This window comes from Muntiacus reevesi, chromosome 1 (assembly GCF_963930625.1).
Source record: "Muntiacus reevesi chromosome 1, mMunRee1.1, whole genome shotgun sequence".
Lineage (NCBI taxonomy): Eukaryota > Metazoa > Chordata > Mammalia > Artiodactyla > Cervidae > Muntiacus > Muntiacus reevesi.
Window position 1 is genome coordinate 252,093,712 of NC_089249.1, and position 144,179 is coordinate 252,237,890.

A 144,179-nucleotide genomic window follows, 5' to 3' on the forward strand; every position below is an offset into this window, starting at 1 on the left:
AATTCACCTGCAATGCAGGAGACTGAGGTGCTATCCCTGGGTTGGGATGATCTCCTGGAGAATGGAATGGCAACCCACTCCAGTATTCTTGCCTGGAGAATCCCATGGGCAGAGAAGCCTGGTGGGTTATAGTCCATGGGTTGCACAGAGTCGGACTCAACTAAGCACATGTATGCACACAGACCCCACTGCAAAACAGCTGGAGGAATGTAGCATAACTTCTAAAACTAGTTGAGACAAGACAATATAGCTTCTGCCTGCTCTCTGTCTCTGTCTCTCTCTAAGTCATCAGCCATGGAACCCAGCCTCTGTGCTGTGAGAAAGCCCAGTAGCCACAAGAAAAGGTCACATGTAAGCACTCTGATCACAGCCAAACCTGATGCCCCACATGGCATTAAGGCCACAAATGTGAGTGAGTGGGTGACTCTGCAGAGGATTCCATCTACCAACCTCCAACCCACTCAAGCCAAGACTAGTTGAGTATAGATTTGTTAGTAAGCAAATGACAACATTATTTTATGTACTTAGCTTTGAGAGTTTTTCAAGTACCCATAGATAAGAAACAGGAGTAACACATTAATACTGGTACAGGTTAACTTTTCAGATTAGCTAGTCATTTTGTAGTAGATATAAAAATCATGAGGGATTACAACATGGAGAGAATAAGGAAGAAGAGAGAAACTGAATCTAAAGCAAGATTTTTCTGCTTATGTTTGGGTAGACTAAAACTATAAAACTTTTAAAAGAAAACACAGAGGGAAAGTCTCTTGACATTGAATTTAGCAATAATTTCTTGGATATGAAACCAAAAGTGCAAGCAACAAAATAAAAAAATTAAAAGTTGGGCTGTATCAAAATGAAAACTATTGTGCATCAAAGCTCACTACCAAGACAGTGAAAAGGCAATCCATGGAAGGGGAGGAAAAAATTTGCAAATCATATATATGACAAGGGTTAATTTCCAGAATATATAAGAAACACCTACAACTCAGCAACAGTGACAACAACAATCTGATATAAAAAAATGAAAAAAAAAAAATGGACAAATGACTTGAATAGACATTTCTCCAAAGAAAATACATAAATGGTCAATCACAACATAAAAAGGCAAAACATCCCTGTGAAATGGATGTTATTACTTTTACAGAGAAGAGAGAATGGATGTTAAGATAAGTTAAAAATGTTCCCAAGGTCACACAGCTGGAGCCAATGTAAATCCAAAAAGATCTGAAGCACTACTAGTATCCCAGCAGCAAAGTCTACTAAGAAGAGTTTCTTGAGGTCCAAGGTTATGATGTACTTTGTTTCTGTATACCCAGACTGAGGTCTTGGAAGACACCTGATAAACATCAGTTGAATCTTAAAAACAATGAAAAAGAATATGAAAAGATGCTTAACATCACTAATCATTAGGGAAATGCAAGTCAAGACCACAAAAACACCACTGCATATCAATTAGAATGGCTCTTATCAAAAACAAACAACGGAAAAAAAAAAAAGAAAGAAGAAAAAGACAGAAAAAAGAAACTATCAAGTGTGGCAAGGATGTGGAGAAATTAGAACTATTGTGTGCTACTGGTGGGAGTGTAAAATAGTGCAACCATTATACAAAACAGTATGATGTTTCCTCAAAAATTAAAAATAGACTTACTATAAGATCCAGCAGTCCCACTTTAGAATACCCGAAAGACTTGAAAGCAGAGTCTCAAAAAATATTTCTACAGCAATCTTCATAGTAGCACTATTCACAAAAGTCAAAAGACAGAAACAACCCAAATGTCTACTGATGTATAAAGAGATAAACAAATATGATACTTACATACAATGGAATACTATTCACTCTTAAGAAGGAAAGAAATTCTGACACATGCTACAACATGAATGATCTTTGAGGACATTATGCCAAGTGAAATACACCAGTTACAAAGAGACAAATACTGTATGATTCAATTTACCTGAAATACTTAGAATAGTCAATTTTAGAGACAAAAAGAACTATGATGGTTGCCAAGACCTGGGGAAGAGGACTCAGGCAGTTGGGTGGTGAGAGTTGCACAGCAGTATGAATGCACTCAATGCCACTCAACTGTGCACTTAAAGTGGTTAAAATGGTAAGTATCATCTAATGTATATATTACCACAATTTTAAAAGCTGGGCAAAGAATTTGAATATTTTCCAAAGAACATATCAAATGACCAATAAGCACAGGAAAAGATGCTCTATATCATTAATTATTGTGTTGTTGTTATACCACTAGGCAAATGCAAACCAAAATTATTAAATACCAACCCGTACCCACTAGAATGGCAGTCATCAAAAAAACAGATAGTAACAGGTGTTGATGAGAATGTGGAAAAATGGGAACCCTTAACATTGCTGGTAGGAATGTACAGTGGTGCATCTACTTTAGAAAACAGTCTGGCAGTTACTCAGAATGTTAATAGAGAGCTACCACATGCGTGAGTGTGTGTGTACTCAGTTGCTTCAGGCGGGTCTGACTGTTTGCAACCCCACAGACCATCGCCCGCCAGGCTCCTCTGCCCATGGGATTCTCTGGGCAAGAATACCAGAGTGGGTTGCCGTGCCCTCCTCTAGGGGATCTTCCCGACCCAGGGATCAAAGCTGCATCTCTTATATCCCCTGCATTGGCAGGCATGCTCTTTATCCACTAGCACCTCCTGGGAAGTCTACTTAGGTCTATATATTCATTAAATTCCTCTTAGTTATGATCTCAAATTCTAGGTAGGAAAAACGAAGCAGATGCAGCTTGTGTTTGGGCATTGTTCGCAGAATACTGTTATGATGGCCTCTTCTTGGAAGAAAAGGGATTATAGTCATACTAGCTCTATCACTTCTCAGTCTTTTAGCTAAGATCAAGCATAGTCATCCCGGCTATGAAAACACCTTCTGTTTGATAAGAGATAAGACTTATCTTCAGAGATAAATCTGTATGAAACATCTTTTTTTTCACTATATAATGGATCAAGAATAAATGTGAATGTGTAAGTGTAATAAAATGTCTGATTAGACAGATGTTTTGAGTTCTCAAATATTAACAAATTCTGTTACCCAACATGCTATGAATTTTTTGACCCTTGTAGGAGAGAGAGGAATCAAAACAGGCTGCTCCTAATGGAGTGTGGGGTGAGAGAAGCTAGAAGAACTCAGACTCTGTGTTCCACAGAGGACATTTCATTTGTATCGATATTCACAAGATGTCCCTATTCATTATCCTGTTTTAAAAAACTTAAAATTTGGAACCACAACAATTATTTATTCACAGCCCAAGAGAGGTTCTTAACATCACATTCCTTACCAGCAGTTTCATAACAGGTTCTTTCTTTTTCAAGTCCTTATTGTTAAGGGGTGTGTACGGTAGAGAGTACTTAAGTAAGCTAGCCCTTAATTTCTCAAGCTTTTTCAAAAGCTATTGTGAAATGACCACCTAAAAATTAACAGTAGTGAACTCTAAGACAGACAGTTTAGTTGAATAAAGAAAAGTTTATAATCAAGCAATGAAATTCTGAACTTAAGAGTTCAACTGTGGATAAAATACCATTACTCAGTTCATGAACCAAAAATCATCTTTATAAATACATGCCATCAAGAAAGCATTTCTGGAGAAATAATTCCAGAAGGGAATGTGGGACATTCAATAGGGAAAAATATGAGGATGAGGAGTCCTGCCAAGTGACCCTAAATAAAATCATTTAACCCCTTTGGCCTTATGGCTCTCCCCAAGAAAATATGAATCACAATCTGTTATGGACTGAATTGTACCTCCCTCAATTTCATATGTGACTATATTTGGAAATTGGACCTTTAAAGAGATTTGTGCCCAGATGCTCAGTGGACCCCACGGACTACAGCCCACCAGGCTCTTCTGTCCATGGAATTTTCCAGGCAAGAACACAGGAGTGAGTTGCCATTTCCTACTTGAAGTTAAATGAAGCCGTAAAGGTGTGTCCCTAAAAAGTTAATATGACTGCTGTCCTTAGAAGAAGAGGAAGAGACACCAGGAGGATGCGAGCACAAAGTCCACATGAGGACACAGCGAGGAGGTGGCCGCATGCAAGGCAAAGCAAGGCCTTAGAAGAACCCGAGCCTGCTCTCATGTGGATCTTGGACTTCAGCCTCCAGAACTGTGAGAAAATGAATCTGTTGTTTAAGGCAGCCAGTCTGTGGTATTACTATTTTGTGATGGTGGCTCTAGCAAACTAACACACAATCTCTGCCCCAAATATCTAGCACGGACTTTAGGGAGCCTAAAAAAATAAATATGAAAACCCTGTGTCCATGGAATTCTCTAGGCCAGAACACCGGAATGGGTAGCCTTTCCCTTCTCCAGCAGATCTTCCCAAGCCAGGAATCAAACGGAGCAGGCTGATTCTCTACCAGCTGAACTAAAGGGAAGCTCAAGAATACAGGAGTGGGTAGCCTTTCCCTTCTCCAGGGGATCTTCCTGACCGAGGAATTGAACTGGGGTCTCCTGCGTTGCAGGCTGATTCTTTACCTGCTGAGCTACTAGGGAAGCCCCTTGTAAACTAAGAGTTTGCTAAAAATTTCTTCCTTGGAAGAAAAGTTATGACCAACCTAGATAGCACATTAAAAAGGAGAGATATTATCTTGCCAACAAAGGTTCGTCTAGTCAAGGCTTTGGTTTTTCCAGTAGCCATGTATGGATGTGAGAGTTGGACTGTAAAGAAAGCTGAGTGCCGATGAATTGATGCTTTTGAACTGTGGTGTTCGAGAAGACTCTTGAGAGTCCCTTGGCCTGCAAGGAGATCCAACCAGTCCATCCTAAAGAAGATCAGTCCTGGGTGTTCATTGGAAGGACTGATGCTAAAGCTGAAACTCCAATACTGTGGCCACCTGATGCGTAGAACTGACTCATTTGAAAAGACCCTGATGCTGGGAAAGACTGAAGGCAGGAGAAGAAGGGGATGACAGAGGATGAGATGGTTGGATGGCATCACCAACTCAATGGACATGAGTTTGAGTAAGCTCTGGGAGTTGGTGATGGACAGGGAGGCCTGACATGCTGCAGTTCATGGGGTCGCAAAGAGTTGGACATGACTGAGCAACTGAAATGAGCTACTATCTCTTGATGGGAATCATCACACACTTTTATATGTAAGGGGGAGTCCACTTACAGAAAATGCTTCATAGAAGACAGACTAAAGGAAAACATATAATATTGGTTTATGTCTGTTAGTTGATTTGTGTTAAGCCAACCACTCCCAGTTTATGAGGTCGTATATCTGGCATACTAGGAGATGAATTGCCACTCTAAAGTGAAAACAACTGGAAGACTATTTTATTATTGTAAATAAAAAAGAACAAAGACCTTGATAGTTTAAATATACTTAGTCATTGACGTCAGTGGTACATGGGTTGTAATTTATTTATCTCACAGAAGGTTACTTATTTCTCCAAATAATAATATCTAACATTTATTGAGTTCTAACATGTGCTATCTCTGAGTATCACTTCAATTAATTAAACCTCAGATGTAGTACTGTTACTATTTTTCCAACTAAAATATGAAAGTATTGAAGTCAGGAGATGGGGAAAAATGAGACTCAGACTATAGTCTGTCATTTGATGTCTCAACCAAACCACTGCTTTTAGTTATTAAAAGTTCTCTTAAAGGCCAAGATTGACAGGAAGTGTGTTATAGAAAAATTTTTATCAAGGCTGCTTGGCAGTATTAGTTATCACAACCATGTATTTCCATGCTCCTGAACATTCATGGTTGTTTGATGTAAATATATGTATATTTCCATTAAAAATAGAAACTTCCGTAATGTGCCTAAAGCTTTTATTCTATTTGAGTTCAATCTATGTAGGGCTGACTTCCAACAAAAGCTTGATATTTAAAGCTTTTGCAAATAGATGCCTTGTTCTATCATATTTTAACTATACATGGGTACATAAAATGCATGTTTTTATTTACTACTCTTACTTCAACACTGATATAAAGTTCCTAAAACTGATAAGCCAGAATATTTTAAATCAAGAGGAATGCTTTGGATAATTTGGAAATACAGAATATAAAATAGCTATAGAAAACAAACATTTATCAAGCATGTAGCAATATTTCTTAACATCTATTTAGAAAATTTTGGCACGCTAAACACATAGAATTTCTGCCCCTTTGTGTGGTTTGCTTCCATTGTAGTCTGTGAGTATTTGACTAGAAGCTTCCATAACAATACAGCTGACTAAATGCAAATTGACTAGTGTCATATGAGGACTTAGATTGTTCCAGTAGTCAGATCCTTCTTTTTCTCTGCTGGCTCTTTCCTGTTTCTGTATAAACATGTGCAAGTTTAGTTCATTTTTGAAAAATAAAATCTCTCTCTCAACTCCACATTCACTCTCTCCAGGGCCTCTATCCTTGTTTGAGTTCCTTGCAAGAGTGGGTTACATATTCAATGATTTCGTTTCCTCTCTTGGTTGTTCAGTATAGCATCGGACACTGGTGTTCACTCTCTTCTTGAAACACTTTCTCTTGAATCCTGAAACAAGTCCTTTCCTTCTAGATCCCTTCACAGACTCCTGTTCCCTAGACTCCCTTCTCAGGCTTCTCTTACCATCTCCAATGGTCCCTAACTATTCTACTTCCATGAGTCAATCACCACCACCACCCCCCCATATTCTAATGAGTCTCAAGGTTATCCGTGGCATCAATGTTCCTCTGGATGCCTTTGGACATCTCCACCTGGAATTTCCTCAGGCATCGCTACCTCAACGTCTTCCCCCACAAACTTGGTCTCTTTTCCTGTATTTTCTGATCTTAGTACATAAATAGACTTCTCCATTCAACTCTTGCCTGAACCAGAAATGTGAACATTTCTTGACTCCTTCATCCTGATCCCCTAACCAATCAAATCTAATCAATCACCACAATCCATCAGCCAGACCTTCTAAGGTCCCTTGAATCCACCTCCTTTCCATCCCCACTCTCACTCCCTCAGTTGAGTCTTCCGATTTTTTGCTAGATTAAGGCCATGGCTCCTAATTGTTCTTTCTAACTCTACTCTTGGTTCCCTCTTTCCAGTTTTCACACTGATGCCAAACAGTCATTCTAGAGCACAAATCCAATGTGGTATTCTCTTTAAATTCCATGGATGGCTCCTAGAAACCTATAAAGTCCGAAATCCCAATAGTGGTATATATGACTACCTGGTTCTTTAGGATAGGCAACTGCTTCACTCCCCATCTCATTGCTAGACACCCCCAAATGCCCCCAGTGTTCTAGCAGAGTGATCCATATTTCATTTATAGACTCTTAGTCTCTTCCCTGTGCCTTGGCACATACTGCGGCTTTTGTCTGCAGTGTCCTTTGCACCAACCTCTTAACTTCGATAAATCAAAACTCAGATCAAAAGTGAAAGAGCTAAAAGGCTAAAGAAATGAGGAAAGTAGGTGACTTCTAGCAATTAAGGCCAATCTAGAGAACAAAAGTTCTGGCCTATGAGGTCCCTTATTCTAGTACAACGCAAAGAAAGAACAAAGCTAGATTAGAAATTTTCTCCAAAGAAAACATACAGATGGCCAAAAGGCATATGAAAAATTCTCGAATTATTAGAGAAACGCAAATTAAAACTATAATAATGTATCACCTTACTCTGGTCAGAATGGCCATCAGCAAAAAATCTACAAACTACAAATTACAAACTACACCTTCTGGAGGTGTGGAGAAAAGGGAACACTCTTGAGCTACTGGAGGGAATGTAAATTGATATGGACACTATGGAGATATGTATCTATGGAGCTAATATGGAGGGTCCTTAAAAAAACTAAAAATGGAACTAACAACCCCACTACTGGGCATATACCCTGAGAAAATCACAATGTAGAAAAACACGTGTACCCCGAAGTTCATTGCAGCACTATTTTCAATAGCCAGGACATGGACGCAATCTAAATGTGCATCGACAGATGAATGAATAAAGAAAATGTGATACACACATGGAATAGTACATACATATAATGGAATATTACTCAGCCATAAAAAAGAATAAAATTGGGTCATCTACAGAGATGTGGATGGAACTAGAGCCTGCCATACAGAGTGGAGTGAGTCAGAAAAGAGAAAAACAAATATTGTGTATTAACACATAAATGTGGAATCTAAAAAAATGGTACAGATAAACATTTGGAAGGCAGGAATAGAAACACAGATGTAGAGAAACACATATGGACAAGCGGTGAGGGGGAGGGGAGGAGGGAGGAACTGGGAAAGTAGGATTAACAAACGTACACTATCCTGTGTAAAACAGGGATTTCCAAGGCGGCTCAGCAGTAAATAATCCATCTACCAACACAGGAGACTCAGGAGACTCAGGTTTGATCCCTGGGTTGGGAAGATTCCCTGGAGGAGGAAATGGGAACCCACTCCACTATTCTTCCACTTCCTGGAAAATCGTATGGACAGAGGAGCTTGGTAGGCCATAGTCCGTGGGGTCACTAAGAGTCAGACATGACTGAGCACGCACACACACACACACACACACACACACACACATACACGTGTAAAACAGATAGCTAGTGGGAAGCTGCTATATAGTAGAAGGAACTCAGCTCAGTGCTCAGCTCCATGCTCTGTGAGCAGTGGGATGGTGGTGGGGTGGGAGGGAGGTCCAAGAGAAAGAGGATATATGTTATACATATAGCTGTTTCAGTTCTTTGTATAGCGGAGACTAATGCAAAATTGTAAAGCAATTATACTCCAATAAAAAAGAAAGTATTCATTTCCCAAATCTCAACTCTGTCAAAATTTTTTGTAGAGAGGTGTGTATGTGTGTGTACATGCTTTTGTGAGGAAGATTAGTAGCATAGACAGAGAGCTGAATAAGGAAGGGAACTTCTTATCCATCCCCAATCCCTCCTTCTCCTACCAAAGCAGCAGACCGCATAGATAAACCTTCAAAAAAGAAACAAATCACCCCTGGAGAATGACCCAGCTGATCCTTCCAACCACTATCTTCACAGAGAACAACAATCAACAAACCCTACTGCCCAAATTCATTAACATTTTTAATCTGAGACTACAAAACACAATGGTCTGGCATCTAGAAAGTCCTCAATAAATATGCGTTGAATGCTGGACAAACAGAAAGTAAAAGGACAACATGGGCAAAATGTTAATAAGTATTGAAGTTAAGGAGTCAGTTTACAATGTTACAGCTTTTTTTTAATACTATAAAATCAAAATTCAAGTTTTTTGTTAAGTATATTTGTGTGTGTGTGCACGCATGCACACACACATTTAGTAGTTCAATCAAGTGTGACTTTTTGTAACATTATGGACTATAGCCCGCCAGACTCCTCTGTCCATGGAATTTTCCTGGCAAGAATACTGGAGTAGGTTGCCAAACACTGGGGTGGGTTGCCATTTCCTACTCCTGGGGATCTTTCCGACTCAGGGATTGAACCTGCATTTTTTGGGTCTCCTGTACGCAGGGAGATTCTTCACCACTGCACTACCTGGGAAGCCCTGTTAAGTATATTTAGTAAACAATAAAATAGTTAAGCATATTTAGCAACTAGGAGATATGCAAGATATTTCTCATTTCTCAATATCACAGTTGCTAAAGGACTAAATAAGGTCATGTGTATTTAAGTTTAGCACATGGGAAATACATAACAAATATAAACTCTTGATTATTGGCTGATCTTTGCTTTGTGCCCTGTACTCAACAAAGTCTATGGCCATTAGACTAAATGCAAGCATGTGGGAGATCTCCATCCAATGTCTCCGGGTACCTTTATATAACCTAGCAGTAGTTACTTGACAAAGTTTATTTTTCCAGTGAATATCTCAATTAATTGGAAAGGGTGACTTTATCCAAGGTAGCTAGAATCTCTGAAGGGCAAGACATAACTGAAATTACCAGTCTATTTTACATATATAAAATTATATATATAATTACATATAAATTATATGTATTATTTATACATATGTACAAATGTATTATATGTATTATATGTAAATATATTACATATAAATTATATATAATTTTATATAATAGTATACATATATAAATTTAACTGGGCATCCTGTATTTTATTTTTATTGGCATATAATCACTTCACAATGTTGTGGGAGTTTCTGCACTACTACAAAGTGAATCGCTTCCCAGTTGGCACTAGTGGTAAAGCACCCAGCTGTCAATGCAGGAGATATAAGAGATTCAGGTTCAATTCCTAGGTCGCAAGGATCCCTTGGAGGAGGGCATGGCAACCCACTCAAGTATTCTTGCCTGGAGAATCCCATGGGCAGAGGAGCCTGGAGGGCTCCAGTCCATAGGGTCGTAAAGAATCGGATATGACTGAGCACACACAAAGTGAATCAGCTGTATGTATACATATATCCCCTCTCCTTTGGACCTCCCTCTGACTCCCCCCTTCACCCCATCCCTCTTGGTCACCACAGGGTCCCAAGTTGAGCTTCCTGAGCTATGTGGCAGGTTTCCACTCTATCTTACAAATGATAGTAATCTGATTTCTGTGTATCCTTTTCCCGGCCTTCCCATCACCACCCAAACTATACACAATTTCTCAGCCCCAAACTATCCCAGAGATCAACGAAGACCGCATGAAGCCACGATCTGGCAAGTTCTCTTCTAAGACAGAGCAGATGCACCAGAGAACAGTTGGATACGTGGAGGGGGCTGTAATAAGTAGTTTCAAGAAGGATCAGGAAGTAGAGGGGAAGACAATTCAGCTGTGATCCTTTTGATCCTCATATTTTTTGCCCTCATCGCTGTTGGACAAGCCTACATTCCAAAGTTCTGGACATGTGTCAGAGAGCCTCAACAGAAGGAGCGGTGCGAAGATTGCTCCAGTCTCCAGGACAGAAACAGAACCAAGGGGGGAGTGCCCACGGCCAGGGCAGCATTTGATAAGCCATCAGTGTTTACCTGCTTGTTATAATTTTTTTTTTTTTTGCTGCTCAAGGCACTTCAATAGTCTGCAATGTAGAGAATATGATAAAATCCTCCTCTTACTGCATTGGATTCTTGCCCAGCTTTAAGGTCATTATTCTGAGCTTCAGTTCTTGCTGCACTTAACTGGTCATGGAGAAGAAAGCATGATACTGACAGCTGAATATATCACTGAGCCTAGAAAATAGCCTGGAAGTCAGTCCTTTGAAAGATTCCTGACAGACTCATCACTCAACCTACCAGTCTTTAAAAATAAAATCACAGTTAACAAAAGGCTCATTTTTTTTCTTTTACAGTAGGACACAACTGTCTTACATTTGCACATTTTGCTAATTAGAACTTTTAAGTTATTTAAATGACAGTCTGTATTCTAATATTATGGAATATAAATGATGGTGGAGGTGAGAGGTTAGGAGAAAATGTAAAAAATGTTCATTTGATTTGATTTCTATTTAATCAGTGCTTCTTCAGTACTACTGAAACAGTTTTTTTTCATACAGGGAATTTCAGGTTTTAATAAAAAGTAATAATAAGATCATAATGTAAGAGAAACATTTTTATTACATAAACAGTGATAGATTACCTAAGGCTACTGTGAAAGTTTTAAGTATAAAAGGCATAGAAATTAACACATGCACTTTAGATACTTATATTAGTGTTAAGTAAACAATTCTACTGGAGAAAGTAATGGCAACCCACTCCAGTATTTTTGCCAAGAGAATCCCATGGATAGAGGAGCCTGGTGGGTTACAGTCCACGGGTTTGCAAAGAGTCAGACATGACTTAGCGACTAAACAACAACAATAACAAACAATTCTAATACTCTGATTCTAGAAGACTAAGGCTAAAATAGATAAAACAGAGTGAAATACATCTTTAAGCACAACATTTCAAAAGAAATGTTAGCAATAAAGGATACTATTTATCAAGTACTTACTGTGCTCTGGGCATAATGCCTACCTCTTTATGTACTTTGTATTATTTAATCCTCCCGATAACACTATGAATAAAGTGCATTTAGTTCCTATTTTTTTAAGAAACGACAATGGAAACTTAATGTGATTAAAAAGTTGCTAAAAGTCTAAAACCTAGTTAGTAATCTGTGACTTCAAAGAACATCGCTTTATATTACCCACAAAACTACACGTGCCACAATGACAGGAACTAGTATATCCCATCCTCCACGGGCATACAATACATCTTCAATAAATAGTGGAAAAGTGCATATGTATATACCTATACTCCTAATTTGGTTCCTAATTTGTTCCTTTGTTACTAAAGCAGAAATATGTACATTTGTAAACTCACGCATTACCGTAAAAAGAATTTTTAAAATGTTTTAAATTGCCTTTTTATACTCATTACATGAGTTTATTTTCAAGGAGGACCAAGAACCCTTCATTGGTCGGAGCTTTGACAAACGGAGCTTTGACAAAGTGGAGCTTTGAGGAACGGACCCAGTGACGCTTTAGAGATCATATTTTTGAGGCATTAACTTTTTCTCCCCGGTTTTCCCTACCTTTTTCTCCTCACAACTCTGCCCCCGTTTCAAGGCTTGGTTCTGCGTCATTTGCCTCGGGGAAGCATCTGGCAGGGTAAACAACAGACATGTCCTTTCAGAATCTCATTTTTTCAAAGCCCAGGTAGCCACTAACAGGAAGAGGCCATGGGAACAGATATCAAAGTACATACAGTCCGTGAGAAATGATAACCAACTCCTCCTTCTCCAATCCTCAACCCCTTTTTAATGCAGACCCTTCGCATTTGTGAGAACAGGGGAAAAAGGAGGGAAAGAGTCCAGGAACGCTTCAAGCTAATTATTTTCCCACTTACACGGCAGAGGCTCAAAAGCAGAAATTAAGTTCATGGCCAGTAAATAAAAAGACGAATGTCGCTTCACACACGAGATCTGTGGACTCAGATTTTTAATCACTGCAATCATTCTTGTCTACTTATTCCTCTTAAGGGTCAACCACATACCTTTTGTTTTAAGCCCCTAAAGAACTACCAACTTTTCTAATTTGTTCACAATTCAAATTCAGGAGATTGGAGGAAGACCAAGAACCTACGTAGCCCAACTCCACTCTTTGATTAAATTTTACAAAAAGCAAAATAAGGCAAGGAACCAGTGATTTCCAAAGCGCACATGGGGAAACTTCTAGAAACTTAATAAACCACACCACAGAAAACCCACCACCTCTCCATCTGTAATGAAAAATAGGGGCTTCACTTTTTTGTTAGAACTAGCCACTGTGTTTTTACAAAGACAGCAGAACCACTCTACTAAACGGAACAGAATGAAAACTCCCAGTACATTCTGGAACGACATTCTGGCCAATCCTTCTGCCAACAGAGGCCTTACCCGGGCCTGGGTTAGTGAACGCAGCGTTTAACTCCCCCTCTTCAGCGAAGACACTTGGGGAAATCCTCCAATGAGAGACGCTTAAAGGCAGGGGCGTGGTCTCAAGGGGCGGAGAATTTGACTCCGGGGATAATGAAAAGCGTGTGCTGATTGGCCGGACATCTTCCCTCTACGCACCGGCCCTCTTTGGACAGCAGGAGCCATCCATCAAAAGACTTACACCAATTAGCGGGGAAATGCTTCCCACTTCCCCCTCCCATCGCAGCGAGAAAGCCCCGCCCTCCAATATAATACTCGGAAGGCCAGGCGCGGCCCCTTCGGCTCCGAACTGACCCGGAGAAGGGCAGTGTCGTCTCGGCGGCGCTGCAGAGACCCCCACCCAAGACGGCTCCCCCTCCCCGGGCCTGTCCCCTCTTGCCCGCGAGTCCTCTCCCTCGTAGGCCTCTCGGATCTAATATCGTGGGGTGAGGTGAGAGCAGGCCCGGGGAGGGTGGTTACCGCTGAGGAGCTGCAGTCACGATCAAGGTGAGCTAGGATTTCGGGGTTGACTGCAGGGTGCAGGTACGGAGCAGGGTTGGGGGCGCGGGGTAGGGTAAGGGGACGGGGTGGAGGGTTCGTCTCGCGCCCTTTTCCTCGGTTAACTCTAGACCGAGCAACAAGTTCAGGCTAGTCCGAGCCTGGAGGGGCGGGGCCAGATCAGACCTCCCGAGCCGTCTTATTGTCAAGTTGGCGTGGTCCCAGGCACCAGCCCGGGGGCGAAAGAGTTGGATCCCTGAAGATTGTGATTCCGCATCTGTCCACCTCTTCCGTCGCTCAGCCCTGAAGATGCTCTGCTTCCTGCCTTTTGGTTGTTGGGGGGAGGGACTGTCCATGTATCCGTGCCTGGGGCATAGTAGGCGTTCATTATTGCCCTAAATTAATGAAACTCCCAGGTTTCTCTTGCAGGATGGATTAGCCTCCTGCCCCACTGCCGGTGCTCTTAACACCTGAGTTTCCTTTCGTAACATCAATAAAAGTTAACAGTTGCTGAGCACTGAGTGCCAAGCACTATGCTGAACTCTAGTTGAATCATCTTGTTTAATCTTAACAGACATTTAGAGAGGCAGATATTGCCTCGTTTTACAGACTATAAATAAGCTCATTAATATTGTCCAGGTGTTTATTAGGCACCTATTGTATGTGCTATATACCTGAGCTCCTGAAACTGAAAGTGTTAGTCACTCAGTCGTTTCCAGTTCTTTGCGACCCTGTGGACTGTCGCCCTCCAGGCTCGGGTGTTACAGAATTCTCCAGGCAAGAATACTGTAGTGGGTAGCCATTCCCTTCTCCACAGGATCTTCCCAACCCAGGGATCGTACTCGTTTCTCCTGCATAGCAAGCAGATTCTTTACCTTTATTTCACATAAGTCTATGAAATGGGTAATAACCTATTAACAGATTAGGAACTGAGGACTAAGAAAAATTGACTAACTTGAATAGTTCACATTGTTACTTAGTGGCAGAATACATACTACCATTTCATTTCAAAGTTTGGGCATGAAGATTAGCATTTTTTTTTTAAAGGCCCTCTAGGAAGTCACAATTTAGGATGGATGTAACCAACTGGTTGGGGAGGGGGAGAATAACAGATGGCCCTTGACAATGACTGAGATTCACTAACAGCATTGAGAGAGGGGAGGCTGTGTTGTAAGGCACCTGGCAGGACAGGAAGGGCTGTTCTTTCACTCCTTTCTGGGCTTTGTTCTATATATAGATGATAGAGGTACTGACAACAACTGACTCTCAGAAACTGCTACACCAGCTGAATGCCCTGTTGGAACAGGAGTTGAGATGTCAGCCAAAGGTCTGCGGCTTGAGACTAATTGAATCTGCACATGATAATGGCCTTAGGATGACTGCAAGACTGAGGGACTTTGAAGTAAAAGATCTTCTTAGTCTAACTCAGTTCTTTGGATTTGACACGGAGACATTTTCTCTAGCTGTGAATTTACTGGACAGATTCCTGTCTAAAATGAAGGTACGTTTAAAGCTACATTACCCTGAGTATTTCGTGATTTTGCTTAATGTGTTTTGGAGATGGTATTGCCAGCTTTGGGCTGGTATTCATAACGACCATTTCTTTGTGTGTTTTCAGCAAGTAACCAAAATGTTTTGGTAATTCTGTGTACTATAGCATTGATGAATATTCTTCCTTTTAATCAAGAATAATGCATCAGCTATTAGACTTAACTTCTGACATTGAATAATAGTCTAATATCAAATCATTGCAAAGCCTCCCAGTAGGAGAGTTGACTGTTGTTTTTAAAAGTCTTGTTTGATAGTTTGGGTATTTTCACTTATTTACTGTTGTTTTTAAAGAAATATGTTAAAGGCAGAATGCTAGATTGTGGGTTAAAAATTAGATTTTTTTTTTTTCCTTTTTGTTGATGCTGTCCATCACCTGGTCAGTAGAGTATATTTCTTGATCTTTATTCATATATAATAAAGTTCCAACTGGTTTAGCCTTACATTTACCCAGGTCATGCTTATGCTTGGCATTTGCAGCCTAAGTTTGCATATAGTAGAGAGTATCTTCTGACTGAGCAGATATACAGTTGTTACCCTGTATTGGATAAGCAGGACATCTGTGTAGCTTTCAGAGTTTAATTATTAAAAATACATCTGACTTCTCTGTGTCCATGGTTGTTCGTAGATAATGAGATAATGTGACACTTAAAATGAAACTCATGTTTTATTCAAAGTACCTAACAGAATGCAACATATACGGAAAGAACTCAGTGTTTGTTGAATGGCTCAAGAAACTTATTCAACAGTCTGATTAAGCAACTCTTTAAAACAAACAAAAAAACAACTCTTTTAGACACCATGTGTAGGCACTACCTTTAATTCTAAATGTGTCACAGGTGAATGACATGGCATCTATTCCTTAAGTATATTATAATCTTAGTGGGAGTAATGTTTGCACTTATAACTATCATGAGTACAAGGAATAATAAGAAAAGAATTACATTATACTTCAAAAGAGATATAAATATATTGCTGAGGGGTTTCTAAGAAGAGGAGATCCCAAATACTGGTAAAAGTTTTTTAAAGCTTCAGTTGAGCTGAAACTTAAAGTGGATAGAGGGCTTCCCTGGTGGCTCAGTGGTAAAAAATCCACCTGCCAATGCAGGAGATTTGGGTTCAACCCCTGGTCTGGTAAGATCTCACATGCAGCCAAGCAACTAAGTTCATGTGCCAGAGCTACTGAGCCTGTGGTCTAGACCCCAGAAGCCACAACTGCTGAAGCCCACACACCCTGGAGCCCATGCACTGCAACAAGAGAAGCCACCACAATGAGAAACCCACATACCACAGTGAAGAATAGGCCCCATTCTCCACAACCAGAGAGAGCCCGCACAGCAAGGAAGACCCAGCATAACCAAAAAAAAAAAAAAAAAAATTTTTAAATAAACTGGATAGAATTTTGATTGTAGACATTCAGAAAATGATGGGTAAATTTAAAAGACTGGTAGTGATTAGAGCTTTACAGGTAGAGTAAACAGTATGTGTCACAGTATTTAAAAACATTTCACAAGTATTGCTGCAAAGAAAACAGCCTGGAAAAACACAACATTCTGAAAAGAAATTTTGTGTATAAGCTGTAAGGTATTTCAGTCCTCATATAAGTCTTTGACCAAGTAACTTACTGCTTATCATTCTTCAGTGATTTAAAGAACTAAGAATTGTTACATGCAAAAGCCAAACATTACACTGAAACTTACTCCACTTACTCAAAAATTGGTTCCAAGTGGGTGCATATGGTTAACAGTCTACAGTTGAGGCATCAGTGGATCTTGCTAAGTCCTTTGCCACTGAGAAATTCACCTCACAAATACATTTTTCAAAGTGACGGGTCTGAGTTCTAGATTATACTTTATGTTTTTTTTTTAATTGAAATAAGGTAGAGATGGATTTACTGTCTTTTTAGGTACAGCCCAAGCACCTTGGGTGTGTTGGACTAAGCTGCTTCTATTTGGCTGTAAAATCAACAGAAGAGGAACGGAATGTCCCATTGGCTACTGACTTGATCCGAATCAGTCAGTACAGGTTCACGGTTTCAGACCTGATGAGAATGGAGAAGATTGTACTGGAGAAGGTGTGTTGGAAAGTCAAAGCTACCACTGCCTTTCAGTTTCTGCAACTCTATCATTCACTCCTTCAGGAGGGCGTGCCACATGAAAGGTATGTGAGCTTTGTTTTCAACAAAGGAGATGTAGAAACCAGAATATTGTCTGGATGTTATATGAAGTCAGTATCCTGGAAGAATGTCAATCAAGTAAAATGATAGCTAAGCCCCTTGAGTTTCACTTCACTCTCCAGCAGGAGTGAGGAGATATTCAGTCAAAAGTAGCTTCTTGGAGTCTTTGAATTCTTTAGGATGGTAAATTTTTTAACATTACATTTTCCATTTATAGACTAGTTAACTTACAGAACCTAATAGGCAAGCATCTGACACGAATTTATGGAAAAAGAAACTTTCAATTCAAAAACAGATTTATTAAAATGAAAAGAAACCTTGGTAGTTGTAGAATAAGTTTTTCTTTTATGGCCCAAATTATTTAAAATTCATCTATGGTATCCTTAAGAAGTTAAGGTCTCTGAAGGAAGGAAACTTCTTCAAATAATTCATTTTTCTATGATAAGTGTGCATAAACTTCAGTTTAAAATTGACTTCATTATTTTTCTAAAAATTTCTTTTGACTCAATGTAAAATTACCTACATAAAATTTCATTTTCTCTTTAAAGGAGGAGTAGCCTTAATTTTGAAAGACTAGAAGCCCAACTTAAGGCATGCTACTGCAGGATCATATTTTCTAAAGCAAAGGTAAATATTTTATAAAGATTAAATCTGTTTATATACCTATTTTCATATTCAATATTTACTTTAAAATTTATCTCTTTTAGCCGTCTGTGTTGGCATTGTCTATCATCGCATTGGAGATCCAAGCACAGAAGTATATAGAGTTAACAGAAGGAGTAGAACGTCTTCAGAAACATTCCAAGGTATGTCAAGGTCATAGCCTAAATCCTATTCACAGCTGTAAAAAAAACTAAACCACTTGTTCCTAAAGTGAGGTGTCATATGTTTGCTTGAAATTTAAGTAACTTACCCTTAAATTTTTTTGACAAGGGAAGACATGTTAATAAGGTTGTTATTATTACTATAATGAAAACTATAGGACTGTTAACATTTTTTTTTAATTTACGTACAGATCAGTGGCAGAGATTTGACTTTCTGGCAAGAGCTTGTATCCAAGTGTTTAGCTGAATATTCATCAAACAAGTGTTCCAAACCAAATGTTCAGAAGTTGAAATGGATTGTTTCTGGGCGTACTGCACGGCAACTGAGGCATAGTTACTACAGAATAACCCATCTTCCAACAATTCCGGAAATGGTCCCTTAATTGGTAAATTTGGTTCATAATTAATCCTCCACATTATAGAAAATTTTCTAATGCTATATAATTTTCTTCTACAATTCAAGAATATAAATCTGAATTATTTTCAAAATAAAATGGAGTTGGAATAGGAAAGGGGAAAATGACTTCACTGATTTAGTCAGCTATTATTTGAGGGCATTTACTACATTCGTGGAGAAGGAAATGGCAATCCACCCCAGTCTTCTTGCCAGGAGAATCCCATGGACTGTAGCCTGGTGGGCTACAGTCCATGGGGTCACAAAGAGTTTGACCCAAATTAGTGACTGAGCACACTAAATTCAAGGTATCAATACAACATCCCAAGAGTAAGGAATTATCTAAACTTTGATATATATGTTAGCTGTTTCATTAAATTATCAGCTTACAAAGCCACATCCTCCTTAATAATGTAAACTTTAAAAGTAGCACTAAAACAGTGTTTTGTTTTTTTCTAATTGCACATCATTTTGCTATATGTAGACTCAAGCTTTAGTTCATTTAAAGTTACACAAGCCTGAGTAAATGGACAGGACCAAAATTTTGAACCATACATTGAACTAACTTGAGACTATTAGCTTATTAGGAAAGTCAGTATGAACTCGGGTGTTATACTTAAAGAAAAATAAGTTAGGACAGGTGGTTTCTACACTGGGTCTTTGGAAACTGCCAGGGTGTCTCAGCACTGTAGTTGTGTATCATTGCTATAAGAGCTGAACAGTGGCAAGTATTTACATGCATAAAAAATGTAAACCTCAGGAATATATGATAGACTTTCTTACCATCTAAGTTTAACTCATGGTGGTGATTTAACTTTCTTCCTACTCAAAACTAAGTGTGAACATAGAATACATCTACATAAGACATGATTATGAATCTTAGATATTTTAACAGGTAGCAAAATTTGTGTTTGGCAGACTTCTGATAACTTGGTTTTTTGTTTGTTAAATAGGATGATTACAGCAACAAAAAACTTCTGAAGCCTTTCTCCACAATCCTGAGCTGTGGATTCCATAATATTATAACGGATTTAAGCTGTGAAGCCTCAAAACATCACAACTAGATTAGCATTGGTGTTCTCAGATTTGGGAAAACTGCCTAATTATCATTACCCTATAGTGGAATTACTCAAATTTGAATTCACCTATGAAACATACAAATCAAAGTAACAGTATAAATGTGAAATGCAAATGACAAGCCTGGAAAGGTAAACTGTGAATCTTCATTTCTAACATTGATCCAAGTTTCTATATTGGGTCAATATATTGTACTTAGGTGGTGTTTAAAAAAGGTAACCTACTTAAATTTAAACTTTAAATTATGAGGTTTACATCAAAAACACCATTTCACAAATGCACTTTTTAAGGCACAATAAGGGTCACTATTCTAGGCAGTGAGAATAGTTAGTTTCTTGGCACCTATGATGCAGGTAATTATTAACCCAGAGATGTGGACCTTACTGCTACATAGAAATCACGTTTAAATTTGAGGGCATTTATGTAAAGCAAAACTACCAACCTGTTAATTTTGGCATGTTATCTTTAATATTTTTCTAGAAAATAGGTGATGTTTGTATCCATGATTTTAAAAGTTTTATACAAAAATTTACTGCCTCAGTCTAGTCCCATCAAGAAAGTTAGTTTTTACTGTACTAGTAACTCAAAACAAATTAGTGTCACTCGGAAAACTTTTTGATTTAACACTCCATCAGTTTTTAATGAGGACTGTTTTTATAAAACTTGGTTCTAACTTAGAATTTTGCTTAAAAGGAAGAGAATATACTTACATTAATTGCCCCTACTGTGTGCCAAAAGGAAGTATTAAGGAAGGTAAGTAGGCATCTTCATAATTATAAGGTTGCCGAGGTGCAGTGTTCAGAGATCTACAGGGTTAAAGTGTTGCAGAGAGTTACTCAATGCAGTGTGTAACCTGAATCCATCCAAGATGGCTGTACCCAATTTTGACATCATTTTATGGTTATAGAGGCATTAGAAAATGAACCAAAGAACCACAGTGTATCTTATACTTTGGTAAACCATGTTTTATGTATAACTTTACAGTTTTCCCAAAATACTGATAAATTTCAATATTTTGAATACATCAGTGTTAATTTTGAGTTGCCAGAGGTAACCTAACCAACTCCCATTATGTTTTGGTACTAAGGGATATACCTTTCAATAAAGTTACTGAAATGCATTCCTTTGCCAGGTGGTTTTCTATTCGTTTCTTTTCTAATGCAATTAACTATTTTGGCAACGTGATAATAGCACCACAATAAAAAGCTGTCTCCACTCACTTTATTTAAATTTAGCACTAAAGTAAGATGCATGGTGGGCTTCCCTGGTGGCTAACTGGTGAAGAATCCTTCTGCCAATGCAGGAGACATAGGTTTGATCCCTGGTCTGGGAATATCCTCTAGAGAAGGAAATGGCAACCTGGGAAATTGTATTCTTGCCTGGGAAATCCCATGGGCAAAGGAGCCTGGTGGACTACAGTTCGTGGGGTCACAAAGAATCAGACATAACTTAGAGACTGAACATGCATGGTAAGATGCATGGTAAGGAAAAAAAAATGATAGTATAGCTATTACCTAATTGACACTTTGCTTTCTAGTGGTTTTTTAAACACAAGATGATGACAATTAAATATGCTTAATATGCATTAAAAACTTGCTTATGCATTGTTGGTCACTTTTATTATTTAGGTTCCATTGTATGGGCGTGCTAAGTCACTTCAGTCATGTCTGACTCTTTGTGACCCTATGGACTATAACCTGCCAGCCTCCTCTGTCCATGAAATTCTTCAGGCAAGAACACTGGAGTGGGTTTCCGTGCCTTCCTCCAGGGCATCTTCCCAACCTAGGGATCGAATCCATGTCATAATCTATGTCTCCTGCATTGGCAGGTGGGTTCTTGACCACCATCGCCACCTGGACTACCCCATCACTGTTAGGACTGTCCTTAATACTAAATCACCCTCAGATTCAGCCCATCTGTAGTTCTGTGTGACCCTCTTACCTAATTAAACAGGATTCCAACAGGTGGTTGGTAATGACAGGCAACCACTAAGTGTTGTATTAGTCTGGTCAGATGGCTTGTTAATTATTAATATATGATTTTGAACTGTTCATGTAACTAATAAGCTAGAAAGTAGATACTGTAAGGAATTACTGAATAAAGAAAAACTTAGAAGGTTCCTTTTGTATTTGACTCAGGTTAGATATATTGAATAATCCCTGCTTTCATAAGTGCTGTTTTTTAAAACAGGCACTTTAACCTTCTATGTATTTTCAATTAATGTGGCATACTTTTTAAAAACTAGATATTTCTGATCTAACGTTTGTGGTTAGCAGTGATAGTTTTTACTGTCAGGTACTGTTGTCAGATATGAATCATTTCATGTTATTCTCCAAACTGAATGATATTATCCCATTTACAAATAAACCAGAACAACAGAGCAGGTCAGAGATAAGCCCAAGGTCACTTACCTGTACTTGGATGTGATATTCAAATCCAGGCAATTGTGACACAGGCTATGTTCCTAAACACTGCACATTACTTCCCAAAATGGATTAAATGGACTTATGTGAAATTGTATCAAAGTTAATAGGAATAAAGTATGTTAAAGTGATAAAAGAATCAATTCACCAAGATATGAGTCTTAAATACGTATGCACCTAACATCAGAGCTTAAAAATACAAGAAGTACTAAAAACTGACAGCAGTGAAAAGGTCATATGGACAAGGCTTCAGCTGCAGACTTAAAAGATTCCACTCAGTAATGCACAGCACCAGAAAATCAACAAGGATGTAGAAGGACTGAAAAATACCAACAACCATGTGGATCTACTTTATATAAAATTCATCCCAAAATAGCAGAATAAGCATTCTTTTCAAGTGAATGTAGCATAGTCACCAAGAGAGGATATATCCTGGGTCATAAACTAGAACTGAACTAAAATACAAAATGTGTTCCCTGACCATAAAACTAGAAAACAAACAGTTAACGGGACAATCTCCAAACACTTGAACGTTAAATAAGAAACATCTATGAAAAATCCATGCCTGTAAGTGAAAGTCTAAAAAGAGAATGTATTTTGAACTTACTGAATGAAAATATCAAAATATATGGAATGCAGCTAAAGCAGTGCTTAGTAATCATAGTATCAATCACTTTTGTTAAAAAAAGTTTTCAAAACCAGTAAATTTCTATTTTAAGAAACTAGAAAAAGGGCAAAATAAACCCAAAGCAAGCAGAAGGAAGAAAGTCTGAAGAAGGATGTGTAAAACAAACAAAAAAAATCTGTGAAACTGAAACAATAGGCTTAATCAAAATAAAAAAAATTGGGGCTTGAAAAGAGCAGGAGATAAACTTCTAGCAAGACTGACAAATTTTAGGAATGAAAAGGATACTACTACAGACTCGAAAGACATTAAAAAGAAACTATATTTTTTAATACCACAAATAACTCTGCACAGAGAATTAGATGAATCAATTCCTTGAAAGGCATGAACTATGAAAACTAAATTGTTATATAACCTGAGTAAATTCTACTATTTTAAAAAACTGAGTCCATTGTTTAAAATCTTACTGGCAAATCCCAAATCATTTAAGGAAAATATAGCGCAAATTCTATAAATCTCTCCCAGAAAGGAGAATCACTTCCCAATTCATTTTTTTTTTTTAATATTATTTTATTAGGTGAAGACCAGCAATAACTTGATACCAAACCAAGATAAAGATAATATTTGTTTTTAATTTTATAAGCTATTGACCAATATCCCAAATGAATACCTCAACAATATCCCCTCCCAAAAAAAGCTCAACAAATGGGTCCAAATATATAAAACAACAATACAACATGACCAGGTTTGATGGAAGGGAGATAAGCTGGTTCAAAATTAGAAAATCAAAATAATCCACCATACTGAGAGTCTAAAGGGAAAAAAAAAAGGATCAACTGATACAGAAAAAAGCATTTGAGAAAATTCCAGTACACTCATGAGAAAAATCAGCTAACAAAGAATTAATAGATGAGAATTTCCTCAACTGGATAAAGGTCATCAATGAAAGCATACAGTTAGCATAATACTTAATGTTAGAATGCTTTCAAAACTAACATCTAGAACAAGACAGGATGGCCATTTCCACCACCTCTTTTTTTCTAGCAAGTGCAATGAAGCAAGAAAAGGAAACAAAAGACCTACAAACTAGAGCAGACAAAAACTTTCCTGTTTGTGGTTTATGCAAAAATTTCCAGAGAGACAACTATCAAAGTCACAAGATCAAAAAGTTTCAAAAAGAAATAACTTACAACATCTCCAGAAAATGAACACTTAGGAATAAATATAAGATGTAAAGGTTCTATAAGCGGAAAACCATAAAATGTTGATGGTCTAAATCAGAGGGGCTAAATGAAGAGATGCCCCATGTTCATGGATCAGAAGACATGCTATTCCAGTGGAAATTTCGGGACTTTTTATTGTAGATAGACTAACTGATTCTAAACTTGACATGAAAAAGCAAAGAAACTTAACACAGCCAAACCAATTCTGAAAAAGTTGAAGGAATCGTGCTACCCAATTTTAAGACTTAATTTAAAGCTACCGTTGTCAAGGCAGTGTTGTATTGCTGAAGGGAAAGACACATAGATCCATGGAATAGAACAGAGACCAAAAACAGACCCATATAAATAGCAATTGATTTTTGTGAAAACTGCAAAAACAATTTAATGAACACCTTTTTGACAAATGATTTTGAAACAACTGGACATCTATATGCTAAAAAATGAAACCACCTATATTTCACAGCTTCTCCAAAAAAAAAAAAGGTCACAGATCTCAATGTAAAAGATAAAAATATAAAACTTTTAGAAGAAAACATTGGGAAGAAAATCCTCATAACCTGGGATTTCGAAATTCTTAGACATGACACCAGAAGCATGATGAATTAGACTACATCAAAACAGAGCATTCAGGCTTCAAAAGGCACTGTTGAGAAAGTGAAAATCATACAAAAAGAAAATACATGCAAATCATGTATGATAAAGGACTTGTCTCCAGAATATATATAAGAACTCTTACACTTCAATATTAAAGAGGCAGATAACCCATTAAAAATGGGTAAAGAATCTGAATAGACATTTTTATCAAGGAAGATACACAAATGGTCAATAAGTACAAGATAAGATGTTCAACATAATTAGCCATCAGAGAAATGCAAATGAAAACCACAGTGTGATACCACTCCACATTCACTAGGATGGCCAAGATCAAAAAATCACATAACAAGTATTAGCGAAGATGTGGAGAAACTGAAACTCATACTGCTGGTGGGAATGTAAAATGGTGTAGCTTTGGAAAACAATCAAGCATGATTGTGGAGAAGGCAATGGCACCCCACTCCAGTACTCTTGCCTGGAAAACCCCATGGACGGAGGAGTCTGGTAGGCTACAGTCCATGGGGTCGCTGAGAGTCGGACACAACTGAGCGACTTCACTTTCACTTTTCACTTTCATCCATTGGAGAAGGAAATGGCAACCCACTCCAGTGTTCTTGCTGGAGAATCCCAGGGACGGGGGAGCCTGGTGGGCTGCCATCTATGGGGTCGCACAGAGTCGGACACGACTGAAGCGATGTAGCAGCAGCAGCAAGCATGATTGGAAAACAAACAATCCTCCTCAAATGATTAGATGTAAAGTTTTTTAAAAACTTGAGATTACACTCCTCTGTAAGGAAATATAGATGTACATAAAAATTTGTAGTTGAATTTTTACAGCATAACTATTCATAGTAGCCAGATGTCCATCAACTGACAAATGGATAAATATGTGGTAATCATACAATGGAATATCATCCAGCCAGACAAAAAGAATGAAGCTCTGGCATTGTAGAACATGGATGAACTTCTAAAAACTTATGTAGGTTAAAGAAACCAGAAACAAAAGACCACATTATGACTCCATGTATATGAAATATCCGTTAGTAACTGAGAAATCTGAGGTGAAAAATAACTAGTGATTGCTTGAGAGGGTTGGGTATGTGTGGAGGGTGATAGTTAAGAAAATATAGGTTTCAGGGATTTCCCTGGTAGTTGAGTGGTTGAGAATCTGCCTTCCAATGCAGAGGACCTGGGTTCAATCCCAGGCAGGGAACTAAGATCTCACATGCCACAGGGCAACTAAGCACCGCAATGAAGACTCAGCAGCACAGACAAAATAAAATTATAAGAGAAAAAAGTATGGGTTTGGTTTTTTTGAGGTGATGAAAATCAAAGTTGACTGTGGTGATAGTTGAATATATGACTATACTAAAAACCACTGAGAAATTATATACTTTATATGAATAAAGTATATGGGATGTGAATTCTCTCTCAAAGTTATCTTTTAAAAAGGATTACCTATTATTCTATTTCAATGAAATTCTTGAAAAATATAGAGGCAGAGACTAAAATTAGTGGACTCCAGGGTCAGATGGAGAAGGACATGGCAACCCACTCCAGTACTCCTGCCTGGAAAATCGCATGGACGGAGGAGCCTGGTAGGCTACAGTCCATGGGGTTGTGAAGAGTCATACACGACTGAGTGACTTCACTTTCACTTTTCACTTTCATGCATCGCAGAAGGAAATGGCAACCCATGCCAGTGTTCTTGCCTGGAGAATCCCAGGGATGGGGGAGCCTGGTGGGCTGCCGTCTATGGGGTCGCACAGAGTCGGACACGACTGAAGCAGACTTAGCAGCAGCAGCCAGGGTTTGAGGCTAGGAGTAGGGTGTGACTATAAACAGAACATGAAAGAGATTTTGTAGTGATTGAACTGTTCAGTTCCCTCATTTTGGAGGTGTTCACACATACATCTATGTAAGTTAAAATTCACAAAACTACAAACAGGTTAATTTTAAGTTATGTTTATTCAAAATATAAAAAAAAGTTTTAATGTCAAAAAGATAAACCAATTAAAAGAAACAAGTCTCTTCCCCATTCAACCTTTAAGTTATTGGGCAGAATGAACACCACAGGTATCTTGCCAAGGGGTGTGCCTGGGCTGCGGTGGACAAGGCGGGCATCAGAAAGCAAGCAGGTGAGACGGGCACCTCTGCTGAGCACAGGGTGGGGGAGACTGAGCAGACCAAGAAAGGCATTCACACGGGAAGATGGGGACCGAGAATGGCGAACCAAATACATCAAGGATAACAAGAATCAGGTATCTCACTATACAATGGGAGAGAGCAAAAGGAACCCCATGGGGCCAGAAATCAAACTTTAAGTGTGAACTCATGGATTTCAACATATATGTAGACACAAATGTATAGATGTAAACATATGCATAATACACACACAAACAGCAACTTCTCACTAACAGACAGATCCTGGTTTCTAAACACCATTCTTCACTAGAGAACCAGGACTCCTCGGAAAAATGGCTGATTCTTGGCCAAGGGTAGGGAAAGCACAAGCAGCCTGGAATATCTTATACCAGAGAATCAGAAATTGCTCAAATAATAATGGGAACATGTCAAAAGGACATAAAAGCCATCTACAAGGAATTTCCACCGGCCAAATCTAGAAAAATCTTGAGGGTCAAAGTAACGGGAATAATAGATTTTTACCCAATGAACAAAGTGGAAATAATGAGTGTGTATTATATAAGACACTAAATTTAAAGCTTGATGAGAAGCAAGGTAGTACTTGGAAACTACATCACACAACATTTAGTCACAAGCATGAAAGAATGGCTTTGTAGTGGAGAAGATAGACAGAAACCACTTCATCAATGATCTAAGTACAGCTGTCCCTCAGCTTCCGCAGTTATTAGTGCCAGCAATCCCCTCCGACATCAAAATCCACAGATGCTCAATAATATGACATAATGTTTGCATATAACCTGCATATAATCTACCCACATCCTCCCTGATACTGTAAATTACCTCTAGAGTTATAATACCTAATAAAATACAATATAAATACTATGTAAATAGTTGTAAACACAACATAAATGCTATGTAACTAGTTTCCTGTTGCAAGGCAAATTCAAGTTTTGCTATTTGGAAGCTTCTGCACTTCTTTTTTCTTTTTTTCTATTTTCTATCCTTGGTTGATTGAATCTGAGAATTTGAAAACCACCAATATGGCAGGCCAACAGTAAACATTATCAGAAAAAGGGCGAACTGTAACCAGTAACTTGTGATAGGATGCAGCAAGAACACAGTATCACTTCTGCAACGGTCTGTCAAAGATTCATAACCTGATTCTCATCGTGTAGAAATATCAGACAAAACACACCATAATAGATGTTGTACAAAACTAGCCTGTGATCTTCAAAAGTGTCATGGCTATAAAAGTCAAGGTTAAATGAAGACTTTTTCCAGTCTGAAGCATACTAAAGACCCATGATAGCAAAAGGCGAGAAATCGGGAATTCCCTGGCAGTCCAGTGGTTAGGATTCATTACTTTCACTGCTGGGAGCCTGGGTTCAATCCCTAGTCAGGGAACTAAGATCCCACAAGTGGTGCAGTACAACCAAAAAAATAAAAGCAAGGCGTGATTCTGACTGGATCCTTTTGCTACAAAGAACATTTCTGGGAAAATAAGCAAATTTGAATAGAATAAACGTCCAGAATTAGGTGGTCATAATGTGTCAGTGCTGATTTCCTGATTTTAATGGTTGTATCTGAAGCTATGTAGGAGCATGTCCTTTGAAGGATATAGACACTGAAGTACTCAGAGGTGATGGGGCATCATGTTATCAACTTACACACAAACCTGAAGAATCAGGAAGAAAACAATTCTGTGTGCTTTACTTGTAACTTCTCTATACATTTGAGACTATTCAAAATACTTAAAATTAGAAAGGACATAAAAAGGATGAAAGAAAATTTCAAGACAATTCTTACCTATATGCCTGGATCAATGAAGATCAAACTGATGTCACTGAGTTATACTCATTGACTGTGTTTCTTCTCACTAACAAAGGATTCACCAATAGCCAAGTTTGCTTCAGTGTTTCTCTTTTGCATTAGTCTATTCTTATTGATATGTTTTTAGTGACTTTTCAATTTCTTGACATAAAGGCATCTCTCAAAGAATAATATACTAATTCAGAAATTTTCAGTTAACTCTTAAAATTAACTTACTCAGAATATATTCATGAAGTATTTTTTCCTTTCTGAAAATTTTTTTCAGTAATACAATTTTCTTGTGTGAACTGGTACACTTAGACAAAGGGTTACACAATTCCTATTTAGAAAAATTTATTGAACATTATTCCTGCATCACAGTTATTGAAAGAAAAACTTAATTTTCCCTGAAGGCACCCTGTCATTTTACATGATCTATACCCTAAAACTTTTTGTATTAAAAATACAGGCTAAATATGAAATTAGTAAAGTGCAGCATATAAAATGTCATGCTGAGCAAAAACAAGTCCAAAAGAAAAGTTACCATGTATCAATAGAATAGTTCCCACAGTATTTAAGATGTTTCCTATGTAAATCATATTTGAATGCAATTTTTAGAACCATATTTAAATGTATTTTGCAATTTGTTAACTAGGCATCCACATTTTTCTTCCACCACATAATCTGTTCCTCTGATTAAGTTGGCAATATCTGCTAGGATCCACAAAATGCAGCAAGAAGATCACAGTTATTTCTCAAGATTCGAGAAATCTGGTCCACCTTTAGTGTAGTTTCCTGAGATTTCTGCTCCACTGAAGTCAAAACCAGGATTCTAAAAGACATGAAAAAAAAGAAAATTCAGATAAAATTAAAAGGAAAAATATAAATAAGCCAAAAAGATAATGGTAAAAAGATATAAACTGGCAACTGACAAAAAACAAAATATATTAATAAATGGCCAATAAACATGAAAAGATATCAAATCTCATTGTAATCGCAAAATGGAACCTAAAACTATGAGATATTTTTTCAATTTTCATATTTACAAATATTTAGAAGATTAGTATGCATATTATAATGTTCACAAGTGTATGGGCAAACATTCTTTACCATCAGTGTGTAAACAGACTTTAATAATTAGCATTTTTTGAGAGCTTACTATAGGCCAGGCAGGGTTCTAAGAGGTGTGTATATATATATATATATATATATATACATTAAAATATTGAATTCTTATAACAGTCTTAAAGAGTAAGTACTACCTCTGGCTTCAGTCATTTTAGAGGCATTTCATTTATTCAACAAACATATAATAAGTTGCTACTGTTTAGAAGACACCATGAAAGGCATGCAGAATTTAAGAGTGAACGAAATAGACAAAGATCCCTGTTCTGGTGGACATTCTAACAGGAGGACAAATAATAAACCCTAAGCTACCTGGTGCAGGGGCCAGCCCACTTTTTTGTAAAGAGCCAAGTAGTAAATATCAATACTTTAAGCATTGACGGCCATATAGTCTTGGTCATGGCCAAGACTTAATTCTGCTGCTATATAAAAGACACTACACAAACAAATGAGCACAGCTGTGTTTGGGTGAAACATTCCTTCAACAGCAGGCAATGGGCTGGATTTGACTGCTGGCTATAGTTTGTCAGCCCCATGATGCAGTGTATTGAAAGTCGGTAAGTGTTATAGATAAGAAAAAAGACGTAGGGTAAAGTAAGGAAAATGAGGAAATAAGAATATTTAAATAGGATCATCAAAGTATGCTTCATTGAGAAATTACTGGAAAACAGTGAAGAAATCAGGTAAACTTTGGGAGAAGAGCACTGCAGTCAAAAAGGATAGAAAAGGAATGGTCAGGCATGTTTGATAAAAGGCAAAAATGCCAGCACGGCTAGAGCAGAATGAATGAGGGGCCAGCAGTAAGACAGGAGATCAGAGACGTCATGGAGGACCAGATCAGCCTGGGCCTTGTAAAGGACTGTTTTTCACTTGAGTGAGAGTTCTGAGAAGTAATATTGTCTGATTTGCATTTTAAAAGGACTGCTCTAGTTGCTATTTTCAGAAGACTGAAGCTTGGCAAGGGTAGAAGTAAAGAGAACAATTAAAAGGTCATTAAGGAGCACTTTCCTGGTGGTACAATGGATAAAAATCTGCCTGTCAATGCAGGGTTCACAAGTTCAATCCCTGGTCCAGGAAGATTCCACATGCCAAGGAGCAGTTGAGGCCATGTTCTAGAGCCAGGAAGCCGCAGCTACTGAGCCCATGAGCCACAACTACTGAAGCCTACACACTCTCTAGGGCCTGCGAGTCACAACTAATGAGGTCTTCTGCTGCAACAACTGAAGCCCGTGCATCTAGATCCTGCGCTCTGCAACAAGAGAAGCCACCGCAATGAGAAGCTAGAGCAATGCAACTAGAGAGTAGCCCCTGCTTTCCGAAACTAAAGAAAGCTCGTGTGCAGCAATGAAGACCCAGTTCAAGCTAAAAAAAAATAGGATCAGGGGAAGGTCATTAGACTAACCTAAGCAAGACTTTAGTGGTGGTCCAGGTGACAGTGGTAGTAGAATGGTGGTGATGAGTACTCAAATTCTAAACATATCTAGAAGGTCGTGACAGTAAGGTCCTGACAAGCAGGGTGTGACAGAAAGAAAGGAATGGAGGATGATTTCCCGTTTCTTCCATCTGAACAACCAGTTTCCATCAGGTGAGATGAGAAGGCCAAAGGTATAACAAATGTGGGAGGGAAATTAGGGAGTTCACTTGGATATGCTGAGTTGGATGTGTCTATTAAACAGCCAAGAAGTTACTTAAACAGCTGGATACGCAGTTCCAACATTGTGTAAAAAGTCTAGCCTAGAGACATACATTTGGGAATCATCATCATTTATATAGAAATTATCTATCAAAACTTTAACAGTGCTTTGATCCAATAATTCTTCTAGATAGCTATCTTAAAGGAAAATTTGAGTATTTTCAGAGATGAAAGCACAAACTTTGTTTGAAATAGACACAGAGAAATCTAAATCTCATCAAAGAGGAACAGCTAAGTAAAAACAATACACTCAAACTAGGAAACACTCTAAAGCAATTAAAAGGAACAAATTTTATCCACATGTACTAGTAGGGAAAGAGACCTAAGACATATTATTAAATGAAAAAGCAACATGACAATACATACTGTGTGATCCTCCACTTATGTTAAAAAAAATAAACAATAAATTCAATGTATTGAGATGAGAATGAAACAGAGATACAGAATGGGAGATACTAAAGGGCCTTTCACTTTTTTGCACCATATGTGTACTGAGAGAACTTTTATCAGTTTATTCATGAACTACTGATACAAACTAAATAAATTTAAACTTAGATATCACAGTGATGCAGATAAATTCCTCTGGGGCAGCAGGGGTGGGATGGTGAAGGTTAAATCCCTATATAGAAAGGCCAGTCAGTTTTCTAACCATTAAACTGAAAAAATTTGTCTGAAAAATGTTAGCAATTTTTTAAAATGACATTTGAGTTTTGATTTCAAGTAATAATCATTCCATGAGTTTAAGATGTTTAACTACACATATTCACCAACTGATCTGACTTACTTCTTTCTGGAATCTCTCTAATGTAAGTTTTCTCTGCATTTGGTCTTGCACCCAAGGGTCAGCTGCATAATCAGATTCTAGAAGAGAAGTCCAACAATTTGCTGCATCTCTCTTTGTCTTTGTAAGAACAATACGGACCATTTTTCTATCCTCTAAACAAAAAAAAACAAAAATCACAAAGAAATCAAAGTTCATCATTAATTTATATTTTCAGAAACCTAATTAGGAAATGTTGACATACAATTGTTTTCAATACATTCCTTTTACTATAGCTTACAAAGGTGCAAATCTACAGCAGGGGGAAACATACTAATTTCCAAGACAAAATTAACTTTTAAAGAGATTCTAAGAAATGTAATAGATTACCCTTACCCAGAGTCCATGTCCCTTCATCGGCTATTGTAGAGTCAAAGAGTTTGCCCTGAAAAATAAACATATGAGGTACTAAAAATAAAGAAATTCCATTAATTTTCATAAAGTTTTCATGATTTAAGACTTCATTTCCTATCTAATCTACATATAATTACTTAATTTGTTTAGAGTAGGCACAACAAATTTTCTACCATTTCAACACATTGATAGGTGGCCAACCCTAAGTTCCTGCCTAGCGAGTGAAACAGAACCTAGTTTACACTATGGACTATATACTACAGTAAAGAACACAGAGCGCTCTACAAAAAGATCAGGGTTCCTTAATTTTCAGAAGATGAAGAAATACTACTGATTGGTCAAATGTTATGTTAACATCTGAAGTGTGGTAACTTTACCAATTATAATAAACAACAAAAAGTGCTCTTCAGCAGATATTAAGGAAAAATGATATCTTAATATAAACTTAAAAAAAAAACTGGTTCAATCTCTTTGTAAGGCAGTTTAGCATTAAAAGAAAAAAAAAATTAAAGCACACACATCCCTATATACGTGTGATGTCAGATGAGTTGTAACTGATTTTTCAGAAACTCTTGTTTTAAGAAAGAACTAAGTAAAATGTAAGTTTAAAAGGGATTGCACCTCCTCAAATCCAATTTGATTTGTTGCTACTAACCAAATTTTAGCTTTAGGAAATGAAATTAACATGTCACATTAAAAAAAGAAAACAGTCTTTTCATATGTCAATAAGGGGGAGATTGGGGAGTGAATACTACTTGTATAAATGTATCTAAAATCCTAGAGACAGAGTTTTTGCCAAATTCCCTAGGTTACTGCAATTACTAAAGTAAATTTGAAATATAATTTGAAATCACCATTCAGTAAATTATGAATAGCACAACTATTCAGAAAGGTCATCAAGAGCCAAGCTGACATAAATCAGTGTCTTTCACATAAATCTTCCTTTTCTGAGACACACAAAACACTTTCATATTAAGATAATAACAGCAACATGTAGTGTAAGCTTATTACATATTAGTTATTACCTACTCCAAGCTCTTCATTCATAGATACCATGCTACGATTAAAACAATCCTACGAGAAAGGTACTATAATTATCCCACTTTGGGGATGAAGGCTTAGACAATGAATAATCTCTTGCCCAAGGTTACAAAACTGGGAAAACAGCAAAGCTAGGTATACTCCCAAGCAGTCTCCTTTCACCATTACACAACACTGCCATCAAATATCTTGGGCTTCTAATCTGAGAAAGAAATCTAACTTCAAGTTAATTGAATTTAACTACAAATTTTAACAAGGAAGAAAGGGGTCCCAGACCCAAACGGTACTGATGAGAATAAAAGGGATATCCAATACTTTCTACACAACTTCTTGACCACCGGCTTAAACACTCCACAAACTTACAGAATTTTTCCAATTTTAGATGAAAAAATAAATCAACGGACATCACCTCCGAATCCTCAACCCAACATCTTTATTTTCGTTTTTCATTTCCTATAACCTCCTATATATTTATTGATTTAATTATGCCTCCCTGAGTAAGGCTACAGAATCTGGCTCGTTCACCGCGGTCCTCCCAGCACCAAGATCAGTGCCTGGCGGTACAGATATCAAAAATATTTGTTTTCCTTCAACGATCTAGTTAGGCAGTTCTCAGTGAAGACCCGCAGAGGATTTTCATTTGGTTTGCAAACAAAGCAAGGTAAACGGGCTACTCATTCCAACCTCAAACAACCAACGGCCCTGAGGTCAGGGGCTCCGACCAGACCAAAATCAGGGCAATCTTATTCATCCTTCGGCCAGCCAGAGAGGCCAAACGGCCTTCCAGCAATCTTTCCACGGAAACCATGAACTTGAGGACTCGGGAATTTGGGGAGGCCGGGAAGAAACTGAGCACAAGTCCCGACCTAGCCGCTACCTTGAGGATCTCGCGGCCACCCACGGCCAGCGCCACATGCCGGCTCTGCAGGCCACACTGGATATCCTGGGCGCGAGTGCCTGGCGGCACCTGAACTTCAATGAACACCTCCTCCAAGGTCTGGTACCACTGGCCCCACGGCGTTCCGCACGGAACCACCCCACTGCGCTCCTCAAACGGGGCTGACATACTCCAGTCGCCTCCCGGCCGCGGTGGCACCGAGCTAGCGGACTTCACGCCCGGAATCCCCGCCTCCGGCCACACCCCGGCTGTCTCCGCTCGGGTCACTGCACATGCGCAGAAATGTAACCTGCGGTCTCCGCTTGTCTGCGCGTTTCCCTTTCAGTTGGCCATTGAGGACGCTCGCAGGACCCAGGTTTAAGGAACTGAAATCCAGAAAAGTTCGCATCCAAGCAACGATGGAAGAGGGGTGGACCCAGAGAAGTTAGAATTCACTACACCGCCACCAATATGACGTCAAAAGCGACGGAAAACTCTCTGGTGCGAATTGCGCTTGCGCAAACGCGGCTAGTGCGTAGTTACAATTGAGTAACGCCAGTTCTGATTGGGCCAGTGAGGAACGAGCGGAGACAGTAGTAGCCTCCTATTGGATGGTGGCCTAAACAGGTCACGTAATTGACCGCAGCGAGAGCCGAGGAGCCTGCTCTTTGGCCTTTGGCGTTCCGATTGGCTGACGTCGGTGGGCGGGGGTTAAGCGGGGCGATTTGAATTTGAAGCCAACAGGCCTAAACAACCCGCAGGAAAGTAGCCGCAGACCAGTAGAGACCTTCGGTTTTGTGGAGCTGGTCGTCAGCATGTCCTTCCCTAAGGCGCCCCTGAAACGATTCAATGACCCTTCTGGTGCGTACGGGGGAAAGTGCTGGGGGACAGGATATGCTCTCACGCCCCTTGTCCTTCTTGGGGTCCCTTCATCAAATAGGAGGCGATTTTTACAGCTGGGATGGGGTTCATTAAATTGATCCATTTTCCTGAAACACATGCTAAGCTTTTACTCCTTGCCAAGCGCTATTCAGGTTGAGCATATAACAGTGAGCGAAGCAAAGTCTCCGCTGAGTGGAGTTTAATTCAGTTGGAGAATGCAACCAATATACAATTAGTGCTGTGGAGAAACTAAAGCCAAGGGAAGGGGATAGGAATTAGGAAGCATTGGTAGCTGTTGATCAAGTCCGTAGTCCTCACTTGTATGTATGTGTGTGTATATACACATACATATATTTTACTATTGCTTTTGGTGTGGACTTGTGAATTTCTTTTGAATGTCCCATTCGTAAAGGCAGTTTATAGGTATAAAATTATGGCAGTAGCACTTACTGAAAACACTGTAGATGAAGTAAAGGGAGCAGTTACTCCAAATCTGTAATATTCATTATTTTATCCATAAAAGAATGGAGACTTTTATTTGCTCACTGTTATACAACCGAACTGGCAGAGCAGGGGCCTGAAACCAGGCCTGCATGAATCCATCCTGTGTTTCTGAGCAGTTAGTGGATGCTAACTGTATTCAGGGACTGTGCTAAGGTCTTCCCTACTGGGTCTGGTTTATTCTTTCCAACAGCCAGGTGAGGCATGAAGAATTGTTTTCATTTTACAGATGAGGAAACTAAGGGGGGTTCTAACTACTGAGCAGCCTGCAAGTGACAGAGCTTAACATCACACCTCGTGATTTGTCCATTATAATGTATACTTTTTTTAAGTCTTTCATTTTTTAAGTCTTTCATTACTTCTTAATTTCTGTCAGCTAACATACAAACGGAAATGAGCATCACTCTGCTCACAGAGGAAGGCCAGTGAAGAATTGGATCAACATAAGCTTATTTTTTAACTAAAGACTTAAGGACCATATAATTTCTCAGACATTCAAAGAACTACTCTAAGTTCTGTCACTGTGTCCTTTTGGGAGATTTGTTTATTTTGTAATAGATCGAACTGGTTTTGACAATTACATAAAACTTCAGGCTTGCAGCTTTATTAATAATAAGGGACCATTTATTTGATGCTTAGTGTGTGTATGAGGCACTGTAGTGATTTCTTATGTTACTGCAGTAATCCAAACAACCAAAGTGTGAGGTAGATACTATTTTTTTATCCCTGTTTCATGAATGAAGAACAGTCTCAAATAGAAATAGCTTTCCAAGGGTCTTAAAGTTAGACTGGTAAAAGGAGAGAGTATGATGTTCCTATCCATCATCTTCTCCCTATGACTATAAAGTACCTGGCCCATACTATTGTCTATTGATTGGCAAACAAATCTGGATTTGAACCCTAATCTAGCTGATTACTATACAAAACTCTGTTCCCAATCCTACATCCCCAGTGACTTTCTGTTTTTTTCTGCCACACTACCAAACTCTACCCTGACCTAAATACTGAGGGTAGGGACGTGATTGAGACTGTCCCTAACTTCAAGCAGTTTTGTCTAAGGTGGGAGATGGATAAGTACATTAGTATAGGCCATTACAAAACTGCGGGAAGTTCTGCGATAGGAATAGTACATGCAAGCTGCTATGGAATGGAAATTTCTAGCTTGATGTGGGCATTTGGAGAAAATGGAAGGGGTGACATCCAGACTGAGATCTAAAGTAATTGAGCCAGATCTCAAGTCACCTTTGCATAAGTACATGGAAATACCTTTGATTTGAGACTCTAGTTACATGAGGTTATACAGCATAAATTGCTGGAACATAGAAATACAGTCTCGTGTAGTTTGTACCTTGCATAACATGACTTTATAGATTTTCTGATGTATTGATATTAGACACAGATAGATCATCACTAAATTTTTATTCCAAGCTAAATCTTCAGGGCTAGACATTTTTAGTAGCATCATTTCTAAAATCTCAGTGACTCTCTTTGAGTAGATTTGATTCCAAATATTTTATTTCTTAATTCAGTTCTTACTAATAGCTGTGTTGCTTGTTCTGACATGTTCATTTCAAGCCTGGACATGTCTATCCCAAGACTGTCTTTGTTGTTTTGCTAAGTTGTCTGTGTTCCTTTGACCCAGCTGAAATAAAGATCATTTGGGAAGATAACGATACTGTTCTTCACAGACAGGCCTACTTTATAATATCCGATGTGCTAATTTTACATTTAAAACAAAGCATTTTTAAAAAAATGTATTAGAGTATAATTGATTTTCAATGTTGTGTTAGTTTCAGGTGTACAAGATAGTGATTCAGTTATACATATATTCATAGGTTTTCAGATTCTTTTCCTATATAGATTATTACAGAATATTGAGTAGAGTTTCCTGTGCTGTATAGTAGGTCTTTGTTGGATATCTGTTTTACATATAGTAGTATGGGTATGTTAATCCCAAACTTCTAATTTATCCCTCCTCTCCACATTTCCCCTTTGGTACATGTTTGTTTTTGAAATCTGTTTCTGTTTTGTGAATATGTTAAGTTTATGTCATTTTTTTAATTAGAAAAGAAGAAATTTATTAATGGTATTTTTACATTTACGTTACTCACTTTACTATTACTTTTTTTAATTTAAGTATTGTTGATTTACAATACTGTGTTAATTTTACGTGTACAGAGAAGTGACTCAATTATTTTTTTCTGAATTATTTTCTATTATAAGTTATTATAAGATAGTGAATATAATTCCCTGTGCTGTACAGTAAATCCTTGTTGTTTATCTGTTTTATGTCTAGTGGTTTGTATGTATTAGTCCCATACTTATAATTTATCCCTCTCCCTCCTACCCTTTTGTAATCATAAGTTTTTTTTTTATTTCTGTGAATCTGTTTCTGCTTTGCATATGGATTCATTTGTGTTAATTTTTAGATTCCACATATAAATGATACCATATGATGTTTGTAAAACATGTTAACATGTAAGTCACATCAAATGAGATTTTAATGTTTTATTTTTCTTCTAGGATGTGCACCATCCCCAGGTGCTTATGATGTTAAAACTTCAGAAGTATTGAAAGGACCAGTATCCTTTCAGAAGTCACAAAGATTTAAAAAGCAAAAAGGTAATGGATCCCAAAATAGAATACTAGTTATATGATCTTATAAATTTTGAAGTTAAGGATAACATTATTTAAATTTAAAGATGTTATAACATTTCTAAAATTGTGAAGCTACAACTATATTTAAGTTTTTTTAATTGATAGATTTACAAAAGGGTCAACTTCTGAATAACACTTTCATCATTACACTGTCATATAACCAGAAAAGTTAAGTAAGACATTCACATAGACATGTAGTTTTCCTTTTGGTGATTACATTAATCCTATCTTGGAGAATATTAGAGGGAATATTAGGAAAATCAAGAAAGTGTTAAAATATGTAAAGAAATGTGGCATTTGTGCAACTAATTACTTGAAAATGTACAATCAAGAAAAGAATAATTTTATATTGCTTCACTAATAGTTGCTATAAGGGATTTGGGAATGGGTATTTTGTCTGTGCTTCAAATGTATAAGCACCAAACATAATCTGTACAATTTATTTTACAGCAGAATCACAGCAAAATCTTAACGTTGACAAAGATACTACCTTGCCTGTTTCAACAAGAAAAGTCAAGACTTCAGGATTAAAGGTGAGGTGCCCTTATAGTCTATGGTTTATCAACTGTATCATAAAAACGTTTCTGAAAGGTATTGTATTTGACTAGAATGAGTTCAGTTTATAAATTAAGGTAATCAAAAAGTCTGTAAATAAGTAAAACATTATCATTGGAACTCTAGTTTTACCTATCAGCCTATGTCATTACCAAATATATTGTGTTTAAATGTATCCTTAGTTCAGAATTACAAAGTGGTCTCCACTTCTCAGTCATTTCTATAGATAGATAAGCTTTATAATACCAGTGAGCCCTTAAAAATTACGTAACGCTTTGATTTTTTGAGTTATCATCATTTGACTTTACAAAGTAAGGGAAGGGTAAATATTGATGAAGGAAAAGAAAAAGCCATTCTAATGTCTACGAGGGGTTTGCCACTCAGAAACTGTCACGGAATGGGAGGAGATTAATCCTTAATATCTTTATGTTAGGACCTGTGCAGGAGTGTACTATTACTGTTTCCGTTAGTTCATAAAGCAAGTTGTACTTTCTTAAGGAGTTGTACAACTTGGTATTTTAATGTGCAAAAGATTCAGAGCTGGGAAAGAGTTCCCAAGCTCTTTGGTTAGAAAATCAAAGCTCAAGTTAAGCTTATTCTTGTTCATTCATTCAAAAGTTACCTAAATCTCTTATTCTACTTAAAAAAAAAAAAAAAAAAAACCTGTGGTTGTCCAGTATGAAAGTGATAAGCCACATGTAGCTACTCAGCACTTGAAAAATTAGATTTTTAGCATTATTTAATTTTAATTAATGTGTCATTAAAAACTGATACTCAGTTCACTTGTTGTAATTCTTAAGTGTTTTTGGAATAACTTGGATATGTGAATCTACTTTTTCATCTCTGTGTTTTGTGAAGTCTAAATATAGTTAGATATTAGAAATATCAAAAGAATCAAGTATCAGTTTCTAACTACACAATTAATTAAAATTGAATAATAATAAAATTAGCCACCACTAAAGACCCTGCATGCCACGACTAAGACTTGGCACAGCCAAATAAAATATTTTTAAAATAAATAAATATAGTTAGATATTTCTATTGAAAATTTAGCAGTTGAATTGAGATGTACTATAAGTTTAAAACGGGCTTTCCTAGTGGCTCAGTGGTAAAGAATCCACCTACCAATGCAGGAGACACGGATTTGATGCCTGGATCGGGAAGATCCCCTGGAGAAGGAAATGCAGCCCACACCAGTATTCTTTCCTGAGAAATCCCATGGACAGAGGAGCCTGGCGGGCTACAGTTCATGGAATCACAAAAGACTACCTAAGGACACTACTTAGCCCCTAAACAATAATATAAGTATAAAATATACAGCAAATTTTGAAGACTTAGTACCAAAAATATAAAATATCTTGCTAATAATTTTATACTAATGACATGTTGAAATATATACTTTTGATATTTTGGGTAAAGTGAAATGTATTATTAAAATTTTTACTTTTTAAATATGGCTATCAGAAAATTTGAAAATATATGCACGGCTTGCATTATATCTTTATGGGCAGTACTGATATAAAGATCCTTTTCTTGGAAATTGATGTAAATTTCTTGACTTGAATTTCTTGGAGAAACAGTTCTGAAATTTTAAATTAATTATAGAATTCACAAACCAAAACTAAATTACATACAAGTTTGTGTAAAACTCCTATATAATAGGCCTTCGTTTTCTTGATCTTCCTAGAAAATGTCATCAGGTGGAAAATTAAACATGTGACAGGCCATCTGCCACATTAGAAATATATAAAATACATTTTGTTCAAGATGTTTATGACTTTTCTTCCATCTGTAGATGGATAAGATAGATATTCTGGTTTTGGCCATTATCTCACAAAAACTGGTGAATGTAAAAATAAAATGTTAAAAACACATCTTACTGAGAATAAAGGCAATGAGTAGATTAGAATCAGTTTGTACTATTTCAGTTTTTCTTCATGTCTTTGCATTTGTACTATTTTTTGTATTTGGGATCTAGATTTAAGTTGATATCTCTTTTTAAGAGTCTTTTTTTCTTCTGAGACAGTATAATTAAATACTCAAAATGTATTATTTAACATTAGAAAAGAAGATCTGTTATTTTCACTGAACTTGTTAGCAAAAGTCTAATCTGTTAGGCTAAAAACATTCACACCTGAAATATTTTAAGATTTGAAGAAACTTTTCCTTCATTGGCTAGATAAATCACCTACAAAATATTTACTAGACTTAACGAAATGTTTAAAATAGAAATTAATCTTTTGGAATGCTTAATCTTTCCTGATAACTAAAGATCAAAATTGGCTATGGTATTTGTGGCACTTAAAGTTGATTGTCACTGTTCTTTGATTTTTAAATAGAAGGAATCTCAGAAGAATGATAAAGATTTGAAGATGTTGGAAAAAGAGGTGAGCAATACTTTTAAGTTACTGAAAAACATAGAGTCAAGAGACAAGGATTCTGTTGCTGTTTGAGGAGTCAGATAGTGAAACATATGTACCGTCCAGACTGGTACCCACAGGGTAACCAACCCTTGGCTTGGATACCACATTGTAGACCTTGATTGTCAATGTAGCTAACTGTCAATACAGTTAGCATACTAAGGGAGACATATAAGATCATCTATGTCATGAAAAACTGATAAATAAAACTCAATATTTTAGTTTGTATGTGGATCAAATATTTACCTTTCCTCATAGCATACACTATTCCTACATGCTAATCTCTGTGTTAAGACAATAACTACCTAGAGAATTGCTTGGTGAGCATGAAATCCTAGAAGGTTAGTTGAATTGCAGTAGAGTTGTGCTAACTTAATGCATCTCTGCACTAAGGGATATCCTTCCTCAAGGATAAAATGACCAACTGCATGTGTACTGCCTGATAGGGTAGCCATTCACCACATGTGACTATTTAAATAAAATTAAGAATTCAGTTCCAGTAGTTGCACTTTACCTGCTCAGTAGGCACTTGTGGAGAGTGGCTACCACACTGAATAGTGCATTTCCACCATAGAGGAAATTTTTTTTGAGTAAAACTAACCTAAAAAACCTGCTTGCTTTTTTTTTTAAATGTATATGTGTGTGTGTGTGTGTGTGTGTGTGTATGGATGAGTATCATTGCTTTGCAATGTTGTGTTAATTTCTTCTGTACAACAGTGAATCAGCTATATGTAAACACATGTCTCCTCCCTCTTGAGGTTCCCTCCCATCCCACCTCTCTAGGTCATCACAGAGCACTGAGCTGAACTCTCTGCTATAGAGCAGCTTCACTTCAGCTATTTATAAAAAACCTGTTCACTTCTGTAAGCAGGGCCAGGCAGGTCACGGCCAGCTTTGCTTTTCTGGCAGTCTTTTTTCTACATTTCCACTACTGACCAACTCTTTCTGGTAGACATATTAAAACTTTCCATTGATTACAGTTAACTGTTGGCTTAGGCCAGGAATATGTCAAGAAAACTTTGAAAATCTCTGCCCTTGTTTCTCTGATCCTTTTTTTTATCTATTTTAATAACATTAGCTATCATTTTATTGAGGACACATGCCTGTGATGTAGGGGTAAATACTTAGAGATCTAATAACTAAGTGCCTCTGGAGATAGCTGATGAGGGAGTGGCAGTTCCAGAGTTAGAACTAATCATTTGTATCAGTTACTTAATCTTTTAGTAAGAATTTTTTACAAATACTGCTGTATATTGTTTAACGCCCCCCCCCCAAGTATTTGTTATTTGTTTGACTAATTTGAATTGAATATCAATATTTAATTTAAAAGTAAAATTTCATGGAAAACAAACTCAGATTTCTGACTACTGTTGCAGAATAAGAAGATCTGACAGGACAATTTCTGTGTTCCCCTCCAGGGCAGCAATCTACTAGGCTTGTGCAGGGTCGCCTTCTTTTTTTTTTTTAATTATATTTTTTAAATAACATGTAATTGACTTAACCAATGTTGTGCAAATCTCTGCGGTACAGCAAAGTGCCTCAGTTTTACACATATAAGCGTTCTTTTTTTTACATTTTTTTTTTTTAATATTCTTTTCCATTGTGGTTTATCCCAGGAGATGATACAGTTCCCTGTGCTATACAATAGGACATTGTTGCGTATCCATTCTAAAAGTAATAGGTTGCATCTACCTGGGTTGCCTTCTTTAGACGTCGCATTTGCTGTCGGTCCTCACCTGGCTCTCTTATATTGTCTACTTGGTCATGTAGGCATTTGAGTTTACAAACCCTTCTTTATACTTCTTTAACTGAAAAAAGTGTGATGTAGATAGTCTTAAATGTTCTTTTTTCTGCTTTGTAGTACTATGCTATGAACATTGATTGTAAACCAGTAATGTAAGAATAAAGAATCTTACAGTTGGGAATCTTAAATCTCGTTCAGTTCCTGGCATCTAGTTCACAGCCATATATGTAAGTGGTGTTTGATGTAGTTTTAGTTAAGTATTATTGGCTTAGAATACTGAGATAAGTTTGAATACAAAGCCAGTAGGAGTAGAGAATGCTTTTCATGTGACTTAATATAGCTGTGATTTCTTGATACTTTTATACCAAGCACAAAGTCTATTTTGAAGTGAAGTGAAAGTGTCCGACTGTTTGCGACCCCATGGACTTTACAATCCATGGAATTCTCTAGGCCCGAATACTGGAGTGGGTAGCCTTTCCCTTCTCCAGGGGATTTTCCCAACCCAGGGATCAAACCTAGGTCTCCCGCATTGCAGGCGGATTCTTTACCAGCTGAGCCACAAGGGAAACCCAGGAATACTGGAGTGGGTAGACTATCCCTTCTCCATAGGATCTTCCTGACTCAGGAATCAAACTGGGGTCTCCCGCATTGCAGGCGGACTCTTTACCAACTGAGCTATCAGGGAAGCCATGAAGTATATTGTGGTAAATGTTTTATGTGCGCTAGAAAAGAATGTAAATGCACTTGTTGGTTGTAGTGGTCTATATACATCAATTAGTTCAAATCATTTAATAGTTTTCTTCAAATCTATTATTTGTACTGATATTTTTGGGTGTTTATTAGTTATGAGAAAGGTATTTTTAGACTTCCAGCTCTGTGGATTAATCTTTTTAATTCTGTCAGTTTTGACTTTGTATGTTTGTTACAATATTACTTTGTTGTGCATGAAAAATTTAAGATTGTCTTCTCTTGAAATCACCTTTTAACCATAAAATTTCTTTGTTACTAGTAATAATGTTTGCCTTAAGTCTGCTTTGTATAATATTAACATAGCCATGCCAGCTTTCATTTATCTAATATTTACATGCCAAACCTTTTCTATTCCCTTTATTGTCAGTCTATCAGTCCTTATATTTAAGTACATATTTTATAAACATCTGAGATCATTTCCTTCAACCTGAAGAATTTCCTTTAATATTTCTTGTTGTGCAGTTCTACTGTTGACAAATATTCTCAGCTCTTTTTTGTTTTTTCCCTCTGAAAAATGTCTGTATATCACCTTCATATTTAAAGGCTGTTTTCATTGGGAATAGAATTTTATATTGGCAGACTTTCCTATACATTTTAAACATTTCATTATCTTCTGGCTTCCACATTTCCTATTGACAAATATGTGTTTTTTATTTTGGTTTTGGTTTTTACCCATTAGTCATCAGGTATGATGGCTTGCTAATGCCTACCACACCCTACCCAGAAGCCCTGTTCTGTTTTCCCAGAAATAAAGGTATTTAGCATTTTAAGCTGTAATTTGAATTCCTATAATTAGAACTAGAGAAAGGAAGAACTTTTATAGGTAGCAATGCCTTAAAAGTAAATAAACAGTACAATTACACCTAGAAGTTTATGGCAATTTGAATTTTCTGTTCTTAAAATGCTTACAGATTTTCAAGATGTGTCATAAAGTAAATATGATTGCTCAAACAGCTAAGACTATTGAAGAACATCATATCACAATCAGAGGTTTTTCTAGAATTTTAATGTTTTGATTATCATTAGCACGGAGTACTGGAGGAGAGCATGGAGACTCCCTCTAGTATTCTTGCCTGGAGAATCCCCATGGACAGAGGAGCCTGGCGGGCTACTGTCCCCGGGGTCACAAAGAGTTGTGCACAGCTGAGTGACCACGCACAGCACAGGACAGCTTCTAGTAACTGTATTGGCAGGAATACGTGAGGTATTCATTTCATCTCCTTGTTCCTGTCCAGATCCGCATTCTTGTGCAGGAGCGTGGGGCTCAGGACAGGAGGATCCAGGATCTGGAAGCTGAGTTGGAGAAGATGGAAGCCAAGCTAAACGCTGCCGTCAGGGAAAAAACATCTCTGTCTGCAAGTAATGCTTCACTGGAAAAACAGCTTCTTGAATTAACCAGGACTAATGAGCTCCTAAAATCTAAGGTATTCGAACCTCATAATCTTTACAATTGAATAAAAAACAATTATGTTTTTTTCCTCATAGAGCTGTTTGGGAATTTTAGGTCTAGTTTAGTCATTTAACTTCAATAAATGTACTTTAAATATTAAGCCACTCCCAATAGGAATTATTATTGCATCTTGCTTATTATGGTGCCTGGCACATAAGAGGATATAAACAATCGTTTACTTTTTGTTTTAACATCTGACATTTTCTCACCCTCCTTCAAAGTCACTCCCAATTAGTAAGACCACTAATAACGTTGCAGAATTTACATCTAGAAGTATCTTTAAAGATCTTTCTCTGCAATAAATAATAGCATGTTAGCAGGCCTCTGTCTTAAATCTCTTTGGGAATGCAGTAGAAAATGAATAAATGTGTGGACTAAATATGCTCAGTAGATAAATTGTGTTTATCAATATTAATAAACTAATAGATCTTAAAGGATCTATGGTCATCCTGCTTTTTATAGAAGTGGAAGGAAGCTGTAAATCACCGTTCAGCTTAATAAGAATCAATTATTCAGGGCCTGTAATGTGCTGGGCTCTTTGCTTACAAAGGAAGTAGGGATGCATAAGAATTAAACATGGGCAAGACAGCAGATTCCTGAGGCTCACTTAGGGAGATTATCATTTATTAGGCCTGTGATGGACCCTATAGCCTGCATATTTCAAAGTAGACCAGACAATGCAAATGCATTTTGTTAAGCAAACACACTTGAATTAACCAATTTTTACAGGCAAAGCTCTGCAAAAATCTTGTTTTAGAGCCACACAGTAGGCTTCCCAGCATATACAGATAAATTATCACTGAAGCTGATTTCAAAAGTAGACCAGAAAGTCACATGAAGGAAAAAGGAGGGACAAGAATAGAAATAGTATAAAGCCGGTAATCCCACTGTGGGTTAAGGATACTTTTCTCTACCAAAGTATGTTGTAAGCAAATAGTAGTCCCTATAATAGATAGAATAATCAATACTTAAGTGATTTTTACACAACTGTAGTAGAAAATATTTCTCAATTTTTTATGTGTTTGCTATACTCAGTTTTCTGAAGATAATAACCAGAAGAATTTGAGAATTCTAAGCCTTGAGTTGATGAAACTGAGAAACAAAAGAGAAACCAAGATGAGGGTGAGTAATACCTTAGGTAAGTTTGCTGGAACTGGGGATCTGAACAAGTTCTGGTTTCCTAAAACAGATATTTCTGTTGTGTAGAGCATGGTGGCTAAACAAGAAGGCATGGAGGTGAAGCTGCAGCTCACCCAGAAGAACCTCTTGGAGTCTCAGGAGAAAATAGTACAACTTGAAGGGAAACTGTGAGTGACTAAAAGAAAAAGAGGTTACATTGTGTAACCAGTTTTGTATTTGACTTTCTTGGCTAGTTATTACTCCATACTCATCTCATTGCCTGCCTCCACTTGCCCTATTTCTCTTCCTAAGTAACAGCTGAACCCTAATTGTTCCCTAACATTTTAGGCTGAAAAGAAATATGAATGTATTATGTTCGTACATCTTCTGTATCAGTGTTGAGGAAAGGCACATAATCTTATGGCGGTTGTAATGAGACCGAAACTGAGAAGCATTAATACAGGAAGCTATGATTAATTTACAATCCTAGATTTCTTTTAGTAATTTATGCAAATTACTCAACTGTAATTTGCATACAATAACATACACAGATCGTAAGGATTCATTTTAGTGACTTGACAATTGTGTGCCCCTATGTAACCACCACCCAAACAAGATAGAGAACACCGTCGTTCCCTCAGAAAGTCCCCTCGTGCTCCTTCCTGCTCCCTGTTCCTCCCCACAATTCCCCCCCCCCACCCCTACAACCACTTTCTGACTTCCAGCATCATAATTTGACTTTTGGGGGGCATTTATCGTCACATGCATGCATACATGTGTATATGTGACTTTTTTCTTTCCTGGACATGCTGCTCGCCTTGCAGGCTCTTAGTTCCCTGACCAGGTCTCAAACCCATGAGCTTTGCATTGAAAGTGCAGAGTTGAGATTCATCCGTATTGTTGTGTGTATTATATGTTTCTTTCATTTCAGAGTAGTGTTCCACTGTACAAATATACCTCCATTTGTTCATTACTCTCCTATTGATCAATACTTGGGTTTCCAATTTTTGACTATTGTCAATAAGACTACTATATATGCCTTTTTGTAGACATAGGTTTTTGTTTCTCTGAGTAAATATCTAGGAGTGGAATTTCAGGGTCATAGTGTTGTGTACATATAATGTTTTTTATGTTGTTTGTTTATTTATTTGGCTGTGCCATGTCTTAGTTGCAGCATGCGGGGTCTTTAGTTGTGGCCTGTGGGATCTAACCTGGGCCTTCTTTATTGGGAGCATGGAGTCTTAGCCACTGGATCACCAGGGAAGTCCCCATGTAATGCTTTTTTAAAAGCTCAAAGTGAAAAAAAAAAAAGCTCAAAGCGTTTATACAATTTTACACTCCCACTTCATAATGCATGATGGTTCCATTCATTACATATCCTCACCGATATTTGTCCTGGAGGCAGGCACAGCAATCCACTCCAGTATTCTTGCCTGGAGAATCCCATGGACAGAGGAGCCTGGTGGGCTGTAGTCCATAGGGTTGCAGAGTCAGACACGACTGAATCGACTTGACAGTCATATACACACTGATACCTGATGTTGTCAACCTGTTTGATTTCAGCCTTTCTAGTGGATGTAAAGTAGTATATCATCTATGTTTTTAATTTGTTGCTATTAATGTCAAACATCTTTTTATGTGCTTGTTGACCATATGCATGCTCTCATAAGATATCTACCAAAGTCCCTTGCCCCTTTCTCAATAAGTAACTGAATAAAAGGCAGCCTGGAAGAAAGGCTTTAAAAGCACACAAAATTCTATTTTGTATGTGTGGTGGGTGGGAATTCTAAGAAAGCTACAGGAAAAGTGATAATACACTCAGAGTGTTACAGATCTATAACCAAATACAAACTATCATTATCATAATTCTTTTGTCAGAATATATTTGGAAAGCTTTATCACTTAAAAAAAAAAACTTGAACCTCCTACTTGCATAAATTGTCAACGTGAGAGGTCACACATATTAGTGGTTAGGAGTTTAGAACCTAGAGTCAGCCTGCCTGAGAGAACAGAATCTGGTACAGAGTAAGCATCTCTGGTACAGAGTAAGTATGATTATTGTGTATATTAATGTATGCTTTTTTTTTTTTTTTTAGTGTTTCAATAGAGAAAGAAAAGATTGATGAAAAATCTGAAACAGAAAAGCTCTTAGAATACATTGAAGAAATAAGGTAATATGAAGAGTAGTTTTGGGACTTTGTTTATTGAAGTGTAATGAATACATAATTTTCATCTCTTTTCATTTAATGTTTCCTCTACTTAAATAGATGTGCTCTTCAACATAATTTGTTTTAATGCAGTTGTGCATCAGATCAAGTGGAAAAATACAAGGTAGATATTGCCCAGTTAGAAGAAAATCTGAAAGAGAAGAATCATGAAGTTTTAAGCCTTAAGCAGTCTCTTGAGGAAAATATTGCTATATTGTCTAAACAAGTAGAGGACTTGAATGCTAAATGCCAGGTGCTTGAAGAAGAAAAAGGTATTCTACTGCTTTTAGTACTATTTTCTTTAGATAAGTACTACCTATGATAGTTTTTAAAAGTACTGATATGTTATAGCAACTTCTTAAATAATTACATAAACAACAATGAAAATTTTGTTCTATGCATGGGAATTTTTATCTTTTATGAAATTTTTTATCTGTTTATTTTAATATATTGCTGTCTTGATTGAAATATATGCAATTGACCTCATTGGGTGGCCATTTAAATTGGTAGATACATAGAGCGAGGTTTGAGGATTTTCTTATATAACATATGTACTGTTTTATATGTAGTAATAACAGGAACTTCAGAATTTTTTTTCCCTCTTTGGAAGTACTTGACGTGTGTGTGTGTGTATGTGTGTGTGTGTGTGTGTGTGTGTGTTAGTTACTCAGTCATGTCTGACTCTCTCTGACCCACCCGTGGACTATAGCTCATCAGTCTCCTCTGTGCATGGAATTCTCTAAGCAAGAATATTTGAGTGCATTGCCATTCCCTTCAGGGGATCTTCCCAACCCAGGGATTGAACCTGGGTCTCCCGCATTGTGGGCAAATTCTTTACGCTCTGAACCACCATGGGAATCTGGGTTTTTCAAAGGTAATATTAGTATCTAACTACAGCATTGTTAATATTTTTCCTTTTCTAGAAGACCTCATCAATAGGAACAGAGAACGGGATGAAAATCTAAATTCTGAGATACAAAGCTTAAAACAGAGGTCTATTCTTGAAAAACAAGAACATGAAGAGCTACACCAAAAAGTATTGCAAATGGATTCACTTCTGCAACAAGAGAAGGTAGTTTACAATATTAAAAAAGCCTAGTGCTTCTTTTATGTCATATGTTTCCCTGTGTATCAGAAAACCTTTAAATTGTATATATCCTTTGGTCCAGCAATCCTGCTTTTAGAATCTTATTCTGAGGAAGTAATCATGTCTTTGCTGCATATTTAACTGATGTCACCAAGTTACTCATGATTTGAAAAATTTAAGCAACAGTTGAAACAATATAGGGAAATTGTTTTAATTTTTTTTTCAGCACATTCTTGTGTTAGATAACTACATAAGCATTTACAGTTCTGTGGTAAAAGAGTGTCTTAACTAGACAAAAAACAGAATGTGACTTTTTGAAATCCAGATTACGTAAAGAACATTTTACATACCAATGAGAAACACAGGAAGTTCATTAAAAATGATAATAATAATCCTGGTGATCCAGTGGTTAAGACTCCAAGCTCCTACTGCAGGGGTCACACTCTTGATCCCTGGTCAGGGAATGGAGATCTTGTGTGGCTCTCAATGCTGCCAAAAAATTTTTTTTAATTAAACAAAAAAGTTTTTTTAATGGGTTTAGGATGGAAACAGATAATTCTTAGCAGGAGAAATTCAGATAGCTTGTAAAATGAGAAGATGCTGTACTTGTCATAATAATTAAAGAAATGTTTTGGTGTTTTTTTCCACTTCCAAGATTGACACAAGTTAAAACATTTGGTAATATGATATATTGGTGACAATTAGTCAAGCAAGCAAGTACTCATGTGAACTAATGTGAAATATATTGTTGGGCAATCTGCAGTGACAAAGGAATTAGGTAGATCTGTATATACTGACTTGAAAAGACCTCAACAACTATTTTTATGATATTTTAAATGACCTTTTTATGCACAGTATATTTAATTTATGTTTTAAAAGAATGTAGGTATATAGAAAAAGACCATAAGGCTTATAATGCAAAATTTAGTGGTTATCTCTGAAGTGGGAAAACTAAGATTGGAATGGGGAGTAGTCAAAGGCAATTTTTCCTTTATTTGTAATGTTAGAATTTTTTTTGCAATGGTGATTTACTTGTCTTTATTTATTCTTATTTACTTATATAACTTTAAAATATTTCTATATAACATTGAAATCATAATACTCTTTATATAGTATCATATGAGAAAAAATATATGATAAAAGCCAGTTGTAGAATATAATTTTAGTTGTCTAAGAAGTGTGTGTTGCATAGGAAAAAGACTGAAATAATATTTACCCCAATCTTAACAAAGGGTAGGATATAATCCATGACAGAATGAATATGAATCTCTAGTTTCTCAGAAGCTCTCGAGTTTAGTGTCCATACTTCATTACTTGTACTTCTCTTTTGTCCTTAGTAAAATCTCACAGATTATTAAATTTAATTATTTATTAAATTGTCAAAACTTTTCAGATTATTTTGCTCGCTTTCTATTTATATGCAGGAATTATCTTCTGGTCTTCAGCAGAAGCTATGTTCTTTTCAAGAAGAAATGATAAGAGAGAGAACTCTCTTTGAGGAAGAATTAAAGCAAGCCCTGGATGAGCTGGATAAATTACAGCAAAAGGAGGAACAAGCTGAAAACCTGCTTAAGCAACTGGAAGAGGAAGCAGAATCTAGAGCTGCAGAACTAAAACGCCTCGAAGAGAAGCTGAAAGGGTTCGTATTAATGGGCCTTCATGTTTATAATTAACAGTTATTTTCTAGTACATTCTCTCGGGATTCTCACACCAATCATGTGAGTGGTGAGGTTGGAATTTCTTTACAAATAAGAAATTTTTAAAAAAATTTTTTTACTTTTGGCTGTGCTGTGTCTTTGCTATACGCAGGCTTTCTGTAGTTGTGGTGAGCAGGGGTTCCTTTCAGGGGCTCCGGGGCACCCAGGCTTCCGTAGTTCTAACACACGGGCTCAGGCGTTGCCATGCAGACTCCAGAGTGCAGGCTCAGTTCTTGTGGCACAGGCTTAGTTGCCCTGCGGCAAGTGAAATCTTCCCAGACCAGGGACTGAAGCCATGGTCTCCTCCATTAGCAGGCAGATTCTTAACCACTGGGCCACCAGGGAAGTCCACAAATGAGGAAGAGACACAGAGAGGTAAAGTACATGCGCAGGAAGTACGATAGACAAGTATGACAGCCCAAGTCAGAAGCCATGCCCTTTTCTTATTTAAAGTTCAAAGAGGGAGCCGCAAGCACTTCAGAAATAACGATCAAAAACCAAAATGGGGAAGAAACAACCAGAACTGGGGAAAATCCAGAAATAAAAAATGTATCATTAAAAGTAGAAAGCCTGAGATCCTGTGCCTTTTCTTTTTCCTTTGTTTAATTTCATATTGTTTTCACATTATATGCCCTTCACCACATTTATTTACAGTATCCAAGTTGATTCTTGAGTTCAAATGATAAACAAATACTTGAATCCTTGGGATCTCAGCAGTAAACATTTTCTAGTGGAGAAGGCAATGGCACCCCACTCCAGTTCTCTTGCCTGGAAAATCCCAAGGACAGGAGCCTGGTAGGCTGCGGTCCATGGAGTCGCTGAGAGTCGGACACGACTGAGCGATTTCACTTTCACTTTTCACTTTCATGCACTGGAGAAAGAAATGGCAACCCACTCCGGTATTCTTGCCTGGAGAATCCCAGGAACGGGCGAGCCTGGTGGGCTGCCGTCTATGGGGTCACACAGAGTTGGACACGACTGACCTGACTTAGCAGCAGCAGCAAAGAACTAGACATAAAGTTACAGAATCGTCACTTATATCACAACTGTGTATCTATCTCTTATTAGGTGCTTCTTTATTAATCCCTTTTCTATTTTCTTTTAGTGGTTAGTGATTTTAAAAAACACCAAATTTTTTTATATATGCCTGCATTTTGGAGAACAGTACCAAAGTATAATTAGGGGGATTGTTTCATACTGCAGCCAGCCTCAGGGAACGGGGACATTAAGAAACTTCAGTGGATGATGTCAATTTCAAAAAGAAAAATGAGATAATCATTTATTCTAACTCAAAGAAGTCAGTTCAAAGGTCAAGAGATAAAGATTTTATTACTAGATCTGTTAGTTAAATGTGTGATTCTGAGCAAAATTGTCTTAATTTCTTTTGTTTTCTTTTCATTAGATACAAAATAAAGGAGTTTTATGAGATTATTTGTGAGGTCCTTTCCAGTGTGGAAATTTCAGGATTAAGAGAAAAACTTAGAAGTTGACAGGATTCCTCTAGGGACCAGGAAAAAGTATTTTTATTTTAAATCCTTTGTAGTAGTTGATTGCTTTTAGCTGTGGTGTGTATTTTTAAAATTCTATGCTCATTCCAAAATGAATTTGAACAACTGTATATCTTGTTTCAGTGTCCAATTTAGCCTTTAAGCGAATAATGCTTCTTACAGTTTTAGTTCGGTGTGTTCTTTAAAATACCTCTCTCTTATAAGCTTATATGACTGTCAAATAAAGTTTGTCACCATTGTAGAAATATGTAATATTCATATGTTTAAAATCTGTATAGATTTGTAGTCTCTATTTATAAAGATGACTTGAAAGCCATTCTGTCTAGGCAAAATAGTCTCCTAAATAAGTTGTTAAATCTTTAAATAATTAGTAATTTATTTTGTGGTTATTGGTATAGTCACAATAAATCTATATAGTCTTGTAATTATTTTTTCAAAAGAACTCTTAAAATGAAGTTACCTTAACTGTACGTAGTGTTCCCTAAATATCTTAATTCAGAGAATTAAATTTTATTCAACCCAAGAGCTTCTTAACTTATAATCCTTCACATTCTTCAGTCTTGAATGCTGCCAAGATTCTGTCTTAGAATCTTTTTAATCTTCTTTCTTCCCCAAAAGTGTTTAAACTACCTACATAAGTACATATGGTATGAAAATAAAAGTAAGTAAATTAGGATGAAAACAAAAGTAAAATAAGAATGGGAAAGATAAGATGAAGCTGCATGTAAATAAACATGCTAGCAGATCTAGATCATGAATGTAGATCTAAGCTGTCCAGTGTGGGATATGTGATTCACAGTGTCAAAGGTACATCCTAGTCTCTTTCTTAAGCTAATGGTATATTAAATGGTATATTAAATTAAGATGCAGTTAGCATCTTACCTTTTAACCGTTCCTTTTTCTTAGGAAAGAAGCCGAACTGGAGGAAAGTAATGCCGCTCATACTCAGGCCACCCTCCTTTTGCAAGAAAAACAGAACAGTACAGTGCAGAACCTGGAAGATGTTACTGCTCAATTTGAAAGGTATTTTAATGGGGAGGCTGCTCTCTCAAACATACATGAGCAGGCAAGGGGTGTTTACCTAGGGACATCTGTCAGCAAAACTACATGAATAAAACAATTGTTATTACTTTAAATTCCACAATACCCAATCATAAGTGGGTATTTCATGTTACCTGTAGTCTTAGAATATGTAGTAATATCCCTCTCCCAGTACCCACTTCAGATTTCATACACATCTGTCTGACTCTCCTGACGTCATCATTTTCCTCACAAAGAATCCAAATGCTTTTATTTCCACTTCATGGAACCTATAAATGTACCTACATCTATGCTCACCCTATCTTCTTCCCACCTATTACAGATGAAGTATCTCATTCCTTAACCTTTAGTGGCCTCTTTCCATCATTCATCCTTTATCTCTTAATTTTCAACCTTCCTTCTAGAATTTTTCCAGTCAGTATTAAAACATATTAATGTGCCTTTGTCTTTAAAAATACATCTTTTGGGGGAGGGGAGAAAACCTGTTAAGAGAAGTTGGGTTGGATGCAGTGGATTTGGAAATCAGTACCTGGGGAAAGCTGTAAAAAATAAATAAATAAATAAATAAAAATACATCTTTTTAAATCTCCCTTCACCCCCCACTTCTTTCTGCACTTTTCATTCCCAATACCGTTCTTACCCCCAAATCCTCCTCATGTTTATAGTCCATCTTTTTTTCTTTATTTTATTTAAGTATAATTGATTTACCGTGTGTTAATTTCTACTGTACATATAGATACATTCCTTTACATATTCTTTTCCGTTATGGTTTATTTCAAGACATTGAATATAGTTGCCTATACTGTACAGTAGGACTTTGTTGTTTATTCATCATGTATATAGTAGTTTATAGTTTATAATATAATCTCATAGCCCATCTTCTTTTAGATATTATAATGTATCTACTTCCTATCAAGTCTACTTATTTCCCCTTTTTTAAAAAAAGTTTATTTTGGAGGGCACTACAAATTACAAAGGATAATACAGCAAACACTAGTACATCACACAGTCTCATACTGAGTGTATTAATGTTAACATTTTTACTTACTGTATTTATATAATTTTGGGTGGAGGGCTCTTCTTTTATCTATTTTAGTATATTCAATAAAAAGATACAATGTGTAATAAATCCTAAATCATAAAGGTAAAATTAACATGCATGAGCTCATAGAAGAAAAAGAGTTTCTATAAACCAAAAGAGTTTCAACAGCTTGCTATCTATATGAATCCTCCACTGTCCCATCTTCATTCCTCCCCCCAACATGTAACACCACCTCAAAATCTACATCAGTTACTTCCTTGCTTTTTTCCTGTGTATAATTTTATAATGTATGTCCATATGAATAATATATTACCTAATTTTGCTTTTTCCAAAACTTCACCAAAAATGTCCTGGTAGTGTATGCCATATCCTGGGACTTGCCTTTTCACTCTGCATTATGTATGTCTTTAGGGTTGAATTACAATATTGCCTGAGGCTATAGTTTGTTCATGGTCACTGTTACAGAATTGTTCAGTCACAGTCATGTCCAACTCTTTGCAACCTCATGGACTGCAGCACGCCAGCCTTCCCTATCCTTCACTATCTCCTGGAGTTTGCTCAAACTCACATCAATGGAGTCGATGATGCCATCCAACCATCTCATCCTCTGTTATAGACTATTTGATCTTATCAGTCTACCACTATTTATCCATTCTCACTTTGGGCTTTTGGTTTGTTTCCCATTTCTTTCATTTTATTAACAGTACTGTGAATATTCTTGTGGTCTCATCTTATATACCTGTAAGAATTACTCTAAAGTCAAATTTAAGTGAATGTTCAACTTTAATTCAAATCATTTTACAAAGGGGAGGTGAAAATCTACACTCCCAAGAGTGATGTTTGAGTTTCGTCTACCTCCTCTCCAAAGCTTGTTAGATTTCATAAATTTTGCCGGTATACTAAATGTAAAAGGACCTCTTCTTGTGGATAATTCATTTTTCCTTTTCTGTAAAAAGCTTACATATGACTTTTGTTCATTTCCTTAGAGGATTATCTTTTCTTGCTTGATTTGTAGGGTTTTTATCAGTGATATGGGTGGCAAATATCTTACAGAGTGTGGCTTATCTTTTTATTTTCTTTATGGTTTCCTGTGATGAATGGCAATTCTTGATTTTAGTATAGTTAAACTTAGAGAGTTTTATGTGAACACTTTTGCATACAAAAACTTCTTTCTCTCCCAAGAACTTAAAGATATTCACCTATTTTTTTTTCCTAAGTTTCAAAATTGTACTTTCCATTTTTCCACCTAGAACTGATTTCTGTATGTGTAGTAATAAAGGGATAAAATTCACATTTCTTTTTCCAAATGGATAATCAATTGCCTAGTACCCATTCATTAACTAGTACCTTCTAATCTCAGTGGTGTGTTCCTGCATCTGATCTGATATATTTTGACATACGTATCGTGTATATATATGTATGTGTGTGTATGTTTGTGTGTGTGTTTTGTTTTGTTTTGTTTTAAGTTTTTGGCCATGCTGTGTGACATGTGGGATTTTAGTTCCCCAACCAGGGATCAAACTCATTCCCCCTACAGTGGAAGTGCAGAGTGTTAACCACTGGACGGCTGGGGAAGCCCCTATATATTTTAGTTTTTATATGTCAGCATACATATAGATTAATATATATATGACAAACCTAGACAGCATATTAAAAAGCAGAGACATTACTTTGCCAACAAACTTCCGTGTAGTCAAGGCTTTGGTTTTTCCAGTAGTCACGTATGGATATGTGAGTTGGACCATAAGGAAGGCTGAGCACTGATGAATTGATGCTTTTGAACTGTGGTGTTGGAGAAGACTCTTGAGAGTCTCTTGGATTGCAAGATCAAACCAGTGAATCCTGAAGGAAGCCAACCCTGCATATTGTTTGGAAGAACTGATGCTGAAGCTCCAGTACTTTGGCCACCTGTGACAAAGAGCCGACTCATTAGAAGAGCCTGTGATGTGGGAATGATTGAGGGCAGGAGAAGGGAACAAAAGAGGACAAGATGATTGGATGGCATCACTGACTCAATGGACATGAGTTTGAGCAAGCTTCAGGAAATGGTGAAGGACAGGGAAGCCTGTTGTCCATCGGGTCACAAACAGTTGGACACTACTGAGCAACTGAACAACTATATACATATATAACTTTGAGTGCTGTTCTCAACTCTGAAAAGAGATTTTCCTTATTGCTACTTTGAAAACTAGTGCCTTTAGAGACTTCTAGTTATTCTATGATGTTAGTCACCATAAGTATGTGAGTAGCATTAAAATTTATTTTTCGAACCTGACCTCCCCTTTCATCCTCTACCCATATATTCAGCTGCCTACTTGACTTCAGTAGTTCTCTCACCGTCCTCTGGTATTAACCCCACCAAAACAACTCTGGATCATCTTTGTCTCCCTTTGTCCCTCTCGTGTCTCGTTCTTGTTGATTGCAGTTGGTGACATCTCCATCTTCTGAGTTTCTCCTTCCATAAATCTCGAGTCATCATAATCATCTTCTCTCCCTTTCTACCAACATTCAATCTCTTTCTTGATTTTTTCCATTCTGCCTCCAAAAGAGATCTCACATCTTTCTTTTGCCAGCTCCTTTGTTCAAGCCTCCTTTACCACTCACCTGGGCTGAATAATAATCTTCCTCTGGTTAATCCTCCAGTTCAGCATTCCTGTCCCTCCCCAGTCAGTTCTTTGCATATCTCTGGAATAATCTACACACTTACTTAAGAGACCTTTGAAGTATGTCCTTTATCATTCAGGTAAGCCCACTGTGCCCCACCAGCAAGGACTCTTGTTTCTGCTCCTGCCTCGCTCGTTCATTAGACTCCTGTCACAGCTCTTTTTTTTTTTTTTTTTTCTTATGGTTAAGATTTTATTTATGTAGTTTTGACTGTGCTGGGTTTTCGTTGCTCTGCAGACCTTTCTCTCGTTGCGGTGAGTGGGGGCTGCTCTAACTGCAGCACGTGGGCTTATCAATGAGGTAGCTGTTCTTGCTGAGGAGCATGGGCTCTGGGGCCCTTGAGTTCAGTAGTTACAGCACAGGCTCAGTAGTTGTGGCCACAGGCTTAGTTACTCCACAGCATGTGGGGTCTTCCCCAGACCAGGGATTGAACCCATGTCTCCTGCATTGACAGGCGGATTCTTTACCACTGAGCCACCAGGCAAGCCCCATTCCCAGCTCTTAACGGACTGTGTTCTACTGCCTCCGAGCATATACGCATCTTTTCCCTCTGAAATACTTTCCCCAATTGGCTCGCTAAATCCTTCTTACTCATCATATCTCAACTGAACTGTAAATTCCTCAGAAAAGCCTTTTCTGAATCATGAAGCAGAATGTAGATTCTCCAGTTTTATCAGCTAACAGGTTCTGTAGTTTTCCTTCAGAACACTTAGAACAAAATTAATTATGTATTTATTTTTCCTTTTATTTGGCAACAACCTGAAGAGCCTTTTTTTCCTCTCTCTTACTTGCAAGATAATAAAGTATGACAGTAGGTAGAGGGATTGTATGGGTTTTTTGTTTTGAGGTAATTTCCATGTTTGATAGTTGATTTCTTTTCATCTTTGTTCATAGATTCTGCCCAGAGTAGGCACTTGACTCTTTTCTTTAAAAGAACTGCGTAAGTCATATAAGTTCATGTTAAGTATTAAGTTGACTTCAAAACACTGAATTTTTACCTGTGCAAATGTGAAAATAGATAAGGTTTTTTTTGTTTTACCTAAAAGTGTATAAAATGTAAACCAATCAGCTATAGATTTGTCGTGCATACATTAGTTAGAAAAATCCTTTACCCTTCTTTTGTTTTTGTTTTTTTAAATAAGCTATAAAGCATCAACAGCAAGTGAGCTAGAAGATCTTAAGGTGCAGAATGAGTCACTTAAGGAAAAACTGGCCAAGGCTGAGCAAAGTGCAGAGGATGTCCGAGATCAGATATTGGCAACTGAGAACTCAAATCAAGAGTATGCAAGGTATGTAGGAGAAATAAAACCTGCCCACATCTGTGGTCTTAGAACCATTAGGACAATTGGATGTTGCTGCAAGCCAGCTACTAAGTGATGCAGAAAACTAATCCAATGGTTTGCTTTTGGTGATCTTCAGTGGTGAATTATGAATTTACATAGTTTGAAAAGTATAATTCTTAACAGTTCTTTGAGATTCTATTTTTAGAAAAGGTAATTGAAATGGCTGTAACTTTCTTAATGGACTCTTCTCTCTCAAACCCAAGGATGCTTCTAGATCTGCAGACCAAATCAGCACTTAAAGAAGCAGAAATTAAAGAAATTACAGTTTCTTCTCTTAAAAGAATAACTGATTTGCAGAACCAACTCAAGCAACAAAGCGAAGACTTTAAGAAACAACTGGAAGAGGAAGAAGCAAGGTAATCTAGGTTGAAAACTGAAATGCCATGCATCTCAAGTTATTGTTTCTAGTATACTGTGTTTTTAAATTTAATTTTCCCTTACAGAAAAACTGGAAAAGAAAACTCAGTAGCAGAATTAACTGAGGAAGTGAATAAGTGGCGTCTCCTCTATGAAGAATTATATAATAAAACAAAGCCTTTTCAGGTCTGTCAATTAGGACTTAACTTATTTGTATTTGAGAATTTGTATTGTTCCCTGTCACAGGCATGACAGTGACATGGTTCTTCTGAAAGATCATTTTGCTGTGCATTTACAGTGCCAGTCCAACTTCCTATTACAGAAGGTTTATTATAGATGTTACTACATTTTTATGCATACATTTTTAATATGGCCTTTATAGGCCTAAATATTACCCCTTAATAAGATTCTTAAAAGTTAATACCTTAGAAGGCTCTCCTGATATGAACTTTTGATCATCTATATAAATTTATGACACTTATCAAAATAAGATAAATGTGAATCTGGGTATTTAGAGTCAGAAGACAATATTGGTTATAATGTGTTGTGGTAATACAGATTAGGCCGGCTAGCAGGTCTTCTTTCCCTGTTTCTTTCTTTCTGTTTGATTGATCTTTGAAATGAAAAACAACTTTTTATTTAAAAAAAAAAAAAAAAAAGACAATTTATGGAGAACCCTAAGAGTAAGTCAGTATACTCTATTTTTGTCTTTTGCCTTTTTTGTTGTTGTAGTTGTTGAGTTTCTTATTTAAATATTTATTTACTTATTTGGCTGCACCGGGTCTTAATTGCAGCATGTGGGATCTAGTTCCCCAACCAGGGATCAAACCTTGCCCCCTGCATTGGGAGCCTGCAGTCTTCTGCAGTCTTAGCCACTGGACCACCAGGGAAGTCCTGTCTTTTGCCTTTTTACTTTCTTTCACTTTAGTTTTCCTTATAGTTAATATGAGTCAAGTAGGACTTAATAATTTTAAGTGTTAACTTTACAAAAAAATCTTTTTCAGCTACAACTGGATGCATTTGAAGCAGAGAAACAGGCTTTGTTGAATGAACATGGTGCAGCTCAGGAACAACTAAATAATCTAAGAGATTCATATGCTAAATTATTGGGTCATCAGAATCTAAAGCAAAAAATCAAGCATGTTGTGAAATTGAAAGATGAAAATAGCAATCTCAAATCGGTTTGTAAAGTAACATTTATTTCTGTTGATATTGGGGTGGGTGGTTTTTATTTTATCACGATAATGCTGACTTCATAAAATGAGTTGGGAAGTGTTTCACCCTTTCTATTTATGGAATAGTTCATGAATTATTGGTTTTAACTCTTTACTGAATGTGTAATGGAATTCAGTGGTGAAGGCATCTGGACCTGGACTTCTCTTCTGTGGATGGTTTTTGATCAGTAATTCAATCTCTTCACTTATTATACTAGGTCTATTCAAACTATTTCAACTCAAAACCTATGGGATGCATCAAAAGCAGTTCTAAGAGGGAAGTTTATAGCAATACAATCCTACCTCAGATTGACTATTTCTTCTTGAGTCAGTTTCAGTAATTTGTGTTTTTCTAGGAATATGTTCATTTCATATTCTGATGTGTTGATTCACAATTGTGTGCCATATCCCCTTATATTCCTTTTTATTTTGATACTGTCAGTAGCAATGGCTCCTCTTTCATTTCTGATTCTAGGAATTTGAGTCTACTCCCTTTTTTTTAAGTTCCTTTACTTCTGCAACATGTTTATAATGACTTTAAACCCTTTTTTGGATAAGTTCAATATTGGATAACTCTCAGTTTTTGTTGAGACAGAAACAAGCAGTTTTTTTTGCCTGCTTTTACCCAGTATGTAAATCATGTGTTCCTCTTTGCATACTTTATACTTTTTCTGTTAGAAAATGGATGTGTTAGACAAGGTATTGTAGCACCTCTGGGTACTGCTGTCCCCTTGCTGGTATGTTGTTATTTTCTTGTTTAGTGAAGTCTCTTCCTCCTCCCTACCGCCCACTAGTTTGTGCCTCTGATGTTGCTGCTGAGAGAGGTTCAGTGTCAGGTGTGTCCACAGTCACCCTGAGATGACTCTGGTTTGGTAAGGCTGCCTCCCTCTCTCCCCAATCACACATAGTTGCTGGCTTATCCCTCTATTATTTTCAACATTGCCCCAGGTCATAAATTCCTCTACAGATTAATCCAGTCTAATTCTGGTTCCTTTGTTGGAATTGTGTCTTAGGTCAGTGATTGACTTTGTTCTGGCTACAGGAGGTCCCCTCCCACCTGTCTTATTCACCACTTCTCTACAAACTAGGCAATTTACAGTTTAGTCCAGTTTTTAATCACTTCCCATTTCCTTGCACCACACAGCCTCTACTGTTCTTAAGGGCACCCTTCAGCTTGAACTGCTCTAAATTCTGTTGTAAATGAAGTCACTTGCTTTGGGAATAAATTCAGTTCAGCTCAGTCGCTCAGTTCATGTCCGACTCTTTGCGACCCCATGAACCACAGCACACCAGCCCTCCCTGTCCATCACAAACTCCTGGAGTTTACTCAAACTCATGCCCATCGAGTCGGTGATGCCATCCAGCCATCTCATCTTCTGTCGTCCCCTTCTCCTCCTGCCCCCAATCCCTCCCAGCATCAGGGTCTTTTCCAATGGGTCAACCCTTCGCATAAGGTGGCCAAAGTACTGGAGTTTCAGCTTCAGCATCAGTCCTTCCAGTGAACACCCAGGCCTTATCTCCTTTAGGATGGACTGGTTGGATCTCCTTGCAGTCCAAGGGACTCTCAAGAGTCTTCTCCAACACCAACTTTCAAAAGTATCAATTCTTTGATGCTCAGCTTTCTTCACAGTCCAACTCTCACATCCATACATGACCACTGGACAAACCATAGCCTTGACCAGACAGACCTTTGTAGGCAAAGGAATGTCTCTGCTTTTTATTTTTTTATTTTTTATTTTTTTCATTTATTTTTATTAGTTGGAGGCTAATCACTTTACGATACTGCAGTGGGTCTTGTCATACATTGACATGAATCAGCCATGGATTTATATGTATTCCCCATCCTGATCCCCCATCCCACCTCCCTCTCTACCCAATCCCTCTGGGTCTTCCCAGTGCACCAGGGCCGAGCACTTCTCTCATGCATCCAACCTGGGCTGGTGATCTGTTTCACTATAGATAATATACATGTTTCGATGCTGTTCTCTCGAAACATTCCACCCTCGCCTTCTCCCACAGAGTCCAAAAGTCTGTTCTGTACATCTGTGTCTCTTTTTCTGTTTTGCCTATAGGGTTATCATTACCATCTTTCTAAATTCCTTTTAATTGTGTTAGTATGCTGTAATGGTCTTTATCTTTCTGGCTTACTTCACTATGTATAATGGGCTCCAGTTTCATCCATCTCATTAGAACTGATTCAAATGAATTCTTTTTAATGGCTGAGTAATATTCCATGGTGTATATGTACCACAGCTTCCTTATCCATTCATCTGCTGATGGGCATCTAGGTTGCCTCCATGTCCTGGCTATTATAAACAGTGCTGCGATGAACATTGGGGTGCACGTGTCTCTTTCAGATCTGGTTTCCTCGGTGTGTATGCCCAGAAGTGGGATTGCTGGGTCATATGGCAGGCAAGGATATACAATGGAAAAAAAACAATCTCTTTAACAAGTGGTGCTGGAAAAACTGGTCAACCACTTGTAAAAGAATGAAACTAGAACACTTTCTAACACCATACAGAAAAATAAACTCAAAATTGATTAAAGATCTAAGTGTAAGACCAGAAACTATAAAACTCCTAGAGGAGAACATAGGCAAAACACTCTCTGACAAAAACCATTCGTCTGCTGATGGACATCTAGGTTGCTTCCGTGTCCTGGCTATTATAAACAGTGCTGCGATGAACATTGTGGTACATATGTCTCTTTCATTTCTGGTTTCCTCAGTGTATATGCCCAGCAAGGGGATTGCTAGGTCATATGGCAGTTCTATTTCCAGTTTTTTAAGAAATCTCCACACTGTTCTCCATAGTGGCTGTACTAGTTTGCATTCCCACCAACAGTGTAAGAGGGTTTCCTTTTCTCCACACCCTTTCCAGCATTTATTGCTTGTAGACTTTTGGATAGCAGCCATCCTGACTGGTGTGTAATGGTACCTCATTGTGGTTTTGATTTGCATTTCTCTGATGATGAGTGATGTTGACCATCTTTTCATGTGTTTCTTAGTCATCTGTATGTCTTCTTTGGAGAAATGTCTGTTTAGTTCTTTGGCCCATTTTTTGATTGGGTCATTTATTTTTCTGGAAGTGAGCTTCAGGAGTTGCTTGTATATTTTTGAGATTAATCCTTTGTCTGTTTCTTCATTTGCTATTATTTTCTCCCAATCTGAGGGCTGTCTTTTCACCTTGCTTATAGTTTGCTTTGTTGTGCAAAAGCTTTTAAGTTTCATTAGGTTCCATTTGTTTATTTTTGCTTTTATTTCCAATATTCTGGGAGGTGGGTCATAGAGGATCCTGCTGTGATTTATGTTGGAGAGTGTTTTGCCTATGTTCTCCTCTAGAAGTTTTATAGTTTCTGTTCTTACATTTAGATCTTTAATCCATTTTGAGTTTATTTTTGTGTATATTGTTAGAAAGTGTTCTAGTTTCATTCTTTTACAAGTGGTTGACCAGTTTTCCCAGCACCACTTGTTAAAGAGGTTGTCTTTTTTCCATTGTATATCCTTGTCTCCTTTGTCGAAGATAAGGTGTCCATAGGTTCATGGAATTATCTCTGGGCTTTCTATTCTGTTCCATTGATCTATATTTCTGTCTTTGTGCCAATACCATACTGTCTTGATGACTGTGGCTTTGTAGTAGAGCCTGAACTCAGGCAGGTTGATTCCTCCAGTTCCATTCTTCTTTCTCAAGATTTCTTTGGCTATTCGAGGTTTTTTGTATTTCCATACAAATTGTGAAGTTATTTGTTCTAGTTATGTGAAGAATACCGTTGGTAGCTTGATAGGGATTGCATTGAATCTATAGATTGCTTTGGGTAGTATAGTCATTTTCACAATATTGATTCTTCCAATCCATGAGCACAGTATGTTTCTCCATCTGTTTGTGTCCTCTTTGATTTCTTTCATCAGTGTTTTATAGTTTTCTATGTATAGGTCTTTTGTTTCTTTAGGTAGATATACTCCTAATTATTTTATTCTTTTTATTGCAATGGTGAATGGTATTGTTTCCTTAATTTCTTTTTCTGTTTTCTCATTGTTAGTGTATAAGAATGCAAGGGATTTCTGTGTGTTAATTTTATATCCTGCAACTTTACTATATTCATTGATTAGTTCTAGTAATTTTCTGGAAGAGTCTTTAGGGTTTTCTATGTAGAGGATCATGTCATCTGCAAACAGCGAGAGTTTCACTTCTTCTTTTCCTATCTGGATTCCTTTTACTTCTTTTTCTGCTCTGATTGCTGTGGCCAAAACTTCCAATAATATGTTGAATAGTAGTGGTGAGAGTGGGCAGCCTTGTCTTCCTGATTTCAGGGGAAATGCTTGCAATTTTTCACCATTGAGGGTAATGCTTGCTGTGGGCTTGTCATATATAGCTTTTATTGTGTTGAGGTATGTTTCTTCTATTCCTGCTTTCTGGAGAGTTTTAATCATGAATGGGTGTTGAATTTTGTCAAAGGCTTTCTCTGCATCTATTGAGATAATTATACAGTTTTTATCTTACAATTTGTTAATGTGGTGTATTACATTGATTGATTTGCAGATATTAAAGAATCCTTGCATTCCTGGGATAAAGCCCACTTGGTCATGGTATGATTTTTTTAAATATGTTTTTGGATTCTGTTTGCTAGACTTTTGTTAAGGATTTTTGCATCTATGTTCATCAGTGATATTGGCCTGTAGTTTTCATCTTTTGTGGCATCTTTGTCTGGTTTTGGAATTAAGATGATGGTGACCTCATAGAATGAGTTTGAAAGTTTACCTTCTTCTGCAATTTTCTGGAAGAGTTTGAGTAAGATAGGTGTTATCTCTTCTCTGAATTTTTGGTAGAATTCAGCTGTGACGCCATCTGGTCCTGGACTTTTGTTTGCTGGAAGATTTCTGATTACAGTTTCGATTTCCTTGCTTGTGATGGGTCTGTTAAGATCTTCTATTTCTTCCTGGTTCAGTTTTGGAAAGTTATACTTTTCTAAGAATTTGTCCATTTCTTCCAAGTTGTCCATTTTATTGGCATAGAGCTGCTGGTAGTAGTCTCTTATGATCCTTTGTATTTCAGTGATGTCTGTTGTGATCTCTCCACTTTCATTTCTAATTTTGTTAATTTGGTTCTTCTCCCTTTGTTTCTTAATGAGTCTTGCTAATGGTTTGTCAATTTTGTTTATTTTTTCAAAAAAACAGCTTTTAGCTTTGTTGATTTTTGCTATGGTCTCTTTAGTTTCTTTTGCATTTATTTCTGCCCTAATTTTTAAGATTTCTTTCCTTCTACTAACCCTGGGGTTCTTCATTTCTTCCTTCTCTAGTTGCTTTAGGTGTAGAGTTAGGTTATTTATTTGACTTTTTTCTTGTTTCTTGAGGTAAACCTGTAATGCTATGAACCTTCCCCTTAGCACTGCTTTTACAGTGTCCCATAGGTTTGGGGTTGTTGTGTTTTCATTTTCATTCATTTCTATGCATATTTTGATTTCTTTTTTGATTTCTTCTATGATTTGTTGGTTATTCAGAAGCGTGTTATTTAGCCTCCACATGTTTGAATTTTTAACAATTTTTTTCCTGTAATTGAGATCTAATCTTACTGCACTGTGGTCAGAAAAGGTGACTGGAATGATTTCAATTTTTTTGAATTTACCAAGACCAGATTTATGGCCCAGGATGTGATCTATTCTGGAGAAGTTTCCGTGTGCACTTGAGAAAAAGGTGAAGTTGATTGTTTTGGGGTGAAATGTCCTATAGATATCAATTAGGTCTAGCTGGTCCATTGTGTCATTTAAAGTTTGTGTTTCCTTGTTAATTTTCTGTTTAATTGATCTATCCATAGTTGTGAGTGGGGTATTAAAGTCTCCCACTATTATTGTGTTACTATTAATTTCCTCTTTCATACTCGTTAGCGTTTGCCGTACATATTGTGGTGCTCCTATGTTGGGTGCATATATATTTATAATTGTTATATCTTCTTCTTGGATTGATCCTTTGATCATTATGTAGTGTCCTTCTTTGTCTCCTTTCACAGCCTTTATTTGAAAGTCTATTTTATCTGATATGAGTATTGCGACTTCTGCTTTCTTTTGTTCTCCGTTTGCGTGTAATATTTTTTTCCAGTCCTTCACTTTTAGTCTGTATGTGTCTCTTGTTTTGAGGTGGGTCTCTTGTAGACAGCATATATAGGGGTCTTGTTTTTGTATCCATTCAGCCAGTCTTTGTCTTTTGGTTGGGTTGTTCAACCCATTTATATTTAAGGTAATTATTGATAGGTATGGTCCCATTGCCATTTACTTTGTTGTTTTAGGTTCATGTTTATACAACCTTTCTGTGTTTCCTGTCTAGAGAAGATCCTTTAGCATTTGTTGAAGAGCTGGTTTGGTGGTGCTGAATTCTCTCAGCTTTTGCTTGTCTGTAAAGCTTTTGAATTCTCCTTCATATCTGAACGAGATCCTTGCTGGGTACAGTAATCTAGGTTGTAGGTTATTCTCTTTCATTACTTTAAGTATGTCCTGCCATTCCCTTCTGGCCTGGAGGGTTTCTATTGATAGATCAGCTGTTATCCTTATGGGAATCCCTTTGTGTGTTATTTGTTGTTTTTCCCTTGCTGCTTTTAATATTTGTTCTCTGTGTTTGATCTTTGTTAATTTGATTAATATGTGTCTTGGGGTGTTTTGCCTTGGGTTTATCCTGTTTGGGACTCTCTGGGTTTCTTGGACTTGGGTGGCTATTTCCTTCCCCATTTTAGGGAGGTTTTCAGCTATTATCTCCTCGAGTATTTTCTCATGGCCTTTCTTTTTGTCTTCTTCTGGGACTCCTAGGATTCAAATGTTGGGGTGTTTCACATTGTCCCAGAGGTCCCTGAGGTTGTCCTCATTTCAAGATTTTGGATCATTTTTATTATCATTATTCTAAATTCTTTTCCGGTAGATTCCCTATCTCCTCCTTTTTTGTTTGACTTGGTGGGCATTTTTCATGTTCCTTTACCTGTTAGGTATTTCTCTGTCTTTTCATCTTGCTTAGATTGCTGTGTCTGGAATGGGCTTTCTGTATTCTGGAGGTCTGTGGTTCCTTTTTATTGTGGAGGTTTCACCCAGTAGGTGGGGTTGGACGATTGGCTTGTCAAGGTTTCCTGGTTAGGGAAGCTTGTGTCGGTGTTCTGGTGCATGGAACTGAATTTCTTCTCTCTGGAGTGCAATGGAGTGCCCAGTAATGAGTTTTGAGATGGGTCTATGTGTTATGTGTGACTTTGGGCAGCCTGTAAGTTGACGCTCAGGGCTATGTTCCTGTGTTGCTGGAGAATTTGTGTGGTATGTCTTGCTCTGAAACTTACTGGCTCTTGGGTGGTGGCTGGTTTCAGTGTAGGTATGGAGGCTTTTGGATGGTCTCTTATTACTTAATGTTCTGTGTAGTCAGGAGTTTTCTGGTGTTCTCAGGTTTTGGGCTTAAGTCTCCTGCCTCTGGATTTCAGTTTTATTTTTCCAGTAGTCTCAAGACTTCTCCAACTATACAGCACTGATAATAAAACTTCTAGGTTAATGGTGAAAAGATTCTCCGCCATGAGGGACACCCAGAGAGGTTCACAGAGTTACATGAAGAAGAGGAGAGGGAGGAGGGAGATAGAGATGAGCAGGAGGAGAAAAGGGGGGACTCAAGAGGAGCGAGACAGATCTACACAGTTGTCTGTTCCCAAAGTCTTCTCTGTATCCCAGACATCCACAAAGATTCACAGAATTGGATTGGGAAGAGAAGGGGAAAGGAGGAAATAGAGGTGTTCTGAGGTAGAAAACGGAGAGTCAAAAGTGGGAGAGAGCAATCAACACACTCCTGAGTAAAAATGGGAACTGGATATTGGTTTCTTAAATGTCCAAAGTTTATATCACATACTGAAAAACAAAAATTAAAAATCTAGAGTAGAGGTTAGACTCTTAAAAATACAATATTAAAAACAAAAACACAAAAAATTTTAGAAATATATATGAAGTTCGGTTCAAAAATAGGGCTTCTCTCTTTTTTTTTTTGCAAGGTTGTAGTGAAATGAAAATGAAAATTAAGGAGTAGTAGAGGAGTAATAGAGGACTTTAAAAGAAAATAAGAGAAAAAGAAAAAAGAAAAAAAAAAAGAATTTTTTTTTCTAATTAAGAAAATTGTAAAAATATATGAAAATGAAAGTTAAGGAGAAAAAATAAAAAAGAAAAGAAAAAAAATTTTTTTATTAAAAATATATCTAGGAATTTCTCTGGAGCTGTTGCAGTCAGTGTGGGTTCAGTTCAGTTTCAGATAGCTCCTTGTTCCAACTTACACTTCTCGATATCTATAGGCCCCTTCCAGTGTAGTCGGTGTTATCTACTAGGATTTTAATCTGTTGCACTGGTCCCTTCTGAAGCGGTTCCCTTTCTTTATTTGGCTTCTGTTTGCCGGTCTCTTCAGTGCTTAATTCCGCCCTGACACAGGCGGGCGGAGGTGGTCTCTTGTTCAGGTTTGCTAGTTCCCTCGCGCTGCGGGGAGGCGGGGCGCTGTTTTCCCGGTCTATGCTGCTCAGGCTCCCGGCTGCTCTATATGGAGCGGGCCCTTGGTTGCGTGCGGTTCCAGTTTTCGGGTACTCCACAAAAGCGCGGACTCGGTTGCGCCTGCGTTTTGTGCCTTCCCTGGCCGGAGCAGCTCGGCAGCCAGGAGCTTGACGGGCGCACTCTCCCCGGGTGCGGTGCGCCTTCTCCCCTCCGTGGTCCCAGCCTCAGTTTCAGCTCGCGCAGGTCCGGTCGCGTGCGTGCGCCCTGTGTCTAGCCCACCCTCCCGGCGGATGTCGACCATCCAGAATCTCAGGAAGTCTTTGGTTAGAAACTGGAGGCCTGTTTGCAGTGCAGTAGGGGATGCCGCCTTTGGGGCCGAGTTTGCCCCTTTCCCCTCCCCCTCTGCCTCCGGCCTCCAGCGGGACTGGGCCGGTCCGCAGCCGGCTAGCTCCTCTGGACTTGTTCAGACCCTTTGTTCTGTGAACGCCGGCCGGCAGCGTGTTCAAGCCGGTTAATTTTCTCTCTCTTTTGCTGTCCCACAGTTTAAGTTGGTATCTCACAAAAGCTCCCTCCGATTGCCCTCTGGGCACTCAGGCCTGGTCCTTACCCTAAGCAATGCCACCTGCTCCTCTCAGTTCCGCCCCCACTTGCTGGTGGCGGATGCCGGCATCTGGGGTACTTTTCTGCTGGGAGTTACTTTTAGGCACGTAATCTGTGGGTTTTATTTGTTTTCCTCTCAGTTAGGTTGCCCTCCGAGATTCAAAAACTTCCCCCAGACCCACCAGTGTGAGGGTTTCCTGGTGTTTGGAAACTTCCTCTGTTAAGACTCCCTTCCCGGGACGGGTCTCCGTCCCTAGCTCTTTTGTCTCTCTTTTTGTCTTTTATATTTTGTCCTACCTCCTTTTGAAGACAGTGGGCTGCTTTTCTGGGCACCTGATGTTCTCAGGTAGCGATCAGAAGCTGTTTTGTGAAGTTTGCTCTGCGTTGAATTGTTCTTTCGATAAATTTGTAGGCGAGAAAGTGGTCTCCCTGTCTTATTCCTCCGCCATCTTGACTCCTCCTGTCTCTGCTTTTTAATATGCTGTCTAGGTTGGTCATAACTTTCCTTCCAAGGAGTAAGCGTCTTTTAATTTCATGGCTGCAGTCACCATCTGCAGTGATTTTGGAGCCCCCCCAAAAAAAGTCTGACACTGTTTCCACTGTCTCCCCATCTATTTCCCATGAGGTGATGGGACCAGATGCCATGATCTTAGTTTTCTGAATGTTAAGCTTTCCGCCAACTTTTTCACTCTCCTCTTTCACTTTCATCAAGAGGCTTTTTAGTTCCTCTTCACTTTCCGCCATAAGGGTGGTGTCTTCTGCATATCTGAGGTTATTGATATTTTTCCCAGCAATTGATTCCAGCTTGTGTTGGAATAAATTAGGAGCTCTGTATTCTCCTCCCAGGCAGGATTTCTGAGACAAGTCTTCAGATCTGAATTTGGGGGCTATGGCAAGGTTTCCTCTGAGTGACACCTCTGTCCCTGTAGCTGGATGCTTAGTAGACTTGGGGGAGAGGGAGATGAGCAATCTGAGGGTTTCTCACTTTGCCTCTGTTGGCTTGGAACCATTGTCTCATGAGCCAGGTAAACGGTGATCAGGGTCTGGGTATTTTCAGCACTCTGCACCTAAGATAGGGCCTTGGTTTCTTGGAAGAAAAGACCCCCCCCCACACACACCTCTCAGCCATATTTGCTGTGGTTCAGATCAAGGGAGAGCTGGGGGCAAGAGGAGAGGTGCTGACATCCTGCTCCTCTTGGCAGGAGAAGCCTGACTGGGAGCTGGGGGAGGAGGGAACCCTGTGCTCCAGGCTTCAGAGGTCTGGTGTGGAGTCTCTGCTTTGCTAAGCAAGGACTAGGGCGAGAGGGAACAGCATTGATTCAAACACAACAGGACATTGCCTTTTTTAAAAAACAAAAACCACTTTTTTATGGATCTGCTTGAATAATTGTTTCTTCACTTGCTATTTTACTTTAAAGCCATTTACAGAGGCTTTAACTAGTTGCTTTTTTTTTGTAATTTTTTTATTTCACTAGGGAGCAAGTCAGCAAAGCTGCTCATGCTGTCTCCCCAGTAGCAACACTCAGCATTTAATTTGGTATTAAACTTTTATCAGAAATACAACTTTGTACCTATACAGGGACAGGAAGATTTAAATGACTTGTTATCTTCTTTGTCATAGCTGTTCATTTTGTAATTTATAGTCTGAAAGCCTATATGCAGTAGGCTTTTGCCATTAAGGTTTGAAAAATGAGCAACTGTGGAATTGTCAGTAATATTGGTAGCACATTTCACCAACATGATCTTCAATAATTATTTACTGACTATTTTTTCTTACAATAGGAGGTGTTAAAACTCCGTGCTCAGCTTACTAAAAGAAAACAAAGTGAAGCAAAACTTCAGGAGGAACTGAATAAAGTTCTAGGTATCAAACACTTTGATCCTTCAAAGGCTTTTCTTCATGAAAGTAAAGAAAATTTTGTTCCCAAAACTCCATTAAAAGAAGGTAAGAAATGAATAAACATACAGAACTCTGTTATCTTCCTTTGGATTTGGTTTCACAGCACTGAGCAAGTTATCTATCTTTATGAACTGTGAAAATCTGTTAACAGTTTCTGATATATCTTCCTTGAAAACTTGGCTTACTTCTTTCTCTCTTTATTTTTTTATATTTATTTACTTATTTGTTTGTTTGGCCACGTGGAGTCTTAGTCGCAACACACAGGATCTTTAGTTGTGGCGTGCAGACTCTAAGTTGTGGCATGTAGGATCTAGTTCCCTGACCAGGGATTGAACCCAGGACCCCTGCATAGGAAGTGTGGAGTCTTAGCCACTGGACCACTAGGGAAGTCCCCTTGTCTGCCTTTTTTGCTCATACCCACTGCCTACCAGAATTAGTCCCTCTATCACACCCTTGATATTTTGTAACCTAAACATCTGATTTGTAATTTTGGAGAAGTAGATTTTTCTTTTTTTCTTTTATTTTACTTATTCACGTTATTTTTGGTTGCACTGGGTCTTTGTTGCCGCTCTTGGACTTTCCCTCGTTGCAGCGGGTGGAGGCTCCTCTTCGCTGCGGTGTGAGGGTCTCGCATTGCGGTGGCTTCCTTTGTTGCGGAGCACAGGCTCAGTAGTTGTGGCACACAGGCTTAGTTGCTTCTTGGCACATGGAATCTTCCCAGACCAGGGATTGAACCCATGTCCCCTACCCTGGCAAGTGGATTCCTATCCACTATGCTACCGGAGAAGTCCATTTTTCTCTTTCTTGACTACAATCTCTGTATCTTTGACAATAAACTGAAATTGGCTGAAATAGCGAATGAAGAAATATAAATAAAATGCAAGTATTGCTTCATCTTCCTTAGAGAAGGTAAACTGCTTTTAGTTCATAATGACAGATGCATCAGTTTTAATTTAGAAAACTAACACTGCTGTTTAATACTCCTTCCAGGCAATACAAACTGCTCCTGAGCTCGTAGTGGAGTTTCGAGAATCATGCAAGTAAACATCTGAAAAGCCTGTTGAAGACTATTTTTTCTTACTATGTATTTTATTATTATTATTGCTTACTATTGTGTTTATAATATTTGTTAATCTCTTATTTAATACTAACTTCCTGTCCTTACATATGTGATAGGAAGTTTGACTGTTTTTACCAGTGTTCTCTGACATTCTAGTTACTCTTGTCAGCACTTCCTCCTTGATGCTCACCCTTATTACCTCATTCTAAATGTTCTGACGCTTTCCAGCTTTGCTCACTCATCCCATCAAATCAATAGTCTTTTAAAAATCATTCTCATGCTATCATTTCCCTATTCTGAAACCTTAGGGTTTTTTTTTAGTTTGATGCTGAAGACCTTTTCTAGTCTGAATCTCTTATGCTAGGCTAAAACACCTTGGCTTGTTCTTGCCTCTACTTTAATTCTCCTAATAATGTTCATTCTCTCCCACCCATCATCTGTTTATCCAGTTCAAATAAGAAATAGAGGCAAGCTTTTTTCCATAGTTATCTCTTACCAAAGCCACTGAGTTGGTTAATAATTTGCAGATTTCTAGACCCCATCCCAGACCTCTTAAATTACAATCTGTGGTTTGGTCTAGAAATCTGCTTTTTTTTTTTTTCTTTCATAAACAGCAGTTAATTCTTAGAAACTCTGCTTGTAACCACTCTTTTGCCGCACCACGCACCAAGTGTGGGATCTTAGTTTCTGATCGGGGATCGAAGCCATGCTCCCTGCATTGGAAACACGGAGTCATAACCACAGGACTGCTGCGGAAGTCCCTGCTCGTAACCTCCTTGGAGAATTTGTCTAGCTGCTTGACATCTGCCTGATTGCTGGGTGTTTGATTAATATTTATGTATCATGAAATAAAATTACACGTTGTCATTGACCCAATTATACAACTTCTGTTGTATGAAATCACATTAATTCTTCTATTTAAGATGCATTCATTGTCTCTGCCCTCCTGTCCCCATATTGTCTCCAGAATCACTAATGGTATTAATAATATACTACTTAGAACGTGGTCCTTCTCCACCTGAAATACCTGAGCTACACAGTTAGTATATTACAAGCCAACTTTTTGTCATGTTTCTCCATTGATGGACCAACAGAGACTATTTTAAATCCAGATAACTTTTCTTAATTATTTAATTAGATATTAATATACAGTTAAGTTCAAAAGAAATGTAGAAATTAGAAAAACTGTCTAATAAAATGGAATCATTCAAGAGTTCTGCTTTTAGCCAAGATGCAGTAACATGGATCAGATTTATTGCTCCTCCTCCTACCCTACACACACACACACACACACACACACACACACACACACAGAGGCATGCACGCACGCACGCGCACCCTAAAACTGTCCAAGAATGACAAATTATACAAAAGAATGATTTTCATGATGTTAAACGTGACCAAAAAAAATGACCAAAAAAAATCCCTAAGACATGACAATCAAGGTGAATCCTACAGTTCATCCATGTTTACAGCCTTGAGAGAATTTGCAAACATACATGAAAGGGGAACCCAGGCCAAGCCCATCCAACTAACCAAGTTGAAAAGCCGGAACTGAGATCTGCGGAGACCAAAGATACTGGAGACGGCAGGACAGAGTACTGAAAGGACAAAACCGCAGGGGAGAATTGTGGAGATGCACAAAGGGTCCCTCAAGGAATCAGCTGCATACTGACTAGTTATGCACGTGAGGAAACTGCCTGAAGCCTGGGGAAGGACTGTCCCCCGAAATTAAAAGTCACAGTGCTCAAAGCTCACACAAGCTAGAAACACTGCCTGTTCCCACCAGCCTAACTTGAAAACCTCATGATTTATAGATAACTGACTAAGATATGCAGAAGGGTTCAGTACTGGGGAATAATTAGTCCTAAAGTGAGCACTCTGGTCCCACCTAACAAATCTTAAAAAAGGAAGACCCAAGAGGATCGGTCCTTTCTAAGAAAATTATTACATTTTGGAACAAAGCTCAAGAAACTGCATAGGTTTATAAAAATGTCAGGCACCCAAGAATGTAAGTTTTACAGTTTCTTAACATCCAATCAAAAGATCCCTAGACATGCAGGGAGGCAGGAAACATCATCTCCTGAAGAGAATATTCAATCAACCCAGAACTGACATAGAGGTTAGAATTATCAGAGGACATCACAATGGCTATTTTATATATTCCATATATACCAAAACTTAGTGAAGATATTTAACATTAAAAAACATCCAAATTGAACTTGTAGAGATAAGAACTACAGTATGTAAGAAAAAAACACAAAATTCTCAATGGGAGTACAGAGAGAAGACATTGCAAAAGGAAAGACTAGTGAACTTAAAAACAGCAATAGGAACTATCCAACATGAAGCAGAAATGAGGTTGAAAAATGAGCAGAACACCAATGTACTCTGGGACAACTTCAAGCAGTCTAGCATATATGTAATCAGAGTTCCCAGAGGAGGGAAGGAGGGGACAGAAAAATCACTTGAAGAAGTAATGGTGGAAATGTTTCCAAATAGGAAAACTAGAACCCTAGAAACAATAAATATGAAACATCACAATTGCTGAAAAGCAGTGATAAAGAAAAACTGTCAACCTAAAACTATCTCAACAAAAGTAGTTTTCAGAAGCAAGGATGAAAAATTATTTTCAGATGTAAAAAAAATTTATTAGTCTCTGTAAAATATAATTGACTGTTAAAAAGAACAGCAAGAGTGTGGTCTGTAGTTTAGACATCTTTAAAATTACATAATGACAGCAATAGCTCAAAGCCTAGGAGGGGGAAAATGGAAGAATATGCAAGCTCTTTATACTATATGTAAAGTGGAATAATGTTACTTGAAGACAGACTGTGGTAACTTAATAATATATACTATAAACCCTAATAAAATCACTAAAATAAAACACTTGTCAATAAGTCAACAAAGATGAAATTATAAAGAAATAGTCAATTCAAAAGGCAGAAAAAGAGGAAAAGGAAAACAACAGATGAGTCAAAAAGAATTTAATAGTATTATAATTAATCATATCAACAATCAAATTAATGTAAATGGTCTGTTTACTTCAATTAAAATGCAGAAATGATCAAATGAGATTACAAAGCAAGATTACTATATGCTGCCTACAAAAATACACTTCATATATAATGACAGAAATAAGGTGAAAAATGCAAGGATGTTAAAAGATACACCAAGCTGAAGGAATAGGAAGACCTAGTCTCTCCTTCCCCTGACAAACAGTAATTCAACAACAATACAGAGACAGATTCCCTTTGGAAATGGGGAAACGATAGTCTCTCCAAACAAATAGCATTGGGAAAATTGTATATCCAAATGCAAAAGAATGAATTGGAACCTTACCTTACACTATACACAAAAATCAACTCAAAAGGATTAAAGGCTTAAACATAAAACCTTAAACTAAAACTACTATAACAAACCATGGAAAAAACTTTTATGACATTGGTCTTGGCCATGGTTTCTTGGTTATGATACCAAAGGTCAGTAAAAAAAATAACCAAAAATGGACAAGTAGGACTGCATCCAACTAAAAAAGTTTCTGCCTAACAAACAAGGTAAGTGTTGGCAAGGATGTGGAAAAATTAGAACCCTTACACACTGTTGGTGGAAATTTAAAATGGTGCAACACTGTGGAAAATACAATGGAACTTTCTAAAAAAAAATTAAAAATGGAACTACCATGAAAGTCACTCAGTCATGTCCGACTGTTTGTGACCCAGTGGACTGTAGCCCACCAGGCTCCTCTGGAGCTGGATACTGGAATGGGTTGTATCTTTCCAACCGAGGAATCAAACCCAGGTCTCCTGCATTGCAGGCAGACTTTACCGACAGCCACCAGGGAAGCCAGTGGTCCAGCAATCTCACTTACGTATATTTATCCCAAATAATTGAAATTGGAATTTCAAAGAGATACTTACACCCCCATGTTTATTGCATTGTTATTCACAATAGCTAAGATGTGGGAATGGATGAACAAAATGTAATATACCTGCAGTGGAATATCATTAAGCCTTTAGAAAGAAGGAAATCCTGCCACGTGCAAGAAATGGATGAACCTTGAGAACATTATGCCAAGTAAACTTAACCAAACACCAGAGGACAGAAACTGCATGATTCCACTTAACATGAGGTATCTAAAATATTCAGAATCACTGAAGCAAAGAGTACAGTGCTGGTCGCCAGGGCCTGGGTGGCAGAGGAAATGTTGCTGCCCAGTCGCTCAGTCACGTCCGACTCTTTGCGACCCCATGGACTGCAGCACGCCAGGCTTCCCTGTCCTTCACCATCTCCCCAAGCTTGCTCAGACTCATGTCCATTGAGTCAATGATGCCATCCCACCATCCATCATGGAAATGAGGAAATGAGTTGCTAATTAACAGGCATAAAGTCTCAGTTGTGTAAGGTAAATTCTAGAGACCTGCTCTGCAACATCATACCTATAATTAAAATACTGTATTTTACACTTTAAAATTTGCTAGAGGGTAAATCTCCTGTTAAGTGTTCTTACCACACACACACACAAGATGATGTGCCAAGATTATGCTGACAGATTGAAAACAAAAACTAGAGTGGCTGTATTAATATCAGACAAAATGGATTTCCGAGCAAAGAATATTACCAAGAATATGTTTCATGTGATAATGATAAATGAGTCAGTTCATCAGGAGGCCAAAATAAATATTTATGTAGCCAATGATAGTCTCAAAATACATGAGTCAAAAAATTGATAGATTTACAAGGAGAAATAGAAAAATTAATTACATAGATATATCAATAGCCTCCCTCAATAAATTGTAGAACAAATAGAAAACTGGAAAGAATATAGATTTTAAAAATATTCTGAACCAACTTGATCAAATTGATGTTTATAGAAATCACCTAAAAGAAGCAGAATATTTTGTTAAGTGAGCACAAGAATTTGCCAAGATTGACTATACACTAGGTCATGAAAACAGTCTTTAAATTTAAATGGATTCCAGTCATACCAAGGGTGTTGTCCATTGACAATGGAATTGAGTTGAAGTTAATAACATAAGTCTCTGGAAAATCCATAAATGGTTGGAAATCAATTATCACACCACTAAATGAGATACTGGTCAATGAATAAATTTGAAAGGAAATTAAAAACTATTTTGAATAGATTGAAAATGAAGACAATATATCAAAGCTTGTAGAATGCTGCTAAAGCAGATTTAGAGCAAAATTACCTCACTGGTGGCCTTTATTTCCAAAAAAGAAATGTTTCAAATCAATGAACTCATACTGTAGAAATAAGTAAAAGAGCAATTTAAAACCAAAGTAAGTAGGGGGAAAACAATAATAAAGGTTAGAGCAGAAATCAGTAAGCTACAAAACAAATAAAAATCAATGAAAAATATTTCATTGAGAAAAACCAATAAAACTGATAAACCTCTAGCTAATCAAGAATATAAAAATACATAAACTACCAATATCAGGAGTAAGAAAGGTGACAATATTACTTTTGTGGGTGATGGATACATTCACTACCTTGATTATGGTGATGATTTTATTGGTACATATTGTATATATCTTTGTTGCTCTTGCAGTAACGAAAGCCCAGCACAGCCAAAAGTCAATAAATAAAATTAGTTTTTGAAAGAAGTAGTTCATTTTGAAACTAAAGTTTTAATACTGAGATTATTTTCTCAATATTGGGCTGTTTTTTTTTCTTTTTCAAATTGGGCTACTGGTTTTAAGTGGCTTTATTTATTTACCTGAAGACATTTTTTGGAGGATCTTTGGGGATTATTTTCAGTTTTATCTTTTATTGATGTAAGACCTATTTACTTTTACATGCATTATTTTAGTTTAGATTTGTTTAAAGAAAACTAGTTTTCAACCTTTGAAAATCTGGAACTTTATTGGGGGGGTTGAGGGGTTCAGAATGAGTTTGTTTTTTAATCATTAATGGAAGACAATCCCTTAAGGGAAAAAAATATGCCCATTAAACATTTTGTAGATGCTAATGATTTCTTCTCTTTCAAAAATATGAAGACAGTGGAACAGTTATTAGGAGGAATCTTTGGCCACCTCATGTGAAGAGTTGACTCATTGGAAAAGACCCTGATGCTGGGAGGGATTGGGGGGCAGGAGGAGAAGGGGATGATAGAGGATGAGATGGCTGGATGGCATCACCGACTCAATGGACGTGAGTCTGAGTAAACTCCGGGAGTTGGTGATGGACAGGGAGGCCTGGAGTGCTGCGATTCATGGGGTTGTAAAGAGTCGGACATGACTGAGCGACTGTACTGAACTGATGCTACCACTTGTATGATGGTTTTAGACTGAGAATATCAAGCTCCAACACCTAACCGCCCTCCCATCTCCAGCAGTATACTATCCTTCAAGTATGAAACAGTTAAAGAAAGTGAAAGTGAGGTTGCTCAGTCGTGTCCGACTCTTTGCGACCCCATGGACTGTAGCTCACTAGGCTCTTCGGTCCATATCTCACTGTATAAAATATCTAATTCCATTTATTAGCAGTTTTAATAGATATTTGGAACAACTTCAAAGGATATTCCCAGGGTTTTGCTAACACCACTCCAGAGTGCCTTTAATTTCTGAGAGAGAACTTTTTTTCCTTTTTCTTTTGGCTGTGCTGGATCTTTGTTGCTGAGCGGGATTTCTCCAGTTGTGGTGCACAGGCTTCTGGTTGCTGGGGCTTTCCTTCTGAAGCGCGGTCTCTCGGGCAAGAGAGCTTCAGTAGTTGTGGCACCTCGGCCCAGTTGCCCAAGGCATGTGGAATCTTTCCCTGTGTCCCCACATTTCCAGGCTAGTTCTTAACCACTGGGCCACCAGGGAAGTCCTATCAAGGTTTTTGTAATCTGCTAGAGGCTATAGAAAGAACCAAGACAACGCCTAACTTCAAAGTTACAGTATAGCAAGAAAGACAATCAATCATAAATGTAAAATTACAAACTGATTTAACTACTCTGAAGAAAAAGGAACACTGCCTAAATAGTATAAGGATAAATAAAGGTACAGAATATAGTGAAGACCAGCAGGGGTTTACACCAACTACATGGGTGAGTGGCCATTAAGGTTAGTGTTTCATAAAGTTGCTAATAATAATAACAACAATAATAACAGTAGTGGCCATAGTAGTGGAGAAGGCAATGGCACCCCACTCCAGTGCTCTTCCTGGAAGATCCCATGAATGGAGGAGCCTGGTAGGCTGCAGTCCATGAGGTCGCTAAGAGTCGGACACGACTGAGCGACTTCACTTTTGCTTTTCATTTTCATGCATTGGAGAAGGAAATGGCAACCCACTCCAGTGTTCTTGCCTGGAGAATCCCAGGGACGGGGGAGCCTGGTGGGCTGCCGTCTATGGGGTCGCACAGAGTTGGACACGACTGAAGCGACTTAGCAGCAGCAGCTGCCGTAGTAGTCCTGGCTTTCTGCAAAGGAAAGACTGTCTAAGGGGGAATTTTTAGACCTTTTAGAATCCAGCTGTGGTATGATTGGATCGCATTCCCTGGGAGTACCAGGCTAGGGTGTATTGAAGGTGTGGATAAGATCTCTTTAGAAGGAATGGCCTATACTTTGGCCTGTTCCTTAAGCCTCTAAGCTTTTGCCTCAAGGTTTTTACCAAGGTTTTACCAAGCTTTGGCCTCCCAGGGAACTTGCAGGACTGAATCTGTGAGTGCCGAGGACTATGGGTAAAAATCCAAGTGCTGAGAAGCTTGGGCCGTATCTCCTCCACTCAAGCCTTGTATCTCTGTAGTGGCCCTTGGGGCTTCCCTGGTGGCTTAGAGGGTACAGCTTCTGCCTGCAATGTGGGAGACCTGGGTTTGATCCCTGAGTCGGGAAGATCCCCTAGAGAAAGAAATGGCAACCCACTCCAGTACGCTCACCTGGAAAATCCCATGGATGGAGGAGCCTGCGAGGCTGCAGTCCATGGGGTTGCAAAGTCAGACACGACTGAGCGACTTCACTTGACCTTTAATAGCCCTTAACCTTGAATAGTGTGGAAGCTGTCTGTGTTCCACACTACTGACAAGAGAGGATTGTCGTACTTAAGCAGTCCAGAGATTAAAAATCTGCCTGCCAGTGCGGTGGACATGGGTTGCACACCTTGATCTGGGAAGATTCCACATGACATGGGGCGACTGGGCCCGTGGACCACAACTACTGAAGCCCGAGTTCCCTGGAGCTCATGGTCCGCAACAAGAAATTCACCAGGTTCTTTAGTTTCCCGCACAGGCAGGCAGGTTCTTTACCACCAGCGCCACCTGAGAAGCCTCTACCTTTCCCTAAGGCAAGATAATTTTCTTCACCATAGATTAGTTTCACCTATTTTAGAATTTCATATAAATGAAATTGTACTATTTTGTGTCTAGTTTCTTTCATTTAGTATAATGATTTTGAGATTCATTAATAAAAATTCACTTAACAATCAAGGAAAAAAGGGGAATTTTATTTGAGCCAAACTGAGGGTTATAACCTGGAAAACAGATTCTCATAAAGCTTTGAGAACTCTGCCCTGCCAGTCAGAGTTGAAAGCACAGCCATATACATTTTGAGACAAAGGTTCATACAACTAAATGACATACTGATGTTTACATAAAGTTCACCAAAGGTGCCTAGTCCAGGTTCGCACATACAAAGCAAATAATAAGTTACTAGACCCTTTACAGAACCAGGAAAGAACTGCATTGCTCTTGACAGAGGACGGGGGAGAAAAGATTGATCTTTACAGTTATCAGATACTCCCATCTTTGGCGAGCTCTGGTTAGTATGTAATACAGACACACACTGCACATTACGGTGAGGGGAGGAGGCCAAGTGGACACAGAATTTTATGTTTAATTTTTCTTGTTTTGCCTTAAAATATAAAATTTTAGTTCACTGCATTCATATAGTTCATTTCTTTGAATAGTTGAGTAAATATTCCACAGTATTATTCCACAGAGTAGTATTCCACAGTACTATAATTTGTTTAACCATTCATCACTGATGGATTTATGGGTGGTTTTAGGTTTTAGGTTACTTTGAATTAGGCTGCTATGAATATTCTCTTTTTTTTTGGCTTATTTTGTATTTTAGGTTTTAGGTTATTTTGAATTAAGTTGCTATGAATATTCTTTTTTTGGCTGTGCAGCAAGGGATGGGGGATTTTAGTTCTCTGACCAGGGATGGAACCCATGCCCCCTGCAATGCAGGTGTGGAGTGCCAGCTGCTGGACCACCAGGGAAGTCTTGAAGAATGCAGTCTTAACCATTGGATCACCAGGGAAGTTCTTGCTATGAATGTTCTTGTGCAAGACTTGATGAATATGGTGCTTTCATTTCTCTTGGGTAAGCACCTAGATGTAGAATTTTGGGTCATGGGGTAGGTGTTTATTTGACTTTATGGTAAACTGCCAGTTTTCTGAAGTGTTTGTGTAATGCTATATCCCACCATGATTGAATGAACGTTCTAATTGCTCAAAATGCTTGTTAACGTATAATGTTAGGGAAATTAAAACAGAAGTAGTCTTGTTCAGGCTTCAGAAGTCAGGGAGCAGGCCTTCTGACCTTGCTTGGCTCTGGATTCCAGATGGCCTGCAAGCACACCAATTGTTACCAGCTAGTCTAGGAGCACTTTAGATAAGAAAGGGGGTGGGTATGAAATTTCTTAAGTCCCTGAGGGCTTGGCCAAACGCCCCTCCCCCCTCCCCCCAAAGAAGTCTTGTGACTCACAAGGTGAAACAAATAGCATTGTAAAAGTTAAAAAAAAACACAGAGCCGCATTGCATTTTTGCATATAAACTGATGATGGTTTGCAGCCTGGGATTATAAACGAGAGCTCCCAGAAGCTGCAATTTGAAGTCTCACTCGACACACCACCCAGGACCCTTTTCCCTACTGGGACTCCAGATTGCTGTTATTTGGGGACTTCCTGGCACTGTTCAAGTCTGGATATAGGTTGTCTTCCCAATTTGGTGATAAGTAAGCTGTTACTTCTATTGTTTCTATTTCTCTTCTTTTAATAACTATTTATTGAAATTATGTATATTGGATTGTATACTGACTGTATTATAGCTGAATACTGTGCTTCCCTGGTGGCTCAGAAGGTAAAGATTCTGCTTGCAATGAAGGAGACCCAGGTTCGATCCCTGGGTTGGGATGATCCCCCGGGAGAAAGGAATGGCTAACTAATTGCAGTATTCTTGCCTGGAAAATTCCATGGACAGAGAAGCCTGGTGGGCTACAGTCCAAAGAGTCAGATATGACTAAGCGCTTCTTTCACTTCTCACTGAAATTAAGTCATAATTTATTAAATATTGTTTATTTTGTGTGTAATGAGTGGTTTATTAGTGAATCCTTGGAACCTAAAACGAAAGAAAACCTTCTGCAAAACAAATGTTAACTTTATAAAGCATCTGTTCAAAACTTATGTCCATTTAAAAAATGATTTTTAAAAAACTTTGAGTTGGAGTTTAAGTATTCTGAATGTAAGTCCTTTAAGATAGATGTATCAAGGTTATTTCCCCCAGTTTGTGTTTTACTTATTTTCTTAATATTGTCTTCTGATTAACAGAAGTTTTAAATTTTGATGAACTTGCAGTTCAGTTCAGTCGCTCAGTCGTGTCCGACTCTTTGCGACCCCATGAACTGCGGCACGCCAGGCCTCCCTGTCCATCACCAACTCCCGGAGCCTACCCAAACTCATGTCCATTGAGTCGGTGATGCCATCCAACCATCTTATCCTCTGTTGTCCCCGTCTCCTCCAGCCCTCAATCTTTCCCAGCATGAGGGTCTTTTCAAATGAGTCAGCTCTTTGCATCAGGTGGCCGAAGTACTGGATGAACTTTAATTCATCAATTTTTTAAAACTGTATGTTCTTCATCACTTACAGACCCTCTACATGCCTAATACAGTTCACCAGGTGCTTTATAGGAGTAGATTATAAAAAGTCACCTTTTTGTAAAGCTCTACATGAATGACAACTTTTTAAAAAACCTTTATTGAATTTGTTACAATATTGCTTCTGGTTTTTATGTTTTGGTCTTTTGACCCTGAGGCATGTAGGATCTTAGCTACATGCTAAGGCTGGATGGCATCACCGACTTGATGGACATGAGTTTGAGTAAACTCCGGGAGATGGTGATGGACGGGGAGGCCTGGCGTGCTGCGATTCATGGGGTCGCAAAGAGTTGGACACGACTGAGTGACTGAACTGAACTGAACTGAAGGTGTAGCTAAGAACTCTCAACCCCTCCATTGGAAATCGAGAGTCTTAACCATCGGAACACCCAGGAAGTACCTGAATAGCAATTTTTTTGTTGGTTGTTAAATTGTTACAAAGCCTCAATCCGGAATGGTGGTTCAAAATTTAGCTGAGTGTATTCAATACCCTTTAAACTTTAAAAATAGGATTGCTAGGCTTCACTTGATTTTGTTTCATAGATTGTATGGTGCTGTTAAGTCTGGGAATCACGGAAATAGCAGTCCTTAAAGTTCAGCCAAATTTAAAGCTACTCCACCCACCATTTCCTCAAACAGGACAGGACATGTTAATGGAAATAATCTGTTGGTTTTTAACATCTGCGTATTGTTACCACCGGTGCCTTTTACCGGTCTTTTGAAATCATTAATTAGAAAGCACTGGAGAACTTAACTGAACGGATTCTGTTGTAATCAGGCATAACTCAATAAACTATTTCAGAATAGGAATCAATTGCATGGCCTGCGTGCTTTCCAACTGCTGGCTCTTGCCTTTCTTTCACAAGAGAAAATTGCAACAAGTCTCCACAGGAGGCTTTTTGTGGTTGTATCTATTATTTCTTTCTAAGTTGGTTCTCCTAATGGTTTTGATAATGGACCTTATTTGACTGGCAGTACAACGTGAAACTTCTCATTGGGTATTTTCAAGACTGTCACGGGGAATCAGCTGCCAGTTTACTGCAATGTGGAATGCTGCACGAGATTCTGGGATCCGACTCAAAATGCTAATTTCAAAGGTCGACTGAAGCTGTGGCTCACGTTTTCGTGTGCCTGCGCTCTCTGCAGGCAGAACAAAGACCCGGCCCGAGGAGGCAAAGACTGAAACCCATCTCAAATCTTTCTCCTCAGATAATTTTGGAATCATGCCTGAAATGCCGGAGAACATGGAACAGGTAAGAGTGAGCTATTCGAGAAAAGCAGTCTGGAGTTTTATAGAGTTTCTTTACAAGAATCCCAGTGAACGTCTGGGAACTTAAAGCCGAAAAGGGTGTGTTTTTTTAAAAAAAGTGTCATTCATTTCTTTAAGATTTATTAACTTTGGGACTTGGAATAATTAAACAGCTTTAATTATTGACCCTGTATGGAGAGCTCAGCTAAGTCTCAATTGAAAAAAATAACCCTAAACAGCAGTTTCACTTAACCAGATTAAAATGCATTCATGTAGGTGAAGGTTCTATAGAAATAATGCTTTTATCTATAGTTGGGTGCTCCAGGCTTTCTTTGTCTTGGCAAGAAATGAACCTGCTAACCTAACTTTTATCTCTAGATTGCTCTATTTAAATTTATAGACTTAGCCACCACAGGAACTTGGATATTGTCTGTATAACAATGGCGTTTTTATTCATGTAGAAACTTCCATTTTTTAAAAGGATGATTAAAACCCTTGTACGAAGATGTGCCCCTAGACCCATACCCAAGTTTTATCTGGCAAATATTAAACCAGATCCTCAAATGTAGGCAAGTAAACTTTTTGTTCCTCACTCCAGATAAGGCTGCTCTGAGAATCAAAATGCTAATTGTATATGCAAGTCCTTAAATCGTCTTCAAGTAGGACAGAATTTTTTTTTTTTCTGGAAAGATTAGATTGCATTACCGCTTCAACTAGAAACTTCACAAAAATTACTTTTAAAAAACGATCAGGAGGATCTTGAATCTGCTTCCCCAACACCCACACCATTTCTTTGTTGTTTGCAAATTATGCATGGTTCCCCGTTGGAGGGTTTCTCTCAAGGACTCTTAAGTAATGCTAAATTGATTAACAAACAGCCTGGAGTAAAACAAAAATAGAAAAGTGTGAAGCTTCAGTCTCTCTTGTTGCAGTTCCAAAGAAACTTTATTCTAACAGTAACTAGGAAATGAGCTCTTGTTGGGGGTTGGGTAGGAAAGAAAGTCACCGGACTCAAGACGTGGAAAAAATTTTTTTAAAGGCTGCTTAGTGTTGAGCTCTAAGGTTAAACCAAAAAAGGTTTATGAAAATATGTTTTAGAAAGACCCAAGCAGTAATCACGTTTGTGGGCGACTTTAAAGGCTTTGGTATCCTGCGTGTCTGGACGAGAACAGTACAGATTTGCGTTCAAATTTGGCAAAACCTATGCGATCCATACTCGGGTTTTTTGCGAATAAATTTCACAGGCAACTTTTCGGGTTTGAACTGGCAATCAGTTGCAGTTGCCTACTAGGGCCGCTTCTGATCTGTCACTTGAAAAAAGCGTAACCCAGGTGGTGGAAGGTTCAGCATAACTCTCTCCTAGTTCCTTTACTTTTCTTGGTAGTGGAGGTTCGCCTAGCGTAGCTTGACGCTGCAACCTGTAAGGCGGTGCTTCTCAAAGGCTGATCTTGACTCGGGTTACAGTTCACTAGAATGCAGAGTCCCAGTTATTGTTGTTTAGTCGCAAAGTTGTGTCTGACTGCGACCCCATGGACTGTAGCCCGCCAGGCTCCTACAATAACTCATTCAGCAATTACTGATAAAAGTCCGAAAATGCTTGTTTTGAAGGGGCAGCCAAATAATTCGTCCCCCAGCCCCCTACGTGTTTTTATTTTTAACTAGTTAAGAAGAGTTTGACACGTTCGGAATTTCGCGCGTACTACTTTCTGGCATGCCAGAAAGACAAATGGGTTCTTTAAGTGTTAATGACGCAGATATCAACACTTTTGTTTTTACTCCAAGCTCTCTCTCAATCTCTCAAGAAAAACTTTTAATGCTCTATAGATACAGAAACGTTGTGCAGTCTCTTCTCCCCGCTTCAGCCCTCCCACCAAGACTGAAAGTGTTTCATTCCGCTTTATGGGTTTCCCTTGTAGCTCAGTTGGTAAAGAATCCGCCCACAATTCAGGAGACCCGGGTTCGATTCCTGGGTTAGGAAGATCCCCTGGAGAAAAAAAGGCAAGCCACTCCAGGATTCTTGCCTGGAGAACCCCATGGACTGTAGACTGCCAGGCTCCTCTGTCCATGGAATCGCAAGAGTAGGACACGACTTAGCGACTACACCACCACCACTTCCATCCCGCTTTAGGTATCACGTGCTCAGTTGATTCTTAGACACCGCACACAGTCTGGGCGATCCAATTCACTCCTTACCTAGTCGAGAAGGAAGAACACACAAAATATTCTTGACCCCCGCCCCCCGTGTCCCCCTCCGGCCCCAAAACAAAACTCGCATTCCCAGTTTAAGACCAGGGCCTTTGTTTCGTGTATCCCTTTAAGAGTTGGCGCGTGGGCTGGGAGCGTCCCGAGCGCGTCCGCCCCCTTTCAGGGGCGTCGGCGGAGCGTGGCCAATCAGGAAGCGCGGTCTTGGCGGCGGAAGCCGGAAGCGGTGAAAGGGGGCTGGCCCGGACCTATGGTAGGCGGGCCCAGGGGGGGTTGGAGCTGCGGCCCGCCGCGATCCCGGGCTGAAGGAAGTGGCGGTCGCTGCGGCGGCGGCGGCGACGACAGCGCAAAGACGGCGGGCATGGTGGGCCGAGAGAAAGAGCTCTCTATCCACTTTGTTCCCGGGGACTGCCGGTTGGTGGAGGTGAGGGAGTTGGCCCGGGTCTTGCGGGGTGGGGAGACGTCTCGTGGTAACCGAGTGCGCAGAGCGGGAAGAGTCTGGTGGCGGGGGCTCGAGTGGTTTTCCAGACGCATCCTCCCAGAGTCGGAGGCCCCAGGAGACGAGGGCGGCGCCGCCGAGTTTGTTTACCTCGGTGTACACTCTTCAGTGTTTTGTTTATCAGCCCCTGCGACAGGAAGTGATTAGGTCGGGTTTCACTTTCGAGCCTCCCGTCTCTCTCAGGAACGAAGAGGGGTTTGCTGAGCTGTTTTGACTTTTTCTAAATTTCGTTTTCCTCCTTTGTTCATCTTTTTTGATCCTAATTGTTTGTATCTCTGAGAAAAGAGGGGCCAGGTGGCTTTTCAGAAGTAGTAACAGGATTGGAGATAAGTTTATGGATGGCACTGTTGTGCACTTTAAATGCATTATTTATTTTAGTCCTCATAATTATAAGGTACTGGTTTTGTTCCATTTTACAGATATTTGAGACTAAAAGAGCAGGTCTTTGGTCCAACTTCATTCAGTAAGATTGCAGATTCAAATACAATCTCTTTGACTGTCTCAGGCTTTGAACCATTGCAGAGATTGCATAAACCTCCTCCATAAATCCCGATCTCTATTTCATTACAGGCCCCTCAGTAGTCCCATCAGTCCATAGGGTATATATCTAGTACTGGGGATAAGAAGAATGTTCATGCCAAGATCAGTATATCTTAAGGATGTAAGAAGGTGTAAGTGATGGCTATTTTTGAGAATGCAAAATTTTTACACCTTCAAAATATAGCATATTTAGTGTTTTCAAGTCATTTTGGGGTTTGGGGAATAAAGTTAGGATGGATGGGCTGTTTGATCCTCTGTTTTGCTCCTGTGTACCCCACACAATGCTGAGTCCCTAAAGTTGTATATTGCTTATGTATGTGTATATGTGCACTGTGTATGCATGTGTGTGTGTATAAAGCTTAATCAGTTTTAACAGTGAGTTCAGTAAACAAATAAAAATGCGTTTTCCTTCGTTCAAATTACACAACCAAAAGCTTGACACGTATTTGCTTCTCTCAGAATCTGTAGAGTTAAAACTCCCTAGTGGGACTGTGTAATAGTTTATGTTAGAGAAATAAACTGTGGTGGTTCCTGTTCGTATTACTGGCCATGGGGTACAATAGGGTGACAGTGGAAGTTTAGACCAGTGTCACCTAGGTATTTTTAAAAGTTTCTCAAAGTCCAGGAGTGTCTAGTCAAAGATCTATCTCTAGGGGAATGTTGTGAGAATCAAATAAATCAATGTGAAACTTTGCCGAATTGAAGAGGTTCTGAAAATAGCGAAGTATAGTTGTGTTTACCACTAAAACTTAAGATCCTACTTTAATATTTGTGATATTTCACTCTTGACTTTTTCTAGAACATTTTTAGTAGACGTTAATCCAAGTGTGCTAAAGTAGAAGAAACCACTGTCCCAGAGTACTGTTTTGGATCATTTTGGAAGAGCCTTTTATTGTCCTGTACCTTAGAATTTGCTATTATTTTATTTGATGGCATAATAAGAGCTATGACTCTTCATTTATTTATATGTACTTAATTTTTCCAACATTTTGTGTGTGTGTGTGTGTGTATAAATCTGGTCACCTGGTGTTAACTGAATTCTGTAAATTGTGAGTTGATAGAAGAAGAGGCAGATGCAAATTAAAGTCATGTTTAATATACTTGAGTCATAAGAATAAAAATTGAGAAATAGAGTTTTCAGGAAGACAGAATATCTTCAGGTCTTAATTATGTTTTGGTTTAACTATGCAGCTTTTTGTTCCTCCATTTAGAGTTCCTTGAGGTGTTTGGACATTCCTGTGTTTGGCAGAAGTAAAGTAATTTATAGAGTAGTGAGCCGAAATTATTTTTAGAGGAATATTTCTCTGGTTTTAAAAGAATCAAAACTGTGCTTTAAGATGCTTCAGATGGAGTTCTGTTTATAGAGACTCAAAAATAGAGATATTTTTGTTTGACTTCTGTTAATTTCAGAGTGATGTGTATTTTATTTGCCAACCACCAAAAAACTCGCAATCCGAATGAAAACTTCTTGTTTTGGCTTCTATACCGTGACAGAACATGCTTATTGATTCTATAAGGAGAACTGTATGAAAAGAAGAAAAGTTAGTTTAAACAAACTTCTTTTAGTGTATTCAGGTATCTTCTGTGGAAAGGGTAATATGGAAAATGTTAGAATTGTAGGATTGTAAAGCTATAAGAGCCTTAATCATCTGTCCAAATGCATCCTTTTACCAGCGAGTTACATTAGTAGAGTTGAGTAACTTCTTAATGCCACAGTTTGTGGCAGAGAAGATAAAATTTAGTCATCAAGAAACCAAGTAAAAGTTCAAAGGATTGAGACAAAATTCAGCATGCATTTGACTAGACGATAGATAGAAGCAAAAGGACACACATTCTGTTTCCGACCTTTTTCCTTTTACTGTGGGCAAAACCTGTAACATCTTTAGATTTAAGGTTCCTCGCTTTGGAAAACTCTCACATGAGAGTTTTCAAGAAGAGGATTGTACAGAATCTCTTGTTTCAGAAAATGCTTGTACTTCAGATCTCTGCTCTTTTAATATAGAAAATTAATGCACACTGACATCTGACCACTAGGTAACATGGGCTGTTTTCTTCCAGAGAGCTTATAGATCATCCCAGGCTGTACAAGGTTTGTATCTTCTCCACGCAACCACCCATACTTTTTAAAGTGAAGAATCTTATATGCCTTAAAGACCCTCGCTGCGTTTGTAACCTAAACTATATTTCATCAAATCTCAGATGCTCTCAATTATAAGATTATCTGGACTCATTTTAAGATGCACTGAAAAGCCAAAAAGACTGCCAAACCATAAGACATTTGTAAGATGCATCTTTATTTCCTTCATTTAACAGATGATAAATGAAGAAAAAATGTGCCTCACTCACCAGTGAAGTACACAGAGATCTTATTTTACTGTTCAGTAATTTTGTGGTTCCTACAAGCATAGTGTTTGGTCTTTGACTTCTTTTTCTAGTTTTCCTTTTTAAGGGGAAAAGGGTAACGAGGTTGTTGCTTCTGGAAGGGTAGATGGCAGTTTTTTTTAATTTGTTTTGAGTCAGAGCTATCTTTAGGAAGTTCTTGGATGTTCCTGGAATTCTCAAGTTCAGTTTCCAAATCACCAGCATCAGCACCACCTGGAAACTTGTTAGAAATGCCAATTATCAGGCCTAGTTCCAAATCTCCTGGATCTGAAAGCCTTCCAGTTGATTCCTGTCCTAGGCGAATAAAGCCTGTGAACCACTGATCCAAGAACCACTGTCTATCCCTTTCCTTCTTTAGCGTGATGTGAGAAACTCAGAGGAAACCAACTCATAGGCCTTTTATAGTATTTTCCCAGGGATCTTTATGGTATTTATCCTGTGCAAATTGTTTTCTGATTGTATCTCTACTAGACCTGGCCTGTTTTAACCTCTTTAACAATTGCAGTCATTGCAGGGCTGTTTTCTTGCCAAAAATTCAAAGAAAATATTTTGCTGGCTGAAATCTTTGTTTGCATAGATTGACTTAGAGCCAAGTTTTGCAAGGGAGAGCCTAGATGAATTTTTCTTCAGCTTCTAAAACATCTTAAAGTGGGGTGAATTAAGGAAGAAATATCTTTAAAAACTTACCTTTATTCTGTTTCTGTCAGCCCTTTCATTTCTGGTTTTTCCTTTGATAGACATACTTGATTTAGGTGGCTTTTTTTTTTTTTTTCTTAGTCTGTTCAATTAGCTGCCTTAAGGGCTAGGGAAAAAAGATCTTTGGTTATTGTGTGTATATTTAAGGTTTTTGACAGCTCAGAAATAGGTGACTAAACCAACATTTCAAATTTAAAAGGCTCCAAGTTAATAGACTAATAAAAATTGTTTTTTGTTTTGAATAGTGTTTTCGTAAGTCAAATATCTGTGAGGATATTTGGCGTTAACCTATCTTGGGAAGAAGGGAAATTTCTATGTAGAGATAATTGGAATTGTTTCCTAAATAGTAGTTCTTTTTAAAATTTCAGTGTGTGAGGAATTTTTCCTTTTTCACAATAGTGACATAGATCAGTTTAAAATATTTATTTTTTTCTTATTCTCTACTTATGTTTTATCAGTTTTAACTGGTCTAAATAGGTAAATTTAGAGTCAATGTAGGAATATTTACCAATTTAGTTAAACTTAGAATGTTAGTTCTATAAGGACCAAATTTATTTTTATTCCACATAAATTTCTATGAAATAGAATTTCTCTAATTTGGACATATCACAGTATGATAAAGTCAATGGGGTTTAAAAGGAAACTTGAGATTAAAAATTGAAGAGCAAAACTGTCGGTTTGGAAACATGTTGGCAGAATATAACCCTAATATTTGATCAGGGCGGAAATAAGTAAGCTTTAAACTGCATTTTTATAAATGGAAGAACATAAAGTTGATGTTTATTACTACTTTGGACATCATTGATCCTAAAAATAAGTTTTTCCATCATTACTGTTAGGAAATCTAAATCCGTTTGACTAGGTGATTCGTTGCTGTATCATCTTAGGTTCTTTTTCTTGGGAAGGATTATTAAAACTTTCTCTTAAGTGACATACTTATTGATGCAGCTTGATTGATCTTTGTTCTAACTTAAGACTTATACATATGGGACATGAAGCAGATAACTCAGACTTGAAATGTTTAGTGAATGAAGATGGTGGCTAATTTTGTTGAAAGGCTATTTTCGAATTAATTCTTTTCTCGTCTTTCACATTTTAGGAGGAAGTTAACATCCCCAACAGGCGGGCTCTCATTACTGGTGCCACTGGGCTTCTTGGCAGAGCTGTGTACAAAGAATTTCAGCAGAATAATTGGCATGCCGTTGGCTGTGGTTTTAGAAGAGCAAGACCAAAATTTGAGCAGGTCAATCTCTTGGATTCTAATGCAGTTCATCACATCATTTATGATTTTCAGGTATGGTTTATTTTAACGCATAAGTCAACTATTAAGGGGCTTCCCTGGTAGCTCAGCTGGTAAGCAAGAAACTAGAATTGTCTCAGTTCAGTCACTCAGTCATGTCTGACGCTTTGTGACCCCATGGACTGCCACGTGCAAGGCTTCCCGTCCATCAGCAACTCCCGGAGCCTACTCAGACTCATGTCCATTGAGTCGGTGATGCCATCCAACCATCTCATCCTCTCTCCCCTTCTCCTCCTGCCATCAGTCTTTCCCAGCATCAGGGTCTTTTCCAATGAGTCAGGTCTTTGCATCAGGTGGCCAAAGTATTGGAGTTGCAGCTTCAGCATCAGTCATTCCAGTGAACATTCAGGACTGATTTCCTTTAGGATAGACTGGTTTAATCTTGCAGTCCAAGGGACTCTCAAGAGTCTTCTCTAACACCACAGTTCAAAAGCATCAATTCTTCGGTGCTCAGCTTTGTTTATAGTCCAACTCTCACATCCATACGTGACTCCTGGAAAAAGCATAGCTTTGACTAGACGGACCTTTATTGGCAAAGCAGTGTCTGTGCTTTTCAGCATGCTGTCTAGGTTGTTCATAGTGTTTCTTCCAAGGAACAAGCGTCTTTTAATTTCATGGCTGCAGTCACCATCTGCAGTGATTCTGTCTGGGTGATAAAAAAAAAACTGTTGTTCTCAAGGAAGTTATAGTACTTAAGTTTTTAACCTATTAGCAACAATAGTATACAGTGCACTTTTTTTTTTTTTTTGGAGGGGATAGAAAAGTATGTCATCCTTAAAAAATTAGGTTGAGATACAGATTAACAAAAGGCAGAAAATGAAGTATTTTGTAAAAAGCTTCTGTTTGTGAATTACTCTTCTGAGGACCACTTTCTATGCAAATCCTTTTCTTGTTTTGAGGGTAAAAATATTTGCTTATTTTTTTTTTTTTTTTTGCTTCTTTTTTTTTTTTAGCTGGAGAATAATTGCTTTACAGAGTTGTGTTGGTTTCTGCGGTAAAACTACACAAATCAGCCGTGTGTGTGTGTGTGTGTCTATCCCCTCCCTCTTGAGCCACCCAACCCATTTCTATTTCTTAAGGTTGTCACAGAGCGGTGCTCCCTATGTTATATAGCAGCTTTGCATTGGCTAGCTATTTTACACATGGTGGTATATCTGTCATCGCTGCTCTCTCGATTTTGTCCCCCCTCTCCTTCCGCTGCAAGTCCTTTTGAAAATAGTATCTGTTAACCTTATGTCACTGCAAAATAGATGTTCTCATATCTGTTTTTGTTGTTTAGTTGCCGACTTAGTGACCCCCATTGCCTACAGCACATCTGAAGGACAGGTTTCCCTGTCCTTCATTCTCTCCCAAAATTGGCTCAAACTCATGTCCACTGAGTCGGTGATACTATCCAACCATCTCATTCTCTGTTGCCCCCTTCTTCTCCTGCCTTCAATCTTTCCCAGGATCAGAGTCTTTTCCAGTGAGTCGGCTGTTTGTATTAGGTGGCCAGAGTATTGGAGCTTCAGCTTCAGCATCAGTCCTTTAACTGTATATTCAAGGTTGACTTCCTTTAGCATTGGCTGGTTTGATCTCCTTGCAGTCCAAGGGACTCATTTCCATTTTAGAGATCACAAAGGCTCAGAGAGGTTAAACAATTCGTTGACCATGGTCACAGAAAGGTTACAGAAAGAATTAGGTTCTGTTACAACTCTGAGTAAGAGGTGAAATCAGGAATTCAGTTTCTTTCTAAAAATATGACCCAAAGAACATTGCATCAGAATCACTTGGAAAACTTGTTCTTATGTCTCACTTCCAGAGATTTTCATTCAGTAAGCCTATGGTAGAGCCTGGGACTGCACATTTTAAGAACCATCCCAGCTTATGCACATGTAAGTTTGAAAGCAACTTTCAGGTCATGCTTCTTCAAGCAGTTTCTGAGAAGGAGGAAGTTTCGTGTGTGGGTACATGAGCCCTTCCGATCACTGGTCTTCCCAAATCTTAACTGTGACTCAGCTCCTCTGGGAAGTAGATGCTCAGTCTCTACCAAGGACCTTCACGTCATACAGTATTGAAAAGGTCTCTTTACATACCTGTTTTTTCCATTAGATTGTGAAATCCTTGATCCTCACACACTGCTTAGCATATAGGTGGCATACTTAAATACTTAACTGGCAATATAATTTTTATGGATCCTTAATTTTCTTTAAATGGCAGATTTAAGAGATTAGAATTTATGAATTTAATTTGCAATTGCTATTCCTCTCCCTTTCCCACAGACTTAACTGTTTAGGGTCATATGAATGACATAAATGATTGCCCTTTTCTCCTGCTCAGATGAGGGGATGAAGCTTATTTTGATTTAGAAGCCTGGTTGTTGCCCCGGAGTTTTGTCTGATTTTGCCTAGGGTTTGCTCGATTGCTCTTTCCTTCTCAGGGCCTACACATATTTTTAAGGAAGTTTGGACGTTGAAAAAGGGAAGTGTGACAAAACCACATTAAAAATTAGAATGATTCTTTAGTTGAAGGAATGTTTTAATAAACATTTTTCTATGAATTAATTTACTGTTGGAAGGCTATAGTTCTTCTGTTTTTATTCCTTTTTGGGCTGAAAACACATCAATGCTTAACTTCTAGCCTCATGTCATCGTACATTGTGCAGCAGAGAGAAGGCCAGATGTTGTAGAAAATCACCCAGATGCTGCTTCTCAACTTAACGTGAATGCTTCTGGGAATTTAGCAAAGGAAGCAGGTAATGACAACTTTATAAAATCTTCATAAAAATTAAGTGATCACTGTGTGTGCAAATGTTAAACTTTTGTAGATGGCTTATAAGAAATTTGTTATACTTTTAATGAATAAGCTGTTACAAATTCCAGTAAAGCGTAAGGTTGTATAGTAATTTAATAGATTGTTTTCTTTTTTTTTTTGTAGCTGCAATTGGAGCATTTCTAATCTACATTAGTTCTGATTATGTTTTTGATGGAACAAACCCACCTTATAGAGAGGAAGACATACCAAATCCCCTAAATCTGTATGGCAAAACAAAATTAGAAGGAGAAAAGGCCGTCCTAGAGAACAATTTAGGTAAGACACATCTCTTTAGTTAGCTTCCTGACTCTTTTTGAGGATTCCTTTTTGTTTAAGATTTGTGTGTATGTGTGTCTGTATCTTAATTTTTAAAATATTTATTTAGTCATTTTTCTTTATTTCGCTGTGCCGAGTCTTAGTTATGATGTATGGTCTTAGTTGCTCTGTGGCATGTGGGATCTTAGTTCTTGGACCTGGGATTAAACCCGCATCTCCTGCAGTGGAAGGCGGATTCTTAACCACTGGACCACCAGGGAAGTTGCTGTTTTTTGGTTTTTTTTTAAAGTAGTCAAGGAACATAAATCCATTGGAGAAAACTAGGGAATGTAGTTAACAAGAAAAACAAGAATTTTTGAAATCCTGAAGAATTTTTGAATCCCTTCAGACCATTTCCAGTGTCAATGTGAACATCAATACCATTATAGATAGAAAATAAATCAGGTTTTTGTAATCATTCATAAAAAAAAAGATCAGTATCATTTTTCTTAGATTGCAGTATTCTGTCATTTGTATGGTTTTTCTTTTTTCTTGTGTTTGTATATCCACAGTCATTTGTATGGTTTTTCTTTTTTCCTATGTGTTTGTATATATATACACACATTAATGTGTTAATTATTAAAAAACCTCCTTAAAATTTTTTTTAAAAAATCTAAAGCTATAGAGTTCTCTTACAGTGCTTCCTCAGAGAAGCACTAAGTGTGGTTATGAAAGTATTTTTTGTGGATTTCTAAACATGTGTGCATGTTGTTTTATAACCTGATTTTTCTCCCCCCACATACATGCATTTCATTTCTTATGGAGCCATCTCTAGGATATCTTTTTCATACCAGTGACTGCATAATATCTGATTTAATGATCCTTTGCACTGAAACTACTGCCTTAGACTGTACTACATCCTTGAGAAACATCCCCTACTATTCATACCATATTAACACCTAGGGTTTTTTATTATTATTATAAATTATACTTTGGGAATTGTCTTTGAATATATACTAGTATACAGCTGACCGTTGTACTGCTCCGGGATTAGTGTTGCCAACCCCTGTGTAGTCGGAAATCCATGTGTAACTTTAGACTCTCCAGAAACTTAATTGCTCACAGCGTACTCTTGACAGAGGGGCTTCCCTGGTGGCTCAGTGGTGAAGAACCCTCCTGCCAAAACAGGAGATGCAGGTTCGATCCCTGGGTCAGGAAGATCCCTGGGAGTAGGAACTGACACCCCACTCCAGTATTCCGGCCTAAGAAATCCCGTGGATGGAGGAACCTGGTGGGCTACAGTCCATGGGGTCGCAAAAAAGTCAGACACAGCTTAGCAACTAAACAGCCGCTCTTGTCCCAAGCCTTACTAAAACATAAAGAGTCAATTTACACATATTTTGTGTTACGTGTATTACATACTATTCCTAAAGTAATCTTGAGAGAAGAAAACATTCAGAAAATCATAAGAGAAATTACATATAGTATTGTGTCAACACTGTAAGCTTACCTCATTTGTTTACAAGATAAATAGTAACGATATTAGTGTTGTTTTATATGGTACAAAACACTATACGTGTCATGTATTACTAAGACTACACATCAAAAATGAAGATAATCTGAGAAGAAATTTTTATTTATTTACAGATATGACTCAGGAATCAGTAAGGAAGAAGCCATAAATGGTAGCCAGTGTAACCAGTAACGATTGCTTCATGGTAGCCTCGCCTATACACTAGTGAATGAGTCATTATAAAACTATTGGCATTGGTATTGCAGTCATTCATAATACAGCTAAATACTGTTAATTTTCTTTTTAAAAACCACTTCCCTGTGGTGATAGATTGATACAGAGTTTTTCTAGTTACAGGAGAGACAAGGCGTACTGGATGGTAATGTAACTCTTTGAAAACAAAGTTATGAAACATTAAGAAAGCGCATGAACCTTATATTAAATATCACTCACCTTATGCCTATGTAAGGATAGGCTATCCACCTCAGTACATCTTATACATGATATTCTGCATGAAAAAAGTTGCTTATAAATGGAACCACACTGTTCAAACCTGTGTTACTCAGAAGTCATCTGCCCAGCTCTTTAGTAAGTTAATTTAAAATAGTTTTCGTTGAATTTCAATAATTGTAAATTATCTAGTCTGTTATAACTTCTCAGTATTGACCAACATAAAATACCTCATAATTCCTTAGTCAGTGATTTCAAGGACTATGTGGTGAACACTCATATACCCTTTATACAGAATCACCAATTGTTAATATTTTGCCACATGTTTTACATGTACACTATTTTTTTCCTGAACTCACTGAATTTGAGCCCAAACTACTTCACCATGTATCTTCAACAAGGATGTTCTTTACATAATTACAATGCAGTTACTACACCTAGGAAATTTAGCATTAAGGCAATACACAATCTGTGTAGGAATTTTGTCCCTAAAATGTCCTTTATTGCGTTTTTTTAATTTAGGAATAATCAGGGACTAGGAATAACTTGTTGAAATTGTCATGATCAGTTTTATTTTTAATGGCCACAATAATGAAGAAATTATATAATTATAAAAATACCCCACATGACAGAGACATTTAAAAATATTTCAGATCACATTTGTTTAAATATGTGAGCTGTGTCATTCTGGTATATTTAACGTTTTCTTTGATAATGTATCTTAAATCCACACACACTGATGTTAGAGCAAGACTTAAGAACCAGTGAGCTTTGAAATGTTATCTGCTTTTCTTACTCTTTAGGAGCTGCTGTTTTGAGAATTCCTGTTCTGTATGGAGAAGTTGAAAGGCTTGAGGAAAGTGCCGTGACTATTATGTTTGATAAAGTGCAGTTCAGCAACAAGTCTGCCAACATGGACCACTGGCAGCAGCGGTTCCCCACGCATGTCAAAGACGTGGCCACCGTGTGCCGTCAGCTAGCAGAGAAGAGGATGCTGGTAAGAACTGAAGTGCTTTTTTCAAAATTTACAAGGACACCAAGCAAAAGTAGTTGGATAGTAGCTATATTTATGAATAATAAAAACTTTATGCTGTTATATTTGATTTTATTTCTCAAATACTATAGACTCTATTTGTCATTCTCTTACTGCAAGATAACTGAAAACTTGTATTTTTCTTTGCCTGATGTCTTGTAAGAAGCCTGTCATAAGTAATGTCTATTTAAGATCTAGGTAGTGGCACAGAAGAACCTTAATCATTTCAGCCACTGTAAGAATAAGTTATAATTATTCTTTTAGATATTTGAACAATAGTTCATTTTAAGTATTTGAAAAAGTTAGAGCTAAATAGAATATCTACAGAAAGAAAACTTAGAGACTGAGTTATTTTAGAATATTTATAGTAGCATGACTGGTTTTTTTAATGCATCAAAATTTATATATTTTTTAAAAATACATACCATGGCAATATTTAAGGCTGTTATGATTAACTAACTCATCCTGAAAAATGGTTCTGTTAAGTTTTGGTGTTAGCTTCTTAGGATAATTGAAAATGCTAGTTGAATTGGTCTGTGTTTCATAAAAATCTATAATCATTTTAGGATTTCCACTAAATAAAATCAGAGCCACTAACAATTTATTTAAAAAAAAAATCCTTACGGCTAAATTGTAGAAACTGATTTTCCATTTTTAACTGGGGAGATTTATAGGAATTTGATTTTAGATATCTTGTGTAGAGCATTCCAGAAAGGTACAGTACATCATATTTCCTGGACCTGTTTAAGTTAGTTGTCTTGTCACAGTTGCTGTTCCACTCCACTCAGAAAGTTTGAAACCAGTTTGAACTATTTGTGTCCTTGTCAGGATCCATCAATTAAGGGAACCTTTCACTGGTCCGGGAACGAACAGATGACCAAGTATGAAATGGCGTGTGCAATTGCAGATGCCTTCAACCTCCCCAGCAGCCACTTAAGACCCGTAAGTACATGGCATTTAGAACCTTACTTGGGGATTCCCCGGCAGTCCAGTGGTTGGGACTTGGCACTTTTACTGCTGAGGCCAATTCAATCCTCAATCAGGTACCTAAGATCCTTCTAGCTGTACTTGGCCGAAACAGATAGACAGACAAACAGGTAGCCTTCTTACTTCTTGGAAGTCCAAGTCTATCACTGTTGTGTTCTATGGATAACATTTTTCTTGTTGTTTAAAAGTATTGGATAACTTTATTTTCCAGCACTAGTCAAAGTGAACTTTGCTTGTATGTTGGCAGTTTCTGTTGTTAATTTTCTCTAAATTGCCATGTGAAAAGGAGCCCATGTGTATTGATGAAGTTTATAGAAAAAGTGTTTTCTTGATTGCAGCAGATGTTTTATTTTTCTAGGAATCAAATCATATTTCTTGCACTGAGGGCAAAAGGAAATAGAGAATGTAAAGCCTCATCATGGGACTTCTCATTTATTTTTTATCTTGTGTGTTTATTTTAAAGATAACTGACAGCCCTGTCGTAGGAGCACAACGTCCGAGAAATGCTCAGCTTGATTGCTCCAAATTGGAGACCTTGGGCATTGGCCAGCGAACACCATTCCGAATTGGAATCAAAGAGTCACTCTGGCCTTTCCTCATTGACAAGAGATGGAGACAGACAGTCTTTCACTAGTGTATGTGTGGTGGTGGGGATGGTGGTGGTGTTTTTTAAAACAAGAAGTCAAGAAGTCATGGCACTTTTTAAAGAAAAAAGGAAATAGTTTTGTATGAGTGCTCTTCAATTGTGATTCATGATCTTTCAGGTAAATGATGCTCTTGCACTAGTGAATTGTCTAGGGAAACTTAAGGGCAATAATGCCTTGTTTGAAGTAAAGATTTTCTCATTTTGTTCTGCCTCAATTTGCTGTGTGAATATAGTAAATTATGATTTTCAAGTATTTGAGAGCCAGGATGAAACACATCTGCTGTAGACTTTTTTTGGGGGAGGGGGAAGAAATGCATTGTTCATTCCTATAAATAACCTCTACATTTTCAAGACTTTTACAACTGTTTATCCTTTTATGTTTTAAATTGTGTTAAATAGAATACAAATCATTGGTGTTCATGTTTGCTTTGCTTGAGCTCAGATCAAAATGTTTGAAGAAAGAAACTTTATTTTTGCAACCTAAGTGCAGTTTTTATGCTTGAGATATTTCAACATGTTATGTATATTGGAACTCCTGCAGCTTGATACCTCCTGCCTTTGTAGCAGTGAACGGTGAATGTTTGAGAGAGAGAGACTGTGTGTATGTGTATGTATTTTTTAAATATATATGAAACTGTCCTTTTCACTCCATGTCACTAAGTGATATTTCATATGTGCGGTTATACTAATAGTAATGGGCCTTGTAAGTCTTGACCATTCATGACTAATAATAAATACGTACTGCTGGCATGGTAATGCTTAGTTTTCTCGTATTTACTTCTCTTTTTTGAGGTGTAAAGACCAGATATCTAAACTGTTTTGTTGCTATAATTTTTAAAATTTCCTTCTTATCATGTAAAATCACCTTCTTATCTGATGCAGAATATAGTTAATGTACATTAAAATACAAAGCACAGTAATAAAATGAGGCCTGGTGAATCTACCATGTGAAATCTAGAATGTTACAGACACTGTATTTTCTTGTACCCACTGATTTTTCTTAATGAAAAGTAAATAGTTGTACTCTTGTAATATATTTACAAAGAATGTTCCTTCTGATTAATGCAGGGTATTTGAATGTGTTTTCTGTACCAAGTAATAGTCAGGTTACTTTGACCTCAACAGTATTTTTTGTCCTTAATAAGGAAGCAGAAAGAAAGAATAACAGGTGAGCCTTGGCTTCTATTCAGAGTTCGGTACAAATCCGGTGTTCAGATTTTCTGATTTCACTTGTGAAGTATTCTTTAGATTATAATCTTATTTCATTGGGCAAAAACTATTTCTAATTTACTTAGAATCTGGGGCTTAGAGGGGATCAGGTCTGGGTGATCTGGTTAAAGCCTCAGTTCTCAAACCATGTTATGTTTTATTAGGAACTAGGGAGAAGGCAATGGCACCCCACTCCAGTACTCTTGCCTGGAAAAATCCCATGGACGGAGGAGCCTGGTGGGCTGCGGTCCTTGGGGTTGCTAAGAGTCGGACACGACTTAGCGACTTCACTTTCACTTTTCACTTTCATGCATTGGAGAAGGAAATGGCAACCCACTCCAGTGTTCTTGCCTGGAGTCGGACACGACTGAAGCGACTTAGCAGCAGCAGCAGCAGCAGGGAAATTTTACTGCTACCTGAGTGCTATGCTGGACCCACTGAAATAGGATTTCTGAAACTGATGACCTGCTAATGTAGTTTTAAATGTTCTTCAGGTCCTTCTGAGGTAACCAGCCTGGGACTTGTATTTGGCAAGTACTGAAGCATTCTGGGTTTGTTTTTTTTCCTGAGTTACACTTTACTTCACATAGTACTCCATTCAGATTTTCACATTAAAAAAAAAACTTTTCTTCTCTAGCCAGACCTGATCCCCTTTAAACCCCAAGTTTTTCATCAGTGGAAGAAATCAATGTAGTTCAGATCTGGCATGTTACTCTCTATATATCTTTATAATCTCAGCATCCCTTTTTAATTTAAATAGCAAAATACATATTTTACTACACTTAGTTTTTTTGTGTGTTGCTTTTTTCATTTAAAATACCTTGGGATTTATATAGTTACAGAGAATGTCCTTTTTTTTCCCCTTTTCAGTTTGAAATTTCAGTCTCAGAAAAGTTGCCATAATGCCACACAGAATACCTGTAATTCTCTTTCCATATTCCCCAACTCAGCATTTAGCCATATTTTTCCTGTCATTTATTCTTTCTTTTCTTTTTTTTTTTTTTAAACATATGCACACATGATACATGTGTTTTTTTCCTGGGCCATTTAAGAGTAAGTTGGAGTCATGATGCCTAATCACCTACTTAGGATCTAAACTTAAGTGTGTTTTTTAAAGGTAAGAATACATGTCCACATAACTCTATAATAGAAGCATCGAAGTCAAGAAGATAGCATCAATACGATGATCTCCTCTAATCCATAGACCCTATTCACATTTCATCAGTTATCCCAGTGATGTCCTTTGTAAGTCTGTTCAATCCAGGATTACTCATGGCATTTCTTACTTGCTTTAGCTTCAGTCTGGAATAGTTCCTTAGTCTTTTTTTCTCTTTCATGAAGACTTGACATTTTTGACATCTCTACATAAAGAAATCAATGATTCACATCAATGCCCCCAGTTGTAGTGTTGCTCCACAGGATTTATATTTAGCTTCTGTCTTCTCATAGGTACTTTCTTTGACAATGAGAAACATAGCTCCCATTAATTTCAACATTTGCTCAAGTCATTTGTAAGAGCCATTCTCGGATCACACCAGGTCCCCTCCTGTGCTCCTCACCACGTAGGTCTCTGTGAACCAGTTGAGTATCCCTGACCCCTAGGCCATGGCCCTGATGCCAGTGACGGTGTGGGCCACTGCACCTGGTGGAGGATCTCGTCCCAGCCCAAGAGCCACTATCAGCAGCCCCCACAATCCAGCGTGTACCAGATTACCAAAGAGAAAGTGCCTGGTAGTCTCTTGTGGCTGCATTTATTCCCTTTTATCAGTGACTGAATCAGTTTCTTACTGATGTGCTTTTGAGTGTGTGGCGTCTTTATAGTCGTGTGCCTTTTCTTTTTCATTGAAATGTATTTGATTTACAGTGTTGCCTGTCAGTCTGTGGTCTACAGCAGGGTCACTTAGTTGTTTGTGTGGAATGTTATAGCAGGCTTTCCCTAGTTTGTTACAGAACTCACAAAACATTACCTTTTGAAATGTAAACTGGACATGGAGACTTCAAAACATTTTAATATGAGATGCTAAAACTTGCCTAGGAAGAGTCAAACATTTGGGCTTGTTGAAGAGCAGGAAATAGTTTCTTTTTCTTCTTACACTATATCAGCCTCAGACTTTATGTCCTGAGTATGTAGTAAGTCATTGGATAGTTGAACGAATAATGAGGGTTATTGACTGCAGAACTCATCTTCTGTAGTTAGAATTTACGTTGAAACCAGCAGACGAAGATAGTGCAAGTTGCCCAGTTGTGTCCAACTCTTTGTGACCCCATGGACTATACAGTCCGTGGAATTCTCTGGGTCAAAATACTGGAATGAATAGCCTTTCCCTTCTCTAGGGGGTCTTCCCAATCCAAGGATCAAACCCAGGTCTCCCGCATTGCAAGTGGATTCTTTACCAGCTGAGCCACAAGAGAAGCCCAAGAATACTGGAGTGGGTAGCCTATCCCTTCTCCAGCAGATCTTCCCGACACAGGAATTGAACCGGGGTCTCTTGCATTGCAGGCGGATTCTTTACCAACTGAGCTATCAAGGAAGCCCCTGGACAAGGATGGATGATTGAAAAAAAGAAAAAAACTGTGCTGTATGAGCTAAGATCGCATGAGATGGCACCTTTGTCTATTTGCGTGTCTCTCAGCAGCATGAGGGATAGTCATGTGCTTAGTGTGTTTTCTTTATTAGAGAAACTTAGCTTTGTTAAGCTGCCTGGTAATCCTTGGCTGTCTGGTCATGATTGAGAGTGAGACGCTGAAAGGACACTTGGAACTGCTGAGTGTCTGTGGAGGAGGACTGCCTGTGCATTGAGGGATGATTGATGGTACCTTTGACCTCTACTCACTAGATAGCAGCCACACCCGTGTAATCAGAAATGCTTCTAGACATCACCCAGTGTTCTTTGGGACCAAAGTCATCCCAAAGGAGAACAACTATTCTAGGACCATGCTTTGGATTGTTAGATGGGGGTGGGGGTGTGGCTCTCATTGTCATGATTTTCAGATTTTTCCTCTTGGGCAGGCCAGATTCCTCAGAAAAGGGTCTTCCAGCCCCTTTGGAGGGCAGAGGCCTGGCTGCCAGTGATCTGGTGACTAGTGACAGAGGACGCCTGAGATCTGTACTATTAAACCATTTCAGGAGGTATGTATCAAAGTGAAAGTTTCATCACAAAAAATGTGTTGCCAGAGGGAGCAGAGCACTGAACACATCTCTGTGATGCCTTTAACCTCCCTTGAGATGCTGAAGATAGAAAAGGTGAGAAGGTGACCAGTCTAGGGCGGGTGGTACCCACAACATCCAGGGATTCCCATACCATCCTCTTCGTACTGGAGTTAATACAGCTTAGAGATTCAATAATGAGTAGCATAGAGGACTGCTGTTGGAGCCAAGTTTTGCATTTTATATAACAATCTTTCTTAAGAGTGTACAGTTCATCCAGTAGAGACCTAGACCCAAGATGTCAAACTCCCTGCTAGATTATGTTAGAGTACCCACACAGCTCAAAGTCCTCAAGTTAGCATTCCTCTTGCATTATATATTCACTTCTTCTGACTTAAGTCGGGTACGTCCATCGTCACCCCTCCTATCTCACCTCCAGTACTCTACTCCAGAAGTCATCTGTGTTAAGACTATCCAGAGGAGAGACGTGCCGAAATCTGGAGGTGTTGGTAAGGGGATCTGGGAATCTAGTTTCATGCATTTTTCTCTACTGTCTTCCATCCCTTTCACCCAAGATTGGGCGGTCTGGTTCTGAGTCTTTGGAGGGTTTGCATTGTAAATTGCCTTGGTTCTCAGCTCTTACAACATTGGCTACAATCCAGCTCTGGGGAAGGGGGGGTGTTGGTTAAATCCTTTACCATAGTTTCCTTGGTTTTCAGCTTCCAAAGTTTTGTTACTTTTGTTTCATTTTGTGTTCTTCCTATCCTTGTTATTTTGTGTCTTTATATATTTAATCTTCCTATCCTTGTTATTTTGTCTTTATATATTTAACTAGGATTTTGGGAGGAAACAAAATTTCATACATGTATTCTATCTACCATCTCAAAAGGGAACATACTTCTGTTGATTTTATAGACTTGGATGGTGAATCTCCTCCTGACCATCTTTATGAGCTGAAGCTTCCTGGTTTTCTTTATTTCTGTGCCTTCCATAACAGTTTTTGTGATCTTCTGGCTCACGTGAATTGCTATGCTTTTGTTTCTTTGGGAGAGTTAATACACTGGAACATAATATCTTAGAAAAGGACATCCATCGGTTAATACAAGTGAAAACACCAAACTAACCTTTTAATTTTGGCTATTAATATTGCCTGCAGTCACCTGGAAAACGTGATTTTTATTTTCTTATCATTTTGGAGTATCTTTTATTTGAAAAGATTTAAATATTCCTTGAGCTCCTGTGGACTTCTTACATTACAGACTGCCAAGGCTAAGCTTTAAAATTGAGAACAATCAATTCTGTGATTCCTGCCAAGAGCAGTTCTTGGGAGATGATAAAGGGTCAGCACGGCATATTAACATTGTTGATCTAAAACAAAGCTAATAATTTTTATCCAATGCCCTGGTGTTCTTAAGTTAATGTCAGCTTCCTCAAAGGACACTAGAGTCTTGTATATTTTCCATTTGTGAGATATAATTTAATTTTACTTAAGCCAGCAGTATTTGAATTTCCATTGCACAGGGTGGTACTAACTAAATGATAAGATGATAATACAAATCATATTAATCTTGTGTTACAAAAATGATCTGGATACCAAAATAGAGTACTTTGCTTTAGACAGCGTATTGTTTTTCTGGGCGTTTTTAACAAACTACTACCAATATAGTGGCTTAAACAACTCAAATGTATTATTTCATAGTTGTGTAGTTAACTCTGACACAGGTCTTATTGTGCTGAAATCAATCCAGACTCCTTTCCTTTCCAGAGGCTCTGGAGAAAAGTTTTCCTGCTCATTTGGATTGCTTGTAAATTCAGTTTCTGGCGTCTGTGGGAATGAAGTCCCCATTTTGTTACTAGTTATAAACTGAAGGCTGTTCCCAACTTAGAGAGGCCACCGCTTTCCTTGGTTCCTGGCCCCGTCCTGTCTTCAAAGCCTGCAGTGGCTTTCAGTCCTCAGGTCGAATCTTTCTAACCGTTCTGTCTCATCTCTTGAACCATAGTTGGGAAAAGTTCTCCAGTTTTAAGGATGCATCTGAGTAGATGGGGTGTCTGTCAGTGATCCAGTACAATCTCCCCATCTCAAGGTCAGTAGCCTTCATCACATCTACAAAGTCTATTATTATGCCTTATAAGGTTCCAGGTGTCAAGGTGTGGACATCTGTAGGAACCATAATCTGCCAACTATGTATATTAGATAATAGTTCTGTAACTAAAAAATGGAATTATTTAGAATTGGCAGCTTGAAAACTCAAGGTAAAACGGTTCTAAAAAAGTGTTCCATCATTTGCTTTAATTGTTAAGTGGTGGTTTGCAGAAACACAACCAGCTTTTGACACAGTTTCTTCTCCTCCCCAAATTTAGTTACGTTTTATTTAATCTTTGATTAGGATTCTTCAGAATAAAAAGACTATACTTTTGTCCATTTGTAAATAAGGACTGCATCTACCCCCACCCCCAAGGTGACAAGACATTGGAATGGGGCAGATAAAAATGGGGCATCTTCTTCCTACTATTTTTAGACACTGCTGTTTAACTGGAAACCAAGTTAAAATAGAGATACTGAATAGCGTAAGAGGCAATTATTGCCTTTCTTTGCTATCTCTTAAACGTAAACTTCAGCGTGCGATCCTTAGGCAAACTGGCAATATTGTCTACTGTCTTTTTATCATCCTCCAAAAAGCTGTTGATTATCTTGGAAGGGCTTCAAAAGCAATTAAGAGAATCCCTTATGTCAAGTTACATTTCAGACAGGACAAATTAGATGTATGGGGAAATGTCCTGATAAAGTACTCGAGAAATAATGAATCTTTGTACAGTTTGTAATTGCTCCTACAAAAAATTTACAACTTGAATGAGGCTGTTAACCTGGGACTGGAAGCTCAGAGATTTTTTTTTTTTTTCCTATTAAAAATGCAAATACCTCATGAAAATGAGCCCAGAGCATTTTTAAATGTCCAAACTGTAATTCAAGACATTATTTATTACATCTCTGTCCTGGCTTTTTACTGCATCAATAAGCTTCTTTATAAATGCTGATTTTTAAGCCAGCAGCTCTGCAACAAAAAAAATGGCCAATTGGACTCACTAATGTGCGGTCCCTGAAGGGAGGCTCGGCTCCAGAATGAAGTGTGAGGGTCACCATCGATGCCACATGAGAATGGAGGTGGATGGTGACTGAAGGCATTGATTTGTTTGAGTGTTCATGAGATTATTGTATTTGGTTTCAACTTTATGCATTAAAGATAGGTGATCTTCAATCTGCATAACCCCATCCCTGTGGCTGCAGAACAGTACATGCTCCTGGGATGGCTTATCATGAATTGGTGGGAACAGAGGTTGGTGGTTTGGGTGCTGGAGGCTGGGGATACTCTGTCAAAAATAGGGATCATCTAGATAGAACACTTTATTACCACAATGCTGGGAAATTCAAATACAGCTTCCTTCCCTCATGAACTGCTCTTCTCCACTGACTAAAGTGATTTTCTTCCAGACTATGTGGATTTTATCTCCCCTTTCCTAACTTTTGAAGTATGGGTGTACTTGCTGCTAATTTTCCTCCTGTGATAAACATTAGCAAGTGGGAAGTTATTAGAGGGTTGTTATACAGTATTCATAGAACACTTTCATTTGTGAAAGCATTTGAAGATTTCTTAAATATGAACTGTTTCCAAATAATCTTGTGCTCATTTTTCATCTTCTTGATCCAAATCCCATGGAAGCAAACCAATCATGAAGCTCTGCAAAAAGTCGTTGGAAGCCCCAGGCTCAGAACCCAGCTGTGGAGCATGAACTATTAGGTTCTGTGTGGCTGGAAGCTTTGAGTAGCTGAACCACAGGGACTGAGGCTCATTTAGGAATCCAAGTTGGTGCTTTGTTTCCAGAAGGCTTTGCCTGAACTGCAGAAGGTAGACTAAACCTCTCATAGGAGTGCAAATTGTATAGAGTTGACTGTTTTACATGATTGCTTTTGAGATAGTTCAACAAAGTGATGCTTTTTCTGTTGAAAGATGAGAGAATAATAACAGTCGCAAAGCCGATGAAAAACTGCAGAATATTCCTATCCACAGGACAACTCTGATTTCCCAGTTTGTCTTCATTAATGTTCTTTCTCTCCATTGTCAACCATGTTCTCTCTTGGTGAGCTGCTCCCCACTCCCACCCTCAAATACAGTCGCAGGTCATAACTGAGATCTCTGCACTATTTGTCTTATCTTGATCTACCTTCCTCTGATTTACACCTTTGTCATACTCCTTTCTATTTCCCATCAAAGTATGTTTGTCCTGATTCTCTCGAGTCAGAAACTAACATCAAGTATTTTACTTATATAAATCCACCTACCCTCAAAATAACCCTCATGGGTAGTTACTGTTCTTGTGCTCATTTTACAGATGGAGGTAAGGGAGACAGTGAAGATGAGTGTTGTTGTTCAGTCGCTCAGTCATGTCTGACTCTTTGAGACACCTTGGGCTGCAATACTTCAGGCTTCCCTGTCCTTTACCATATCCCAGAGTTTGCGCAAACTCATGTCGATTGAGTGGATGATGCCATCCAACCATCTTGTCCTCTCTCATCCCCTTCTCCTCCTGCCTTCAATCTTTCACAGCATCAGGGTCTTTTCCAGTAAGTTGACTCTTCGCATCAGGTGGCGAAAGTATTGGAGCTTCAACTTTAGCATCAGTCCTTCCAATGAATATTCAGGGTTGATTTCCTTTAGGATTGACTAGTTTGATTTCCTTTGCAGTTCACGGGACTCAGCACCACAGTTTGAAGGTGTTAATTCTTCAGTGCTCATCCTTTTTTATTGTCCAGCTCACATCTTTACGTGACTACTGGAAAACATAGTTTTGACTATACAAACCTTTGTAGGCAAAGTAGTGTCTCTGTTTTTTAATATGCTGTCTAGGTTGGTCATTGCTTTTCTTGCGAGGAGCAGGCGTCTTTTAATTTCATGTCTGCAGTCACTGTCCACAGTGATTTTGGAGCCCCCAAAATAGTCTGTCACTGTTTCCATTGTTTCCCCATCTATTTGCCATAGAGTGATGGGATTGGATGTCATGATCTTTGTTTTTTGAATGTTGAGTTTTAAGCCAACTTTTTCACTCTCCTCTTTCACCTTCATCAAGAGGCTAATAATTCCTTTTCACTTTCTGCTGTAAGTGTGATGTCACCTGCATATGTGAAGATATTGCTATTTCTCTCCACAGTCTTGATTCCAGCTTGTGATTCATCCAGCCTGGCATTTCACATGATGTACTCTGCATATAAGTTAAATAAGCAAAGTAACAATATACAACCTTGACATACTCCTTTCCCAATTTTGAATCAGTCCTTTGTACCATGTCCAGTTCTCACCGTTGCTTCTTGACCTGCATAAAGGCTTCTCAGGAGATGGGTAAGGTGGTCTGGTATTTCCATCTCTTCAAGAATTTTCCACAGTTTGTTGTGATCCACACAGTCAAAGGCTTTAGCATAGTCAATGAAGCAGAAGTAGATGTTTTTCTGGAGTTCTCCAGCTTTTTCTATGATCTAACAGATGTTGGCATTTTGATCTCTGGTTCCCCTGCCTTTTCTAAATCCAACTTGTACATCTGGAAATTCTCAGTTCACATACTGTTAAAGCCTAGCTTGAGAGATTTTCAAGCTACTTGGCTTGCATGTGAAATGAGTGCAATTGTGCAGTAGTTTGAACATCCTTTGGCTTTGCCCCTCTTTAGGATTGGATGAAAACTAAGTGATAGGCATGTTAAGTCTCACAAATGGCAAGTGATGGCATCAGGATTCATGCCCAAGTGATCTGGTCCCAGAGATCATGCTGTTCATCTTTGCTTTTCACTGGCCATCAGATTTGGGGGAGCTAATTGTTGCTTTAGGCCAGGTCCTAAATGTAGAGTCTTGACATTGCAATGGCTGTTTGATCTGGGACAAGTTAACTAACTTTTCTGAGCTTTAGTTTCCCCAGAAGTAAAATAGGGATATTTGTGTAAAGAAAACAGAAATAACCCCTATAAACATTCATGGCTATGGTAGGTCCTTGGAGAAATTTAAAGTGTTAGCTAATAACCCTTTTGTCTTCCTTCATGTTCTCTATTTAATGCTGTAATCTGCAAATGAAATCGGCTGATTTCTGATGTTGATGGGGAAAGTGATTTATCACATTGTCTCTTGAAGTAATGTCAAGCATTGTGACTTTTCAGATTGGCAGACTTTTCAACACTTCAATCCATGTAAGCACAGACTGTCTCTCCCCGAACTTGTATCAAGTCACAGAGTCTCAGATGTACTTGCTTTCAATCTGGAACTTTTATATTTCACTTTACATGTATTCATGGCTATGATCTTCAGGAAATGTTTTGAATGAAGAAATGAAGTGGAGCAGCATCCACCTGCTTGTGTGTTTGTATCATTTCATGAAGAGCTGGTGGGCTGGTCCGGTGCTCCAAGAATGGCAATGACCCATGGAAAATGCTTCGGCAGTCGTCAGCATATTCCCTGGCCACAGGGCCAGCTGTTTCTAACTACACACTGTGTGGTGGGAAGTTCCCTTTCCAAGTTCCTTTCCTGGGAACCACATGGGCTATTAATTTTGTAATGGCAAACAGAACTGCAGATGTCTTGTGTGCAAGACTGGGTTGCAGGATAAGCAACCAGGATAAGCAGGATAAGCTTATCCCAGTTTCTGGGGATGAAATGGAAAGTTATCTTTTCTGTTACACGTATAACTAGTAGTCAGTGGAATGCACAGCTCTTACCAAGTTTTAGTTACACTTATTTATACGAGATAAGGATATGGATACTTGATTGTATTGTATTTGAGTACCTCCTCAAATAAGCCCTCACATTACTTTCATCTTCATTTTGATGACTCTTTGCCTCTATCCTCCATCTTTACTTAGCTTCACCAGGTGTAAATCTGAGCATGTTAATACGCATGCATAACTTCCTGTGCAGATGGGAATATAGGGGAGAACAGAGCATGAGCCCTGTCCTAAGGGATCATGAAATCTAGTAATAGCTAAGAATCAAACATGTGAAAATGTCACAAACATATTAATATTTTTAGAACAACAGCTACTCAAAAACTCCCAATTATTTAGATATCCTTCCAGAGATAGGCTGTGCGTAGACTGAGCATATATTCATACACGTACTCCTTCTTGAAAAGTAACAGTTAAAAGCATGCTATTTGTATTTTCTTCAGTCCTCAGATCAGGAAGATCCCCTGGAGGAGAAAATGGCAACCCACTCTACTATTGTTGCCTGTAAAATCAAATGGACAGAGGAACCTGGCGGGTTACAGTCCATGGGCTCCCAAAGAATTGGACACAACTGAGTGACTGAACTCATACATACTGTTGTATTCCTTGCTTTTTTCCACTGGATGGTGTGTTTTGTACGTCACTTCATAGCTGTAGATATATATGTGCTCCATTATTTTTAAAAGCTTCATAGGATTCCATTAAATGGAAACCAGTGATTTTCTATTATCACCTTACTGTTTTACAAATGCCAAATAGGTACATCAAACTTGATCACTCTCCTTAATCTTGAATTTAAATGAATTTTATTTGATTTTTGAAAATATGCTCTTGGGGGGAATACTTTAGACACAGCAGTTTGGAACATCCCTGAAACAAATGTCTTAGACTATTTCTCAAGACTCTTGAAGGGGACGACATACTTACTTGAATTTGTATTCTGGCTTGTTTGTTTAAAGAAGCAGCCTCTCATTAAATCACCATCATATTAACATAACAAACAAATCCTAAGAAAGTATTAAAGATCTTCTGAGTATGGAGTGACTGTTATATTTAATAAAGTGGTACCCTCATTTGTCATCTCCCCCGATAACATGGATGTAATCAATCCCTACCCCACTTCTCTTCCCACATTTGAAACTGAGGCTTTGGCTTCCTCATTTTAGGTTTTCTTGTTTGTGTGTGTGTGTATGTTTGGTAAGAATGCTTAGGATGGCAGCTACCCTCTTAATAATTTTGAAGTATACAGTACAGTCACGTTAATTACTGTACAGCAGATCTCTGCAACTTACTCATCTCGCACAACTGAGACTTTGTGTGCATTGATTAACAATTCCCCATTTCCCTCTCTCCTTAACCCCTGGCCACTACCATTCTATTAATACTCTCTGCTCACGTGATCTCGACTGTTTTAGTTAACCTTAAGTGAAATTGTGCAGTAGTTGTCCTATGACTGGCATATTTTACTTAGCATACTTTACAATCCTTAAGATTCTTCTGTATCATACTGCAGGATTTCCTTCTTTAAAAAAAAAATTTTTTTTTAAATGTGGACTATTTTTAAAGTTTATTGAATTTGTTACAATATTGCTTCTGTTTTATGTTTTGGTTTTTTGGCCACAAGGTATGTGGGATCTTAGTTCCCTGATCAGGGATCAACTCTGCACCCCCTGCATTGGAAGGCAAAGTCTTAACCACTGGACCGCCAGGGAAGCCCCAGGATTCCCTTCTTTTTAAAGACCGAATAATACTCCGTTGTATGATACACCACATTTCCTTTATTTATTACCTGTTGATGGATATTTGGGTTGTTTCCATGTCTTGGCTGTTGTGAATAATGATTCAGTGAAGCTGGGAGTGCAGATTTTTTTGAATTCTGATTTCAATTTTTTTTTTGCTAAATACCCCAAAGTGGGATTACTGGATCATACAATAATTCTATTTTTAATTTTTTGGGAAACCTCCAAACTGTTTTCCATAGCAGTTATACCCTTTTACATTCCTGTTAACAGTGTTTTAATTTTTTCACATCCTCACCACTTGTTACCTTTTACTTTTCTGCTAATGGACATCATAACAGGTATGAGATGGTCTCATGGTGGTTTTGATTTGCATTTCCCTGGTAATTAGTGACATTGAACATCTTTTCAATATACCTGTTAGCCATTTGTATGTCTTCTTCACTCCTTATCGAGCTTTTCTACCATTATTTTCTATGGTAGAAATATTTCCTACAAATATTTTCTACCATTCTATGGGTTGCCTTTCACTCTGGCTTTCCATTCTTGTTTCATTTTCCTCACTCTAGTTTCTGCTCTTGTTTTTGCTTGCTTGTTTTAAGGCAACAAAAAAGGAGATGCTCAGCAAATTATGCTAACTGGCAGCTTTCATATTTTTAATACATGCTCAATGTTTTGGATGTTCTGAAGTGCCTTGTATGACCTAAGTTGTGCTAATATGACTTCTCCGTGGAACTTGCACTGTGACTGTCAGAAGAAAGCTGACATCCATGTTAGTTTGTTTTGTTCTACAGAAACACCTTGCCAGTGCAGGAGACACAAGAGATGCAGGTTTGATCCCTGGGTCAGGAAGATTCCCTGGAGAAGGAAATGGCAACTCATTCTAGTATTCTTGCTTGGAGAATCCCATGGACGGAGCCTGGTGGGCTATAGTCCATGGGGCTGCAAAGAGGCAGACACAACTGAGCACACACATACATATATTGCCTTTATTTATTACCTATATTTTATTTTAAATTTTTCTAGTGCACTTATTGGGAGAAGGCAATGGCAACCCACTCCAGTACTCTTGCCTGGAAAATCCCATGGACGGAGGAGCCTGGTAGGCTGCAGTTCACAGGGTCGCTAAGAGTCGGACACGACTGAGTGACTTCACTTCCACTTTTCCCTTTCATGCATTGGAGAAGGAAATGGCAACCCACTCCAGTGTTCTTGCCTGGAGAATCCCAGGGACGGGGGAGCCTGGTGGGCTGCCGTCAATGGGGTCGCACAGAGTCGGATATGACTGAAGCGACTTAGCAGCAGCACCAGCAGCAGCAGTGCCCTTATTATTGTGCTGAACTCCTCCCTGCCTGCCTGTGGTCTTATGATACATACCTGACCAAAGAGATTGGATCAGAGATGGACATATGACCTAAGTTGTGTTAACACGACCTCTCCGTGGGACTTGTACAGTGACTCTCAGGAGTTTTCTCTTTTTTCTTAGGCCAAACAGTTCTGAGGGTAAGCATCAATGGCCATCTTAGCCACCATGTATGATCACTTGCCTAAGAATGAACCTGAGAAAAACAGAGCCAAAAGTTTGAGCAACAGATTTGAATTCGTTATGAAATTCCTTGTACCCTTTACTTTGGCTGTACCTGGAGCCAGCTTCATTGCCTTGAACTTTCCGTTAAGTTTCTGTGGAGAAATGACTCATTCCAGGGCTGAAATAATGAGATACGCAGAGGTGTCAGAAAGCAAGGAAGGGCCCCCCAAAATAACAGAGGTATGTGAAAATGGCACAGGAATCAACTTGAAGGATTCCCCAATGGCCAAATCTGGGGCAAATGTAGCAATAAAACAAAATAAAAGCAGGCCTCTATATAATAATTGGTTAATATTCTTCAAGCTTGTCAAAGTTAAGAGAATAAAGAAAGTTGAGGGGTTTTCCCAGATGGTGGAGACCAAGAAGATATGAAACTTAAATATAATGAGAGATCCTGGGCCAGAAAAGAGATGATTACCAAAATTTGAATCAGGTTTGTAAACTATATTTTTGTCAATACTAATTTTCTGATTTTGATAATTTTATGACAGCTAATTTTATATTTGGTGAAGCTGGCTGAAGGATATATGGAAGTTAATATTTTTGTAATTTCATTTGGAAATATAAAATTATTCTAGATAAATGTTATTTAGAATTAGTCTCAATATGGACTTCATCTGAAAATAATTAGCACTTAGCATTCTCCTCTTTGTTGTCATTTTAAGTTATTTTATGTCAGTTTTCTCCCATCTGAAACCAAACATATCTTAATTTAATAAAATATATTTATTTTTGTCTGATTTTTCATTTCAACCCTGTAATGCCAGGCTTATTATCTTCATTTGCAGATCATGAAACTAAGCTTTAGGTAGTTTAAATAATTTTCTGAAGATCACACAGTAAGTGACAGAGCCAGGATTTGAATCTATGTCTGCTTGACCTCAAAATCTTATGCATATGAGAAAAATAATCAACCAACTGAATCATCCATCTTATTTTAAAACAGACTGTGTTTTCAAAACTCTGTCTTGTTCCAGAGGAGACTTGAGACAGAAAGCTTGCGACTTGGGGGCAGGTTAGAAGAAATATTGGAAAGATATTAGAAATGTTTTGGTGTTTGTGTTTTGTAAGCACACAGCAGAACTCTGTAATTTATATGGTGCAGGAGGGCATGCAAATTAGTCTCAATATGGACTTCTTCAGAAAATAATTAGCATTTGGCAGACAGTATGATCAAATAAATCAGATAACCGAGGCATTTGTCCAATGGGATAAATACTTGATTCAAACCTTTGATGAACTGTTTTTTTTGTTGTTTTTTTTTTAAATATGGGAGTAGTTTAAGGAAAAGCAAACAGTGGGGCATGTTAAAATATCCATTAACTAAACACTCAGAAAGGGTATAAAATGCCTCCAGCTGCCAAAAAACAATTAGGCTGCAAATATGCCTTTGGTTACCTAACCAGACAATCCCTAAACACTTAGTTCTAATTAATTTTCTTCATTACACAACAATGCCTCTCCTAATTACACTAGAGAAATTCCATAAACCTACTAGCTCTTCAAAGTCTTTATTGAGCAAATTATTCTGGTAGGTCCCTATTAGAAGCAGATTCTCACTCTATATATACCACATCTCAGAGGACGCAGGCTACTTGGTAAACCGCTGTCAGCTAGGCAAACTAATCTTGTATGTGACGATATTCCAAATTAGGAATTTGAGTGTGATGGAAGGTCAAGGCTGAATAATTGAAAACGTACCAAGATAAAGGTGAGTACAAGCACAAGAAGCACAGAGAGTCTGAATCCTACATGTGTTGCTCAGGTTTGTGATCCCTAGACCAGCAGTAGAGGCTGACTCAGGGGAACCAAACTGCTTGCACTGAACTCAGGTGCAAAAGGCTAGGCAGCGGTAGTGCGCAGCTGCAGAAGCAATACAGCAAGGATAATAATGGGACTGAAGGGGTCAGAGAATACAGACTTTCAAGGGTAGTGTGTGTGTGCGCTCAGTCGGTAAATTATGTCTGACTCTGTGTTCCCAGGGACTGCAACCTGCCAGGCTTCTCTGTCCATGGGATTCTCCAGGCAAGAATACTAGTATGGATTGCCATTTCCTCCTCCAGGGAATCTTCCTGATCCAGGGATTGAACCTGCGTCTCCTGCATTGGCAGGCAGATTCTTTACCATTGAGCCACCTGGGAAACCAAGACCCTGAAACTGTCTCTGCATGTGTGAGGGCCTGGTAAAGTGACATAAGTCAGAACTAGAAGTCCCCAAATCCCTCACCAGGGCTGTTTACATGACCCAGTGTTGCTGTAGAGAGAACTGGGATAATTTATCAGAGCTTATTAGCTGATTGATGACAGTGTTTGTAATTTGGGTCAGAGTCTGATCCTTGGAAATCCATTTTTGGGTTCCTTTCCTAGCCACATAAAAACCTGTGATCTTATTAACAGTTATCACAGTTTTAGAGGATGGCCTGTGGGACAGTCGGTACAAATGCATCCCTAATATCAGAGCTCAAAGCCAACTGATGGTATTTTAGCAGCATCACTTCTTTTTTGTTTTTCATTTTTATTGGGGGTATAATTGATTTACAGTGTTTGGTTGGTTTGTGCATAGCAGTGAACAGCTTTACTTTCTTTGCTTGGAATGTGCTGATTAACTGACCATTTCGACCTAGGCCTGGGGACCTGCTCTTTTTTTTTTTTTAAACATGAATTTTCTCTCATGCCATTAGATTAAAAAATACCCTGGAGTTTTGCTACTCAGAGTCTATGAGCCAGCAGCATCAACATCTCTTGGAAGATTTTTCACTCCCAAACCTACTGAAACAATCTGCATTTAACAAGATCTCCAGGTACTTCATCCATGCACTGATGGGTGAGCAGTACGGATCTAGAGCAGTGGTCTTCCAGTTTCAGCAAACCCCAGACTCGTGCTGAGGGTACCTCATCCCCAGACTTTCTGATTCATAGCTTCTCGGCTGAGACTGAGAAAGTGTATTTCTAACAGTTGTCTCAGGAGGCTTCTGAGACATCCAAAACCTTCTTGTATTCTGACAATAGACTCTGATTGGCCAAGGACTTTGGAGATTTGGAGATTCCGTTGCTATAGGTTTTGGTAGCCGAGGGCTCTACCAGAGTTATTTTTCCCAAAGTGTTGGTTGTGAAGTCTTTTAAAGGTGATTCTAGAAATTCTACATGTTTGAGGATGCACTGGGTCAGTGGTTCCCATCTTTAGCGGAAGATGGACCTCCCTGGCAGCTCAGACGGTAAAGAGACTGCCAGCATTGCAGAAGACATGGGATCAGTCCCTGGGTTGGGAACATCCCCTGGAGAAGGAAATGGCTACCCACTCCAGTGTTCTTGCCTGGAGAATTCTATGGACAGAGGAGCCTGGCAGGCTACAGTCCATGGGGTTGCAAAGTGTCAAACACGACTGTCGACTAACACTTTCACTTATTCCCTTTTATTAACAATGCAAATTCCTGGTCCCGACCACCAACCCCTACCCCCTAAATTAGTGGGCCTTGGATGAGGTCAAGAAATATGTATTTTTAATAAACATCCAGATGATTCTGAGACAGGCAGTTGATAGACACACTCTGAGAAACACTGATTTAAATGCTGAACATCTTAGAGGAGAATTTTGTGCCCTCTCAGCAGCAGAATTGCAGTGTTCTCCCAACGCGGCAGCGAGCGCCTCTCATAATTGAGCAACTGAAGCAGTTCCAGGAAATCAGTCCACTGGGCCCTTTCCTCACTGAAGCCCCAGTAGAACTTGCTCACTCCTCCTTTCTTAATTATGTCTGGCCAGCAGTGAGCACTCCAGCCGCTGTGCTCTTTAATCCACTTACCATCTTACAACTCCAATTAACCAGGTGCAGCCATCCATCTGGCTAATACAAGGACAAGCTGTTAATTTGTGAATGAAGAAAAGGTCTGCAGACAACAAACAAACAAGCAAGGAGCTTCAGAAGATAACATTTACCCCAATCCTTGAGAAACAAGGTGAAAGAACAGGGAAATTCATTTGTTAAAGGAAGGAAATGCAGTTTGGTGGAGGGAAGTGAATACAGAATTTAGGCGACTTGGGGACCATGTGACTTGTCCTAGGTCATCTCTGAACTTTGTATCTCTACCTATTAAATAGGGAAGTAATAGGACTTAATTTTCATCTCGGGGAAGTTAGGAGGGTCCACTGAGATCGAGTGAGACAAAGCAGTTTGTAAAATGCAACAGAAATATTCCTGTTTGTTTCTGTGCATTTATTTTATATGTGTATATAGGGGAATCTCTTTCCATGCACATCTGATACTTTATGAATAGTGTTTTCTATCAAGCAGATTGTACACCTTGATTACATGCTAGCTTTACTATTTTATTGACTTCAAGTGTTTTTGTTTGTTTTAAATAATAAAACAGATTCCCCCGTCCCTTTCAACCCCAGTCTTAAAATTTAAGTGTGCATTCGAACACATTACAGATGAAATGTGTCCTCAGCCCCTTAGTGTGATGGTATTTGGAGGCAAGGCTTTGGGAGGTAATTCGATTTATACTATGTCTTGAGGGTAGAGCCTTCCGTGATGGAATCTAATGCCCTTATAAGAGGAAGAGAGAGTGCATCTAGGAAAGGCCATGTCAGTATACATCAGAAACGCTGCTGGGACTTCCCTGGTGGTCCAATAATTAAGCATCTGTCTTCCAATGCAGGGGCCAAGGGTGCCACCCCTGGTCTGGAACTAAGATCCCACTTGCCTCCCAGGCAATTAAGCCCAACTAGAGAAGCCTGAGCAGGGCAACTGCTGAGCCTGCATGCTCTAGAGCTTGTGCTCCACAGGTAGAGAAGCTCCATGCCCTGCAGCTAGAGACACCCCAGGCCCCACAAGGAGGAGCCTGCACGCCATAATGAAGATCCAACGCAGCCAAAAAAGCAGCCATGTACAAACCAGGAAGAACGCTCTCACTGAGGACCAGATCTGCCAGCACCTTGATCTTGGACTTCCCAGTCTCCAAAACTGTGAGCAACGGAAGTTTGCTGTTTAGATCCTCCCTCCTGCCCCCATCAGTCTTGGTATTTTGTTGTAGCAGCCTGGGCTAAAACAAAACCAATCCCAGGAGAACTCGTTGAATCCAGATGTCTGGGTGCACTGCCTGAGTTCTGATTCAGGGGGTCTGGGAGGTGCCTGAGAACATGCATTTTTAATAAGGTCATTTGAATTTGGCTGGTTGTGGACTGCATTTTGAGGACTGTTGCATTAAAATGAAGCTTGCCCTCATTACAAAATAAAAGCTTTCTTTAATTTAAAATGTTAGTATTCTCCACCTAATAGTTATCTCTGGTCTCCAGTTTAAAAGGGATCTGGCTCCAGACCTAGAGCTAAATGAGAGGAAGTATAAAATATACACCTTGTGACCTTTCATCACTTGCATCAACAGAGCTGAGCTAAGCACATTTTATCTCTTAACATGTCATTTAAAAAAAATTTTTTAAAGCCTTCAAACTACCCCAGGAGTTTATGGTCAATCTGGGGAGACCAAATATACCCTACAAAACATTTTGCAGACTGAGCAAAATAAACTATAAATGCAAAACAGTATTGCTTAAAGTTCCCAGGTAAGAATGCCATCACATTCTAAAAGGAAGGAATTGAGATATAAATGCCAAATGCTCTGAAAATCTTCCTTTTCATTACTTCAGTGTTTTTTTTTTTTTTTTTTTTTTTTTTTTTTAATAGTTAGCTAGAGGCAAATCTTTTGACTTGTGCTCAGCCAGAGTTGGGGTAAAATTTTGAGGCACTTCTATTCACCTCACTGTCTGCCCTATGTCATTAAAGTCTGGAAGCACTATTTCTAGGTGTGATCTGTGGGTTATCTGCTGCAGAATTGCCTTAGAAACCTATTCAACATACACAATAAAAATGACCTACTAAAAGGGAATCTTGGAAGAGAGGTCGTGGAAGTACCCCATTTAGCTAGCTCCTCCGGTGAATCTCGTATATATTTGTATACTTTGAGAGGACACACTCCAGAAACTTCTCCCCAACCCCACCCTGGGAATCTAACTTTGGGATTACCATATGTTCCTGAAATGACCCTCTGTGGTAGGCGTTAAGTAAACTTGCAGCTGTAAGGAGATTTTGTTTCAGTTTGAGACAGTTTGCGGGTGGCACTTGATCCTGCCTGTGACAGGAGCTTCCTCCTTGCGAGAGATCTGTGATGGACAAAAGGCAAGGGAGGCAAGACTCTAATCCATACATTAAGAAAGGTATCCAAAGGAACAGGAAAGAATCAGGTTCTGAGGATAGTCAGAAAAGCCCTGTTGCTATTGGTTGGGTCCAGGGAGCTTGACAGACCAGGTTAAGAGTCAGATTTGTTTTTGTTTGTTTTTTTCAAGAGTCCTATTTCTTTTCTTTTCTTTTCTTTTAAGATTTAAAAAAAACTTTTATTTCGTATTGGGGTATAGCTGATTAACAATGTAGTGATAGTTTTAGGTGAGCAGCAAAGGGACTCAGCCATACATCTATTAGTACATGTATCCATTCTTCCCCCAATTTTTAAGATTGTTTTGATGTGGACCATTTTTAAAGTCTTTATTGAACTTGTTACAATACCGCTTTTGTTTTATGTTTTGGTTTTTTGGCCTTGAGGCATGTGGGATCTCAGCTCCCCCACCAGGAATCGAACCTCCATCCCTTGCATTGGAAGGCAAAGTCTTAACCACTGGACGACTAGAGAAAGTTCCCAGAGTCCTGTTTCTTAAAAGATAATTGCTTTCATTCACCCATACTGTCTCCAAAGGGTAGATGATATGAATATGAGGGCAGTAATTGTAGCCCTATGATCCAGTTATGAGCCTCAGGCTGAAGCAAAATCTTTCTTCTTGAACTCCATGGAGCTGTCTCTAATTATGTATAAATACATGTCCAATACGGACACCTCCAAAAATCAGCAATAAGTGCAAAGAAATCTTGTTACATTGAATTAATCTAATGATGATTACTGAGTTTCTAGTGGTGTGAGATTTCAAATAATTAAATAAAACCACATAATACCTTTGCTACCTGCCATTTTCACCTAATATACATGCAGTCACATTTTACCCCTTGAAATACATTCTGTGATTTGATTGTTTTAAAATGTATGGCTTTGCGATGTACTTATATTATGGCTTTTATATGTAGTCATTGATGGTAGGATGTAGTATTGTATTCTTTGATAGTTCCCAATAAGATTTCTCTCTCTCTCTTTTTTTTTTTCTTAATTTGGCTGCCTGGGTCTTGGTTGCAGCATGTGGAATCTAGTGCCCTGAAAAGGGATGGAACCCAATCTCCCTGCATTGGGAATCTTAAGCAATGGACCATCAGCTAAGTCCCATGATTCCTCTATTTTATATCAGGTGACTTTTCCCAGTTTTTGCCTAATGATCAAGGGATAATGTTCTGGTTATAGTATTAATAGTTCCATTTCTCTCTCTCCAAATCACTTGAATTTCATCTTCAGGAGATTGCTGAAAGCAAATGCAACAATCTCTGTCCATTATGTTTCATCCATCAATTTATTTGTTCATCAAATATTGAGGAGATGGAGGTGACTGCCTTTATGGGTTTGATTCTGGTGGTGCTCAAGGGCAATATACAATTGAAAATAAATGTATACTTTAATATCGGGCGGTGAGAAGAATCACTAAATAGGTCTGGATTTATTACTCTTCTTTGGGAGGTCTTCTGTTGTGTTACAGACACTGTTGTCAGAAAAATGAGGATGAGGTCACGGGAGGCCAAGGAGGTATGTCAAGGATCCCTTCCTCTAACATAACACAATTCTTGCTCAGTCACAGATGGTCTTCCTGGTTCCCCCTTTTGTCTACCATGTAAAGAGACTCTGATTTTTTACCTTAATGCATGGTAATTTTTAAATTAGGTGGCGAAAACCAGGCCTCTTTGCTGAAAGCAGATCAGTTTATTTATAATGGGCTTGCCTGTGGCTTGCTGCCTATTGTTTTTGTGGGTGTTTTTTCTTTTGTTGTTGCCTCTCCTTTTTCTTTCTTTTTTTTTTTTTTAAATCAATGAAGGGTTGAGATTGATATGGGCAGTGTTGGGAGACCAGTTTCTCTTTTCAATTTGACCAGAATGCTATTTACTGTGTATTTCTGAGGTCAAGCAAATCCATAAAAGAGGCCAGCCAAACCCTGCCCTGCAGAAGTCACCAGCTCACTGGACGTATGCTGTGGCAATAACTGGACGTTTATATCTTAAGAAACAGGGACAGGTCCCAATACTGACTGCTCTGTTAGACGACAGATGAAGGGAAACCTGTACTAAAAGTGTGTTACGGTTCTTCATTGAACTTTTGAATGTCTGTTCATAGATGAGCCTCCAATTAACAAAATCTGGCTCTCCTGAGGTCAGTACGAAGGTGACTCCTTTTCAGAAGTAAATTTTAGAGTGACTTGCTGGTCATTTTCGAGAGCATTGAAGCATAAAAACATTTTGCTTTCCGTGGAAGTTCCTTTCTGTTAATGTCAAAGATAAAATCTCTATGATCTCTTCTGTGCTTCTCAGTAACATAGCTGAACAACTCAAAAGAATTTTCCCATCAGTTTTCTATAATTCAAACTTCAGCAGCCTTTAAGGGAACAATCATGATATCTAGGATTGGCTTGTGTAGACCCAGATGGCTTTTGCGTATTTTTCATTTATTTGGTAATCAGAGGAAGCTATTTTGATTCTTATGTATCTAGTTCTTCAGACAAACAGTCAAGCCAGAATAAAGTGAACCATCAAGTAATATGAATAGATCCATATAAGAGGCAAATACCCTTTTAGCCTGATTTTTATGAAAAGGGAATTAAAATGGGGGTGTTCAAAACTTAGTCAATCTAACCATTGTAGAATCTGTTTCCTTAGATTCTTAAATGTGGAGTGGTTAAATTTTTGTGTAAGCTATAGATTAAAGATATTCAGATACACTATAAGCCTGGAAAGAAATAAGAGAATTCATTACTAATGAAAAGGAAAAGGAAATAGTCACATTCATATTTATTAGTCCAAGTAAATACTAAATGATAGTTTGAAATTATTTTAAGAATTTTTCCCTAAGTCATATTTTTCATTTTAAAACCTTACATTTTAAAGTGTTTATACTCAGAATATTCTTATTAATTGGTTACACAGATATAAGTTATCATGTTGCGTGGCTGTAAACCTTCAACTCAAGTCACATGGTGTCTGGTGCATACCTACTGCTTTTTGGGCTTCCCTGATGGCTCAGTGGGTAAAGAATCCGCTTGCAACGCAGGTGACACAGGAGACACAGCGGAGGTTTGATCCCTGGTTTGGGAAGATCCCCAGAAGAGAATGGCAACCCACTCTGGTATTCTTGCCTGAAAAATCCCATGGACAGAGGAGACTGCCTGGCTCCATTTCATGGGGTCGCAAAGAGTCAGACACAGCTGAGCATGAGCAAAGGCAAAAAGATTACCGCTTATTTGAAACCAGGAAAAAAATTAATAATGGATACATGATTTACTTCATATATGTAATAAAACTTTTCCTGAAAAAAAAAGAGTGATGAGTTAATTGACTCAGGCCACCATAACAAGATATCACAGGCTCCGTGGCTTAAAGAGACAGGTTTTCTCACGTTTCCGGATGCTCGGCATTCCACATCAAGGTGCTGTTAGGATGGATTTCTTTTTTTTTTTTTAATTTAGTTATTTTTAATTGAAGGATCATTGCTTTACGGTATTGTGTTGGTTTTTGCCAAACATCAACATGAATCAGCCATAGGTTTACCTATGTCCCCTCTGTCCTAAACCTCCCTCCCACCTCCCTCCCCATCTCTCCCATCTAGGTTGTTACAGAACCCCGGGTTGAGTTCCCTGAGTCATATAGCAAATTCCCATTGACTATCTATTTTACATATGGTAGTGTTTCCATGTTACTCTCTGCACACATCAGGGTGGGTTTTTGGTGAGATCTCTTCCTGGCTGGCAGACAGTGGGTGCCTTCCTAACTGTGTGCTTAAGTGACCTTTCCTCTCTGTGCACAGAGATCGTGCTCTGATATCTCTTCCTCTTCTTAGAAAGACACCAGTCCTATGAAATTAGGGCCCCACACTTGTGACTTTATTTAATTTACATCTTCTTAAAAACCTTATCTTCTAAAATAGTCATATCACGGGTCAAAGCTTCAACAGATGAATTTGGGGGACTACAGTTCAGTTCATACAGATGGATCCATTCCAAGGGACTTTGTGTGGGATCTTTGTGAAAGAAATCTTCTCAAGTGCGAAAACCCTTGTAAGCTCTCTCACTGAAAAGGGTAGGGAGGGGAATGATAATCTGAAATGAGACCTTTCAGAAGTGGTAACAGAACCTCAGACCTAGCCATCCACAAGGCCCCTGCTTTTCACTTTACATACATGAGGACACCCACACTCAAGCCTGGAGAATGTCCACAGGGTAGTGTGATGCTTTAGTCCCAAAGCATCCCTCAGCAGATTAAGTAAGAAATATGTTTATTAATAATCAAGCCTCCTTTTCTTTCAGTGTTAGTCTATAACCAAGTTAAACACATACTTCAGGACTTTGGATTTAATGCGTGTCTAATAATCACTTTTGTCAAGGAATATTTGGTCTCCCTTAGGCTTTTTGAGCAACTTGGGCCAGTGCACACACTTTTTTAAAAGCTGTTTCACTCTATGAATGTCAAGCTCTCAGCCTTCATGAGGGGACCGCTGTGCTCTCTTTGGACATAAATGCTCTTGCTGCCAGTGAAGGCAGGTCTGTTTGTTCAATTACAGGACTCGCTCTGGAGGCCTGCAACTGCACATTACGCCTGGTCAATTATGGGTCCTTTAACTTCCAGGTGAAGGTAGCATGGCTGGCAGGAGACAATTTTTTCTTCCTGACTAAAAAAAAAAGATATGGATGTTCATTATAGAAAACGGGGCGGGTGGGGGTGGGAAGCAAGCCACACATACAAATAAGATAGCTCACAATCTTACCACACAGAAATTGTCATTGTTAATTGTTTTGGCTTGTTTTCATACAGCTGTTTTTTTTTATATATATAATATTGACAGAGCATTTGCCATATGCTAAATATTTTGCATTCTTTAACAGATAGATCTTATTATCCCCAATTCTTAGAAACCATTATGTCACATAAAAGAGGGCAGCTCCCCGCTCCACACACTCCTTAGCATGGATTTCTCCGGGTGTGTTTCTCCATACCTTGACTTGTTCAATGCGCTATCATAAACATTTAACCATGACAACAAATAATCTTTAAATATATCTATGTCATACTATTGTAGGCTGTGAATGTAACACAGTATATTTAATCACTTCCCTGCTGTCAGCTTTTTATGCTATTGCTCCCCCTTTTTGATGTTATTTTCTGTACATTTGTGTGTTCTACCAAATCAGAACCAAAATGTCTGTTTTCTGAGACTTGGGGATTTATAATGGGTATAGGGGCAATTTTTTTTTTTTTTTTTGCTATTTGGAAATTTTCTTATGTAGCAAAGTAAGCCAACTTTATTTTCTTTTATTTATTATATTTATTTATATTTATTTTATATAAGCAAAGTAAGCCAACTTTGAGTATTTCCAGAAAGGGGAAAGACGCATTCAAACAATGCTTAAAACTTGAAAGCACATCTCAGAGTTTTCAGTCCCCTTATTCCACCACACCTTCTATCTCCTGACCTGTTTCACCAAGTTCATATACATCTTTTTTTGAGGGGGGCAATGATATGGGTAACTTTTTATTTTGATGAAATTATAAGCTTTCAAACTACTTGTAAGAATAATACCAAGATACCATGGAAGTAATGGTGTATGATTTCCAAGCCTATGTCAGAGGTTGACAGACTTTTTTCCTAAAAGGTAGTAAATACAGTAAGTATTTTAAGCTTTTCATGCTGTGTGGTTTCTGTTGTAAGTACTCAACTCTGTCACTGTAGCATGAAAACCACCAATAACTAAATGGTGACTGCAACTGTGATTTAATAAAAATTTATTTACCCCCAAAATATTTTTTTGAGATGTTTAAGGTTCACAGCAAAATTGAAGGGAAGGTACAGAGTTCCCATATATCCCATCCCCTCACGTTACAGCTTTCTCTGTCAGCGTCTCTCACCAGAGAGGTGCACTTATTACAATTGATGAACCTACATAATCACCCAAGATCACAGCTTATTTGGAGTTCCCTCTTGGTGTTGTATATTCTGTGGGTTCGAGCAGATGTATAAAGACTATCATTGCAGTATCACAAGAGTATTTTCACTGCTCTAGATATCTTCTGTGCTCTGCCTCTTCTTTCCTCCCTCCCTCCCTCCAAGCCCTGGCAACCACAAATTCTTTTCTTCACTCTGTCGATGGTTTTTGTCTTTTCCAGAATGTCATATAATTGAAATCGTACAAGTCTGATCACTTTTAAGAGCAGGGCTCAAACCGCTGCAGGGAGGACAGACGCTGTCAGCTGTGGCTTCGCTGGAAGGCGACTTCACGGGCTACTTCACCAGGGAGCCCCGAATGCCAGGGTTGTTCTGTGTTTCCTCCCTGGCTGGTCAAATTCCACGCCGAGGTCTTTTGTTAGATCGAGTCCAGAGGGTATACTTTGGGGTGGCGACATTCTGGGCTAAAGGTTGGGGAGGAAGTTTGGAAGACTCAAGTTTTGGTATGTTAACTTTCTCTTAATCCTCCTGTTTCTGGTGGACGATCCCTACCTTAGCCTCCGAGGTGTCCTCACTGGACCTTTGTGTAGGATGAGGGAAGGACTCTGTGCATCTAACTGCTTATGAAACAGGCTCCATGAGTTTTCAGCTTTTTACTCTCATTTTTACTCCACAATCCCAGAAGTATCTAATGTGACAAACTCCTGTGCATTTGGAGTTCTGGTGTCAAATGGGTTGCTTCTCGACCCTTCCTCTGCCAGCTTAGGGTTCTGTTTGCCCAGGTCTGTTAAAGCAATGAACACTGAGTCTGTTTTCCAGACTTGAAAGTTTTATTTTCATTTTTCCTTCTATTCTTTGCTCTTACAAGTTTATGCCTTTTTCTTTTAAGATCTCTTTAGCCTTGATATAGTGAGGTCTTGGGAGGGAGAGGAGATAATGTGGGTTCCATTTCCTAAATTTCACTGAAAGTCTTTCATGTAGGTGATGCAGAGTTTTGACTGATAAGCCCTCCCAGTTGATCTTGCTGCACCATTCTTACAATTCACAAGCCTTGGAGGGAGACAGATTTCTGTTAAAACAATGGCTGTGTTGGTTCTTACTTCTGGGACCCTGGGAAAGTTTCTTCATCTTGTCACACCTTGATTTCCAGACTTGTAAAATGAAGATTAAAATGGTACTTGCCTCGTGTGACTGTTTTAGGGATTAACTGAGACAATAGCTTTAATGTGTCATCACAGTGCCTGTCACATGGTAGGTGCTCAGGACATGGCAGTCCTTGCTCATCCTTAAGTCCATTTATGATGTGGGCAGAATGTGATCCAAAGGATTATGACATTTTCAGGAAATGAGCTTGTTTCTGAAATGCTACTTTCTTTAAGAGGTAGTCTTTAGGTCTCACCTGGATGAGCAACTCTTGACGTTCTGAACAGAGTGACCTACTCCACATGGGAAAGCCAGAGCAGCCCTCATCTTCATCCCTCCCTCCACTTATTCATTCAATAGAAAGTGTCCACTGTGTGGAGCATTTCAAAGTAAATCCTACAGGGACTTTCCTGGTGGTCCAGTGGTTAAGAATCCACCTTCCTATGCAGGGGATGTGGGTTCCATCCCTGCTGGGGAAACTGGGATCCCCCATGCCCCAACTAGAGCGCAGCCCACAGCCACAATGAAGAGCCTGCACATGGCAATCGATGCACACAAATAAATAAAATTTTTTAAAACATAAAGTAAATATTATATACCCTGTCAGTGAATCACCAAATGCTACAAAATGCCTCTTGAGAAGGGATATGGTTTCACAATAGGATGATAGAATTATGAAAATATTCTTATATAATATCTAGTACATAATAAAATTACTTTATTATAAACTTTTTCTAAGAATTCTCCTGTGTATTGATTTGGTTTCCTAATGTGGTCTGTTTTTTTCATTCTTAAAGCTCAATTTTCTCTTAGCTCTACTTTTTCCACTTTAGAACACTTCCCTCTCCTTCATTCTCCATGTCTTTAGAAACAAGATAATTGTCTCACCTGGGTTTGGCCAATGCTTCCTAGCAATGCAGGTTAACATGTTCCTCTATCTCCAGTACCCTGTGGGAGGGAAGGAAGAATTAAAGGCAAACTCATTTCCAAATCAGCTTATTTTTTATTTGTTTTGTAAGAATATGCTCTAGTGGTGCCAAGTTATTTACATCTGATCATGTCATGTCATATGTGATGTTTGGTTGTTTAGCTTTTAGTGATACTAATGTTGATCAGTGGTTTCAGGTGGTGACATTCTCATCCTTTCAGTATAATGTTTCCCATCAACATTTTGTTTAATCTTTTTATGATCTATTGTTGACTATTATGTGTTAAATTGTGTTCCCCTCTCCAAAAGAAAAAAGTCTGAAGTCCTAAGCCCTGGTACTTGTGAGGGGAATTTTGTTTGGGAATAGGGTCTTTGCAGACATAATCAAGTTAAGATGAGGTCGTTGTGAAAGTGAAAGTTGCTCAGTCGTGTCCAACTCTTGGCGACCCCATGGACTATATACTCCATGGAATACTCTAGGCTAGGCTACTAGTGTGGGTAGCCTTTCCCTTCTCCAGGGGATCTTCCCAGCCCAGGGACTGAACCCAGGTCTCCCACATTGCAGGTGTATTCTTTACCAACTGAACTATCAGGGAAGCCATGAGGTCATTGGGATGGGCTTAAATCTAACACGACTGATGCCTTAGAAGAAGAGGAAACGGTCATGTGAAGTCAGAGACATACAGAGAGTGGCAGGTGATGACAGAGGCAGAGATTGGAATTACCCAGCTGTCAGCTGAGGAATGCTGACATTTGATGGGGCTATCACCAAGGGAGAAAGAGGGAGCATAGTTCTGCTGACACCTTCATTTTGTTCTACCAGACTGCAGAATTGTGAAACAATAAGTTTATGTTGTTTTTTTCTTCTGGCCATGTGGCTTGTGGGATCTTAGTTCCTCAACCAGGAATTTGAACCCAGGCCCCGGCAGTGAAGAGTGACAAGTCCTCGCCATTGGACCCCCAGGAAATTCCCAGATTTCTGTTGTTTTAAGCCACCCCAGCCTGTGGGACTTTATTGCAGCAGCTCTAGAAAGCTTAACACAATGACCATTGACTAGGTTTGATTATCTCATTAAAGGTTGTGAAATGGCGATTTTTGAATAGTATAATTTCTTCTGTGTATATTGACTGGCATTTTTTTTTTTTTTAGACAGACGAACTTTCTTCACTAAAGCTGTTTTTATTGTCTTAAGATATACTTACCCTAGAAAGTTGTGGTATATGCTGACGTTTTTTGTCTCTTAATGATCAAATTTCAGAGTCACATGTTGGTTCTCTAGCAACCCTTAGCGCTGTCCAGTAAGTTTATTTTATTCCTCTTTTTCCTTTTGAGTATTCTATGGACTTATAAAGAAAGCTTATATAAAGAAAATGTCATTAATAGATTATTCTGAACCTCTGTACTTCTCCCAGTTGTAAGTGAAATATAGGATCGATATCTTGCCCTTATGCATGCCGAGAGAAATGACCTTGTTAGGATGTCTAAGAAAATACCTTTTGGTGACCCAGTGGAAGTCTATTTAAGTTCCAGTAGGGTCAAAGTTGAGTTTGGTTCAGGTAAGTCTCTGAATACCAGTGTAATATTAGATATAATTATAGTATTATTTTTCCCAGTTTGATAAATTTGATATTTCCTTGGAGCTACTACCATTTCATCTGAAAAAAATTAGATACACTCTCAAAATTTCTGTCTTAAAGCCATGGCAAAGTATGAATGAGGCAGATGAGTACAGGATAAAGAGTTGCATAGTAGCAACTGAATGAAAATTTGTATTTGACTGAAAATAAAAACCTGGTGAAACAGACCACCAGCCCAGTTTGGATGCATGAGACAAGTGCTCAGGGCTGGTGCATTGGGAAGACCCGGAAGGGATGGGATGGGGAGGGAGGTGGGAGGGGGGATCGGGATGGGGAAGACATGTAAATCCATGGCTGATTCATGTCAATGTATGGCAAAAACCACTACAATATCGTAAAGTAATTAGCCTTCAACTAATAAAAATAAATGAAAAAAAAAAGAAAAAAATCTGAGTAAGATATCTAGTGTATTGAAGAAGGACAGATTACTTAAAACTGGAAATGTCTTTAAAAATTCAATCTTATAGTCTTAGCTGTATCTCATATCTTCTCCAGTGCAAGACCATGTCTAATTTATCCTTATATTCTCGAACGCTCAGTATAATGTCTTCACAGAGTAGATGCCTCATAAATAAGTGAATATAATTAGAATTCAGTGCAATTAAATTTCTCTGAAAGAACAATATACTTTAGACACATTTAGAGCAATGAACATCATGGGAGGAGATGAAATGGATCCAAGTACCATAAAAAGGATACATTAACTGTATACAAAATGATGTGGAAGTACATTGATAAAGATGCCTACAATATAAAACAACTTGTATAACATAGTATCCCATTATACAAAGAACAATGGTAAGTAATATTTCAATATGAATGAAAAGAAACTTAGAGGAGTATATAGGTATATAATGGGCTTTGTCAGTGGGGATGCAATTAAGCAAACAGAAACCATACAAAATATTTCAACATAAGGGATTTGACGTACAGAAATACTTACAAGGTTGGAGTGCTGAAAAAGTAAGAAGGGGAAATCCAGATATCACAAAGACAGTAGCTGTGGGAAGCAGCTCCCACATCAAGGACTGAGAAACAAGATGAGGCTGAATGTTATCGGAACCTCAGAGGAGGGTTCAGCCCTGTGACGGGAGCACCTTTTGAAAAAAAAGGGGGGACATGGAGATGCTGTTAGGAAGGCTGAAAGACCCTGGAGCCTGGAACGGAACTAACGGCACTGCTGGGGTCAAGAGATGTTGCTGCCTGCCAATCTGCCTCTTGTGAGAAATGTAACAGGGAGCATCATAAGGCAGAAACCTCCCTGGTGGTCCAGTGGCTAAGGGTCTCTGCTCCCAATGCAGGGGGCCTGTGTTCTATCCCTGGTCAGGGAACTAGATCCCTCAAGCCTCAACTAAAGATTCTGCCTGCTGCAACTAAGACCTGACCCTGCCAAATAAATAAATCAATATTTTTTTAAAAAGCATCACAAAGCAGATTATGGAAAAGTAGGCTTGGAGCCTAGAGACGACATTGATGACAGTCATGTGGGGAAAAGGGAACGCAGACTCTTGTTCTCACTTGATGTGTACTTCTGCTTTGTTTGAATTGGCTTATGGTGATCTTCTATTGAGATATATTTCATGTGCCGCTTTAAAGTATACAGTTCAGCATTTTTTAGTATATTCATAAAGTTGTCCAATTATCACCACTATCTTATTGCAGGCTATGTTCATCAGCCCAAAAGGCATCTTGTACACTTTCGCTATCACTCTCATCCACTACACCCCCGTCCCTCCCCCCGGCCCTAGGCAACAATTAGTCTACTTTCTGCCTCCCTGGATTTGCCTATTCTGAACATTTCATATAAATGGAATCATACAATACGTGCCCTTCTTTTTTGACTTCTTTCACTTAGCAAAATGCTTTCAAGGTTAATACATGTTGTAGTGCGTATCAGTACTTCATTGCTTCTTACAGCTGAATCATATTCCACTACATGGATACACTACATTTTTTAATCTTTCATCAGTTGATGGAGATTTATGTTGTTGCTATTTTTTTGGCTATTATGAATATTGCTGCTATGAACATTTGTGTACAAGTTTTTGTGAGGCCATGTGTTTTCGATTCTACTTGGTATATAGCAAGTAGTAGAGCTGCTGAGTCATATGGTAACTCTATATTTAACATTTTGAGGAACTATTTAACTGTTTTTTGTAGCAGCTGCACTATTTTGCATTCCTACCTGCTATGTATGAAGATCCCAATTCTGCACATCCTCTCTGAGACTTGTTATTGTCTGTCTTTTTGACCAGAGTTATCCTAACGGATGAGAAATGATATATCATTGTGATTTTTTTTCTGTAAAATGAAATTATACTTTATTAATAACCCTAGCATCTTTTCATGTGCTTGTTAACCATTTGTATTAACATAAATTCTTTAGAGAATGCCTGTACTCTAACTCTAACCCCTTACTTGTTTTTAATTGGATTATTTTGTTGTTGTTGAGTTTTAAGTGTTCTTTATATACTCTGGATATTAAACCCTTATCAGATATATGATTTGCAAATATTTTCTCCCATTCTGTAGGTTATCTTTTTATTTATTTGTTTTTTGATAATTTGCTTTGCTGTGCAAACTTTTCAATTTTTATGAAGTCTAATCTATTTTTTATTGTTGTTGCTCATATTTTTGTTATATCTCAGAATTTACTGCCTAATTCAAGGTCACAAAGATTTACATGTTTTAAGAGTTTTATAGTTTAACCCTTATATTTAGTTTAAAATCTGTTGTGAGGTTATTGTTGCATGTGAATACCCAGTTGTCTCAGAATCATTTGCTGAGACTCAGACTATACTTTTCTCTAATGAATTACCTTAACACCTTTGCCAAAAATCAATATACCATAAAAGTCTGTTTCTTTTTCCTGGACTCTCAATTCTATTCTGTTGATCTACATGCCTATCCTTATGCCAGTACCACATTGTATTAATTGCTGTAGCATTGTAGTAAGTTTTGAAATTAGGAACAACATTGATCTTATTTTTCAAGATTGTTTCGGCTATTTGCGGTGCTTTGCATTTCCATACGAATTCCAAGATGAGTTTGTCAGTTTCTGCAGAAAAGGCAGCTGGGATTTTGATGGGGATTGCATAGAATAACCATGCCTTACTTTTAGCAAAAAACATTTCCATTTTGACCAGAAAGTCTATGTTTTTCAAGATGCTTGGTAGTAGACAATTCTTGTAAACTGTATTCATTTAGCTCAGAATAAAATCAAAGATTTTGTCTCTCTTTTGTAGGACATATCACATTGATAAGTTTAAATTTATTTATGTGAAATAAATACTTGTGTAACTTTGTGAGAACAAGGACTGTGTCTAGTTTGGCTGACCACTGACTGTATCCTGAGCCTAAGCCCAGAGCTTAGTATATAGAGGATACTCAGAGTTGTAGAGAAATGTGTGCATCTTAGCTAGAGGCTACAAGAAAAGCAGAAGGGTATATGGTCTTTTGGGGCCTGTCCAAGGTGATGGCCAAGGCATTAGATTATGTAAAAAGAGCTCAGCTTGACCAGACACAGAAGTACATGCTTTGCATTATTGCATTTATATGAAATGTTCAAAAGTCTGGGGGTGGGAAATATGAAATCACACTAAATGGACACAAGGTTCCTTTTTTAGGTAGATGGGAATATTCTAAAATTAGATTATGGTGATGGTACAATTGTAATGTTACTATCACTCATTAAATTACATACTTAAATGATCCATTTTAAGATGTACTTTCTGTCACAAAAAAACTAAAAAAAAGAAAAAAATAACTCCAGCTTGAGACTGGGGTGTCAGTTTCAATTTTTCTCAGGGAAGATACTGCAGATGAGGCAGGTCAAATGGGCTGTTTTTCACCAGCAAAAAGAAAAAGTGGAAGTGGAGTGAATGAAAGGAAGAGTGGGTCTGGACAAAACAGCTGGGACTGAAGCTCCAGGAAAAGGTAATGACAGATCAAAAGCCAAGATTCCTGTCGGGAGTTGGTCTGAAAAAGGGCCTGGGATACAAAGTAGAGAACAGACACTGGGTTAAAAGGAGACCAGGGACTGGACGCTTAATCCGTCTGCCCAGCTCTCGACAGCAAAGAAACAAAGAAGGTCGTGGCTTGCTTTTCAGCAGCACTAGGGGGACCACATTAGACACACTCCAGGGCAGGGCTGGTCGCCCTGGTGTGAAAAGACTACAGCAGCGGCCAGAGCAGTGTGGCTCGCGAAAACCTCCTACTTAAGAGCCATCACTTCACCGTTCAGCCTGTCAGCTCAGCCGCAGCGATGGCTCAGATGGGATGGAAGATGATCGATAGTGGCCCCTGACAGATTTCAAGGGAAGGAGTGAATGCTCTACAAATGGTTACAGGTCATGTTGGCTGGGCTGTCAGACTCCCCACCCTGCCCTTGAACGCGATGCTGGAGAGTGTGCATCCCTCATAGTCACTAAGTCTAAATCACACCCAGAGACTTTCTGGCTTCGAAACTTTTGCTTACCCCAAGCTCAAATTCACCTGGCCTTCAAAACCTGCTTCAATTATTGACAGTGCCAGCTCTGCTATCATCAGCTGACCTATGCCATGTGCCAAGCAAGCAAGCATTTTCACACCAACCCAGAGAATCAGGTCAGGATAGGTATCACCAGTTTATAGATTAGGATATAAACCCAGAGACAGGGATTAACTCACTGAGATCACACAGCCAGTCAGTGGCAGAGGTGGGGTGTATTGGGCTTGGGTATAACTCATGCTAAGGCCCATTTTCTCAAACACTTGCTGTCCAGTCTTTTCCGTGTGAATCTTCAGTAGGCCATCCTCGTCACTGGTCTGATGAAAGATTAATTTCCTACTTCTAAAGGTGGAATAAACATGCAGCAAATTATTTCCCTCCAATTGAGCGGGTACTCGCACAGAACAGCAGACAGGCCTCATAGGAATAAAATAAAGACCAGCTCTGTTGCCCCCTGCTTATTAGCTGGAGAGTGAGGGTCCCCCTCACTCTTGCAGCAGGATCTGGGGCAGTGGTGGGATTGGGATGGGGTACAGCAGCCTGCAGCCATCAGAGGTGCTTGGCGCCTAGCTGGCATGTCCAGCCACTCAGCCAGCAACCTTAACGCTGACTGCAGCAGCCTACACCTGGCAATGCTTTGGGCTCCCCTGGGGAGGACCTCGGGGGCTTTCCCGTTTTGTAGTCAATTGGCCTGATTTCAGCCCTTGCAGGAAACAACCGAGCCTTCTGGGTCACAAAGCTCAAGAAATCCACTCAACAACTTTCAGATTATCATCCAAACAATCTCCTTCATGAAATTTAAATCTAACACTTGCACCTCAGTTGAAACTAGAATGTTATGATGAAAGCCTACAGGCTGTGAGCAATCTTGGAAAGACTTTGATGCCCATCACTCCACAGGATGATGGAAAGGATTAAATATAAGGCATTTGCCCTATTTTACCAGGAAGAAGGCTGGCTGAGAGGGCTGAGTATTCCTGCCACCATCTCGTATGTTCATACACATGCCATTTAAAAATTTGTTCATTGAATAACTGAGTGACTCTGTAGCCAGTGGAAGAGGGAAGAAAATGGAAGTATTATTTGTTTCATTTTAGTTATAATGTCTCTTTTCTGTCTAGTTCACTGTGCTGGGGAAGTTTTCCTTGCTATTCCCTGTCCAGACACTGAATTCTTGCCATCCCCTCAAAAAATGCCTTCTCAGGAATATCCCAGAGGATATTCAAGGCCATGGACTTGAATGATGTAGACAGAGGTGGTGGTAAAAATTAATGGCGCAGAAATAATAAATAAGAGTAGGAATTAAAAAGTCTTCCATCCCTCCCCCTCCTCTCCTCCCCTCATCCCTTTGCAAAACCATACAGGAAAGCATTGAGGTGGGAAGCCAGGTGCCGGCACTGTGGCAGGGAAGTGACTGATGTTATCATTAGGTCTGAGAGTCCTGTGTCCTTGCTATCCAGCTGTTTCCTAACGATACTTGTTTCCCTTGATTTCTTCTCCCTTTCATAAGAAAGCTCAGTCCAGAGCCTGATTTGCATGGAGGGGTTTTTTAAATTATAACTGATATTTGTGTTTTTTGAAATGAAAGTTCCTTCATATATTGTGCCTCATTATAACTGACTTACATTTATGAGAAGTACATTATGTAGACAGAACCTTTCAAGCCTTTTTGGAAGACAGTTGCATTATACCTTTATACCACACGAGGGCAGTAGTGTCACATGTAAAAGATGCCTGCCTTCTTTCTGAACAGATGGCACATTTGTTAGATTTCACTGAATGTATTTTTCCTTTATTGAAGCACAGGGGAATTTCACATTTGCAGGTAGAACAGGGGGAAGATAGTTAAAATTTTATAACGTATTTTTATCTCTTTGTTTATGCTGATAAAGGTAGCAAAGGAGTTGATTTATCCCCCTTTTTGCTGTTTTGAGGGATTGTTGTGCTAACAAGCTGGGTTGAGCACTCATTACCACTGTGACCCTGGCAGAAGATGTTCTGTTGATTTTGCATTTAATTGGAAATGTCACAAAGATAATACATAAGCCCATCCTTCCTCCCAACCCTCAATACTTAGATATGACTTAAATCCTGCTGTTGCTATCAGAAATTTTTTGCATTTAATCTTTCTCCACATCTATTAAGTAGGCAGAATCCAGCCAGCTTTCTCTGAAGATGGAACCGTGTGACCTTCCTCAACCCCATGATCATAGAAACTCTGAAGTGTCACTTTCACAGATAGGTCTAGTCTTGCTGGGTTCGTGTCCCGGGCCCCTTAGTTTGCAGGAGGTCTTAACTCAGAGCTAATCAGCTGACTCTTCCTAAGACAGGACAGTGCAGAGGCTGCAATGGCAGACAGTTCTAGACCTATCCTATGAGCATACTTGGTTTTTCAGGCTGTATGGGCCCATATTGTGTTTAACATTTTTTGAAAAATTAGTTGCCAGCACTTCGATTCCCAGGTTGGGAAGATCCCCTGGAGGAGGAAATGGCAACCCACTCCAGTATGCTCGCCTGGAGAATCCCATGAACAGAGGAGACTGGCAGGCTACAGTCCATGGGGTCGCAGAGAGTTGGACATGGCTGAAGCAACTTAGCATGCACATTCCTTCTTTGTGGCTGTATGCAGTCACTACACACCCAGGTGTCCCCTTTTGCTTACTTGACACTGAGGGAGGTGCAAAATGAAATCACTTTGTACTCTTTTTGTTTCAATAAGAAGGAAAATGAGCATTTAATACTCGTGCCTGTCTCAAAGTAGAAAAATGAAAGATATAGTGAAGGTGCCACATGTCTCAAGAAAAATGAATCTGAACGTGTACCTCCCTGCTTCAGGCAGCACTTAGAGAAATTGCCAGCGCTTTGAATTTCATACCTGGGAGAGCTTCACACTGGGCAGCTTGCCGCATCTTAGTTCCCCAGCCAGGGATTGAACCTGAGCCCCAGGCAGTAGAAGCATAATCCTAATCACTAGACCACCAGGGAATTCCCGGGAGAGCTCTGTTTTGGAAGGTGGGCAGACCTGAAGTTAACCTTGGGCAGAAAACCTCACTCTGATTTTTTTTAGTCCCTTTGGTGAAAATGGAGAATCTCCTTTAGCTCTCACTACAGCCCTGCGAGGCAGGCACTGACCTCAGGGAGCGCTGCCTGGCACGTGCCCAGGAAGCCACCTCCTGGCTCCTTGGTTTCCTCTTGGGAGCAGCGGGATGTGCAGGCCAGTGATACGGGGAGCCTGCTAACTAGCACTCTAGCAAGTCGCAGATTGCCTGCCTCCTAACCAGCACTCTAGCAGGGTGCTCGATGGGGCACCTGACGACGCTGGGGGAAGAAAGGGTTAAAGGAGGCACGGAGCGGGAGAGGAAAGCCTTCGGCCGGGGCTCGACCGGGACTGGCTCACGCCTGCTCCGGAGCCCGGAGGTGGCAGCTGAGGTGGCAGCTGAGCTGCGCGCGGCTCAGAGAGGCCAGAGGGACAGACAGAAAATCCATGCGCACTCTGCAGAGACAGCGGCAAAACGCCCAAAGCAAACAGCAGAGGAGGTTTGCTTTAGTGGAGACAAACTCACGACTTTGCTCTTTCAAAGCCTCTGTTTACAAGTCAAAGCTGAGGCTCAGGCGGGTTTCCGTGCACTTTCTCACCTCCAGAGAAGCCGCCAGCGGGCCTGTCGCAGCGAGGGGCTGGGATGACCCTGCGGGGGCGACTCTGATGGAGAACCCTCTGGACCCCTTGGGCCCCCCACCCCCACCCCTCGCCCGGGCTGCTCACTCCAGATTAGCCAGGGTCTAATTTGAGAGGAGGTGGGGGAAAGCCCTTAGAACTGGTGACTTCTAGAGTTGAGCATCACCTGTCGGAGGTAGTGTGAAGTGAGGCTACATCCAACAGGAAATGGACAGGTGTTGCTCTTAGGTAACTGCAGCCGGAACAAATGCAGGACCACGCTGCTCAAAGAATAGAAACCACCGGAGACATACCTCAGGGATGGCGTTGGCGCTGTCACCTGAAAGGTGTCCAACGATATAACTGGATTGAGTGTATCTCTTAGCTTGAAATAAAATAACTATAACAGTAGTCTGTCTGGAATAAAAAATATGTTGGCTAAAGGTGGACTTTGGTGAATTTTTAAAAGCAATAGCACAGATCTAATGTAACACTGTATTCCAATAAGACTTTTCCTGTGGGGGCAAGTGGGACACAGGTGATGCTCCCAGCCGACCAACAGGGAAGTGGAGATGCAGAGGGTACCAGGGGGATCCATGGAGACCAGCTTCTTGTCCTTGAAGGGTTGAAGGGAAACAATCTCAGCGATGGTTTAATACCATGGTCCAGCCCAGTGGTCTGGAGGCAGCTACACTGGTTGTGAACTGTGGCTGAGATACTTTTTGAGTGGAAGTTTGGGCAAGTCATATTCCTTCATCAAGCCTTTGTTTCCAGGGTGCTCGAAAGGGGAGGGAGTCCCTAAGGCCAGGGTGCCAGGCTGGTAAATGACAGTCTTGGCATTCAGAAGGAAATGTCTGATTTCAGAGCTCTGGCACTTCCAAGGCATACACTACCTTTGAGTTAAATACACACCCCACCTCCCCACCCCACTCTCCTCTCTAAATTCCCTCCTGATTTAGATGTTGAGCTCTGAGACCCAGGACATCTGATCTTTAATGTTAGGATTCCTCTGTTTAGGAACCTCGCACTATCTGTTCATTCAGGCTTCCCAGCTCCTTTGTAATCTGATCTTCATTTTCTCAAATGGAATCTTTTCGACTCTTTCCAACATAATTCCTGGTCAATCGTGACTCTTCTTCATGCCCATTTCTGTGGCCATCCCACTTTCTGTAATACCCTTTCTTCTTCTGAGATGGCTGGTAGGTGGGTCTCTGCCCCTGCATTTCTTTACACTATTTTTTTAGGGTGTGCCCTGCGGGCCTCAGTGGACAAATAAATGTGGAAAATGTTTGCTTTTTTAGGTGGAGTTTTGTGCTAATGTGCATTATAAATCTCTCAAAAGATGCTATTGCATGTAGAGTTTCTAAAGTTATCTGGACCTAGGAATTAAAAACTCTTCCTCCCTCCCTCCCTTTCTCTCCCTTTCCTTCCTTCCTCTTTTTCTTATTTTCTTTTAACATTTCATGGAGCCAGAATATCACAGTCCATGTTTTGGAGGTTTCAGGGCCCATTGGTTGAGAGTATCATGTTCCTACATAGAGGTAGCCTAAGGCCAGAGTCTGGGACCAATTCTATTCCCAGGCAGAATGTAATGAGGGCATCTAAATTAGCTCTGCTCTTGCTTTTCTGGAAACTCGCGCTTTATGTCTAGATCTGTACTCTTACCGTCTTACCTGGTGAGTAAGTCCTTGTCTTATAAGACGTTCCAGTGAGGGAACCCCTGCTTTGGTCCCGTGTTCGTTATCCCCATTCCTTTGACCTCATTTGTCACTCTAAGGTCTGCCCTCAAACTTGGCTCTGTATGGCTAGACTGCCTCCATGACACCTGCTTACGTCTCCACCTTGCTTTTAGTTTGCCTTCTCCCTGGGAGCCTGTCGAATATCCCAGCCTTCCTTCCTAGTCCTGTGACTCGTTGATCCATCCTCTCTCTTGGCCAAGTGTTTGGTATGATTTACCTGTTGAAGACTTCAGGCTCTGGGCTCAGATAAACTGAGTTCTAATTTCAGCTCCACCCTGAGAATTTCAAGCCCTTGGGTAAGTAATTCAACCTTGGGCTCCAATTTTCTCCTCTGTAAGGCAGAGGTAACCCCCTCATAGAGTCCCACGAAGGGGTAAGTGAGACAGTGCACATAAAGTGCTCCTCACACTGCCTGTTACAGAGTGGGCGAGCAGGAGCTCTCAGCTACCCTATCGGCTAAGTCCCGAGACGCCCTCGGGGCTTGGATGATAGGATTTAGCCCAGCTTAGCCCACCAGGCTCTCCTGGTGGCTCAGATGGTAAAGAATCTGCCTGTAATGCAGAAGGCCAGTGTTCGATCTCTGGATCGGGACAATCCCCTGGAGAAGGAAATGGCACCCCCTCCAGTATTCTTGCCTGGAGAATCCCACGGACAGAGGAGCCTGGTGGGCTACAGTCCATGGGGTCGCAAAGAGTGATAACTCTGAGCGACTAACACTTTCACATCTCTTTTCCCTTCATCCCACGCTAGGCTGTCTCTGGCTCTGAATACTTTCCAGTTAGTATCTCACTTGATTTTGCTGTTCCTTAGTTATAGCTCCCCAAACTAAATTTGGGCTTAATTAAACAAGACATGGATAATTTCAGATGTTCCATAAATAGAATAATAGCGTGGCTCCTCCTGGACTTGTCACCGGACTAAGTCTGTCGTGATAGTTCTTTTTACTTTGTTTTGACGTTGTATCTAACATTGTTCATCCCAGGGAAGTCTTGACCTCGGCCCTGACTGAGCAAGAGCGACCCCGGTGTGTGAGGCTCCGTATAAGGCTGTTTCTACTCAGTCTCTCTTGGAGGGTGGGGGCCATCAAAAGCTCTCTTTTCTCTATTTTTCTAAGGGCTGGAGAGCTGGAAAAATAGCCACCTACTGTGTGACTTTTTGCAAAATACACTTCATTTTCCAGAGCTAACCTTCCCTGCCTCTTTGTCAGCTCTTCAAGGACTTGAACTGTGTTTAGTTCATTCTCGTATCCTTAGCCTCTACCTGTGTGTGCATGTGCGCTCAGTCCTGTCCGACTCTTTGCGACCCCGTGGACTGTAGCCCACCAGGCTCCTCTGTCCATGGAATTCTCCAGGCAAGAATACTGGAGGAGGTTGCCATCTCCTGCTCCAGGGGATCTTCCCCACCCAGGGACTGAACCCAGGTCTCCTGCATTGCCAGCCAGATTCTTTACCCCTGAGTCACCTGGGAAGCCCCAGTCTCTACCTAAGCCTGGTGCAAAATAGTATTGTTTGAATAAATGATTTACTGTGGTTTTTTCCTAAAGTTTTATTAAACTGTCTTCTAGTATCAAATTTGAATCCCAGTTCTCCACCTTTGAGGTCGAAAGCTGCAGACTAGAAAGGATGGATCTCAGGGCTAAATCTCGCCCTTCTCCCCCACCACCTCCCCACACTGGGTGATTGACATCTGGGGATAGAGCATATTGACATCTGCTGAACAAAATATAAACTTCGTGCGGGAGGGAACACCATCTTCCACCTATTAATGCGGCGGCAGACAATGTCTCTGGCAGCAGATGTCTTATTCTGCAACTCCTCTTGATGGCACTGGAGGCTTAAATATCGTCCCAAGTCCACTCTCTCACATTCTAAATCCTATTATCTAGGTTAGCTCATCTGTATTCAAAAGATCAATGTTGCATTATTACAAAGATCCTTTCAAGTGTAAAAAGGATGGCACTTCATTACAGAAAGTAAAAGAAACTAATCAAACTTTCTTGGTGAAATCATTGACTTTTTTAAGTAAAGGGCAAATTTAAGAATTTGAAAGTCCGAGATGGGAGAGAAGTCGGGGGTTTGGGCTCGGGACGGCACGCGTCTGGTTGCAGCGCGTGGGTCTTGGGTAACCTAAAGAAGAAAGAGGCTTTCTTGAAAGAGTCTTGGTGCTTGCAGCTGTTCTCGTTACTTCTGTCACTGCTTGGTTGTGCGTCTTGGAAGAAATGAGCCGCTGGTGGAAAGACTCAAAGAGACAAGCCACAATGCGTAGTATACAGGTGGCACGTGTATTGACCGGGTTAATAGAAAATGTGAGAAAACCACTGGTAAATATTGTTTATTCACCGTCTTAACTCTTCTTGCAACAGAAGAGTTCCTGTTTCTTATCATCCATCACCAGTTGGGTTCTGTGGGTTGCGTGTTAACAGGCAGGGTGTTCAGTAGGAAGAGCCTTTCAGATCTGTGGCTGGAGGGGGAGGAAGCGGGACAGGGTGGGTGGAGAAGTCCATGCATAAGCATACCCAAGGGATGAGTTCAGTCTTCCCTGAGGAGGAGAGAGCCTGGCTGATAGTCCTATTGTAAGTAAACTACCCCGGAAAAAAGTGCTTGAATTTAAGCAAGATGTTGATCTTCCAGTTGGGGTAATCTCATTAGCAAGAGGATAGCTGAGGGCTGTCTGCTGGCGGTGCACCCAGCAGTCTGAGTTAAATTCCCTTTATTTCTGGAAGCAGGGTCCCAGCATCACAGTGTCTCACCACTCTTAAGAGCTTAGAAGAAAACATTCACTGACCAGGTACCAGGCCCAAGAGAGATACTGGGACTTAAGTGTGATGAATAAGGAACAGTCCTTTCCCTCAAGGTAGATTTCTGATCAGCCTCTTCTTGCCAGGATTTGTTGACTGTTATGATATGCCAGAAATGCTTCCAAACACTCTACTTGTGTTTGCTAATTTAATCACTGAGCCGTATGAGATAGCTAGAGCTCTTATCCTCATGTCATAGATGAGGAAACTGAGGCAGGCAGAGTAAGCGCCTCAGCAGGCTTTTCTCAGACGCCCTATGGCCTGCTGTTACACTGCCTCCCAAATGGTGCCATTTCTGTGAGATCAAAGCATTATTCATCTTGTTATAATCCGTGTCTGAGCTAACTATAATATTTGCTTACAGAAAGACGTTTACGGTGGCTATTACCTTAGAGCTACACTGCCCGTTAATGGTAGCTACTAGTCACATGAGTCTTTTGAGCATTTGAAATGCAGAAAGTCTGAACTGAGATGCTGTTCAGTGTGAGACAGGCTGCCCTGGTGGATCTGATGGTGAAGAATCTGCCTGCAGTCCAGAAGACCTGGGTTTGATCCCCGGGTCGGGAAGATCCCCTGGAGAAGGGAAGGGCTGCCCACATCTGTATTCTTGCCTGCAGAATTCCACTGGCAGAGGAGCCTGGCGAGCTACAGTCCATGGGGTTGCAGCGTCGGACACCACTGAACAACTAACACTTTCACACTTTCAATGTGAGATACATACCACATTTCAAAGACTTACATGGAAAAAGAATGTAAAAAAATCTCATGAGACATTTTACATTGATTACATGTTGAAATGATAATATTTTAGGTATACTGTGCTGAATAAAAATATTTAAAAGATGAAATTCCACCTATTGTGTTTTAATGTGGCTACTAGAGAATTTTAAAATTACATAGTGGCTTATATTTGTGTATTATCTTTTATTTTTTAAAATTTATTT

The 144,179-nt window shown here is 38.9% G+C and overlaps 4 protein-coding genes and 1 long non-coding RNA gene across 9 annotated transcripts; 4 read left to right on the forward strand and 1 right to left on the reverse strand.

The window, feature by feature from the left end:
* The first annotated feature begins 13,618 nt into the window (after positions 1-13,618).
* On the forward strand, positions 13,619-20,973 carry CCNG1 (cyclin G1). The gene is made up of 7 exons (XM_065919038.1): positions 13,619-13,843; positions 15,072-15,335; positions 17,289-17,542; positions 18,107-18,185; positions 18,266-18,364; positions 18,574-18,768; positions 19,730-20,973. Exons 2-6 carry the CDS (start codon positions 15,072-15,074, stop codon positions 18,763-18,765), a joined length of 888 nt encoding a protein of 295 aa, XP_065775110.1. The 5' UTR covers positions 13,619-13,843; the 3' UTR covers positions 18,766-18,768; positions 19,730-20,973.
* Positions 20,974-29,009: 8,036 nt separating this feature from the next.
* NUDCD2 (NudC domain containing 2) lies at positions 29,010-35,058 on the reverse strand. Its single transcript, XM_065919044.1, has 4 exons — positions 34,583-35,058; positions 32,647-32,695; positions 32,275-32,426; positions 29,010-29,504 (listed from the first exon to the last, which is right to left on the reverse strand). The coding sequence occupies exons 1-4, from the start codon at positions 34,769-34,771 to the stop codon at positions 29,421-29,423; spliced, it is 474 nt and encodes a 157-aa protein (XP_065775116.1). The 5' UTR covers positions 34,772-35,058; the 3' UTR covers positions 29,010-29,420.
* A 233-nt stretch (positions 35,059-35,291) lies between these two features.
* HMMR (hyaluronan mediated motility receptor) lies at positions 35,292-73,733 on the forward strand. Of its 4 annotated transcripts, none has more exons than XM_065919039.1 (18): positions 35,292-35,443; positions 38,489-38,587; positions 39,074-39,156; positions 41,518-41,565; positions 45,328-45,516; positions 46,578-46,664; positions 46,749-46,849; positions 48,758-48,832; positions 48,962-49,140; positions 49,792-49,940; positions 51,380-51,594; positions 54,067-54,183; positions 59,050-59,196; positions 59,454-59,606; positions 59,694-59,793; positions 60,612-60,788; positions 71,685-71,847; positions 72,793-73,733. In XM_065919039.1, exons 1-18 carry the CDS (start codon positions 35,398-35,400, stop codon positions 72,810-72,812), a joined length of 2,148 nt encoding a protein of 715 aa, XP_065775111.1. In that variant the 5' UTR covers positions 35,292-35,397; the 3' UTR covers positions 72,813-73,733. The 4 variants fall into 4 exon arrangements, with proteins under 4 accessions (XP_065775111.1, XP_065775113.1, XP_065775114.1 ...); XM_065919041.1 differs by having other exon boundaries at positions 41,521-41,565; XM_065919042.1 differs by having other exon boundaries at positions 39,077-39,156.
* An 11,045-nt stretch (positions 73,734-84,778) lies between these two features.
* Positions 84,779-101,034, forward strand: MAT2B (methionine adenosyltransferase 2 non-catalytic beta subunit). 2 transcript variants are annotated; one of them, XM_065919046.1, is made up of 7 exons: positions 84,779-84,986; positions 92,401-92,595; positions 95,221-95,335; positions 95,518-95,670; positions 98,416-98,609; positions 99,474-99,587; positions 100,096-101,034. In XM_065919046.1, exons 1-7 carry the CDS (start codon positions 84,957-84,959, stop codon positions 100,264-100,266), a joined length of 972 nt encoding a protein of 323 aa, XP_065775118.1. In that variant the 5' UTR covers positions 84,779-84,956; the 3' UTR covers positions 100,267-101,034. The 2 variants fall into 2 exon arrangements, with proteins under 2 accessions (XP_065775118.1, XP_065775117.1); XM_065919045.1 differs by lacking the exon at positions 84,779-84,986 and adding an exon at positions 87,448-87,608.
* Positions 101,035-113,950: 12,916 nt separating this feature from the next.
* On the forward strand, positions 113,951-119,270 carry LOC136168843 (uncharacterized). Its single transcript, XR_010663349.1, has 3 exons — positions 113,951-115,151; positions 117,399-117,518; positions 118,542-119,270. It is a non-coding gene; the product is annotated as an uncharacterized lncRNA (long non-coding RNA).
* The last annotated feature ends 24,909 nt before the right edge of the window (positions 119,271-144,179 follow it).

Bases quoted from the DNA above. Each gene is read 5' to 3' on its own strand.
- CCNG1 (XM_065919038.1), top strand. From the start codon at position 15,072: ATGATAGAGGTACTGACAACAACTGACTCTCAGAAACTGCTACACCAG. The intron at 17,543-18,106 runs GTATGTGAGCTT...TTCTCTTTAAAG, and splicing joins GAGGGCGTGCCACATGAAAG to GAGGAGTAGCCTTAATTTTG. The intron at 18,186-18,265 runs GTAAATATTTTA...TATCTCTTTTAG, and splicing joins TCATATTTTCTAAAGCAAAG to CCGTCTGTGTTGGCATTGTC.
- NUDCD2 (XM_065919044.1), bottom strand. From the start codon at position 34,771: ATGTCAGCCCCGTTTGAGGAGCGCAGTGGGGTGGTTCCGTGCGGAACG. The intron at 32,696-34,582 runs GTAGCGGCTAGG...TTTATTTTTCAG, and splicing joins GTGGCCGCGAGATCCTCAAG to GGCAAACTCTTTGACTCTAC. The intron at 29,505-32,274 runs GTAAGTCAGATC...CATGTCTTTTAG, and splicing joins TAGAGAGATTCCAGAAAGAA to AATCCTGGTTTTGACTTCAG.
- HMMR (XM_065919039.1), top strand. From the start codon at position 35,398: ATGTCCTTCCCTAAGGCGCCCCTGAAACGATTCAATGACCCTTCTG. The intron at 45,517-46,577 runs GTATTCGAACCT...TGCTATACTCAG, and splicing joins ATGAGCTCCTAAAATCTAAG to TTTTCTGAAGATAATAACCA. The intron at 49,141-49,791 runs GTATTCTACTGC...TTCCTTTTCTAG, and splicing joins GGTGCTTGAAGAAGAAAAAG to AAGACCTCATCAATAGGAAC.
- MAT2B (XM_065919045.1), top strand. From the start codon at position 87,546: ATGGTGGGCCGAGAGAAAGAGCTCTCTATCCACTTTGTTCCCGGGGAC. The intron at 87,609-92,400 runs GTGAGGGAGTTG...TTCACATTTTAG, and splicing joins GGGACTGCCGGTTGGTGGAG to GAGGAAGTTAACATCCCCAA. The intron at 95,336-95,517 runs GTAATGACAACT...TTTTTTTTGTAG, and splicing joins GAATTTAGCAAAGGAAGCAG to CTGCAATTGGAGCATTTCTA.